This window comes from Lipophrys pholis (assembly GCF_963383615.2).
Source record: "Lipophrys pholis genome assembly, chromosome: 20".
In the NCBI taxonomy this organism is placed as follows: domain Eukaryota; kingdom Metazoa; phylum Chordata; class Actinopteri; order Blenniiformes; family Blenniidae; genus Lipophrys; species Lipophrys pholis.
The window spans coordinates 9,656,314-9,783,767 of NC_137648.1; the positions used below are offsets into that span (position 1 = coordinate 9,656,314).

General features: G+C 41.5%; 12 protein-coding genes and 1 long non-coding RNA gene across 24 annotated transcripts in view; 7 read left to right on the forward strand and 6 right to left on the reverse strand.

Annotated features, from left to right (window-relative positions):
• pdcd6 (programmed cell death 6) overlaps positions 1-14,220 on the reverse strand; it is a 19,220-nt gene extending 5,000 nt beyond the window's left edge. For 2 of the 3 annotated variants that reach the window (XM_080489628.1, XM_080489627.1), the window contains exons 1-2: positions 14,007-14,220; positions 9,377-9,438 (exon numbers count right to left, since the gene is read on the reverse strand). In XM_080489628.1, coding sequence (XP_080345754.1) covers positions 9,377-9,438; positions 14,007-14,089 — 145 coding nt within the window. In that variant the 5' untranslated portion in view covers positions 14,090-14,220. Of the gene's footprint in view, positions 1-9,376; positions 9,439-9,535; positions 9,672-14,006 lie in introns of those variants that run through there. The other variant, XM_080489629.1, reaches the window with a different exon arrangement.
• A 1,214-nt stretch (positions 14,221-15,434) lies between these two features.
• Positions 15,435-26,246, forward strand: rec8b (REC8 meiotic recombination protein b; the record flags this gene model as incomplete). Its single annotated transcript, XM_080489949.1, has 17 exons — positions 15,435-15,490; positions 15,636-15,704; positions 16,776-16,918; positions 17,708-17,783; positions 18,155-18,263; positions 19,262-19,325; positions 19,965-20,032; positions 20,942-21,023; positions 21,556-21,619; positions 21,765-21,960; positions 22,073-22,207; positions 23,592-23,667; positions 23,918-24,079; positions 24,447-24,522; positions 24,822-24,923; positions 25,917-26,023; positions 26,158-26,246. The coding sequence occupies 17 exons, from the start codon at positions 15,435-15,437 to the stop codon at positions 26,244-26,246; spliced, it is 1,674 nt and encodes a 557-aa protein (XP_080346075.1).
• A 6,826-nt stretch (positions 26,247-33,072) lies between these two features.
• On the forward strand, positions 33,073-35,622 carry LOC308125678 (uncharacterized protein). The gene is made up of 4 exons (XM_080489604.1): positions 33,073-33,361; positions 33,441-33,540; positions 33,624-33,753; positions 34,152-35,622. Exons 1-4 carry the CDS (start codon positions 33,267-33,269, stop codon positions 34,247-34,249), a joined length of 423 nt encoding a protein of 140 aa, XP_080345730.1. The 5' UTR covers positions 33,073-33,266; the 3' UTR covers positions 34,250-35,622.
• ipo4 (importin 4) lies at positions 34,367-44,626 on the reverse strand. 5 transcript variants are annotated; one of them, XM_080489571.1, is made up of 32 exons: positions 44,549-44,626; positions 44,342-44,409; positions 43,858-43,950; positions 43,533-43,619; positions 43,312-43,391; positions 42,827-42,868; positions 42,586-42,715; positions 42,243-42,422; positions 42,085-42,150; positions 41,891-41,992; positions 41,701-41,784; positions 41,341-41,496; positions 41,203-41,256; positions 41,005-41,114; positions 40,769-40,877; positions 40,117-40,246; positions 39,785-39,898; positions 39,377-39,490; positions 39,156-39,279; positions 38,916-39,027; positions 38,695-38,831; positions 38,517-38,594; positions 38,341-38,398; positions 38,133-38,238; positions 37,708-37,901; positions 37,524-37,574; positions 37,171-37,296; positions 36,398-36,624; positions 36,177-36,309; positions 35,955-36,059; positions 35,352-35,421; positions 34,367-35,117 (listed from the first exon to the last, which is right to left on the reverse strand). In XM_080489571.1, the coding sequence occupies exons 3-32, from the start codon at positions 43,921-43,923 to the stop codon at positions 34,987-34,989; spliced, it is 3,276 nt and encodes a 1,091-aa protein (XP_080345697.1). In that variant the 5' UTR covers positions 43,924-43,950; positions 44,342-44,409; positions 44,549-44,626; the 3' UTR covers positions 34,367-34,986. The 5 variants fall into 5 exon arrangements, with proteins under 5 accessions (XP_080345697.1, XP_080345701.1, XP_080345700.1 ...); XM_080489575.1 differs by having other exon boundaries at positions 44,173-44,409; positions 44,549-44,615; XM_080489574.1 differs by having other exon boundaries at positions 44,499-44,609.
• Positions 44,627-45,750: 1,124 nt separating this feature from the next.
• Positions 45,751-51,002, forward strand: cops5 (COP9 signalosome subunit 5). Its single transcript, XM_080489592.1, has 8 exons — positions 45,751-46,048; positions 46,254-46,488; positions 47,818-47,946; positions 48,317-48,382; positions 48,591-48,676; positions 48,808-48,919; positions 49,647-49,795; positions 50,724-51,002. Exons 1-8 carry the CDS (start codon positions 45,912-45,914, stop codon positions 50,812-50,814), a joined length of 1,005 nt encoding a protein of 334 aa, XP_080345718.1. The 5' UTR covers positions 45,751-45,911; the 3' UTR covers positions 50,815-51,002.
• A 4,437-nt stretch (positions 51,003-55,439) lies between these two features.
• On the forward strand, positions 55,440-59,635 carry ppp1r42 (protein phosphatase 1, regulatory subunit 42; the record flags this gene model as incomplete). Its single annotated transcript, XM_080489950.1, has 7 exons — positions 55,440-55,571; positions 55,657-55,823; positions 55,915-56,053; positions 57,247-57,363; positions 59,044-59,161; positions 59,310-59,444; positions 59,580-59,635. The coding sequence occupies 7 exons, from the start codon at positions 55,440-55,442 to the stop codon at positions 59,633-59,635; spliced, it is 864 nt and encodes a 287-aa protein (XP_080346076.1).
• A 1,631-nt stretch (positions 59,636-61,266) lies between these two features.
• On the forward strand, positions 61,267-63,106 carry tcf24 (transcription factor 24). The gene is made up of 3 exons (XM_080489602.1): positions 61,267-61,581; positions 61,926-62,362; positions 62,591-63,106. Exons 2-3 carry the CDS (start codon positions 61,943-61,945, stop codon positions 62,696-62,698), a joined length of 528 nt encoding a protein of 175 aa, XP_080345728.1. The 5' UTR covers positions 61,267-61,581; positions 61,926-61,942; the 3' UTR covers positions 62,699-63,106.
• An 843-nt stretch (positions 63,107-63,949) lies between these two features.
• LOC308125679 lies at positions 63,950-66,252 on the forward strand. Its single transcript, XR_013936394.1, has 7 exons — positions 63,950-64,070; positions 64,918-64,956; positions 65,051-65,100; positions 65,309-65,377; positions 65,619-65,649; positions 65,864-65,912; positions 66,112-66,252. It is a non-coding gene; the product is annotated as an uncharacterized lncRNA (long non-coding RNA).
• mcmdc2 (minichromosome maintenance domain containing 2) lies at positions 65,959-72,316 on the reverse strand (the record flags this gene model as incomplete). Its single annotated transcript, XM_080489579.1, has 14 exons — positions 65,959-66,246; positions 66,537-66,646; positions 67,162-67,301; positions 67,375-67,554; positions 67,904-68,061; positions 68,151-68,356; positions 68,454-68,691; positions 68,794-68,922; positions 70,163-70,264; positions 70,363-70,485; positions 70,653-70,848; positions 71,839-71,898; positions 72,009-72,139; positions 72,220-72,316. The coding sequence occupies 14 exons, from the start codon at positions 72,314-72,316 to the stop codon at positions 66,080-66,082; spliced, it is 2,037 nt and encodes a 678-aa protein (XP_080345705.1). The 3' UTR covers positions 65,959-66,079.
• Positions 72,317-73,303: 987 nt separating this feature from the next.
• On the reverse strand, positions 73,304-83,840 carry sgk3 (serum/glucocorticoid regulated kinase family member 3). Of its 5 annotated transcripts, none has more exons than XM_080489588.1 (18): positions 83,580-83,818; positions 79,405-79,431; positions 79,249-79,334; positions 79,075-79,158; positions 78,836-78,908; positions 78,638-78,713; positions 78,315-78,390; positions 78,063-78,115; positions 77,875-77,932; positions 77,514-77,597; positions 77,287-77,418; positions 76,676-76,788; positions 76,262-76,298; positions 75,370-75,456; positions 75,124-75,219; positions 74,826-74,981; positions 74,567-74,656; positions 73,304-74,349 (listed from the first exon to the last, which is right to left on the reverse strand). In XM_080489588.1, exons 3-18 carry the CDS (start codon positions 79,324-79,326, stop codon positions 74,179-74,181), a joined length of 1,464 nt encoding a protein of 487 aa, XP_080345714.1. In that variant the 5' UTR covers positions 79,327-79,334; positions 79,405-79,431; positions 83,580-83,818; the 3' UTR covers positions 73,304-74,178. The 5 variants fall into 5 exon arrangements, with proteins under 5 accessions (XP_080345714.1, XP_080345715.1, XP_080345713.1 ...); XM_080489589.1 differs by lacking the exon at positions 83,580-83,818 and adding an exon at positions 83,152-83,191; XM_080489587.1 differs by having other exon boundaries at positions 79,249-79,431; positions 83,580-83,840.
• Positions 83,841-86,102: 2,262 nt separating this feature from the next.
• Positions 86,103-97,566, forward strand: mybl1 (v-myb avian myeloblastosis viral oncogene homolog-like 1; the record flags this gene model as incomplete). The annotated part of the gene is made up of 17 exons (XM_080489951.1): positions 86,103-86,267; positions 86,754-86,782; positions 89,392-89,491; positions 89,705-89,776; positions 90,064-90,156; positions 90,910-91,130; positions 91,218-91,407; positions 91,478-91,552; positions 91,859-91,969; positions 92,746-92,985; positions 93,073-93,465; positions 93,580-93,719; positions 93,795-93,909; positions 93,994-94,110; positions 94,251-94,358; positions 94,437-94,652; positions 94,745-97,566. 17 exons carry the CDS (start codon positions 86,103-86,105, stop codon positions 94,868-94,870), a joined length of 2,511 nt encoding a protein of 836 aa, XP_080346077.1. The 3' UTR covers positions 94,871-97,566.
• A 2,311-nt stretch (positions 97,567-99,877) lies between these two features.
• Positions 99,878-103,931, reverse strand: LOC308125675 (uncharacterized protein). 2 transcript variants are annotated; one of them, XM_080489600.1, is made up of 5 exons: positions 103,504-103,931; positions 103,198-103,229; positions 102,570-102,737; positions 101,406-101,488; positions 99,878-100,739 (listed from the first exon to the last, which is right to left on the reverse strand). In XM_080489600.1, the coding sequence occupies exons 1-5, from the start codon at positions 103,568-103,570 to the stop codon at positions 100,487-100,489; spliced, it is 603 nt and encodes a 200-aa protein (XP_080345726.1). In that variant the 5' UTR covers positions 103,571-103,931; the 3' UTR covers positions 99,878-100,486. The 2 variants fall into 2 exon arrangements, with proteins under 2 accessions (XP_080345726.1, XP_080345727.1); XM_080489601.1 differs by having other exon boundaries at positions 99,883-100,739; positions 101,415-101,488; positions 103,504-103,648.
• Positions 103,932-104,858: 927 nt separating this feature from the next.
• Positions 104,859-107,799, reverse strand: rrs1 (ribosome biogenesis regulator 1 homolog). Its single transcript, XM_080489590.1, has one exon. It carries the CDS (start codon positions 107,777-107,779, stop codon positions 106,571-106,573), a length of 1,209 nt encoding a protein of 402 aa, XP_080345716.1. The 5' UTR covers positions 107,780-107,799; the 3' UTR covers positions 104,859-106,570.
• Between the last annotated feature and the right edge of the window lie 19,655 nt (positions 107,800-127,454).

Here is a 127,454-nt window from a genome sequence, read left to right on the forward strand (position 1 = left end):
TTGGAATAAAAAAAAAAAATATATATATATTATTGTTTGAAAGGTAATTTACTCTCACAGTTTGTGCGACTTATTAAAATTTTGTGCGACTTGTGAAATAAATCCATTTGTCTTTTGTGCTTGTTTTGATAAAACGTGGAGATTCCATTAAAATATGATTCATTTATCGGAAATAAAGACTCGTTTTAGTTTATGTGGTTCTCAATGACGACTGATCGTCATTGTGTGACAGTTTAATGTCCGCCGCTCGAGCTCCGAGTACGAGTTCGTACAGTTAATTAGGAATAAGACGGGTGAAAAGCAGAAAAAGATTATTCATGGGTTATTTCATGGGACCCCTGTATGTTTTCTGGAGTGCACGTAAACACATCAGATACAGAAATTACAATTATGTGATGCCCCATTATCACATTTTACGATCATATGTAAACAGGCTCATTAAGTTGTTCCTAATGGTGTGCGAGCACGTTGCATAGCGTGTGGAGTGTGATAAGAATTAACAAATGCTGCCCATAAACCCCCCAAAATAAATTATTGGTATGCTGAACGTACCTGGCAATGAAAAGCTTTCTGAGGTTCAACTGTATTGTTCTTTGTGTTTATATATTTACTAGCCTAGTGTCCTACAATTAGTTTTGCCGATACCAAAACCCTCTCAATGTGACTTTGGACTTTGAGCTGCAGTCTCCCTCGTTAGTAGAGGTTTTCAAATACCTGGAAATAGTACAGAAAAAGTACTTTCATTTCAAGTTACAGACCATTTCAAACTTGAACTTGTAAGGAGTTTAAAGTGAATCAAGCATCACAGAGACTCTTTAATTCCTTCATGCAACACTGCATTTTGCCTTCTTTGGATTTTAGCAGCTGAGCTTGTGTGGACAGGACAAAGTATTTCAATGTTACAGTACCAATATTGATGATTTGCAGGCAGTTGTTAGAAAGCCGCCATGACAAATGAACTATCAACATGCTTTATAACAATATTTTTCCAGTTAATTGGTGTTTAGAGAAGCCCCCATGGCACCTCTGAATCAAAAAATAATCTCACTCTGCCATCGTCTGCATTCTATAGTGGAGAAAAATGACGACTGTTAAATTCCACATCGGTCAGTGATGGTTTAAAAAAAAAAAAAAAAAACGGATGATCATTACTAAAATCCCATTTGCATTATACAGGGAGCCATGAATGACTGAACAAGGGAGCAATTTTGGACGCAGGGTTTCGCTTTTTTTTTTTTTGACAGCAGATGTTCACTTGTCACTGCAGGAAAGGTCCAGGCGGAGCGACAACATTAATTTGCACAGTTGAGAACCCGAGTCCGTAAACAGCCCCTATCCTAAACTCCTGGGACCTGCTCCAAACATTAACACCATTACGATCAGTATTACCGCGGTAAATCCACCAATTTGGCCCGCGGTGGCATTTTAAGCTGTCTGCAACTAAAGCGACTGGTCGCGGGTTCACAGTCATGACTCAACAGGATGCTCGGGAAAAGTGATGTTTGCGTGTTCTTCCTGTGCATGCGCGTGTTATCTCGACGTGCTTTTTCTGCTTCGTGTCATCATACAGAGATGTTAATGTTGTTAATCCTGCATACTAAAGTGCAATGCACTGGTTACCCGAGTGAGCCTATCTAGGAACCTATAAAGTCGGGGGCTGAAAAATGATTGATATCCTGCGTGACGTCAATGACATGCCATCGTTTCTTTCAGCCACTTGTTGCAAATGAGCAACTGATCTGTGCTTGGACACATGAAGGACAGAGGCAATGGTCAATTCCCACAGAAGCTTCCCACACTAACAACAATCTGAAGAAAAAAAAAAACATTCAAAGTGGGAGGCATTTATTTTTTACACCAGAGACATGATATAAGAGTTTTGTGGCTTTTCATGGTCGTTCAACCCCACAAAAACTGAGTCATTCTTCACTTAAAGGATAAACTTCACTTATACTCGAATAAAGCCGTCAGTTAAATGGTGAGGAGAAGACTGGTGGGCCTTTCGTTTGGGTAGCCGTTTATACTTTATAGCCTGCCTCTCAACTCTCAAGACACTGAGATTTATCAGGGGCACCTCAATCCTCGCTGACTCACCATCGCAACTTATTACGAACACGCCAGCAGTTCAGGCCCAGAAATAAAGAGGAGTGAGAGAGGGTGGATGCGGCGAAGAGAGAAAAAAAAAAAAACACGTCAAAGAGAAAAGACGAGTGGAGGAAAGCTAAACAAAAGAGAGGAGGCATGAGGAGATGAGCTGAACAAAACATTTGCGTTCTCTTCCTCTTGCTGAAACTTGAACTCTCCTGCCCACTTCTGCTGACCTAAGATTATCCCCTGCAACTCTATCTGCAGATCCTAAAACGGCATGTGCAGAATTTTAACGCATTGCCACCGTTGTGGAGCCTTTTTTCACACTGCGCTGCTTCGCTTCTGATTTTTCCTCTGCAGTTCAGCTATGGCAGCGGTAAGCAGGCTTGCAGCGAGCGGCTGGAGCTCAGATAAGAGCACATCATTTAAATAAAAGTGGTTCATGCGGAGCAGAGCCGAGAAAATCTGATTCTATTGTTTTTTTGTTCACCTCGATTTTACTTTTGAGCGCAGTTAGAGCCCCCAAATGAAGAATGAAGAATGAGAAATTAGTTAAGGAGAGTCAAACTTTACACTTTCTGACTGCGAAATGCTGGATGTACTGCAGGAGGCAGAAGTCACTCCGTCCCTCTCGGTGGGTTTGTTTTATTGATGGGTGAAGCTGTTTGGGGTGGATGTGGATGGAGCTGCTGTGGGATGTGGCCTCAGGCTCTCACTGGAGCTGGGGACTGGGCCAGAATCTATTTTCCTCATTTATCTGTTGGAGTGCTGACAGAAAGCCACACATTAAGTATCATAAGGATATTGATTTGAGGCAAAATTGTCGAAACTGGTCAGCGTAACTGAATTCACTCGTGCTAATGCTATATTTTCTAATTAAGCCAAATCTGTTTTTTTTATTTGATACAATTACTTTAGGAGCTAACTTCACAGAAAAAGCATATCCTAATGGTTAGCGATTGTAATAATTTACATTATTGGTGTTACGTTACAATTTCGGGGGAAACGTAGAGTTTTAAAAGGCCTCATTTCATGTTGAGCCAGCAGGAAAACTGTAGAGTTTATTGTGGTCAAATTACATTAATGTTTTTGTAGCATTGCACCATCACAAAAATGACCAAAGGCGAAGCAACCAAGAAGGTGTGACCGTTCCTGCTCCTCACACACACACACACACACGCTGTGAGGTCACCAACGTTTGCCAGACGGACTGTGGCTGCCCAATGTGAGGTGGTCAGGACTGCTGAGGTGTGTGTGTGTGTGTGTGTGTGTGTGTGTGTGTGTGTGTGTGTGTGTGTGTGTGTGTGTGTGTGTGTGTGTGTGTGTGTGTGTGTGTGTGTGCGTCTGATGGCAAATGGGGACAATACCCTCTCTGTCCCCTCCGTACACTGGGCTCTCTCACTGGGAAAGGAGGGAGGCAGGCTGACCGGTGGAAAAACAGAGTGGGCCGACCGCAGTGTGTACATATAACAGTCGTGACGGCACTCACCAAGATGCTTATACACACACACACACACACACACACACACAACACTAATGCAAGTACATACAGAAGCAAACTTCTCCAAACACATTTTAAATGTTCAGCTTTGCACCTCGCAGATTCTGGAAACACACACCCAGTTTGAGCAAATCACAAGTTTGACCTTGAAAGGAAAAGAAAAAACACTTTCAAATTCAACTGATGGCAGAGAAACCACAAAACTCTATCCGGCTTATCAACCATGTCTCATCATTATTAATATCAATTAGTTCTTTCTTCTGGGATTTCTCCAAACAGCAAACCTGTCATTCACCGACCAACACACTGTAGCGTTTACGAACCTTATGATTTTATTCATTCAAATGAGCGCCACAACACAACATGAATAGTCACTACACTGCAAGCACCGACATTTTTGCATTTTACTTATAACAAGCAATTAGAAAATGTATTTGCAAGTAATTTCAAGATATTAGGTTGAAACACAAGCCATTAAAAATCACAGACCTCATACTTGTTAGGAGACTGTTTCTTATATGAATTATTATTAGATTAATGGGATGTCTTAGATATGACACGAGCTATACTTATTCAGTAAAAATAAATAAATCAACTTTTAGAAAGACTTAACACAATCACAATGTGCGAGTGTGTGACGCTGGTGTCAAATTACAGGAATTTGACACTGCACGTTGGCACGCTTTGGACGATTGCAAGAGCAAATGTGAGAGCTGGCCAATAGCGGATAAAATGAGCTTTCGATGGGGAGAGAGCGAAAGAAAAACACTTCAACTGTGTGAACTGAAGCGATGCAGAAAAGAGTTCCAGTGAGCTTTCAACGATTTGATCAGTAAAACCATCAAATCCTATACAAACTGGGTTGAATATAATTTAAAAACCCAGAAAATTGGGTCAAGTCTCGTTTTAAACCGAGTCAAAATCTGTCAAATATGCTGCAAGTTCAAACTAACAGTTCTACAAAATGCTGCCCTGCATGTCAGCAATTTCACAATATCACTTGCGCGACAAAACCTAAATAAATAACTGAAGTGGCTGACGGCTGGGAGCGCGACAGCATGTTGGTACAATATCTCCTCTGCTCACTGCTGAGCAAAGAGAAGGCCGAGAAAGCCATATTTGTAGTAAATGACGCAGCTACAACGCGCACATCAACCACACAGGGCCGATTACAATCTCATCAGGGATGATACGCAGTCGAGAGAGCGAGAGAGAAAGAGAGCGGGAAGGAGATAGAGGAACAGAGGGGGAGGCTAAAGAAGAGAGGACAAACAGACAGAGGACACAGCAGGAAGAGAGCCGGTGCCATATCCTCAGGAGGAATTTAGGGAGGCGAGATAGGAGAGGAGAGACATCTTACACGTACATCCGTCTTCTTTCCATCCAAACGAAATCTGCTCCCCTGCATCTCAGAATCTCAACAAGTCTGATTTTAGTGAGATAAATCATTTGTTCGACTTCGCATCCCAAAAAATTAAGACGACATCAAGCTAAAAACACTAGTAATGGCGAAAATATGCCTGGAAGAAGTGACATTTATTTGTAATCAGAAAATAATACCGACCAATTGGACAGGTTGAATATGTCTTGATTTCAAGTGTCTAAGCAAGAATCCATATATTAAACTGAATTAGTGCATATTAAGCCATTGTGTCTTATATTACCCTACACATTTGGACCATAACCGAGGACTGAGAAGAAAGATGTGAAGGATGAGTGTAAACAGCAGCCATCCCTGCCTCGCTTCAGGGCTTTGATACTCGCTGCTCTCCACACCCAGGAGAGAGAAGAGTGGGGGGCGGGGGGGGAGGAGGAGGTAGGCGAACAAGAGATGGATTACAGTGCCATGGCCGGAAAGCTGGGTCAATGGAAGGAAACTGATGTAAGTAAACGCAGCATTCGCAGGGTCAGTAGAGCCACAACAGACCGTCAAAGAGCGACGGGGTTGGTGGTGCAAGTTTGCAAGCTGCAGGACAGGATGCAGTGCGGTGTGCGTGTTCGGCTTCGCTGGCTCCGTGTCACGTCACGGTACGCAATGAGCCGGTGAAGACCGTGCCGGGAAACCTGCCGTTCATTACACGCACGCACAGCGAGACACGTACGCACAACTGTGAGGGAACACACAAGCACGCCAAGTCCACAAACAAAAACAGCGCTCACACTGACCATTGGCAAATAATGAGATGAAATCAACACACTCACACTCGAGAAATACATGTGTCCATGCATGCATACACAAACACAGGAACACTAATCAGTATGCTGAGCCAGAGCCGCTGCGCACTGCCCTGATAACAGCTTCTTTCACTGCTGCTGCTGCCGCTACTGCTGCTTGCTTCAACACTTCTTTTTCCTCCTCCTTTGAAGTGCCCACAAAAAAACATTTAAAATGGGTTTTTGGGTAGAGTAATCTGTTCAAAAGTCTTTGAAAAGCAGAAGGAGAGGTTCAGGCACAAAACTTGATGGGGAAGCCATTATATTTTAATGAGAGGACAAACATCAACCTGCACCACAGTTTCTGGGCGAGCGTCTCCCTGAAATCTACGTCTCATTAGGTGCTGCTGTCGCAAGGTCAAGAAAATATGCTGGTACAGTCGTACGTATGGCAAGAAAATGGATTTCTTTTCTCAAGCGCTCCGCTGTGGCAGCCCTTCTCAGCAAAAGGAAGCATAAAAAAAGAAAACTCCCTTTCCCTACAAAGATAAGAGTGGAGAAGATGACCTGTGTGATTGATTTAGCACCGTTCCCTACGTCTGCCAGCGAAATCTTAAGTATATGTCTTTTCTTATTTGTTTAGGAGGCCCGATGCATAATGAACCCATAAGCCCACTTGAATCCGTCTCCACCTGAACTACATAAAAACAAGAGTGACTGCACTTCCAACACCAGCAGCTGTAATCCTCGTGTTGTATCCCGGCGTCTTTTTCATGCTGAATTTTGAGTCATTTCTTCCCAGGCTCGGATCAGATTAGCCGTCATTCTGCAGCAATGCACTCAAGCTGCTAGGATTATTCCCCAAACACGGCTTTTATTTGGCTGCTCAGTATGAGCACCCATGCTTGTGGGTAACCTCATGAAAACCTAAAGACAGAAGCAGCCTTTGACAGTTTTATTAAGCGCTGAAAATATATCTCGGGAGCAGATTTTTCATGAGCCGTTTACAGCTTTGGCTGCAATCATAGAAATCCAACGGATCCCAAACTGTGACTGTTTTTAGGTAACTCGTGGGTATTTCATGAAGTGATTAGTCATACAAATCGTTTTCTGGACTCGTCAACCAATCTAGAAAAGAAACTTCCTTTTGTGCCGTTTTAAATGTGAAGCCTCCTCGAAACACAGCCCTGCTGCGTGAAGCCCAGTGGTTCTAACGTGTTGTGGGCAGTTGCGTGGCAGCCAAGCTTTCGACATTAATTAAACACTGAATGAGGTTATCGATTAATATTTCAGGTGCCGGCTGGGGAGCGGACACACATTTTCCCATTCACACTAAAAACGCACATGCTTAATACGTGCATGATTTTTTTGCTGAAGGAAAGACAGCCAACCGGCATGTTGAAGGAAAAACATCAATATTTATGCATTTTGATGAAGCGAGCTTTAAGAGGAATTGCCTCTATACAATTGAAAGTGTTTGCTCATGCTCAGTTACGTAGTGGAGACTGTTCAGGACTGTCATTTTTGAGGGTTGTGGTTCAGGTGGTCAAGCCATCTAAAGAAAACCTGCTCAGTGTGTGAGATTATCCCCGACACAAGGTGCTAAGCTCCAAGTACCTTCTGTTAGAGGAGGAGTACATCGTATAGAAGCTCCGCTACCGTTGGTGTGTCTGTTATGGAGTGTATGTGACTGATTAAATGCTGCTTTGAGACAGCTCATGCTGTGAACATTAAACATATATTAAACGTCTATTTCAAGTCAAGAAGAACATGTTTGAACAAAGTAAGACATCGGCATTGTAAGAAAAGGTAAAATGAATTCATCATAGCTTTGTGGCCACACGAAGGCGTGTTGGATTAAAAGGGCCTTGAAAAGAGACTTTCCTGGTTCTTCTTAAGTAACCTGATTTTCTAAGAGATCTTGACCTTCCATTGGTACAAGTCTACCCGGTGGTTTCCCCTAAACTGTTGACACCAGCGGTTCCAGGAGATGTGCCATGCTTCGTGTGCTCTGACGTTGCATGTTTGGCTTCACCGTAATGTTCTGCAGCCTTTCTTACAGATTGGGTGATACGAGGAGTTAAAAAAAAAATAAGATGGGAGTCACCGACCCTAAGTTGACCCTAACCCATTCAAAGAAAACTAATAAAATACGAAGTCACAGCGGCATTGACCTTCAGAGACATAGTTTGAGTTACGTTACGTAAAACTAAGCGTGTAAGCGTTTCCTTTATAAAAAATCTGGTGATGAACAAGATTTTGACAAAAACATATTTGAAGTGAAATACGATGCGTTTGGCAGAGAGTCGTCTCCATCCCCAATGACTGCTGGCTGGTAGCCCTCACCACAGTAGTCATGAAGTGCTTTGAGAGGCTGGTTATTATGGCCAACATAATAGAGTGCAGCAATGTCGCTGTGGCCCTTCATCACTACGTCTACAGGAGGAACTGCTCCACTGACCATGCCATCTCATCAGTGGTCCACCCAGTCCTCACCCACCTGGACAGCAGCAACTCATATGTCATGTTTGCTCTTGCAGGAATAATCGTGGATTTCAGGAAAGGCAGACACACCTCCACCCCCCCATTGTGTCATGTAACTGTATGAATGACATTAAAGAATTCTTGAGTTACAAAGCGTGACAAGTAAAAATTAATCTGACCTACATTTCAGTCTATAATAACCCTATTTATATACTGACAGACATGTGATTTATTGTAGCTATTTTTAAACAGTCTCATGTTCAACACTGTAGAAGTAAAAAGACAGGACAAGGGCTTTTTATACTATAAATGGTATTTTATCAGCCAGTTTAGTTTGGTTCCAGAAATAGTTTGTCTCCCATCATAGTAGTATCCAGAGCAAACTGCCCCACAGGCAAATATGCCAAAGCAATTAAATCAAATAGTCTTCAGCTGCTCGCAAAACACAAGAAAAATCTTTAAGTTTGTTATAATTAAACTACTTATGACAGAAGGTAGTTCGTGAGAAGATTGAAAGATATTTCTTGTACTTCCACCATTTATGTTGCAGAGAAAATAGGGGGAAAAAAGCCATAATCAAACTTTTTAAATGCAGTTGATTGATCTTACTACAAGCATCAACATCATGGATTAAGCTGCATTTGCTTCACATTTCATATCATGAGGCATTAGAAATAAATCTGACGCCGTCAGGACTTTGAGGACCAAGGCTGAATCCACATATAATATCAAGTGCTGTGTTGAGGTGCGTTAACCGTCAACACTGAAAGTATATCAGAGCCGTTCTATTTGACGTTGGCCTGATAAACTTTCCACCTGCTTCTCTTTAGTCCGAGGCTAAAAATAAAACTTCATTCATTTATTTTTCACGTCACCTGCCACCCAGAGATAAAAATAAAATCCTGATGCTTTCTTCTTCTTTTTTTTTTTTTTTTTTGCTTGGGCTCAGCAGTGACTTAAATCAAAGAGAAGCAGAGACCAGCGGTGTGTGACGAGGAGACGGGAGAGAGAGAGCGATCAAAGATGAGGCAGGGAGAAAATAATAAATGAAGAAAGGAGAGCCAGTGACAGGGGCAAAGAAATATGCTCAAAGAAAAACAAAATATGAAAAGAAATTAACAAAACAGAGACCGAGAGACAGAAACATACCATTCGATAAGGCCTGCTGAAGCTCGGAGTCTGATATCACACCACTCCGGTCCTTGTCGACCCTGGGGAAGAAAAAACACAGATTAGATACCGCCCGCTTTAACCACTTCACACCCACGCACAATCCAGCACACAATAGCGGCGGCCTTCCTCACTCACCAGGTGAAACTTTACCCCTCGGAGCGTGTGTTAGTATTTCAACAGTCCACAAAGAATGAATGGAGGTCTATAATCAGGGAACACAAAGCAGCTTGTAGCTCTGAGCAAAGCGCCCCGATCAACTCTAAGCGCCTGTGTGTGAATAAGTGCGTGTGTGTGTGTGTGTGTGTGTTGATGCAGAGCCGGCGAAAGTGAAACTGAATCCTGCCGCCTGTGAAAGCAACTTTCACTGCTACCAGCAAAGTGTCAACTTGCAAGAATTTCAGATGGTGCAACATATTTTCTTTCAAGTGATAACGGCAAACAAACACAGAGCAGACGACTGCTGCAGATAAGTGTCTTTACAGTGGTACCGTGGGCTCAAAGCACCACTTTATACAGTTTAATTCATATAGCTATCAAAAAAATAAAAAAAACACTTCCACTGAACATCTTTTGAAGTAGTTTTGAAGCCGTCAACACAACAGGAAGTACTAGAATAACACATATTAAAATAAGCGGAATGTCTTCGGAGGGCACATGATAGTGCAGTGGTTTGCACTCTCACCTCACGTTGAGAATACTCGTGGGCTTGAGCCAGTCCAACAATATGAGACTTCATCCGTGATTCTAAGGACCTGTTTACATGACAACGATCGACTGAAACCTCCAGTTTGTCTACATGTGATCCAGGATTGTAGTAAATGTCCACTTAATTGGAGAATAATCGGCTGTTAAATCCAAAAGGGCAAATGGCACAAACTTCACAGGAATTCATTCAATGTTATTCCTGGACTTGTCGCGCACGTGCAAAGCAATTTACTACGGCTGGAGTTTGCATTGGCCGTACCGGCGTTTCAGAAAAGATCAGTTTCTCTGTTTACACTGAGCATTGTCAAGAAGTTCAGTTTTCAGTTCAGGGATTTCAGCTGGGCTCAGTTGGATGAAGCATATAAGAAGAATGGACGGGTGCCCTGTTGTGGAGCCGGGGAAATTCTTTCCATCTACCATGTAAACATGTCAAACCTTTGAGAAATCCAGGGTATAACCAACACCTGACATGCACAGGGAATAAAAGCCAACTGTACACAGAAAACTCAATGACTTGGAATCAAACCAGGGGCTTCTTGATGCGAGGCAAGAGCGCCAACCACTACACCACTAAGCCTGGGAAAATCTATGGGCCGATTTATTCAGGACGAAGAAAGTTTCATCACTAAAAGAGCTGCGGTTTAGGATCATATTAATTATCATAATCAATGACACTATAAAAGGTCATAAAATGAGGGAAAATCTGTGTCAGAGTCTAACGTAATGTTTCGCACTTCAGAGGAAACAATATGAAACTATTCAACTGTTTCAGCTCTTCAGTCCTCTTCAAGCTGTTGCTGCAGTAATTCATCAGGTCTTCCCAACATATCGTCTTTCTCATCACGTCCACGGAAGAATCAACAGAGTGAAATCTTACAACTGAAAAAGGTGACGACTCAAAATAGCCAATATTGTGACGCAAGAATGACGACATTCACAAAACCTTGCGAGAAATAATGTTGTTTTTTTTCCTGAGATGCCTAGAAGACACCAAAACGTTGGGCAGCTGGAGAGCGGCACACATAATGGCTCTCGCAGTTTCAGGAGGCCGCTCGGTCACACATCCCATGACTCAGTTGCTCCCTAGCAACCTCCCCAGCCCAACCTGTGGACGCAGAGCTCATTTAACAAACAGTCGGAATACCAAGAGGGGAAGAGGGGAAGAGGAGGAGTGGAGGGAGGGTGGGAGATGGGGAAGCCCCAAATCCAAAAAAACTGTACACCAATCCCAGTCCTGACTTAGTGAGCTGGATTTTAACCCCTCGATGTGACGTTTCTCCTCCATGTTGACTGCCTTTTTAGGTTTTCTGTCCTGTAATAATGTATATGTATAAGCGTTTGTTTGTGTGTGTGTGTGTGTGTGTGTGTGTGTGTGTGTGTGTGTGTGTGTGTGTGTGTGTGTGTGTGTGTGTGTGTGTGTGTGTGTGTGTGTGTGTGTGTGTGTGTGTGTGTGTTTATATACTTTACCGCCCCCCTCTTGGGTGAAAAAAAAAAAAAAAAACAAAGTAAACAAACCTCCTTCAGTTTTCTTGGAAGGGAAAAACAACCTCTTTATAAATGAGCTTTTTGTCACACTGAAGGTGAGGAGTGGCTCAGTGGGTGCAGGCTGAAGGGGTACCCTGCCTTCACCAAACATTAATAGACTTACTCAAATAACCGTGTGTGTGTGTGTATTAAAATTCCAGTTTTCTCGCTATTCCTCCTTTCCCTGTTCTCACCAACTGAGTCACTCAGGCGCAAGTAGAATTACCTCACCGGTTAAAAAAAGAAGAAGCAAAAAAACAAAACAAAAGAAGAAACAGTGAAAGCATCATTAAACCTTCCCATTGCTGGCAGAACAGACAGTTAAACATCTGGTGTTTCCATCTTTACACTGTCAAATAATGAGCTTGTACACGGAGCGGAGGACCGGTGTGAAACAGCATGACTGGGTTGGTTTTCCGTTTTCCCAGCGTTTCACTGTTTCCTATTTAGCGGTCTCATATGAATACGGTTTTTTGGAACAAATGCTCGTCCTACTTTCCACATAAGTGATCCAAGAGAGAGGCAATGTCTGTTTGGCTGAAATGGAGGAAAGGCTGAAGAAGATCCTGGTGTTGGAACAGTGGATTTCACTGCTGCAGAAAAAGATCAACCCTACATTATGTAATCTGTTGAAATCTGTTCCTAATTTGCTGTCATTGCCAACCGAGGCAAATAGTTCTTTGGTACAACCTCTGATATAATGTTTAAGTTGTGCGATGACTCCTTTTGAATATGGATCTTACTTGTGTTTCAGCCAATCTGCTCAGTTGTTGTTAGAACACTTTAATCCTACAAGTCTGAATATGTTAAGAGACGGTCAGACACTTGGTGAACATTGTTGTCGTTCCATAGCAACAAATCTCCACTGTCTCGAAGGATTGTGGCGTCTTAGAGGGCAGGGTGCAAGCATTTTTGTCATACCAGCGTCACTCGTCGTGAAACAGACTTCTTGGTGATTCATACCGATCCAAGACACAGGAGTGATTACGCTTCAACAACAGACTGAAAATAAGACGCTAAGTAACAAACAACGCTGCCTGCTCTCATGTCCACCATGTGCTGAACGCCTCGAGAATGAATGGCTCCTCTGACACACCCACACAGGCAGAGTCGTGATCAGACAGGACAAAGGTTGTGTGCGACGGTGTGTGTCGGTGGATTTCCAAAAGCTCTTCAAGAGGAGGCCGGTGAGTCATGAATCGGTAGGTGTGTGTCTGTGTGTGACACAGGGATTGAGAGGCGTCCCGCGTCAACCATGCTCTATTGACTCTTGATCACATGACTGAGGGAATTCCAGCGCAGCTCTGCTAGATATTCACCAGGAGGAAGCAGATGAGGCAACATCAGCAGCTCATATGAGAGATGCGGTCATAATGCCTGTGTTTATCTCGTATATCTGATGATGACTCAGTACATGGTAGTCATGAGACATGCTGCGTCCGTGACAGAGACACAGGAAGGTACACACCAGACAAAGTGTTTACACCCGGCCTGATTTCTCTGAGGTTTTGCACCATACATAAATAATTTGTTAAGGCTGTTTGAAGCCTCAATGCCAGCAGCCTCTCAGTGTTGTAAGGGAGAAGAAGGGAAAAAAAAAAAATCCTCTGCAGTATTACATAACTCTATAGCTTACTATTACCAGAGGCCAACACACATCAACACTTCTCTCAGTGCCTACTACTACGACCTTCTTAGCTGCTGACACACTTTTTGACAGGGGCTGTGGTGAAAGTGATCGCCATCAGTGGTCATGGCAGTCACTGTAAAATCTCAACTGTGGTGGAAAAGCATTAATCCAAAAATATTTTTGTGCTTGTAGGGATGTATATAATGACATCAACCTCCTGTAAATAGAAAGACTGCGTCATGTAGGGGTACTACGGCCAGGATCTCCTCCTTAAGGGAACCCACTGGAAATGTTGTTTCTACTAATTTGGTACAAATTGAAGCACAGACACAAGTGGTTGTGACACAAGTCATTCATTGAGGTAATCTGTCATGTTTGACATACAAGTTTGAGCTGTCTTTTGTTTTTGCAGCTGGGGGAAACCCCCCTCAAGGACTCCTAGAGGTCCCAGACAACTCATCTGACTTCATTTTAACACCGTTTGAAAAACAATGCAGCCGAGCGGCGCTGCCGAGGTGTAGTAATGAAACGCACACTTAATGAACGTAGAGTCGACAGAGATTCAAAACTGGTAAATCACTCCATCCACTCAGCCGGGAAGGACACGAATACGAATTAAATAAAAAAAAAAGACAAGCTGTCAAATTAATATTTTGTATCAGCACCACCCAGTCTTGTCTCCGCAGCTTTCACTGCGGAAGGAGTGTCAGAGAAGCGAGGCGAGCCGCCGTCCGTCCACACACTCACCTCTGGAAGATATTCCACAGGAAGCTCTGGTCCGGGGGAGCGTTGATTTGCGGAGCGCCTCGGTACGAATTGTGGTACGCCATTTTAAAGGGAGTGCTCTGTCCAACAACAACAACAGAAAAAAAAAAACTGAGCGGGTTGGGAGAGTATTTCCTCCTGCTGTAGTTTCTCCTCCTCTGTGAAGAGCCTCACTCAGACGTCCACGTTAGCGCCTGCCGGAGGGGCGGGGCCAGTCGATCTGCCGGGAGGGGCGGGGCCAACCATTCACCACTTCCTATCAGGGTGGTGACGTCACACTTTCCTCTGCTTTCCACCGAGTAAAAATAGAAACTGGAAACTTTAACTCACCAAAACTCATGACAGAAACTAACTAGATTGGTAAACTCCTACTTACCCAGATTCATGACAAGTTATATTCTCACAAGAAGACATACTTAAACCATCAAAGGTTAAAGGTCAGCGCTCATCTTGACTCCATGTCCGGACATCAAGTCAGAAATCTGGGCGTAATCATGGACTCAGACCTGAAATTCAACAGCCACATTAAGACAATAACAAAAATCTGAAAAATATGAAGGATTCTGATTAGACAATATTGAGGGAAACTTGTTTATGCACTTATTTTCAGTAGGCTGGATCCTGACCACCTGAGGATTGCTGAAACACTTAAAACTATTATTTGCTCAGACTTTAGAATAAACAATAGATTTTACTTGTTTTATTCCCTTAATCCCAATAAAGCTTTTATTCTATAAATTCACCCTTTTTATACCCATTCCTTTATTTTAATGTCTTGCCTTGATGTACTGCTTTTATGTCATTGTGAAGCACTGTGAATTGCCTCGTGTTTGAATGGTGTTGTATAAATAAATTTGCTGTCCTTTGCCTTATCTTGGAGTTTGCATGCTCGCCCTGTGCAATGCATGGGTTTTCTCCTGTTATGCAGTTTCCTCCGACAGTCCAAAAACATGCATGCTGGATCGATGATAACTTCACCTGAAATACAAATCTCTCAGGGATAGTCTCATAGTTTCCAGCGCAGTGATTATAAAACAATGAATGCTGCGCCTGTTGTCCTAATGAGTCCATCAATTTGATGAATGAAAATAAAGTGGGCACATCTGCTCTTAATTGGTTCTGTGGGAATGGTTGGTACTTCGCATTAATTGCACAAGAAACTTTTTGATTACAAACTGAACAAGACAAGATAGGTACACTGTTTTAGAAACGATTCCCTAAAATGCCATGTTTCTGGAGCATTTGAACGCCCCACGGCTGTTTACGTTCAACTTGAATCCCTGCTCTCTGATTGGTCGAGTAATTAGACGCGGGACGCAATCGGCGCCAATTCTCAACCAGCTAAACTTTTCCATTTTCCATCCATCACACTCTCAAACTTCTTCATCTTTAACAACAACAAAGAAAAAAATGTTCTACTATCCATTTGTCCTCCACCGACAGTCTGGATGTTTCTCCACGATTTGGTGAGTTTTAAGAAGTTTGATTAGTTGTTGCCTGGGATGTAACTTTACTACTCAGTAATCACAGAAAATCCTTTGCTATGGCTCACATCTGTTTGTGAACTAGCCGAGAAATGTTTATAAACATTTTGAATGTTTATTTGTTCAGGTTAGCAGCCACTAAGGGGATCAGGGTGAATCGCAGAGAGCTGCTCAGCGTCAATATCAAACAAACATGGTAAGAATCACCATTTTTACTTTGTCCCGTTTTTAGTTCTTGTCAGAAATCAGAAAAATAAACCAGTCACATTTATTTATTTCCCAGTAGCCCATCTGATATTGGTGTCTGACTTTGACAAATTAAGTTTTCTTTTTCTATTATGTGTGATTAAGTAGTTTTTCTAACCCAGGGGTGTCAAACACGAAGCCTGTGGGCTAAAACCGGCCCGCAAGAGGCTCCAGTCCGGTCCACCGAACCACCAAGCAAATTGTAAAAATGTCATAGGTGTTCTTTAACACATTTCCTAAGAGTAGTGAACATAGCACATGACTGAGACCTGAGCTGATGTATTGTTGATGCTGACATGAAAGATAGTTACCTCAAAGCATTAGTCTCATCTTGTCACTGTGGGTTTGTAAAAACATGCAACAGCTACAAGAAGGTTTTCGGATTATTCATTGTATTTTCTACAAGAAAGTATCATTAAAATGGCTTTATGTTGAGATTGTGTTGATTTTGCGTAGTAATTGTTTGGGTTTTATTGAACAAATATATATATATATATATATATATATATATGCACCCGTCACCACAACAAAGACAAACTTTAAAGTTTAAATTAAAATGTTATTATGGAATTATTATACCTGTCTGGCCTACTCAGGATGAAACTGGGCTGTATTTTTTAGCCCCTGAACTAAAATGTGTTTGAAATACCTGCTCTAATACTATCGCAAAAGTAAAAAGTGTTTGGGTTTTTTCCACTAATTAGTGTGAAACTTAATGAGGTATCATAGTTGAATTTAACATGTTGACCATTATTTAAAAATGTAAGCAGCATGGCACCATCAGAAATTGACCACCCAGTACCCAGCCCTATTTGAATATAGAACAATCTACATGTATCAGTCACCTTTATATCATTATATTAAAAAGAAAAATAGGGGGGTAAGAAGGCACTTCAAGATAAAGTCGAAATCAGATTTTCACTCTCAGCAGGCGACACACAAACAAGAACAGTCCATGTGTTTTCTCTATTCTTTTTTGTTGAGTGTAGATTGTGTCGCTGATTTTGTTCAACGTTTTCAGCGGGGACATCCTGGACTACGTGACCGCACGGGTTCCTGCACCTCAACCAAACCAGCCGAAGCCGCGGTTCTCTCTGTACCTGTCGTCCCAGCTGCAGTACGGAGTGATCGTAGTGTACCACAGGCAGTGTGTCATCCTGCTCGGTGAGAGAGAAAAAACGGGCTCAATGACGGGTCGAAAGTCAAGAAACTAAAAGATTCTGCTCGGGCTATCCTCTTGGATTGGGTTAAAACATTTAGGAATCATTTTTTACTTCTGTTTACTTCTGTGGGATTATCAACAGAATACACAAACTATTTCTGAAGATTTCCACGTGACTTCTAAGCCAAAGCAACTCAATTAATTTCATTTGTCCCTTATTCGTGTCTTTATTTGGGATATTTTCCTGTTCAAACTTTTTTCTGTTAGTTGAGTTTAGAGGTGGAGATGCTGTTTGTTGTGCTTATAGAAAATGCCTCCAAGCAATTGTTTTGTAAGTTCTCAATCTCAGAGGTGCCGTTCGGGTGTTAAAACCAAAACTGGGCCGTCATCATACATCTGTTTACTCCTTCTCAACACACCCTGACATGTGCCATTTGGAAACCAGCAGCTGATAAAAGCAATATTATCCAACACAGCTCAACACTCTCAATTCATGCAGGTGTTAAATTACACCCTGATACTGATATTGCATCAGGCAGATTTGCAATCATGCTGTTGTCACGGTTGATCAAAACAGTGAAACGCAACGCAGGATGATCGGCAGTGGGAGAAGCCAAGAAAGCAGCCACTGCCTATTGTCCACAATGGATTTGGCAATGGTATTTAATTACATCCACCAGCAGAATAGAATAGAACCTCCCAAGGCTTCAGTTATGTGTGAATACATTGTTTGTACATAATTTCGGTATGGCATAGTCGAGCTTATCACAAGTCCTTTTTCTGTTTTCCAGAGGAGGTCCAACAGACAATCGGCCGCCTGGTGCGCTTCAAAAGCTGCATCCATATCGACATGGCTGAATCTGAAAGGTCCGCTCTTAAAGATTCGCAGGCAGACTTTTGTACTTTGGCACATCTGAGATTATGCCACATTAATGAGGTGGATTGTTTTTGTGGAAACACAAAGAAGGTTGGGTTTTGTTGAGTGAGCGATGGACGAAGTGAGCCACTTTCACGTGAGTGGCTTCGTAAATGTTTGATAAGCCACATCCTGGCGCAGCAGTAACATATGAGCTCTCATGTCTGCAGATGAAATGTCTCATCATCGCGCACTCTAAACACGCTGGACGTTCATTTGTGAATCCACAAAACCAGGAGTTCCTTTTAATGACATCATGCAGTGCGATATTAAAGGTTTGTGTAATAACCGTGGGGAATCACAATTCATTTGTACCTGGCAGGATGGTGTTGGATGTTCCCGACCGTCTGCACACGATGGAGGAAGCTGAAGGAGCTCAGGACCCCTTCTTTGGTCTCATGGGACCGGATCAGCTCCCCAGTCCATATAAAGTACACATGGTGTGTTTTTAACGCGCACACCTGAACTAGCTATAAACTGAAAAACGTCAAAACTTAAAGTATGTAGGAGAGTTCATTTGTTTAGCACCGTTCATACACCAGGTACAAAGTGCTTCACAGAGGCAAAGAAATACAGAGAATTACATTAAAATCATAGGAATAAAAAAGACATTCAGAAAATAAAAGTGCAATTAAAACAAGAGAATATGTGGTAAACGATTTATTTTTTTAATGAAGCTAATAAAAATGCATTTCGAAAAGTGAAAAATTTGAATGATTTCAAGGAGTAACGTATTCAAATCATGAGAATTCCGTCTCGATTTAAATGAGGTGAGTAAAGGTTCTGCTGTAGTTAATCCAAACTGTATGGTCCCGGCTTGGGGGGTGGGGAGGGGGAACGTCTTATCTTTTCAGATTTCAGATGCTCTTGGAAACAAGCCTCATAAATCCTTATTTTATGACCTTATACATTGTAAGTGTGCGGCACTCCCACTTTACCATTACGTGTGCAGTACTCCTCCCTTCAGTCCTTTGCCTTTGTCAGACAGTAAATCATTGTCATTTGCGATGGGTGCACTAAATCTGACCAGCGTGGCTGAACTTTGCCCCACGTGGAATATTTTGCTGTGTAAAAGCAATTTCGCAGCTTTATTCATGAACACACGGGAATACACAGCGCAGGGACAGCAGTATGGGCAGAATACCAATGAAAATATAAGACGTCTGTAACTAGGAATTAAAATGTTTTGCGCCGGAGCATCGGGTGGTGGCAGGCAGGCCGTGTGCCGTCACACCCGGGTCATTATACGCAGGTCCACCACTGTGGTTCACCTGGACAAAGCAGCTTCGTGCTTCGTTGAAACAAAAGAAGAAAGATCACTATTTCGTTATGAACGTTGACCTCGTGTTTCACTGGTACTTTCGGTCACCTCAAAATGAAAGTTTCTACTTCGTGTTTGCTGCTTAATGTCTGTCATGTTTGTTTCCAGGCAGAGTTTGTGATTGAAGAGCACTCCCTGGTGCCCAGTTCTGACAACACACCCAACGAGAAGGGTGAGATTGATTTCTTTCTTTTTTCTTTTTCTTTTTTTCTGGTTTACTTCAGTCCAGGCCACTTTTCAAAAGTTTGACAAGTCCTAATGGATTGATGAGGTCATTCTATTGTAATGGTTCCAAGAAACCTTAAAGGAAGCAGTCATTTCATGTGTTTCTCTCAAGAGTCTTTAGTTATATTCCAATGTACTGACAACAAATGATGACGGGAAGGTTTTAAAAGTCTCCATTGGAAACCAACATTGTTTAAAATGGGCAAATTTTCTGTATTTATGTTTCTACATTTGCTATCCATAAAGTGACAGTTCATAGAATTACATACCTTAAACCAGATTTAGGTAAGATTCTTCAGTTTCTCCTGCTCTGTGGTTGATGTTGAAGCAGCTTTGTGTGATGTGTTTACATGTTACTACATTTAAAGTTTCATAGTCTCTCCTTTCTGGGAAATTGTGACTATATACTGAGCCCTGGGAAGAGTAATCTCATTCACAAGCCGGGCTCAGATCCCTCTCTCTTTTCTTTTTCTTTTTTCTTTTTTTTTGCCGGCTATTCAAGCGCCATTAACTGAGGTGACTCTCAGCTTGTCTCGCATCCTTCAAACATGGCCGCCTGTTAATTCCTCCTGCTGTGCTGAACCAGGTTTCAGGTCGACTCCAGCTGCTATCACCCTGACAGAGAAGGAGCAGTTCGTCATCAACACTGCTGAGGTAAACTCGCTGTCACATTCGAAGGACGAGGGGAGGGGAAAACAACTCCCGTCATCATTTTTCGATGCAGCGTGCCGTCCTGGTGAATCACTGGACGGGGGATGTGGACCTTGTGCCCACAGCAGCTCTGCTTACCGTCTTTGTCACATGTTGGCTGCTGTTTTTAGTCCCACCTTCCATGTCCTGCTGCGTGGTGGAGGCCCGCAAAGGTCTGTGCATTTATGACAGACCCGTGAGTTTACTTTTGTATAGGTTCTGGTTTTTATTGTCCAAGCAAGACCAGGTTTTCTTTAAGAGATATGTTCAGGAGATCCATTTATTTTCTGAATGGGGGGGGGGGGGGTAAAAAGCAGTAAAGTTAATGGTGCAGAGGAATGAGGGCATAAAATACCCGATGTCTAAATGACTGTCCTGAATTCACCTCTTCGTCTTCACAGTGGATAAAGGAGTGCGGAGTCACATTGTTTTAGTTGTAAAATCCACCTGCGCTTCGCCACCGTGAGTCTCGGCCCAGCAGTTCCTTCACACACTATTAGGCTTCTCATTCTGTCACTTAGGGACTGATAACGCTCCTCCTCAAGCCTCATCAGCTGATGAAGTCCGTTTTGGCCTGATAAGATCTGACGTAATTACATCAGTCTGCGCTCACGGCTTGTCTACGGAGATACGTCGCTCTCATTCCGGTTGTCCTCCGCCTCCTCTCGTCCTGAGGGTTTACATTTGCTTTGCAGGCAAAAACATGATTCCTAAACTTCTTGTACGTCTTGGCTGGATCTCGATTTGGCATTTTGTTCCACATCACTTATAATCACTTCATCTTTAGTTTGTAATTTTGATCGCCATGTTGAGGATTTTACATTCCCTGATAAGAATCTCGTCTCATCGTTTTGTTTTGTTTTTCTCTTGCAGCACTTTGAGGGTGATGACCTTCTCGAAGCGACAGCCAGAGACATCGACCTCCTGTTGGACCAGCCAGATCTGTTTCGAGGAGGTGTTTGTTTCTGCTATTTCCCGCTTGATGACCATAACGCCTCTCCATATTCAGCTTTTATCTTGCTTGGTATAAGAAGGTGCCGTAGGCTTTTGCTTTTGTCGTTTTGACTGGCAGGAGTGACAGAGTTAAGATTATTAATCTACTCTGCCAACATGAGAGACACAACCTTCTCGCGAGAGCGCTAACCACTGCACCAGCATGCAGCCTCAGACATTCATTTGATTCTCCTGAATGAAAGTCCTGTGTGTGAGGCAAATTCACGGCGAACGTTTTGGCAGCTTTTCAATTGCAATCTGGACGTATAAATTCCACACCTGCTCATTGGTGGCAAATACAGCAACATTCTGAAAGATTGAGTTTCCTTTCACACTTTCTTTCATTACAGCGGCTGTAAGATTGTAGAGATTCCATTTAGCAACAAAAAGAAAGCCTGTTCCTGCTCAGTCGGCTTTTATCAATTGAGATCATTTTGGAGGACTTGCTGTCATTTTAACGGCCGTAAGTATTTTGTCCATGTTTGTTTACTCAGGAGACGAGCAGCAGACCGAGGAGAGGACGGGGGAGGCCGAGGGAGCCGGGTCATTTATTGACCAGTGAGTCTTATCAACAAACTTTAAAGCGACACTAATGAGCTCAGGATCACGCTGCCAGTCTAATTTCATCTTGTTTCATTAGTTGTGTCTGATTTAGTCTGCTGAGGCACAAACACTGACTGTACTGACGGTTCAATGACTGCAGGCTGAAGGAGACGATGGTGAGGACGGAGCTGGACGGCGTGTGGCAGCTGGACGAGGAGCTGGGGAAACCCGCGGAGGCTCCCGGGGGAGACGCACCCCGGGAGATGACCCCTGTGCAGGTTGCCCTGCCATCTCCCCCCTCTGGACCATCGAGGAAAGACAGCAGAGATAGAACCTCATTAAGTTCTTTTGACGAGGTGAGGTTCAGATGAAACATTGATTTTTATTTTTATTTTTATTTTTTCTGTGAGAGTGAACACTAGATAGTGAACAGATGCCTTCAATAGCGTTCTCTCGGTCTGCCATCAGCTGACCGTTGGTCCGGTCAGGAAGAGCGCCGCAGGACGCCGGCGTCAGCTGGTCTTCGCAGATCCCAAGATCCAGCTCTCTGACCGAGCAATGAAGGAGCAGATCGAGAACCCGCTGGCTGAGACACTGGACCTGGTAATCAAACTCAATGACAAGTTGCTGCTGCACATGAACAACTTCCAATGGATTTCCCCGAGACTGAGAATGTTTTTATTTCATTTGCGACAAAACACAAGATCGCAAGCATGCCGTGTCTGCATAGGTGGGAAATTAATGACTTTGGTCCAGTTAGATATAGGAACAGACTGAAAAGCAATCAGATCAGAACTGGAGGAAGTAGCCCTTTGAAGGTTATTCCTACCGGCCATCTCTGTTCTCCCGACGCTCCGAGATAAGGTCATGAATGGAGAACGTATCGCTTTTCTGCATCTGCTCCATTTTCAAGGTCGTCTGCTTCGCTTTCAGTCTTCCAGCTCCCACTGTAACGGACATCATGTGCTCATTTCTTTATCTACCGAGGCTCACTCTCTATTTTTACATCAGTTTGGTATGAAATGCCCCGTTGGACACATAAATGATTTTCTTTTCACATTTTGTCACATTAATTTGGGCAGAAATTAGTTTAGCTGTGGAGAAAATGTATGATTGTGTGAAAATTCTAATCACAGTATAATTAAAATAACAAGTTTGAAAATTAAAAAAAGCACAAATAACCTGTTAACAAATCAGAGACTATAATATCGAGAAGAAACAACTTGATATGTATGGTTGATGAACTTGTTAGTCTTAACTAGCTATGATTGCTCTCTCTGACACATAAACATTTTTTTATTTATACAAATTAAAGTCTCGACGCCAGGCGGTGCTGCTGCAGCTCATTCTGATGACTGAGTTTAAATGAAGATTTCATTTCATTGGCTGAAATACCTCATGATGGTGCGACTTTGAGTTTAAAAATGGACCAAACACATGATTTATTAGAAATATTAAATATTGTATTTGTTTTGAACACAGTCGTTTACTGTCCCTAATTAACCTTTGACGGTTGATTCTCTGCAGAAAACCCACTCAGGCACAAGGGAGAACATGCAAACTCAAAAAAAAAAAAAAAAAGGGCAGAGCCTGGATTTACATCAGGACATGTAGATGGTGACCGCTGTGCTGCCCGACCCAAGTATAATAACTTCCCTGTAGTCCTGCAGATAAATGCAGGTCGTTCCCGAGGTTCACTGTAGAGATCAGTGTGTCATTGCTCTATTGAATTTTCTGTCTTTGCTGCTCTGTAATCAAATCTCTGCCATCAAAGTGTCTATTCACCAGGGTGTCAGTTAATTAAACTCCTGCTCTCCACTCCCTTTTCTCCAAGCCCTCTGGGCTTATTGACTTCTTCACCAAACTCCTTTTCCTTCCCTCCTTCTGATATATTATATGTGATATGATTAGATTCTTATCTCAACTCTGCTCAGATTAATGTTTTCTGATCACCTCTGAAAGTAACATTTTGTCTTTCCTCTCTCAGTCGGAGGTGCTGCTGGACTTCCACAGTCTGACCCTGCTTCCCACCCCAGCTCAGCTCTTCAGCGCCCCCTGTGGATGTCAGTACCAATAAAGCTTATAGCTTTTAGCTTTACATATCAGGATCTTAAGTGACAAGCCTTGTACTGTACAAGGATAAAGTCATTACTTTGTAGGACCTCTGAAGCTTTTATTTGTACTATTTACAGCACGTTATAACATCCTGGCAATCAGGATTTCTTTTGCTGCAGCTACCAGACTTGTCAAAAGGTCTTTAAAAAGGTCCAAAATACTCACAATAGCCATTTGATCCATTTTCCCCTGCCACAGCTCTCCTCCATGCTGACCTGCAGGCATTATGGAAACAGCAGGCCTTTATCACGGCCCTCCAGGATGAAGACCAAGGAGGACAGGAGGAGGAGGAGGAAGCCGGAGTGGAGTCCGAACAGGACAGAGAGATCCTGAGAGCGGAGAGAAAGAGGAAGGAGGTGGGTGTGTGTCGAGCTACAATGAGAGAGGAGCTCAGAGTTCAACCTGTGTGGATGATGTCAAATAACAGTGGCGAGAGCTCAATAAATAATCTCAAACTTTGATGGGTATTGAAGGTTTGTGAGCAGCGATCTTACAGTTTTGTTCAGTTCGACACCAATGTGATTTGAAGCTTGCTTCTATTTAATGAAACTGTCCGTCTGCTGCAGATATCCCGCGAGTCAGGACTGCATCCTGCTGAGTTGTCATGTGGGCATTTCTCTTTCTCAGACACATCACATTAGTTATTGCATCATGTTTTGGCAGCACATCATTTACTTCAAACGTCCAGTAACTCACGAAGCGTCTGTGTGTGCGTGTGTTTAAACAGCTGCGATGGATGTGATGCTGGACGTGTCCAAAGAAGATAAATCTGTGAGCGATGTGATTACTCCCGTCAGCAGATGGTAAGTCTCAGATGGTTAGACAGACGAGATGGATATGAAACAGCGCGTCTGTGTGTGTGTACGCGTGTTTTTCTGTCTTTGTGGGGTCTGAAACCTCTTACTGCACTTAGTGGGATTTGATCTACCTGGTGGGGAGAAGAATGCTGGATTTGTATTCACACAAGTGTTAAAATGTAGTTTCAGAGCGAAGGTTGGAATTATTCCATTAGGGCACTGAGTTGGTACAGTTAGCCTTTCAAGCTAAGAATAGTTTATATCCACAAGTAATGCTTTGCAAATGTGTGTGTGTGTGTTTGTAGGTCCATACAGGAGGATGTCCAGCCACTGATGGAGCCCATTGCCGAAGAAATGATCGAGATGCCCGAGGCTCAGACTGATGTAGAGTGCAGGGAAACGCTCAGGTGCTTCGGACATCCCAAAAAAAAAACTGAAGCTTACCAGGATTTTCTCAGTTACTTCAAGAAAGCCATGAAAAGCTTTTAAGATCCTGGATTAGCCGTGATATCTGTCATATAATGTTTTTGAAAATGAATATAGTGTGTTACAGATTTATTGATGTAATGGTGCCATGCCGTCACACAGTGTGATGGATCCTCCAGCGTTGAGCATGGCTATAAAAGCCACTTAGATGAGCCAAATCTATTCAAACGTAGAAGAAACCAGGCTCCTTTCTGAGAGCTTTTTCCACAAAGTTAAAGAGCCTCTGCTGAGCTTCTGCTCTATTTCTTGTTTTGCAGCAGTCGTACCTGAGATGTGTTCAAAGACAGTCTTACGTTTCATGAACTCACAGCCCAGCGAGCAATGATATTAGTTTTACCTGTACAATTTGAATGTAATTACATTATTTTCAAAGCGGTGCAGGAAAACTACAATTCAAACATAATTTTTGGGGTGTTACTTAGAATTAGGATGAAGAAAATGTATCTATGGTACAATTTTTTGGGTGTTTTTAGTATTCTGCATTGGCTCATGCCCATATTTCCCTTGTGTACTTATCTAAAACTTTCAAATTTGACATTATTGCAACAATTTTCCTGGGACATGCAATATCTTATGTTAAACACTGACTACAGCAAGATCAAATGTTCACATTGCCCCCTGGTGGTCCATTGCAGTAATAGCAGATTGCAGTGTGGCGTGGTGGTCTGGAGGTTACAGAGGTGTGGGCTTGTGACTTGAAGGTCATTGGATCAAATGGTTTATTGTTCCCACCCTCACCACGATCCTGACTCCAGAGCAAGGCCGCGAAACCAATCAGTCTTATAATCTCTCCAAGTTGATGATCTTAATAAATGTGTTCACATATTTGGGGAACCAGCCGGTGTGATGGGGGCAGCAATGGCTGTAGTTGCATCTCATCATACCCTGCTCACCCTCTTCTTTTCTTCTCCTAGCTTGATCACCTCCCTCCTACAGAGGCTTGGTAAAGTCTCCTTTCACTCGCTGCTGCCCCCGGGGGCCGACCGCTTCACTGCAGCGCACACACTCATCAAACTGCTGGGTGAGGAAATCAAGTCCAAGCAAACAAGATGTCTCTGTTCATAACTGAGCTGTCTAATTACATGTATGATGAAATCTCCTTCAGCGTGAAAGAGTTTGAGTCTGAGTTGATGTTGATCTGTGATATTCCTACAGAGCTTGTCTCCGCTGGACAGGTGACTGTTCGTCAGACTAAACCGTACAGTAACATCACTGTGAAGCTCAAGGCTGCGGAGTCGGTGTGACATCCTCTCAGATCATCTTCGTGTTCGCTGTTTTTACCCGGTTAACATAATGAATTGGATCCTGCCTCCTTCAACCTGTTTAAAATGATTTAAAAAGGAGTTATTAAATGTTTGTTTAAAAAAAAAAAAAAAGGAGACTAAACATTGAATTGAAAAATGTGTCTTTTTTTAAAAGGGGGGGTAAATGGTTTTAAATAAATGTGTTTTGGTTCTAATATGTTTATACAGTTCTATTTTCAGATATTTATACTCAATGACTTTATTACTGTTTCACATCCTGTTATTTAAATATGGACGGAGGATTTTGACCCATATGAATTTTTGGAATTTTAAAACAACCTTCATATGGTTTGTACCTTGTTATTTGTACTCTTCAGTGTTTAGATTTAATAAAAGGTTACTTGCTCTGCAGAGAAAAGTGTACTCTTTGAATTATTTCTCAGAGGTGAATGCATTTAGACTAATCTTGTCTAATTATTTAATAGAAGGTCAAAATAAAATGATTGAACATAATTCCTTTTGCATCAGTGAAAAGAGACCTTGCAGAACTTCTATTCTATTTAGCAGCAATAACTGGCTTTTGACTCATTGCACCCGCCTAGTGCCAATTTCTGAATCCCACTGATTCATACAGGGTTTTTGTGTTTGCAATTTGCAGGATTGGTTTGTGCAGTGGCAGATTTTATCTCACCAAAGATTTCCTATTGGCTTCATTAAAAGGCCACTTCAGAATTGCACAATCCCCAACTGATGGTTGTTTTTGTTTTGTAATAAAACCACACACACACACTTAACATTTGGGAGAAATAAACATTTTTCGGATAGGCTCTGTTTATGGAAATACCAGTTTTAATCAGTCATCAGTAACTTGCTCTATATTGTTCCTTCTTTCCTTAGGAATGGACATTTGAAGCTGGTTTACATCATCAAGTTTTTCTTTAAAGGGACAAAGCTGCAAAATATGTGGGGATTTATTAATTTCTTTTTCTGATCACCATAAATGTGGAGAAATTGGTTTGTTTTTTTAAGCTCATATACTTAACTACACTCAATAATCTGATTACTTACAATGCATTGTAATCCAATAAACAGTATTATACTGTTAAATAAGTTCCAGTAGATTCGCTGTAAAATAACCACAACTGCCACCGTTATTTTACGGCCATATACCGTAATTCAAAATACGGTAATACACTTGAAATAAATACCAGGAGTTGTATCGTAAAATAACAGTAAATTACGGGCGTCCCTGCTGCCAGTATTTTACTGTTATTTTACAGTGAAATTTTGTTACATCTCTTTCCCCTCGGCCCGGACTCATGACTACCACAACCGACAGGTCAGATAAGTGGATTCGATTTTTAGGATTTGAAGAATTAGATTTTAATAATTAAATAAATAAAATTAAATAACCACCTGCAGGAAGGTTCTTAATCAGGTGCAATGTGATCTGGGTGACGGTACTCAGACTGTCACCCCCGTGACCCGGAAACGGATAAGCGTAAGAAAATGGATGGATGGATATATAATTACAAACCATATACTACATACATATCATTATATATATACCCACATATGTATATACATATACAGTCGTGGCCAAAAGTTTTTGAGAATGACAGAAATATTACATTTTCACAGGGTCTGCTGCTTCAGGGTTTTTAGGTGTTTTTCTCAGATCTTTCTATGGTATATTGAAATATAATTACAAGCATTCCATAAGTATCAAAAGCTTTTATTGACAATTACACTGAGTTCATGAAACAAGTCAATATTTGCAGTGTTCTTTCTGTCATGCTGTCAATCAACGTCTGGACCAACTCCTGACTGATGGCCGTCCATAATCAATGCTTGGAGTTTGTCAGAATTTGTGGGTTTTTGTTTGTCCACCCGCCTCTTGAGGATTGACCACAAGTTCTCAATGGGATTAAGATCTGGAGAGTTTCTTGGCCATGGACCCAAAATCTTTTTGGGTCGTGAGCCATTCAGCTATTACTTTTGCTTTAAGGCGAGGTGCTGGAGAAGGCATTGCTCATCACTAACCTGCTCTTGGATGGTTGGGAGAAGTTGCTGTCGGAGGACGTTCTAGTACCATTCTTTATCCATGGTTGTGTTTTTAGGCCAGATTGTGAGAGAGCCCACTCCCTTGACTGAGAAGCAACCCCACACATGAACGGTCTCAGGACGCTGTACTGTTGACATGAGACAGGACTGATGGCAGCGCTCACCTCGTCTTTTGTCCAGATGCCCCCAAACAATCGAAACGGGGATTCATCAGAGAAAACGACTTTACCCCAGTCCTCAGCAGTCCAATCCCTGTACCTTTGGCAGAATATCAGTCTGTCCCTGAAGTTTTTTTCTGGAGAGAAGCGGCTTCTTTGCTGCCCTTCATGACACCAGGCCTTCCTCCAAAAGTCCTGGCCTCACTGTGCGTGCAGATGCACTCACACCTGCCTGCTGCCATTCCCGAGCAAGCTCTGCGCTGGTGGCGGCCCGATCCCGCAGCTGAGACAACTTTAGGAGACGGTCCTGGCGCTTGCTGGACTTTCTTGGGCGCCCTGGAACCTGTTTGGCACCAATTGAGCCTCTCTCCTTGAAGTTCTTGATAATCCGATAGCTGGTTGACTGAGGTTCAATATTACTTGCTGTATAACTTCTCTGTTCGGCCCTTTTTGTGCAATGCAATGATGACCGCAACGGGTTTCCTTGCAGGTAACCACGGTTAACAGAAGAGGAACAATGACGTCAAGCACCATCCTCCTTTTAAAGTGTCCAGTCTGTTATTCTAACTCAGTCATGACAGATTGATCTGCAGCCTTGTCCTCATCACCACACACACCTGTGTTAACAGAGGAATCATTGAAATGAAGTTAGCCGTTCCTTTTGTGGCTGAAATGCAGTGGACATGTTTTTTTGGGGGGTGAAGTTCATTTTCAAGGCAAAGAGGGACTTTGCAAATTAATTGCATTTGAGCTGATCACGCCTCATAATATTCTGGACAATATGCAAATTGCCATTATAAAAACTGAAGCAGCAGACTTTGTGAAAATGTAATATTTGTGACATTCTCAAGACTTTTGGCCACGACTGAACATACATACACACATACATATACACACAGATTAAAAAAACAAAAAAAACTATCCCCATCAATAAATATATACCATATATACCATATACTTAGTCACAATCTACAATCAACACTAATCTATTTAGAGACTATTCTATTTATAGAGACATACTTCCTAAAATGTTTTTTTGTACCTTTTATTAAACAGATTTATATTTGCACTTTGTTTCATTTCTGTCTCCAGACTGTTCCACAAAGTCACCCCACAGCTCGATACGCACATGCTTTTCATCTTTGTTCGAATCTTTGGTTTTTTTAAAGTTTAGGTCTCCCCTTAGAATATATCCCCCTTTCCCTTTCATTAAACATTCCCTGTATAATTTTTGGCAGTAGATTATTTTGCACTTTGTACATTAATTGTGCCGTTCTGAATTTGACCAGATCCATAAATTACAACATGTGTGATTTTATGAATAGCGGGTTTGTATGATCTCTGTATCCTGCATTGTTTATTGTGATTTGGAGCTAAAATAAATCTTTGATGTATGAACAAAACTCATAAATAAATAAAACTCATGATTTCTTCTCTTGATCAGTGGAAATGTGGGTTGAAAGGTACGTTTTATTCTGATAAAGTGAGCTGGTATTTCTGACTGGGACATTCTTGTCAAGGGTACAGGGCTCCGTTTTCTAATCATCCCCACCAGTGGCGGCTGGTCAATAGAGGGCGGTGAGTCTCTGATTATCAACTCGGTTCCAGCTCTTCTAATTTTGCCGTTTGAAAGGAGAAATTTGTCTGAAAAGCTGCAGGTCAGGTTCAACTTTCTCCATCATAGTTATTTTTAGATGCACACAAACAGAAATGTGTTCAGAATTTTGCAAATTTTTCCAGGTTTGTTAATGTTTATGTTTAGATGTGTTCGTATTCATTAATGACCGAAAATCTAAGAGCTTAAAAAAAGCTGTTTATTTTGTACTTCTTTTTTTGAGGTTTCTATCAAAGCATTCTAAAATAGATGGAAAGATGGATTGAGGTGTTGTTTGAAAATACACCTGAAATACCTTTTGTTTTCCCGAAACTCAGACTGTCATTTCAAGTAAACCAGCAACAAAACACATTCATTTTTCTAAAAGCATCTGTAAGTATGTAGATAAAAAGATGTCTCAGTAATAAAAAAAAGAAAGTTAGGGTTAGTTAGTTAAGTTTGTTTTATTCATTTAATTTATTCAAATTTAGTCACTTTATTTGTAATTCCATTGCACTGAATAGGTTTAGTTACATTCATCTACCGAATCCTGTACCTAAAAATCCGGCGCAGATGAACAATCATAGCAAATAAATGTGGACCGAGGATAGTAATATTTGCGCCTCGTCTATAAATTGCATGTGCTGGCACACGTGAAAAGCAACCGCCCAAAAACTTGAAATGCTATCATCTTGGTGCAGAAAACAGACAAATGTACACAATGTGACCAGAGGGCACGGAAGATTGTGCTTCTGCCCTCCAGCAGGATCCGATTGTGCCTTGCTGGCAGAAAACGTCTGTCTGACCTCACGCCTCAGCAACTCCACACAATTAAAGTGTTTGCTTGTTAAATGCGCTGCAGTGTGTGTTTGCGAGAGAGACCTCATCAATGTGGCGCCTCATTGTGACTGGGAGGTCTGAGCCGGGGTCAACGCCGCAGTCAGGGAGCACAAACATTCACATCAGCACGCTGGAATGGTAATTTCCTTTATATGACCTGTGATGCATGCAGGCCTCAGAGCTATTCCCGGGATCGTCCTTTCCGCCTCCTCCTAATGTGTGGATGCAAAAAAAAAAAAAAATCATAGATAAATTCTTTTCTGCTGTTTACAGAAAAGGTCAGAACTTAACAAATAAGGCAAATTCAGGGTTAAATGTCAGTGAGGGAGTTGGGCCATAAAACGCGTTTAAGTAAAAATAACAGGCAAGAGGGAAACACTGTTTCCTTTCATAATATAATAACACATTTACACATTAAACCTCCCGTTTTTCTCCATCTAAATCACCTTCATCCCTCCACAGTACAAAGCTCCGTCGTGTAAGATTTAAATTAGATGCCCAAAGAATGTGGCGGCCTGAGTCCAGAGTGCCGGTTTAGTGGGAAAAGATTCCCTGATACAAAGGCCAACATATGGGAGCTGTGCAGTGCAGTGTTTGCACGCGCCCCGTGTTTTGCAGCCTTGGACGCTGCAGCGTCGAACACATTCATCAAAAAGTTGAAAATGTGACCGTGCACCGTGAAGGGCAACTTCATCATCCTCCTGCTCAGCTGAAGCTGTCAGGGGAAGGCAGAGGGCACGAGCGGGAGGATCCCAGCGAGAGCCAAAGGCGAGATGCGTTGGAGAGGATTTTTTTCATTACACACTCATAAATCTACCGACCCACCATGATGGGAGGGTTACAAAACACCTCAAACATCCCAAACCTTTCATAGCGGGAATCCTGTCTCGGAGATCTGTTGGTTTAAATGTGCTGCACTCATCCTCTCAAACCAATATTCAATCATAAACACAAGAAATGTCTCTTTCTTGTTATGAATTTTCCAAAGGAGAAAATAATGTTGCTGTGTTGTTTTCTTAACTAGTTTATGCAACAAACTGTAATTCTCTGTGCATTAGCTATGTGGACAAAACAAGAAAGTGTATATTATAGACTCTATACCAGAGAGTAGCCAGAACACAGTGCAGACCAAAGTGTGCTGCAGGAGACAATGAGACCGACACAGCAATGGTACACTGGTACTTTGTGTTGTTGCACCTCATATCAGTAACTTTGTTTTGCCTCGAACTGATGAATCAGGATACTAGGAGTTAGCCTGACATCAGTTTTGGACCTGGAGAGATAAAGGCTGCCATTAATCAGGGGTGGGGTGAGGACAGAGTATCATCATCTTCTGTTTACGAATCAAAATGCTTTGCTTCGATATTTCTTTGCCAGAAGCTGCAAATTAAACTACTTCACTAATGGCTTGCATACATCCAGTTATGCAGACGCACGTGCAACGTATCCATGTCGCCGAGGTAAGGCCTTGATTTCTGCTCCTGATAACTATAGAACATCTGTGGAAACCTGAACGATGGTTCTTGTGGTCTTCTGACTGAAAATGACATTTTCTCTATTAATATGTAGTGTAAGTTCAGTTGTATACCTCTTTGTGGCCAATTCTATCAATTTGTATCTAATTTTTTGAGATTCCTTTGTGGATTAACGAGGACATTTTACAGCTCTCGGTTAATCTCTCTTCATGCTACGCCTCTAAAGCATTTATAATTTATGGTACTGTTTTTCAACATTCCTTCTGTCCACACTGAACATAAACATTTATTGATTTCAAGTCAGTACAGTGATGCTTTGAAAATAAATGCATGTGCATCCATTTTGTAATAGCCGTGTTGTCCTGGGGGCCACAGTCTGGAACACTGTGACTTCACTGTGGTCACACTGCTAATACACACGGACACCTGGTAGTACAAACACCACCATGCGTACATCACTCCCCTGACAGTCTAATAAACCTAACATCTGAGCGACACATAGCTCACATTCGCAGAAGCTGTTTATATCAGCCTGCAGGGGCAGAGCTCCGGTCCGTATGCATTAGACACACTCGTGCTTTCCACAAGCAGAGCTCTGAATCATCAGGCCCCGGGACGAAAGAGCCACAACCGACTCTGTATCTGCAACTTCACGCTGTGGATGAAGGATTGTTGGACGGTGGCGGTGCAGAGCCAGAGACAACAGATAAGGACAGAGGGAAGGTCCATCGCTCTTTTCAGAAACACTACTCGGTGAGTCAAGCTGGCTGCAGACGAGCCAAACAACCTGGCGGAGAACGGGGAGGCCAATGGAGACGCAAACGACACGGCCCACAGGCGCAGCTCACACGGCAAGCTGATCCGTGTAGAGCTGGAGTGGGACATCCCCATGTCGGTGACGCTGCCCATGGAGATGCAGCTCGACCCGGCTCATCAGCCCTTCCCCTTCCTGGACACCACGCTGGCCGACCTGGGCATTGAAGAGTGAGTGTGGTCTGAGTGAAAACAACCCGTTTCCGGGAACACTGATTAACAAGTGATTGTTTTGTGTACGTGTGCTCAGGTCAGAGGTGAAGGAGAGGGTGGTGTGGGTGGACACAAAAAAGACGCAGGTGAAGAACAAAGCTGGCAAGTTGAAGGAGAAAGAGATCACCATCCTGGAGGTGCCACTCTACGCTTGCTAGTATGGATGAGACTTGAATGAGGCCGTGAGGTAAAGACAATGTACGTCTTCCCTTTGCTGTAGGTGAGGGTGAAAGCACAGAAACCAGGAGACAAACAACTCCAGGAGGTGTTGTACAGCACGGAGGCCCACACTGATCGCTCCTTCTGCCGCACAGGGATGGATATTCTGCCGTGGAAGCAGCGACACACAGGTCTGGACAGACTTTACAGGAACAGCTTAGCTCCTATTTGTGAAACTTTTGAGTTCAACTTTTACTAATCTTGGTCAGATTTGTTGTAAATGTCAGCATCCACCGCTCCTATAACAGACCAGGACTGAAAATAGCTGTATGGTGGCATACTGACGACACATTTTGGGAAAACGAGCTACAGTGTGGAATAAGTTAAAATACAACTTCTGGCAGTTGATATTTGGCAGTTTGACTCCCATGATAATCTTCTGTACTACTTTATCCAACATAGTTTTCCTGGTTAGGCGTACACATTCTCTCAGCTGCTATGTCGCTGTCACAGACACGTGGTATATGAAACTCATCTGTAGTTGAAATACCGAGTATTTACAAATACTTTGTGTGTCTTTTTGTGTCAGGGGAGGACGGGTTGACACCGGTGGAGATGACAATGGCATTAGACATGGAAAACAAGCAGCCTGGCGGCACCGAAGCTCAGGGGCAGCGGGACATCTGAGGAGCGTCAGGATCAAGTTCATGGGGGGGGGGGGGGGGGGGGGGGTTAACATGACTCAACAGTTGGATGGGAAAGTTAACACAGTAAAGCTTATGTTTGATACAAATTCGTAGCTTAAAATTAACAGCTTTCTTTTAATATTTGGCACATTTGTAAAAACACTTTATGTCCGTCTTGTAGAATTCTATTTATTTACACTGAAAATGAGCACCTAGAAGTTTAAGTTGTGCTGCTTATAGTCGCCTGTGGAGCTGATGCTCATTAATGAAATGCACAAAGCGTAATTTTTTATTTTTTTTTTTTAATAATGACTGAGGAGTTAGTGAGCTTTGCACACCGTTAGCCCAGTACAGAAACCACCGAGGAATCTCTGAATAAGGCAGTGTTGGAAGTGAACCCATGAGGCTGCGAAGGTTACAGTCTGCTTCTTTACAAGTTTTAATACATGTATGTAATCAATGGAAAAGAGGACAGAAACCTGGTATTAATACTAATAACGCTATGCGGAAAGAACCAGAAAACAAAATACAAACCACAGTATCATGAACCAGAACTTAAACCGATAAAACTTCAAAGAATCATGCAAACGAGTGAATAAATTAAAAGCCAATTGTCAGAACTGTTTGAATTTCATAACTCTTGAATCGTTGAAGGGCTGCATTTACCCCCGAAACGCTCCTGTTTTGAAGCTACAGTATAAAAATTCTTCATCTTCGCTGGCTGTTGCTGCCTGCGGGCTACGAGGAGGCGACTGCTGCACTCAGATGGGCCTGCTGCTCTGCAGGAAGTGAGCTCACAGCTGCCTGGAAGTCCGCACAGTTGTTCTGGGCAAATCCTTTCAGGAGCGCCACCAGAGTGCTCTGCGCCTCTGTGGAGGAGAGACAAAACAGTTCAGGGGTGGAGAAACGACCGCTGTTGTTTAGAAGAAGAGACCAGAAGCAGCGGCGCACAGATTGACGTGAGGTAGAGAGTGTGTGAGGAGAGCAACATTTTTCTCTTTTTCCACTTTGATGCACAAAGTCAACACGGCGAAATCTGTGATGTTGAGGCTTCATTCTGCAATTCATGAAGACAAAACAAAAAAAATGTTTTAAATCTTCACCTTTATCAACGTTCTTGTTGCCCACAACCTGACCCGAAGCAGCAACGATGGGCTTCATCAACTTCACAACCTGAAAGAAAGGGCGACAGATTTTCACTCCGTTTCCATGTTTTGATGAGACGTTTGTTCTTGTGTTGGTTCCATCCCACAACACAACATTATTGCAAAAAAATGTTTCTCAACACTCGATACTGCAGTCATATTGTAGTGTTCTGATGGATTATGCACTGTAACATGGAACAGCTTCTAACAATAAAAACTTTGGCCTGGTGGTGTTGGTATGATGCCTCATTCTCAACATCTGACTTTATGTGAAATGTTCATCCTATATGCTTGCGTCACCGAGTGTCCCTGTTCAAACTACATACAGCAGGGGGCGCTCAAGATCCAGGAATCTCGCCACTTCTACATTTCTTCCAAACAGGTTCTTTGAGATTTTGTTCTTGCCAGGCAGTTCAAGTCTGAAGATCCTTCTTGTGAATAACACACTGAAAACATTTCTCTACAACTTGATCACTATACATGTGATTTGGGACCAATTACTGCAGAAAATTAATTCTTGCCAACATATTATAAACAAATGGAAGCAGAGCTTCTCCTCACCAGAACAGGACTGTGTTTGTAGAGCAAGGCCAGGCAGCTGAACACCGTCTTGTTCTCCTCCATGTCCTCTTTGAGGGGAAGATGACCCACGACAGCAGGTACAACCTATTGGTGAGAAAATCACTTGGTAAACACATTTATATCCCAGACTTTACTTTTGATCAATACTTTATTGGCAGGGTTTCTCACGGAGATGTCTAATATGGTTTTGACAGAACCAACCTGCTCCAGAGGAACAGCCTCCACGTTGCTCATGATCATCCGGCACAGAGCAGCACACAGATTGTCAATCACTCGCAGGTCTGACTCCTTGCACAGCATATTGGAAAACACAGAGAGCATGGTGGGATAGTCTCTGGAGAACATCGGGCTAAGGAACAACATCGTGTGACTGAAATCATTCCAAAATGTAGCACTATCTCACACACACGTGAGAAGGATACGACACAATGATGGGTCCCGCCGCCGCCGCCAGGCAGCCCAGGCCAAACACGCTGTTGTTGCGAACCTCTGCGTCGCTGTCCCTCACTCCTGCTACCAGCACTGGAAGCAAGCGATTGGACAGGCGGCCGGCTAAACCACGGCCTCCGGGTACACTGACAAGAGCGTGAAGGATTTCTCCAATGGTGCCCACAGAGAAGGAGCGGTCTGCCACCGTGCATGAAGACTTCTTTAAAGGGAACAAATAATTAGTTTGACACAAACCAGAAGGGGAGAAAAAAGGACAATCTATTTTTTTTTCGCTGAGAACTGAATGTTCCTATTAACAAGTTTTTAATGAAGCTTAGAATTTAGACAAATTTCATGAATATGGGGAGTAATTCACACAAAAAACCCAGGCGATCAACCATTTACATACGCCTGGCCTTCAAACTCCTCAAGCTAGTTGCCTTTGAGGCAGAACGACATTGGAGTTCTCCATGTAGTCAGAAGTGGCACTATTATGTTCTTTTTGGACTTAATGACTTTGAATTATTAGTTTCATGTTGTACCTTTCTCTAATTGCTCCTCCTGTTTTAAAGCAATCACACAATGTGGCTGATGTAAGCCTGTTAGACCAGTGGCATCCCTGCTGCAGTTCATGAGTAATTTAGTTGGAAGAGTAAACAACAGCTAACGTTGGGGTGACAGAAGAAAAAAAAAAAATATTGTCATGCTTGCTATATCAGTGTAATGGGGTTAATCTGATTTGAACTACATTGGAGTAATGACCCACCGCTTTGGCCATGATGAGGGGAAGCAGGTCGTTGAGGAAGGGGGCAAAGCTGTCCGCAGCAACTGAAGAGGCCAATAATGGGATTCCTTCTCCTGCAAACTCCTGAAGCATGGCGTCATACTCAGCCTGGATCAACACACAAAATCAAGGGACATTGCTTAAACAAACGATACTGAAACGATCTCATTGAGCGGGCTACGTGTTCTACATTCAACATAATCCACGAAGAAATGATTAGTAGATAAAACAACCAATTCATACAATTGTCCGGAAACACTCGGTCAAGAGCAGATCGCCGGTATATTGTATGTGCAGATAGAATCATTTTTATTCCTGTGACTCATATGTAGTACCTGTTGTTCTTCATCTTCAGCTTCATCACTACCGCCATCCTGACAAACAGTCTAAGCAGGAAAAGACAAAACAATAAAACACCTTTTAAAAATATTTAAAAAATATTTCCAATTGGCTCGTTTAATAAAGTGTGACTTCAGCACCAACATGGCTTTGTTTTTTCCCCGTTTCCCCTCTCCTGACCTTTTTCTTCAGCACATCACGGATCACGTAGCTGATGCTTTTGAGGTGCGTTGGATTTTTGAAAGCTTCTCCTTGACACGACTTGATGACGCTGTTCATGGTTTCCAGGACGCCCATCACAACCTGCCGCTCGGCCTCTTTTCTCACCGTTTCCACAAAGCAGGGAAGCACCACATCCAGCAGCTTCAACAGAGCTAAAAAAAACAAACCAAAACAAACCATAGAGATTTAGAAGAAAACAAGAAACCAGCAGCCTTCCTATTTTAAAGTCGGACACAGTTATGGACATGCACAGGTTAAGCAGATCTCTAAACTGCTCTTTATACCAGATTCTTTTCTGACTAGATGCTTGTTTGAGCTCCATAATATCATTAATTGACATAACATTACTGCTCATTCCCCTCTCCCAGTGTGTCCTGTATTACCCTGGTGGTTGGTCTCAGTGGGATTTTCCTTCCACACTTTGTGCTGAGCTCGGCAAAACTGGCCCATGGCTCCATAAGCTGCCCTGCGGACGTCCTCGTGGGGGAACTAGGGGTATAACAATGAAGAATCAAGTTAGAATGCCTTGTGTTTGCTGCCACAGAACAAGCATGCAGACAATGTTCTGACCAGACAGCCAGAGCGACTTACATCTCTCAACTCGTACACTTGCTGGAAGCTGGACTCCAGGAAGGGTTGAAAGGCAGTTCTGCGACAGAAAACACCAGCCACAAACACGCGCTCAAGTCAGAAATGTCTGATTGAGGGAGCAGACTTTCAAGGATCATGTCGGTGTGAAGATAACGTTTTGTCAATATCTATAATACCCCGTGTTGAAGGCGATCTCTCCCAGAGCGTCACAGGCGTCCTCCTTCTCATCGATGTAGGAGTTTTCCACACTAAACCTAACAGATGGACATTCATGGCATCAGGCTGAGTGAGAACAGTTTATAGCTCAAAAGAACAGTCAATGAGAATCTATGTGTGCTGGCGGGTAAATCCCACCCTGCTACGTCATGCATATCTTCCTCCGGCTCCTCTTCCAAAAATTCCTCTGCATCGTTTTTTTCTTTGTTATCGTTCTCATCATCGTCATCGTCTTCATCCAACAGGACAAAAGTCTTGTCCTCCTCAAGGTGGGCCTGCAAAAAAGGAAGAGAGAGAGTGAGAGGTGTCAAGTTTAAACAACTCCTTTCAAAAAGCCTTCCAGGACTGTTGTGTTTTACCGTGATGCCTTCGTTGGATTTGAGGGCGAGCAACATGATGGTGGTTATGGCGGTGAGCTGAGGAACGAGGCAGTCCGGGCTGACTGTGGATACAGCAGAGTACAAACCGTACCTGCGAAGAGGAAAAGACGGACAAACGTCATGAAAGATCACATATTGTTGGATAAAATACAAAATGCATTTTGGTTTTTCCACGGTTGATTAAAGACAAATCACACACGGATAAAATAAATGACATACGTGCAGCGCCTTAGGTCCGGGTCATCGATGGTATCTGTGAGATTGAGGCCCAACCCAACACACTCTGCAGCAAGAGGACTAAAGACTTCTTTGCCAATGGTACGGGCCAGCACGGAGAGCGTATCTGTGAGCAAAATGAAATGTAGTACCATGGTTTGTCTCCATTTAATCTTGAGGTTAAAAAGCAGCTGGGATGTTGCGAGTGTGCACAGGTGACATACCCAAAGACTGAGTTTGCAGAGGCCTCATCTCCTCTGTGGTGGTCGTGAGGAAGCCTTTCAGGCTTTCAATTACTGGAGGGAAGTAGGGAACCAGAAGCTCCTTGGCAGCGTTGGCTGATGACAGAAGTCATTCACTTTATTTTCAAGAACATGACAGCAATATGCTCTGCCTTTGTCCACCATGCATTGACAGTAAACGTAATTCTGTTTAATATATATCATCAGCCTCCAGTCTGATGCAAAGGAGGCCAATTAACATCACGAACTACAATTAAGTTAAAATCATTAAATGTATGCATTTTGACTGAATGAGATCAATTTACAGCATTGTTAGATAGCCACCGGTCATGGTGTGAGCTGAAATCATTTCAACTACCAATGTTATCCATCCTTGCTTTACTGCTTTACCTATGGCTCCAATTGCAGATACAGCCAGAGCTTTTATCTTGAGGTTGTCGGTGTTGTTGAGTGCAGACAGCATCGTGTCCATCAGGGTGGGTAGGTAGGGCTCAATGTCGGGTCCTGTTTAGAGAAAATGGAAAACAAAGTGTCATTCAACACTACGTAAAGCTGACGTGTGCAGTGACAAATCTTTTTTTAAACACGAATGGATAACAGTAAGCTGTTGCTTAGTTCATTAGCATTGACTTATGCTGTACATCCGAGTCTTTTTATCCCCAGTGGGTGAAGTTAAGAATTTTTAATGTTGAAGTTAGAGCATGACTGATGGTTTTGCTCACCAAGGTTCTCCATGAAGTTTTCCAGGGCATAAAAAGCTTTAGTGACATGACCAACTTTGGCGTTGCTCAAGGATGAAAGGTAGCCCAGCAGCAGAGGCATCAACTCTGCACAGTACTTACTGACTTCAGGCTGGAATGCAGAGAAATAAATGAGAACCAAGTAAAGAAACTAAGACAACTTGTGGTATTGTTGTGCTAATTCGATTATACTCTTAAAAAAAAAAAAGAAGGAAAAAAAAGAAAAAGAATTAACATAATTTCCGGACAATAAGCTGCTACATTTTTCCACACGCTTTGAACCCTGCAGCTTATAAAATGACACTGCTAATTTATGTATTTTTACAGGTTACCAGGCTGTTTTGAGCGCCACCGCTTCTCCAAAAACCTGCCCTAAAAGTGATAGTGCTATTTCTACTCTTCGTGACTTCATCATGTGCTGCTTTCCGTGGTCCAGAACTCCAGAGGCCGTAAGTGATGCGTTCAGGTGCATCACGTAAAGCTGTCCTGCTGGACTCCGTGGCTGAGAAATCTTCCTCCTCACATCACAATCAGCAAATAACTGATAAAATACTTTATCAAACAGAGATAAAAACCCTGTCACTCCCCCCCCCCTCAATTGATTTAAAGTGACACACTGTGTGCCCTAACTTACCTGTAAATATTCAGAGAATTGCCCGAGGGCAAAAAGCGCAGCGCTGCGTACCACCTGGTCACTGTCAGAAAGACTCTGGCACACTGTTTGCAGCACTGATGACAACATCCTGCCACAGATGTAGAGACAAAAAGACGCTCAGATCTGGCATATCATTATGGCATATGCACCCAGGGCATAAAAATCATCTTTAAAATGTTGTGTGAGGACAGGTAATTTCATAAAACAAGATGTACTTAGTGCGTATGTGGTCTGCACATCCTTCAGCCAGCACAGCCAGGCACATCAGACCACCTTTCTTCTGGTAGGGATCGTTACTGGTAAGGCAGGTTTGAGTGAGGGGCAGCTGTCACAGGACACACAAAGCCCACATACGGTCAAAAATCTAAATATTAAAAGATGCTATACATTTATTACAGATGTATATGACTCACAAGATGATGAAACAGCTTCTCCGGAGGCATATGAAGCGCCATGGTATCGATTATCTAGAAAAAGATAAACAACTTAATAGGACTTTCACTTGACGTCGAACGTCACACAATATGCGAACACTTGTTACGTCTCTTCACCTGAGCAGCGGTGTGTTTGGGATTTTCATCATCTGTGCCATCTCCGCTGTCGTCCTCCTCATCCTCTGGATCCTGTTGGCCGGGTGGCGGGGATGCAGTGAGCACCGGGAAAATGGTCTGCAGGATGGGATTCAGCAGCTTCTGCTTCAGCACTGTCTGCAAAGTGAAGGAAAATACGACAAGTTTGTTGTTGGAAATCATGAAAGAAATGCTATTTGTCTATCCAATAGCACATATTTAAAACATTCTAGTTTGTTTAAGACGAATGTACAGGTGTAGCACAATATAATGTGATTAAAGGAGGGCAGATACTTTTTCTCAGTTTTTTTCATTATTAAAAAAAATGGTGGATGTCTCTACCTTGCTCTTCAGCTTGATGAGAAAGGCAATGCAAGAAAGTCCCTTCACCCGCAGGGAGTCACTCAGAGAAGTGTCACTGCCCACCTAAGACAAACAAATGCTGGTCAAATTGTCTGCATTCAGATCAAAAGTCTAATTATGTTCAGACTACAACACAGACGATTATTGATTTTGGACATTTGGATCCTACCTCCAAGCAGAAACGGACAATGTCAGCGACATGAGGGACAATGATGGACACTTCACTCTCCATGAGCTCATTTAAGACCTCCATGGCTTCCCCAGCTTGGTCCTGTGCAAAACACAGAAACCCCCCAGTGCATTAGCTTGTCTGGTTAATGCATGTTAATGCTGCAAAGGTTCTTTCAGAACATCACAGTCTACCTGATCAGACTTGATGAGGTGTTTGAGAGCAACGATCAGGCTTGGAATGATAGAACGCATCTGGGCCTGTAGGGACATAAGATGGACACATCAGTCAAACGGCTCCAATTATGACCTTGGATAACAATTTGAGAATAGTGAACGGAAGTGATGCTCACCATCTCCTCTGTGCCCGTGTAAGCAGTTATGGATGTGAGGGTCAGGATGCAGTAGTACAAGGCAGTGGGGTTGCTGTGGTCTTGCAGCACAGAACTAAACAGTTGAAGCAGCTGACAGTAGTGAGGCTTGAAAGATTCTGGGTTGGAATCCATCACCTTATTCAGCAACAGGAGGCCGACCTGTCGGGACAAAAAGGGTTTTGATAAACACAGAGAAAGACAAAGTCGGCATAATGTACAGCATACAAAATCACTTTCTATTTAGAGCTTTTTGGGGGGTAAAATCCCCATCACTATGAACAAAAAAAACTTAAATTTCAGATCTTCTGTGCAATAACTGTACCCGTCTATCGTGAGGGTTGCTGCTCTTGGTGGATTGATTCAGAAGCTCCAGCAGGGCGGGCCAGCGATCTGGAGTTTCATGTTTAACCATAACTGCGCACAGCTGGGAGAGCGAGTGCTGCACTGTGTGCCTGCAAAGCAGAGATACAGCAACTAAGACACTGACATTGCATGGGTATTTACTGCTGTGTGGGATATACACTCCAGGCAACATTTGTGTCATTTTTAAAGAAAATACTTACTCTGTCTCTTGCATGAAGGCCTGCAACACCACAGCCTTAAGGCTGTATGGAGAAAGACAACATTTATTTACACTTATGACAACAACATAAACTTAACTTTAAGCTTAAAACAAGGTCTCACTCGTATTTATAATGACATCTATGAAAGTTATCCACAAGCGACAAAATCTTCCTGAATGGTGAGGTCCATTATCCATTATACACTCCTGATTGAGCACGAAGGAAGTAGATTGAATAATCTGACCAAAGCAATGGTGACGATGCAGTCCATTTCATTTATCAGCTCGATGATATTCCACTACATTTCCAAGAATGGAGTTTAAAAGTAGATGATCGAGCACTTTTAATTCACTTTGCGGCACTGGAGCGAATCCCACAAGACCAAGTGCAACATTTCTAATTTCAACACGATCCCATGGATTTGATCACAGTCGCTCCCCTGACAAACTGGACTGAGTGGTAATCATTTGTGAAAAGACTCGAACCTCTCTCTGTCGTTGGGGTTAATCTTCTTCCAGTGTTTTTTCACTCTCAACCTCAGCATCACCGCAGCAGACTGGCGAACCTACACAGAGAAGGTGAAATGGAGACAGGGTTTTGTGTATTTGAAGTTACAATAATCTAAATAAACCACTTATTGGCAGTTAGCACACATGCATGTGCAGGCTACTTCTGGACGAGACACTGCCACTGCCCACACACACACCTGGGGGTCTTGAGAGCTGCTCATGACAGCACACAGGGCAGGAATGATGGCTGGATCTTTGAAAGCCTGTTTCAGCAGGACTGTGGCCTGTAAAGTCAGAACAGATCCTCAAGCAATGACCAACCGAATCTCACCCGTATTTCGTATGAATAGTAAAGAAGCAGAATAAAATGTGAGCACCCAAGTATTATTAAAAAGAATAACACGTGGCAAATGAAAACATTTGACTTATGTAGACTTTCGAAGCATAAAGAGGTTTGGCAGTTCGCCATCGGGACATTGTTCGAAGTCACGCGTGCAAGTTCAAAAACCGTTATTTCTTTACCTGCTGGATAACTTCATTATCCGGCTGTGTCAGCTGTGACAGGATCCGCTCCAGTTCTTCAGTCATCTTGATGTAGTTTAAGCCTGGCACACACTGCAGGATTATATCAATCTTCACAAATCAAGAGAACACACACTTGATGATCACAAAAGACAGATCGCACAAGATCGTCCTCTTCTGATCTGATAGTGTGTGGTGTGAGCGATGGAGCTCACCACACACTAACATTCAGCAGAGAATAAGGCTCCGCGCCATAGACTTCTATACATCTATATTCTATATAAAAATCGACCGACAAAATTGCTCTGAACACACCCCACACCACAGGAAAATCAGACACGATTTCTTTTTTTTGCAGACATCCGACAATCGAGCCTGTGCGCCCGATGCTCGGGAAGGGGAGACGGGGATTCAAATCGGCCCGATTGTCCTGTAGTGTGTGCCGGTGTTGTGCCAAAAAGTGATGCCACGCCAAAACACCGGCCTTTAGTTCCAACTCCAGAAGCTTGACTTGTCCTTCCTCCACGACGTGGCTATCCGAGTACGTTAGACCTGTCAAAACATGTAAACAAACTCTATGAGGGAAAGTTTTACAACCTAATGGGTGAATATGACACAGAAAACGCACTTAAATACGCAACTCGGTGTGAATTTTCCGAGTGGTCGAGCTTTAAGTACGGGAGTGTCGAACCTCCGGTTCTGGGCTGGTCCGTGAACGGTTCCTGCTGCCAGCACGCGGGTCTCAACCAGCCAGCTGCTCCACGTGAGCTGAGTTAAAGGGACCTGGGAATTTTCAGTTTAGTTGGACACAAACAGCGCCCACAAGTGGCGAGGAGGTCAATTAAATTTGCAAACTTAGAAAAATCTACAATCAATAATGTTTGGGAACAAATGTGAACATGAAAAATGGTGGTGTGAAATAATCGAAAGTATAATAATAATAATAATAATAATAATAATAATAATAATAATAATAATAAGAAGAAGAAGAAGAAGAAGAAGAAGAAGAAGAAGAAGAAGAAGAAGAAGAAGAAGAAGAAGAAGAAGAAGAAGAAGAAGAATTCTTTGCATTCCAATAGGGTCTCGCCCAGCTCTGCTCGGACTACAACATGAGAGTCTACAAGATCTTGTTATTGTTATGATTGTTGTGTTGAGTATTAATAATATTACTATTGTATTTATTTACCGTTTTTCTTTCTTCTCTGTGTTCATTTCATCATAGGTACCAACATATTGTATCATTGTCTTTTAATTGTATTATTATTTGTTAATATTTTCTGTCTTTTTTAAATGTTGGTAATAAAGATATACAGTGTCTAGAGAAAATGTGGTCTAGAGACTGGTACAAAAAAAATCAAAATGCAGATGCTACTGCCTCAGTGCACAATCTTTTCTAAGCATGTAGAGCAGACTCTGCAACAATTAAACCAGATGATGGTGGTAGATGATGTTGGGGGTAATAGGGCAGGGGGGTGATATTGGCTCACTTCTTACAGTATGCCTCATTCTATTAGAAAAGGAAGTATACACCCCATGAACTGATTGTAATTATAATGAAATTGAATCTGCGCAACATATCGGTAATCTATTGTAACGTGGTTGTTTTGACATGTTATGATATTTCTGGGTCAGTTTAATTGAGAGGCATTTCTAAGATCAGCCGCTAGATGTCAGGGTCTCCCTGACCAATAGACAACAACGTATCTGGGCTAAACTATTTCATTTTGAGGGGTGGTTAGATGTTGACAGAAGTATTAACTCCAACTAAAGTCCCTTCAGATTGTATATCAACAGTAGCGATTGGGTTGCAATATATGTAGAAAAACCCCAAACATATCAATAAAGCAACGCTATTTTGTGTTACATGAACAAATCAACTCCCTTTGCGACTTCACTTTGTCATGTTGGTATCGTTCGGTGTCATGGCTCCCTAGACGAGTGGACGTCCGAGTACAAAACGTTTTCTAAACCTCTGGAAGAAATAAAACGTTTCTTCTTGCGATTGAGTAGAGCTTATTTTAAACCACGTATCCGTTCGGTTCAGATAATTCATCATGGCGGGCAGCAGTACGGCGCAGAAAACATGGGAGCTGACGAACAGCATGCAGGAAGTCCAGAGCATCGATGAAATCTACAAATATGACAAAAAACAACAACAAGAAATCCTCGCGGCCAAACCCTGGACGAAGGAGTACGTTCAATTCGTGTGTTTCCTGCCTGCGTGCGGGTGTTTGTGGAGTTAACTGTGTTATCGAGTGTGCAGTTTGTTGGAAGATCCCTGATAGCTTGCATGTAAACTAGCATACCATTATGTGTGTGAGCAGCAGTGTCACAGGCTGTGTGATGTGTCTTTAGAAAGGTTTCTAACCCCTTAAACACTCCTTTTTGGCCCACAGTCACCACTACTTCAAGTACTGCAAGATCTCAGCACTGGCCCTGCTGAAGATGGTGATGCACGCCAGGTCTGGGGGGAACCTGGAGGTGATGGGCCTCATGCTGGGGAAGGTGGATGGAGAGACCATGATGATCATGGACAGCTTTGCTTTGCCCGTGGAGGGCACAGAAACCAGAGTCAACGCCCAGGCTGCGGCCTACGAGTACATGGCTGCCTATATTGAAAATGCTAAACAGGTTGGTAAATACTTACAAGATCCCTCATCTACAAAATAGGGGAGCGATCCCGTTATTCTTACTCTCTTAAAGTTGCCTATTGGGACACCAAATGACCCATCATATGGCCCTCAGGCCCCATGTGGCCCTTTGTCAGGCCCTGACCAGCCCGCAACGGGTCACTGAGAAATTACAACTCACAACATCAGTATAACTGCTTTCTGAAAGCAGCACCTTTTTATTTTTCAGTGTTAATACTTCATGGTTGACTTTTGGTGTGTTGAAGGGTGACAATTAAAATCAATATCCTCAATCAAAACAATGTAGAGAAAAATAAGAATACAAGTCTCCATAATACGAGCAGAAAAAATTACAGTGAACTATGTAACATACTACTTTTTTGATCAGTATAATATCTATACTGAGCAGAAAAAAAATATACAGATCCAGTTTTTTTTTTTATGAAGAAATAATGGCCCACCCCTGTAGTGCAGGTATATTAAAGCAAAGTCAAACTTAGATTAAAAAATCGTAACATAAGCTACAAAACAACACTAATAACAATGAGTAGGCTCATTTGAATAAATGAGATTTCAAGCTGTATGTACAGTAAATCTCCTGTGAGTTGTCTGAGCAAGTGAAGTAAAAATTGGTTAAAGTCTGGTTCATCCATCCAAAATTTGCTGACACGCACTTCTAAGTAGGATTGCCAGTAGCTTGCGCCTCCCCCAGCTGACGGTGTACATGTTGTGTTTTCGTTGCCAATCCATCACAGGATGAATTCAGTGAGACACACAGCCTGTCAAATGTTTATTCCGAACTGAGGATTTCTTACTTATAAACCTGTCAAGCCCGTCATGTTGATATAATGCTATAGCTGTTTGGTCCATTCATTTTGAGTCAGATACTGTTATGCTATTGTAGCATGTTATTAATAGTAATTTATAATATGAATGGATGAGTTTGCCTAAGTATAATGTATTTCTGAGATTTGTGAGGGGATGCCGTGACAGATTATTCTCTCGTTATATTTTTAAATCCTGCCCCTTCTTTAAAATTCAGCTGAGTGTACAAAGCTAAATGGATATTTTCTCTTCAGTCATTGTCCTACTTTCATTATGATCAGAGGTTTCATGTGGTACCTTCCAAAAATTCAAACTTAAACACATGGTCACTGCAGACATGCAATAAACTTCCAGTTCAATATTGTTTCATATCATAGTAACAGTAACCTAGTTTACTTAATATTTCATACAGTTGTCATTTCTAAATGTGTCATATTTCTTATATTTAAAATGCTCCAATTGTCATCTACTGAGTAATTTTTGTATATTCTGCCCGACTCTTCAGGTTGGCCGTCTGGAGAACGCCATTGGCTGGTACCACAGTCACCCAGGCTACGGGTGCTGGCTGTCAGGTATAGACGTCAGCACTCAGATGCTCAACCAGCAGTTTCAAGAGCCTTTTGTGGCTGTTGTGGTAAGACCGGAAATACTCGCCATTTTATATCTGGTTGAAAGTGTTCAAGAATTATTATTATTTTTTTTCTATTTGAGTGTAATGATACACAAATATGTGTGTGTAACTGAGAAGGGAGTGTGATTTATTGATGTACGAGTTGTGGATTTCCTTGTAGTGCTGATGAATATTTTGCAACCATATATGCTATTTACACTTGGTTTGGTTTTGCGGTACTTAAATGCCAGGGGCGTCATCTAATGGAGTGTGTACCTTCAGCACGCTGACAGCCACAGTGAAATGCTCCTGGTGGGCATGTCTGAGTAGTCCCTGGAGGTTTGTACGACCCCTGACTTTGTTTTCCTGTTCTACTGTATCTTCCTTCCTACAGATCGACCCGACTCGGACTATTTCTGCAGGGAAAGTCAACCTCGGTGCCTTCAGAACCTACCCGAAGGTAACGCAAAGAGGAGAGATATATTTACACGACAGCAAATCTCTTCTATTTAAAATGACAAATATACTTCGATGTTAATTATTGAGTTATTTTTGGTGGGTTTTTGTCTGTATTTTATTTATTTTTTTAAACTTGTCTTGTAGTATCTTCTACGTGCCATACGTTATGCTGGAGTGTTTAGTTAAAAGTTTCCTGTCTGGACATTTAGGGTTACAAACCCCCCGATGAGGGACCGTCAGAATATCAGACAATCCCTCTGAACAAGATTGAAGACTTTGGTGTACACTGTAAACAGTGAGTAATTTACATTTTACAAACATTGTTAATCTGTCGAATAGTCGTGTCATGACATTTTTTTTTTATTGTTTACTTTTCATGCGAGTGCTTGATTTACCAGGTTTATGATACTTATTTGATCTGTTTAGGTATTACGCCTTGGAGGTTACATACTTCAAGTCTTCCCTGGACAGAAAGCTGCTGGAACTTCTTTGGAATAAATATTGGGTTAATACCTTAAGCTCCTCAAGTCTCCTCACGGTATGTAATCAAAGTTCACAAACCAAATGTTCTTAAATGCTTGTTAATAGTCTGACAGTTTGATTTATGATGAATAAATGACACTATAACTCAGTGAGTCATATGGGCACCAGTTTGTGATGAAGTGATTTATTGCAGTTTATCAGCCCCACGTCTTTGTTTATTGGTTTTAGTAATAAGCTTGGATGTGAACTTTTTAACAAAGCGGAGGAGCGCTGAAGTCGGACCCGAGTGCAGAGATACCGATGCTCCTTTCTCCTGCAGTTGGTTCTAAAGATTGAAGGCCCCTCATGTGAATTCCCATTGTGACTGCAGTCACTCTGTCCTGAGCTCGACTTAACGGGCTAAAAAGGCATCAGGCTTATCCAAACAGTGAGCTCTTTGGCATTCTGGATGAAGATGAATTGACTACATGTCAGGAACGAGCTGCTCCTCGGCTGACGGGCTTTGTCAGTTGCTACACTGTCACCCCAGTCAGGGGCCCCCCATGTCATTGTGTTTTAATTACCTCTCCTACTATAAACACGGCCTCACCTTAAGCAAACCTTTTCCCTGGCTACCTTTCAGTCACCACAACACTCTCCTGCCGCCCGGTCGACAGATTTGTTGTCATTTGGCAGAAAATCTCTTTGTGGGAAATCTGTTTTCCAGCTTTTGTGAGCAAATTGTGCATGAATTGGTTTCTCCATGTGTGTGTTTTGTGTCTGTGTGTGTGTTGGCCGGTCAGAACTCGGACTACACTACGGGCCAGGTGTTTGACCTGTCAGAGAAGCTGGAGCAGTCGGAGGCTCAGCTGGGAAGAGGTTGCTTCATGCTCGGGTTGGACACACATGACCGGAAGTCTGAGGACAAGCTGGCCAAAGCAACACGAGACAGGTGGAGGTTTTTTTGAAGTAACATGTTCACATACTTTCATTTCAGTGTTTTCTATAACTATAGTCTGATAATATATGCACCACATCTCTTTAGATAATTGAAACAGGGTTTTTTTTTTTTTTTTTTATGTTTTATTTGTTTTACAGTCATTTTTAAATCACAATGTCAGTTTGTAGTTTTATCTCAGTAGTATAACAGAATATGCCAAGAATGGAACTCAAGACATTTTATTTAACCTAAATAACAAACTAAATGTTTTATTACTAATAACAAATATTCACTATTTGGTTTTTCAAAAGCTTCACTAAAAGACTTATTCTTTTAGTTTAAGAACATAATTAGATAATGTATTGATAATGACCCTCAGTGTTGATTTAATAATATTCTTACTACTCTTTTGTTATAACTGAATAAAACATAAATTTCATGTCACTTATCTAGCAGATGTGTAATGAAGGTATTGATAAGATTAGTCCATATAAAGTGAGTTTGAATTCATACAAAACAGAAAACAACAGTGTAACCCTAACCACGTTACACTGATAGACCTTTTTTTTCCCTTAACAAATGATTATAATTGTAAAATAATTTTGTAGTTATTCTACTGATTTTGTTTTAATTTCATGTGTACGCCATCTTTTTATTATTTAGGGTTTGTAAGATTTTGACAATAACTAAACGGCTGAAAAAGTAATGGATGTGTGCCGCTCATCCTCCAAATGCATGTTCCTCACAAATGAGCCACCATTTAAATGTGAAATAAGCTTTGCAGATTTCCAACGGGTTTCTTAATATAACTTGACTATTGCGACTAAAAACCTTAATTTTCCTTAACAGTGGAACTAGATTCTGCTTATTGGAGTGTACAGCTACCGCTGTAGATATTCTTATCCTCTCCGGGAGGCTAAATATTCTTCTTTTTTTCCAGCTGCAAGACGACCATAGAGGCGATCCATGGCCTGATGTCCCAAGTCATTAAAGACAAACTCTTCAATCAAATCAACACATCTGCCAATTGAAGCTGAACCACCGCAAGATTTCTCCTGAAAGTGATTAAATGTGCACGTTAAAACATTTATTGGTTTATGCTGTGTGTGACCTTTCTACAGGGGATTTTCATTTCTATTCTGTTTTCGTCTCTTTCCTAGAAGTAGCCAAGAAATTCATTCTGGACAAAAGCAAAAAAAAAAAAATAAAGTATAAAAAGTAAAAGGACTGGCTGTGGACTTTTTTTCATGTAATGCGACAATGTAGTATAATACCTCAGGGGCATATTGCAGAAACAAAACATATTTCTACACGTAACTGTCTTAAGTTCAACATTGAACTAACCTTGTGGTCGCTCTCGACACTCGGCTGAACCAGTCAGTCAATCCACATGTAGCCTGTCACTGCATTACATAATGGAACGGCAAAACTGAGGCTCCTGCACAGGGTCAACGAGACCCGACTGCCATTTGTGGGACGTCTCTGCGGAGTGACTCCCTGCGCAGTTTGGCTCCCGGCGGCTCGCCGGTGCACACTCTGGCAGCGTGGCCTGCTCGCTCCGTCGTGATGTGGCAGTGATGCAGCGCAGAAACAGAAGCCGTACACACTGGAGTCCATTCACGCCATGTGTCTGCTCTCCATCGGAGCGGACACTCACTGCGTCTGCCCTTTTTTTAACTGACAGCTGCTTTGGCCTGGGTTTGTGTGATGTCTTTCTTTATGGTATTGTAATGGTAAAAATGTATATTTTTGACGTCGTGCATTGCAGAGGAGAGAATCCCAGTGGGACGGTGGAGGTGCCTGTTTTTTCTCACTTGCATGAGCTTTGGCACGGCTTCTTGTAATGATTTTCTTTTACCGTTATTTAAGCCATGTTTCAAAATGGAGGGTTTTCAGTATTGTGCTTTAGAAAGAGGAAACTTATTAGATTATTACTAATGTAATTTTAGAAAATGTACGTTTTTGAATGAGGTTTTGGTGCACCATAAACTGAATCGCTTGTGTTTTTGCCAAATATTTAAATGTATTACATGGATGACAGTCACAGTGCTGAGGAAATATTTCAAGTATGCTCTTTTAAAAATAGTTTCACTTAATGTTTGGTATTTCATGGTGATTGAACACTGAAACATATTGAACTCGTTGGGACATGGAAATATTGTGATTATCAACAGATGGACATTTGTATGCATGACCAAAGCTGCAATAAGGAAATTTATGTTAATTCTAATCAAGTCAAATTGTGGGCAGCCAAAAATCCACTCGCACTTCTTTTGTTAAATATAGTAATGTATCTGTGTGCTCCTCCTTACTATATAAAGCTTTCTTAACTGTAGTGCAAGGCCTACATGTTGGATGACTCATATGAGAGCTGAAGGCTGATAAAAGAGGTCCATAATAATGCATAACTAATGTATGTAGGCCTTGTGGCCTCAATAAGATTTAGGATATGTTGTATTTGATTTCACTCTGAGCATGGGACCATTTGTTAAGAAGTTGATCCCGACTCAAAAGCTGTAGGTACCACACTTCCTCTCTGCTGTGTGCCCCTGCATAAGTGAATTCATGTCTCTCTCTCACAGGAAGCCCAGGTCGTGACATGATATAGATTACACTGCAGGGGTCACTGAGAGACATGGCTCGTTCTCTTGACTATGTAGGTTGTCTTGAATTGTAAACACTTCTGTTTGATGAAATTATGTCTGCCACAAACATAGAGCAAGTTAAGAATATATTAAACAGCATGAAAACAGATTGCAATTGATTAAATTTGAGTTGTTGCTGTAAGATTCACCATTTTGACTTCATGTTCTTAGCCTTAATGTTTTATTTTTGCTGGTTAATGCAGTAAACTAAAAACCAGCTGTGTTTTGTTTTTCAAATAAAAAAGTTCAATAATAAAAAACTAAAAACGAGCGTGGATTTACGGAGTGTTAAATACATCAGTGTCATTAAGTGGTACTTTGGGAAAGTATGTAATTTTTCTCTTACATTACTCCAATTCCCACAAAGTCCCAGTCTTGGAATATGTTGCAAGTTGTGTGTGTGTGTGTGTGTGTGTGTGTGTGTGTGTGTGTGTGTGTGTGTGTGTGTGTGTGTGTGTGAGTTGTTCCTTTGATGGCTACGAACCAATTTCCTTGAGAGGACAAAATAATTGAAATAAAGTCCACTGTCATTACTGTGCACGCACTTAATTTGAATTATTACACACAGATTTTGATCAGCCTGTTCAATCATTTTTCTCTTAAAACTAATCAAATTACTGTTTTATACCTACATTTGTTTATAAAAGTTGTATTATTGTAATTCCTAGGCTCTATTTGTCAAAAAGTAACTAAGTCTTTGGCAAAAGTATAATATAGTTTGCTTGAGTATTTTTTAGCAAGAGTACTTTTACATGTAACTGAGTACAATTCAGGCAGTGTAAGAGGAGTTGCACTTGAGTAAATATCGTGAGCACTCAATTATTCCAGTCTGTTTTGGCGGTGTTGCGCCAGATTCGGTGACCCGTGGTAATCTGGGACCCGCTCGTGTCTTCCGGTGTGGTTTCTATAGCAACGACTTGACGGTCTCCAACAAAACGCCGCAGTTTCAGGTACAACTTCTTAGGAAACAGTAGAGTTAGCTCACTTTTGTTCACTCTCTGTCCATCCTCAGAGGTAAGAGAATTCACCCGAAGTCTTAAAGTTGTTTAAATTCGCCATATTGTGGGATTTGATCACGCTAAATGTGATGGTAGTCATGGCAGCTATTGAGCCAAACCTGTCAGCTCCTCTCCATAGTTCAGCCCTGTTTTATTTTTTCCTCCTGATATACATCCAAGGTCATACTGATAGCTGACACGTTACAAAGGATCCAGCAGGTAACGTCTATGTTTGAGTTCATGCAAAACCTTAGTGGTCGGCAGGTTTTAAAACATTAATGTGGAACTTTAACCACACAGCAAATTCAATCATCTTATTTTCATAGCTTAGAATTATGAATAAATTCACTCTGTTGCACGTTCTGATATTAGAATGGCCAAAACTGAATAAAAACTGTAGGAGAATTGAGCTCCCAAAAAAAAGACACAGAAGACTGGAAAGTATTTCTTCCAGTATTCACATAATTCTGTGTACTTGTCTGTAAAGAGACAGAAAGGGAGGTGAGTAGTTTCTTATCCAGTGACATTGACTTGACCTACTACTAATCACCTACTATCAGTCTCACCTGGTATTCAAGAGGGCTCTTATTTTGATATGCCACATCGGGTTGGGCTGGTACTTTGTAAATGACATCCTGACATTGTCTACCATCAGTCTAACATGGAATGAGTGTGTGATAACAGGAACCTTGCTTTTAATAACAGTCCGAAGAAAGAGGGAATGGAACCCAGACGTGCTATTTCAGGGGGCTCTTATTTTGATATGCCACATTAAATTGGGCGGGTACTTGGTGAGTGACATGCCTACTATCAGTGTGACTCGGAAAGGGTTTATGATAACAGGGAATTTCCTTTTAATATCAGTCTGAAATTCGAGGGAAAGAATCGTTAATGTGCTTTTACAGAGGGGTATTATTCTTTATATGTCACATCCTGAACTGGTCTACGATAAAGCTGAAGTGAAATGGATTTATGGCACCAGAAGGATTTAATTTGATATCAATCTGAATTTTGCAAAGATATGCTGCTTTGTTGGGCTTTTAATTTGAAAGACGTCATCAGAATGGGCAGATGTTTATTGTATTATAGTAACATTAATACACCACTGAAAGAAACTGAGGTGTTTTTATTTTTGTTTGATTGTTTTATGCTTCTACGGGCAGCATGTCTAATGGTTATTTAAGTATTAAAAGTGCACTCATTTATTAGTGTTGTTGCCTATTTTCATTAGCAGTAGTATTAATTTGTGTTTTATCAACTAACTGAGAAATCTCATTCCCTTGAATATCCCTTTTATTTTAAAAATCTATTTGAGTCTGCTCTTACTGTAATGCATGGCGTGACAGAGCAGCGGCTGGCCGCCTTGAAGTGGGGGCTGACTTGACACCACTCACTTCCTCTTTGTAGTTCAGCCCTGTTTTATCGATCGGTTTCACTTTTCTCCTGATACCTTGAGATCCAATGTGGAGGAGACTTGTTGCCATACCTTACAGCTTTTAGCTGCACACACTGGACCTGCGCCACATGGAAGAATCAAAGAGCAAACCTGAGCCGATGAACAAGCCCCACTGGGAAATGACAATATTGTTGTTTATTGTTTATTAGGATCCCCATTAGCTCCCACAAACTGGTTGCTAGTCTTCCTGGGGTCATTAAAGGAAGCAGGGGAAGCTTTGCTCTGAATACATGGGGAAGCGATCAGCCTAATTCCAACACAAACTTCAGTGGTCTACTCAAGCCATTTCCCAATTAGCAACTCCCTGGAAAATGTCATGTTTGCTCACTAATCATTTCTACTTGTACTCTGACAATTGTGGTTTAAGAATTCAAAGCAACATGAACATGTTCGGTCTGTCATTTGCCTTCATTGAGATCAACATATTGGCTGCTCATTCAGTCCACGCGTGTCTACGTTTCCTTCCCAAACAGAGCGCCCTGCTCTCCGCTGTGGACTGAATGCTTGGCTGAAGCTGAAAGAGATCCTCTCTGAAGCAGAGTCTGTGACGAGCCAGCATGGTGCATCTAACTGTAGATCTGATCGCTAAGTCCAGAAACCACATCAAAAAGAAAAGGGGCCTCTCCTTCACGGACTACCTCAGGAATCTTACCCACCTCTACTTTTCCAGCAAGAATATTGACGCTATTGTAAGTGGCCTTCATCGTGTCCTTTAGCTCATCTTTGAACTACCCATTTGTCTTTTTAAATGCCTCTTTATTTTTCTGACTTCAGGGAGATCTCTCTGCGTGTAGAAACCTCACGGTCCTTTACCTGTATGACAATCACATCACGTTCATTCACAACCTTGGCTTTGCCTCCAACCTCACGCATCTGTATATGCAGAATAACAACATCGCTCATATCGACAACCTCCACAATCTGCGGAGACTCTCCAAACTGTGAGTACAGCATCGATTCTCTTCCATGCCGTGATGATGATGGAAGTCGGAGGCATGTGTGACACACGTGTGCGGTTTTCCTGCTCTCGAGGTATCTGGGTGGAAACAGAATTTCGGTGGTGGAAGGCTTGGAGCGGCTCCGCCAGCTCCAGGAGCTTCACCTGGAGAATCAGAGGCTGCCACCAGAGGAAAAGTTGCTCTTTGACCCCACGACGCTCCTCTCACTTGCTGTATGACCTATTTTTTTTTTATTTATTTTTTTTTTGCACTCTTTTGTACAGAAATAGCACCGGAGAAAGAAAAAGAAAAAAAAAACAACTCTCTCTTCTCTCTGACTAGTTCAGGTTCTGCTCATTTATTTCACTGGAAATTCTTATGTGGGATTAGAGTGAGGAGAAGGTACACAAAGTTCTGTGTGATGTGTCAGACGGGAGGTTATCTTGTCTCGTGGAGAACATCTCGGGTTTCTCAGAGTCGTGTGATCCTTGTAAAAGCAGTGTTGTGCCGGGTTTGATGATGTCAAAGAGACCTCTGTTGCTCTCCGGTCTGACAAATCAGTTTGGTTTGTTTACTTCGTTTACTGCCTGGGCTACGAATAAACACACCAAAAGTCTGAGCTTCTAGTTTGTTTGGATAAATTAAAGAAATTGCTCTGCAAATTTAAAGAGTTCCAGCTTTTTATAAATGTGCCATTATACAGAACTTCAAACCAAGATGAATATTTAGCGAGAGCTCCACATGGATCCTTAAACGTGTGCAGAGAAGAAACCTAGATGCTTCACAGAAATAGATAATAAGAAAGAAAATAATAAGTTTTTTAAATGCTATGAAATATTTTAAGATGTTCTTCAGTATTAAAATGTGCTTTGAATGTGTGCAAAATATAATCTCAGCAAATTGATATTATACTCTTGTTTTATTTAGTTGCCCTTTTCTCTTTGACACGTGGTTTATTTGTTTTATTCTGTCACATCACTGATTTTAAATGTGATTTTCAAAGCGTTGGGTGGGTCTCTATTGACACAAAAAGAGTGACAAATCTCTGCATCACAGAGATGTCTTTTCCCAGCGTCATCTTTTGATGAGAAATCCTGATATTTTTTTTTTTAAATAAACAACTCAAGGATAAAACTAATACATTTAAAACACATACTGAGAATAGACGACAGACGGTTTGATATTTTGAGCTGAATTTATTACTAGAGACGGATCAAAATCATTCAGTATTTTTTCTGCAAACTATGAGTGTAACAGTCACAGAGTACATATAGCGACTTACCAGATAACAAGCAAACGATGAGTTATGGTTTGTTATGGCCTTTACATCATGACAGCTGTTGGGGTTGGTTAAAGTTCTCCTGCGCCTTGAAAACCCCTGAATGGTAATGTGACTTTTTCTCTTACTTGATATGTGTCGCTACAGGAGTCTCTGTGTGTCCTGACTATTGATAACAACAACATCGATGACATCCGGGACCTGGCGGTGTTGAAAGAACTCCAGCATTTTTCTGCGACTGGCAATAAGTTGCACAATATAGAGGTAAATGTACATCTTTAAAGAAATAACGACGCTTCTCTCCAAATGAGACAGAGGGGAAAGACTGTGAATTCCACATCGCAGCGACTATGTACGACACAAGGTGTTAAAATCAGCGCGCGGTTTATGAGCTGATCGGGTTGGCATTTATGGGCCATAGATCTCTGCAGTGGTGTGTGAAATTATATGGAGAACTGAGTTGTAAGGAACCAAATCCTGCAAATCCTGCCAGAGGTTCCCAGTCTGTGTGGCTCGCACCGGGTCAAAATTATTCAACAAATCAGCGAGCTATTCCCCAGGAGACTTTCCTCGCTGACAGCTTTAAACAAGCACAAGTTTCTCTCTTTCCTTGGAAGGTTGAATTTTCCCCCTTTCGCCTTTAAATCCTCTATTTGATATCCTGAACCACCAGGATATCACTTTATCGGAGATTAATCTGAGGCGGAGGTATGATTTATGCCGGTGGACTTTTGACAAATGAGGCCCTTATTTTGCAGGCTACTCTAAGGCGACAGGGATTTTTCCGTTTTAACTCACGTACCAGCTGAGAAGGATAATGCGTTTCATTAAAATTGCATAATTGGTTATTATCACTGGAGATTAACACCAACAGCACTTACTATTGACTGCTTTGTTACACCTCCCTCTGTTTGCAGATGTTGATGCAGGTAATTGTACGCGTGTCATTTTTAGCAGATATCTCCTATAATTTATACAACCCGTCTGCCACTATTGATTCTGCAAAGACAGCACTCTAAAGGATCAATTCCTTCTTCTGCACCATTTGGTCAAAATCCAGAGGAACATTATGGATTTTTAAAATAGATTATGACAGGCAGTCTGCCAGGGTGACAAATGGGGAGCATCTTCTGAGGCTGTTAGCTGTGTGCAGGGCAGAGAGGACAGGGGAATCGAAGCTCTGGTCAAATACAGGTTCATAACTGGCCCATCATTAGTCCAGGCGAGCGAGCCAGGCACGCTCAGCCGCTATCCGGCCCCGGCTGTACTCCACGCCTCCGTGTGGGGGGCAATTTGGCGCTGGGCTCCTCTTCAGCGAGGGCCTTCTGAGTGACGGCCCTGACACGATCATTTATCAAAGCCTGGGAGCGCACGGTGCTCAGGGGTCCCCTATGAACTGATTGCAGCTCAAGCTGGAAAAGTGGAAGCGCTTTGGCCAAGACAGGAAGGCAATGAACAATCAGAGCGTGTCCAGAGAGTATTCATATTTCCAAGCTTGGATTAATGTGCCTTTAGATAAACATACAACTGCAGGCAACTGGCTGGAGGAGCCAGCCCTCACACGGCCCCAGGAGAGAACTTGTAGTTACATGACACCGGCGACACTGTTTATTAAAACAGACTGATGTGTTGTTTATGCACTTTCTTTTGGCCCTTGTGCTTCACTTTGCCGCTCACATATGCCCTGTCTTCACAAGTTTCATTCTTATCGTTGTCTCTAATTAATAACCACATAACAAAGCATGTTTGTTGAGCACAAAGTTGGGGCATTCTTTCACTCGCAATCAAATCATTAGATCATTGTTTATGTTTTTTTCTGTTTGTGTGTGTGTGTGTGTGTGTGTGTGTGTGTGTGTGTGTGTGTGTGTGTGTGTGTGTGTGTGTGTGTGTGTGTGTGTGTGTGTGTGTGTGTGTGTGTGTGTGTGTGTGTGTGTGTCTTTTCAGGAATTAGAAGAAATGTTCAGCCACTGGCCTCGGCTTCGTCTGATGGACTTGTCTGGAAATCCAGTGTGTAAAAAACCAAAATATAGAGACCGTCTGATCACTGAGTGCAAAACTCTTGGTAAAACTTCGGCTATTTATCTTCTCATTAACTTATACATTTACAAATGTATATAGGTAAATATTTGAAGGCCGTACTAACTTGATAAATCACAAAAACACTTTGTTTCCTGTGTGGTTTTAAGTATATATTTGTAATTTGTTTCCAGAAATTCTTGATGGGAAGGAAATTAATGGCTTAACCAGACAGTTCCTTGTTCAGTGGAAAGCATCAAAACAGGCCAGGAAGGCGAAAAAGAACAAAGACATGCCGTCTGAACCATTGATCCCCTATTCTTTAACAGGTATGCCACTCAGTTTTGTGTTTCATAAGATTTCTGTATCATCTTTGTTAATATTTATCCTAATTTTGTTTTAATGCCGGGTAAAAGCTCGGCACACTAGAAAAGCTTATGGATTTGACTTTGTTTATGTTTCAGACAGCTTCTACGTGGGTCAAGGTCCACCTCCAGCAGGTCACATGCAACCACACTAATATGCAGAGGCGCAGCCTCTCAGGCTCAGTGTCACTAGATTAAACTGAATGATGTTGCTTTTGATATGAAAACGGAGCTGATAAGACTTTATGTGCAAAAGTATTGCATGACCTTATGCTGTCCTAATTTATGACTGTAAATTGGAGGCCATCATTGTCGATTCACTTGTTTTAATAAATGTTGGTTATTTTAATTTGTTTTTATTGTCTTTTAATCATGATGATATTGGAATTTACCCATTGTCTCCTTTAAAAATACTAATAATAGTAATAATTTTTGCTTGAGCTATTATATAAAATTTCCTTTTTTTCATAAGTTTTTCTTTGTGATTTTAGGGGGACGGCATTGGGGATTCCCATGAATGGGCCCAATCATGTTCCAATCAATCATATGGAGGCATAAAGCAGCAGATCTGTCCTCTGAAGGATCTATACACGTGCCTCTCCCTTGCTGAGGCACCTTGGCCTCGAAAACTGTGGATATTTTGGATCAAGGGCAGACTGGGAGCATCCCCGCTCCATGATATCTGCAAAGTCGCCGCAGTAACCTGAAGGATTTGAGAGCTTAACAAACATCTCACGTCTCACTGCATGTTTTCATTTTATGTCCTTAAGTTCTTATAGCTGAATTAATATCCTGGGAAAGTCTACAAAAATTAAAGAGAACATGAATATCCCTGTATGTTGCTCACTCCCATTCTCACAGCTGCTTCATTTCCCGTGTTACTTTCTGGGACTGACTGGATAGATAAATCTAATTGTTGCTTTTCGACCGACGTTTTCTGTGATGTTTTAAATTTTTCTTCCAAATACATTCCATGTAAAAAGTGTGCAGCCAGATCCAGAGTGGCACAATATAAATGACCCCTCTGCTTTATCATTACAAGTCTTTACACCATCCAAAGCTAACACTGCATGCCCCCATTCAAACAACTGTGAGAAATGACTCTGACTTTTTTTTGAATTTCTTGAACATTGTTCATCTGAGTTTGAATGAGATTTTATGAGCCACGTGGGTTTGTGTATCCCCTGAAAGATGTAAGCTAATAAGGGCAACAACAAGCTTACTTAACCTTATTTTCCTTTGCCTTGTAATGAGTGGCCTGGAGCAGGACTGTTACCCCCATCCCTACAAAAACAATGTTTATTAGGAACAGTCCGGGGATATACATATTATGAATAATTCCTTTCATTAATTCGCCGACATCTCCGTTTGGAGCCACGAAAATCAGAGTGATTAATTTATGAGTCTTGCAAGAATTTCCTCAATGCCTGCCTGTTGATTGCAGCGCCGGAGTTTATTTATTAGCTGTTCCAATGAGCTTGCAATTCAAGACACCCGGGCAATTCGTCAAATGTTTTGCATATCATCTTACACTTGTCAGTTTGCCTTCATGGTCTATTGCAAATAGCGTTTGGCTCCAATAGTTTTTACTTTCTGAGAGAGCCCATTTTTGGGAGTTAATTTTGACTCCGTTTCTTGCTTTTTGCCACTTTTTGATAGGCTCATAAAGAAAATACAGTGTCGGGTTCGCAGCCAATTAGAGGTGGACATGGCCCGCACAGATCACAGCTGGGGGAAAAGAGAGTCCTGCCTCTGGCGTTGTTGAACGCGAGGCTCTGCTGCCCTCACACTGAAATAAGTCAAGAAGGGGAAAGAGTCGTACTCCGCCGTGAGGAGGGTGATTAATTGCGCCGGCGTTAAATATTTGTCCGCCACTTTGGGTATCCAGTAAATGAGGCGCCGCTGAGAGTTTTTACGCACAGGTGAAGAGCTGGATGCGCGCATTGGCACCGCGGCGCTCCGGTCATGCAGACGCATCCCCTTTATAAGGTCAAACTGGACCTGATCTGGGACTATTGACGACCACTTTTCTCCCTCTTAAAGACATTTTTTGGGGGGTTCGCCTTCATGTCGTTTTCCAAACCAGCGAGAAGTACCAGAGGTAAACTCCTTATCAAACCACCGACTTGGCAGAATGTTTGGCTGGATCTTCTGATGTGCCACTGGGCAATCAGCAGGATATCAGTCTGTCACTGAGGATGAGAAGCTGTCTGTTTGGTTTATATACATTCAAAGTTTTTATGACGTGATATTTGATATTTGATGACTTTGGTGGCAAAGTTTGACAGAGAATTTAAGTTTCAGACAAAAGCGATTGAGAACATACTTTAATATTATGGATTCATAAGTTAAAAGTAACGGTACAACATTAAACATGTTATAATAAATAAACCACGTCATAAATAGATGAAACTCCTCAAAGTGACGGCTTGTTTCTCTCCTCAGGTCTGTGAGAGCACCGGATGGTTGGGAGGCAGACGCTCCGGATGGACGGCGGTAACTGCTCCGGGGCGGCGGCGGATGACAGCCCGGCATCAAGCCCGAGCTCCAGCCCGAGTCCGGACGGTCGTCGCCGGGACCTGCACCGGGCCAGAGTGCTGCAGACGGCCGGACTTGGCGGCAGAGGCCGGCCGGCGGCAGCTAACGCAGCCCGGGAGAGGAGCCGCGTGCAAACCCTGAGGAACGCCTTCCTGGAACTGCAGAGGACTTTGCCGTCAGTGCCGCCGGACACCAAGCTGTCCAAACTGGACGTGTTGATACTGGCCACCACCTACATTGCCCATTTAACTCGAACACTGCAAGAGGAAGGCACCGAGGAGGGAGAGAGCAAGACTGAGGCGTTACACTCTCTGAAAGGAGACGGATACCTGCACCCTGTCAAGGTCAGGAAAAACTACAATCACACCTTTTTTTTTTTTCTTCTTTTTTTCCCCAAATTTGTTAAACCTATGTACTTCAAATATTTATGTTTTCATGTCTCGTAATTTCTTATTGAAAAAAAATAAAACCATCTTCTTTTTTTTTTATTGCACTTAATTTGCAAGCGGCCTTTACATTGGAGATATATTTCTTTTTTTTCTTTTTTTAAAACAAATGTAATATTTTTACAGAAGTGGCCAATGAGATCCAGACTGTACGTCGGAGCAAGTGGACAATTCCTGAACTCTTCAAATCCTTCAGAGGAGAATCAAGGCCCATCATCGTCCAAGTCCCAGTAACATAAATAAACCATCAAACAGTATCATAATAATAATAATAATATGTGCATGATTTCATGCTTTACTTCAGCCTGATCCAATTTCCACGGAGATCCCGCTATGAATGCCGTGTAAATTAATATATTAAGTGAATTTAATGTATAGAACTTGTTTTTCCCCGTTTGCATTGTGCAGTTCCACACATGTCCCTGGTTTCTCTGTAGAAATTCCACAACAGGGGTAGCGAGCCCGTCATGCTTGACTTGTGCACTTTCAGAGGAGACATTTGCACTAAATGCATGTGTGAATAACTTATCATCTGTCATGTGAAGTGGACTGTCAGGGAGCCAACAATGGAGGCTCTTCATCTCATCTTCCTTATTTTTCCATGCATGGTTGTATTTGTGTTTGTGAATAAATAACGTGACTAAAAAAGTCTGTGAAACTCTCATTTTAAGAAAACGTCATCTTTTGCATCGGCCTTTTTTAAAAAACACGTTTTATTATTATTATTATTATTATTATTATTATTATTATTATTATTATTATTATTATTATTATTATTATTATTATTATCGCACACATTTATTCAAATCCAACTGAGACGATCACAGTCAAGATTTTAAGGTACAAAGTGCAATAAACACATTTATTTGGCTGTGACTGGAAAAAAATATTTTGAAAGTCTGCTCTGATACACACACGAAATGTTTGTGGGTTTAATAATTATTATTATTGATGATGATAATAATAAAAATTAACTACAGTCAGATAATATAATGAATAATAAAATTTCAATTTACTTTTTAAGTGGATGAAAGATGATAAAAACTTTGCAATTCTAAAATCGCCACAATTCTTTTTAGACCTTTCATGTGATTTTATGGGGCGTCTCATAATCCTGAGAAATAATAAGGCAACGTCCGTAAGTCCCAATTTTTAAAGGATGGACACGATGGCCTTTATTCACTCTTAAAGGAATGAGTATGAAAATGATTAAGTGTAAAAAAAATATAAAACTGAATCTCCACTGACAGAGAAACTGCAAATGTTCAGAGTATCTAAATCTAAAGATAGATAGATAGATAGATAGATAGATAGATAGATAGATAGATAGATAGATAGATAGAGCTCCCCAGTACTAAAGCAGACAGACAGACAGACAGACAGACAGACAGACAGACAGACAGACAGACAGACAGACAGACAGACAGACAGACAGACAGACAGAGAAAGTGAGCTGCAGTGCGCAGCTCCGGGGCGCAGAAGGAGGAGCAGAAGAAGGAGCAGCAGCCGGAAGCTCTCCCTCTTGTTTCGGGGATGGCCGCAGCGATCAGACGTGTCTTCTCTCTCGTCTCAACTTTTACTTTCTCGCTCTGCCTTTGCAGCGCAGGTAAGCAGTAGCGATCATGTTTTATGAGTTTAGGTCCTGGGATGCGTTGAGCTGTATCCAGGCTAATAATAAGGATTAGATCGAGCACGAGGCGGCTGATGGTTAGTTAGCAGGAAGCTAGTTAGCATGTTGGCCACGTGGGTGGCACCTCGCGCGCTCCAACAGGGAAAATGTACATACATGTCTCAGTATGTAGCGTGAGTTCATTTAAGAATCTTATAGTTATGCGTTGCACGCTAGTTTCTTTGCATAGTGTCTCCATTGTAATTCCCACGTGTCTACAGGAGGACTTTGCTCATGCGTGAAGACACAAGTATGAAGAATATACAGTTATGGAGTCTATTGGCTTCAGTACATGAAGATTTTATCTTTGAAGTAAAGCCATCAATCATGGTTTTGAACAGTTGAAAGAGGGAAAACGCCCCCGGTGTCACTCAGCTCCTCGCTGTTCTGGTCCTATGGGGTCTGGCTCAGAGGTCAACAGAAGACCTGCTGGTCAGGGAATTGACTCCTCCATTATCACACTGGGAAGGCCCCTCGTGGCCCCCAGATGAGGAGATAAGGTCATGGCAGAGGTCATGACCTGCTGTTCAACCCGTCTTCAGAACCTTAGGGACACACTGTACCCTTTGACCTTCAGGTGATCAGTCATCTGCTCTCCGTGTATTGGCTATTCCTTCAGTATGTTATTCATCCGTGGGGAAAATGTAAAATATATCACTCCTGAGAGTAATTATTTATACTACTTGTTCAAGTTAGTGGCAGCCATGCTCTGATCAATGGGATAATGATTTAAAACTGCACGTGAAGACTTAACTTTTAATCAAATGGAACTTCTGTCTTTTAGGAGTGAAGAGGAAAAATGTGTTTTGGTACACCTGACAAGGTAAGAAGTAACTTTATTGAGTAACGTGCCATTTTTTAATTTCAGAAGACCAGAAACTTTGTGAAATCTCTACAATCTGATTATCTAATTTCAGATGCTGTGTGTCCATTGAAGATGATGACATCTATTCACTGAGCCTATAAGGTGAGTTCTCAATGGTTAGTACTACTGAGCTTTCCCCCGAATTCAACTGCTGGTAAAGTGATGAGTTCAATCTTTGCCGTTTACCCGTCAGAAAATAAGATGGTGAATAAATGATAAACTGAATTGCCAGCATCCCACTAACTTAAATTGGGAACTGATTGGCTCATTTGTGAAGGTTATTGATCTCAGACGTGTATTTTTATTTCAGCTGCTGTCGATCTTGTGCTGTCAGATAAAATGTTCCAGATGTGAACCTCCGGTCTGCTGCCCTGATGAGGTGAGTGGGATAAGATCATACATGAAGTTGGATCAGGACATAATGTGATGAGATCTTGAATTCTGGATGTCGGAGCAGTGGAAACTATCATGGCTGTTAAAATGTTGAGTTCATCTTTTCGCCGTTTACCCATCAGAAAATAGTGACGAGACTGTGACTACTGAATTAACAGCCACATGTTGCATTGTTGCCCTCCTGTTTTTGTGTATTTACTTGAAATAAATAAATTGATTCTTTACAGATGCTGCAGTGTTGGCTTCACCTCCCGTCTGGTGAGTAAATCCATGATGGACAGAACATTTAATACAACTTGCTGTTTGGCTCTTCAATCTAGATCAAATTGTGATGACTTCACCTTTTCGCCGTTTACCCATCAGAGAAAAACCTGATGAAAATGTGACTAACTGAACTTGAGCTCAGTATCATAACTACTCTGTTAAGTCCAAGATATAAATGTAAAACTAACACTGTTGTGTGTTTCATCAGGTTCTGTGTATGACGCCAGTAAATGATCAGGATGGCGCACAGGCAAGTGGTAAGTGCACAACTTCTAGTAATCTGGACTCCTGCTTAAATGATTTTGCAACTCTTTAGAAATGTGTAAGAAAAACACCTGTGTATCAACCTGCAGCTGAAAGTAATGAGGGAAAATCGAGAACTTACTTCTACCTACCTGAGCTTTTGATCTTTTTAGAGGTCTTCTTATTCTTCTGCAATGTATGTCCCTGCTCCAGGTGCGTAGGTGAAGATGAAGCGCAGGATGTTTTGGTGGAGCTCGTCCAGCGCGGCATCCCTCCTGTGCAGACCGTCAACGGCTGCCAGGTCACAAGGAAACGCTGCATCGGGTGGAATAACGAGAACAGAGGCTCCTGTGGGAAGAGAACAGGCGTCTCATGAAAAAACTCGTAACTGTGAAGATCCAGATAATGTCCATTAAAGAAATATCTTGTCATATGAGCATTCGCATCTCGTAAATCTGTATGTTTAGAAACAAGATGTGAATAAAATCATTTTAAGGGAAATTAAGACTTTTTAATTCAGCAATTTTGTTTAATTAAATTAGCACTTCATATTGACTTTGAGTCCCACTAAAATAAATTGGTTAAATATTTTGTCAGATACAAAGTAAATTGCTCAGAATATTTTAAAATAAAATTACCATGCTTGAGAGTGACTGAGTTTTCACACAGCAGCACAGCGATTACTGCATCCTCCTCCAGTACCAAAGTCCTGAGGCACAATTTGCAGTGAGCTTCGGCCAATGATATCCTGTGATTAAAACAAGGCCAGTCAACTTTTATTTGTGACAGAAATATTGTATAGTGGTAATGCAGCATGAAAATAAAACCAAACTCAACATAAACTTGAATGTTTATGGATGTGACTAATGAAGAGGGGCTTTCATAATTTTGATTAAATTTGAGTTGGAAGTGTGCCATCTAGTGTACAGTTGTGGCATTACACATCTGCCACGCTTTGTACTTCAATATGCCTTTTTTTTTTTTATCAGATTCCAAAAGATGTATTGATTTTATAGTGGATGATTTCAGTATTATGTTGAACAGTCATTTTCTGTCCTTTTAATACACATTTGATTTGATCATATCTGCTCTACGAGCCATATTTTACTATGTTATGCAGTGGTGGCAAAATATTTCCAATGAAAGTAAAAATATCACTTTTGTGGAATACATCAGATGGGACAAGTAGACCAACTGAAGAGGTTGGTATCGCTGTATATTGTAATGCACAGACTGACCATGAATGAACCATTGAGTACTTACAGTAGTTTGATAGAGGCTACAGTTATCTTGACCCCCTGACTCTGTGTCCGGACTCTTCGAGTTGCCATGTAGTAACCATGGATTATTTTCTCAGCTGCTGAGCTCAGCTCGACTTGTAGGCCCTGTGCATGAGCCACCAGCTGAAACAATTAAAACAAATTGAGACAATGTTTTCTCCGATGTAACAATCCTAAGGTCATTTCACATGTCGACCTGCTGGTACTCTCGGGTAGAAAACTCCCAACAGGACGATTGGTGGGGTGCTACAGTCCGGATTGCCTGCTGGAGGGTGTGAACCGTCTGGGCGAGCAGGGCCTGCTCTCCTTTCCCGTCCTTACACTGAACGACCAGTCCAAAGGCGTCGGCCAGCTGAATTAGTACAGGACCCATTTCCTGCTTGCAGCAAAGAAAGTCGGCATGAGCGTACTACATATTTTGTTTTCAAATGACCGATATTTTTCGAGTGAACTACAAAAAACTCAACCATTTTACTTGTAAATTTATTGTTTAGCTCAAGGATGGGCACTTCTGGCTCCCATCCATCATTCCATGAGGCCGACAAGCATTTTATATTTTTTCTTATTTAAAGTCAAAACATTTATTTTCAGTGGAAACATTTGGGCATAACACTGCAAGAAAAACATTTAAATTTACTGTTTCACATCTTCCACTGACAGATCATGCTGAGAAAAGTGCTGGAGTTCACTGTGCTAACATGACTCTGGTTTGTAATTGGACTCACAACTGTTCCCAGTAAAGTGCAGTCTGCTCTTCCAGACCGGTGATACGAGTCTGTGAAGGCCCAGAAGCTGCACTGGACCGGGAATGACAGTTGCTGGTCCACATCTTCACCGTACTTCTTCCCTGGGATAAACACAGACACTGTGCGGCTCTCCAGAACTGGAGAAGAAAGAAATACACTCAGCTTTGTGTTCGGCAGAAGTTATTAAAGTAGAAACCAGCTTTATCATATTAGTGTGTTACAGTACCTGACTGAATGGTCTCCAACTTGTCCTTTTTGTAACGGTTGAGATCTCCCAGCATACAAATTCCCTCTGTGGCGAGCAGAGCAGAGCCAGCATGAATGTTGGCCGTGCCTACTCCGTGTTCGTCACGGGACAGAGATGCAAACATCTCCGCAGAGGCCGGATGCTTGACCCCGCAACGAGCCATGCTCAAGCTGTGGGTCATTAGTCTAACACAAAAGACAAGAAATAAGGATTTAATCTGAAGCTTTAGGGTCCCGTTTACAAAACATGTTTCATAACTTGGAGCATCAGACTCTCTTTTACCTGTCCACTATGAGAGTATCAGAAGTGACAACTAGAAGATCCAAGTTGTGGAACGTGTCTTCTGCGTCTGTTCTGGTCTGCATCAAGCTGAGCAGCAAGCTCAGTTTCAGTGTGTTGTACATCCCTGGAGGAGCCACATGAAGCCCAAAACAGTGAGCCGCAACGGCCGAGAATCTCCAGCAAGAAGAGGACATCTCCTTCAACAACCGCTGGAAGCTGGCGCTGACTTCATGGCAATCTGAAGGGACAATGAGAAAAAGTAAAGTCTATCTTTAAAGTACACGGTATGGTATAAATATGATTGGCATTTTTACAGTCGTAAAATAATTGTCTTCCTTACATTCTGGCTCCCATGGTTGGACACGATTAGCCTCGATACTGCAGGTAATGCTGGGCCATTGATGCACATGCGCAGGAATACCTAGCACTCTGTAGAATCGGCCGACTCTCATTGAGTTACACAGCTCATCTACGATTGAGGAAAACAAAGAAGTAACACTCAAAAGTGGTTGTTCTCTGCTGCCTGGCGATTACTGAAGAAACATGCATGCCACCTAGAAACCACTGCCAAGAGAAACAGAGAGGGGCCTTCGACACAAAGAATTCACTGTAGTACATCGCAGGGCCAGCTAATGAGTGTTCCTTGCACTTATTAACATATATGTTTAGTAACAGGAACCCACTGTATTGAATTCCTCCACAGGACTAGGTCAACATAATATGTTAATCCTGTTGCTGAGATTTGCTAAGCTCTCGGGGGGAGGCTGGTGGGACAATGTTATTAGACGGGACAGAAACACTTAATATCCTTCCATGAGGCACTGCACACAGCTGGCTGCACAGAAATCTATTTGTTTAAACTCTCCCCTACTGAGTTAGTGTGCCAACGTGAGCCTCATTTAAAAAGCCAGAGAAAATTAATGGCGAACCTCAGTAGATCTGACTGTAAATATAAACTACCACATCCTCATTACTCAGGAGTAGGAGCAAATGTGATAAATGGCCATGTGTTTTTACAAATAATTAATAAACTTTCATAGTCGAAGGAAATTAACCTGGTGTGAAACAAGTTAAAAATACCAGTATTCAAACTAGAAATTTAAATTAATTCTTTTTAACACAAATAATTACAATGTGGCATCAACTGCATAATTATTGTTTCGAATACCAGTTAGTTTGAGATTTCATGCGAGGTGCTGGATAATTCAATTAAATCATATAATGATGGCCACTTATGTCTCTCAGGCTATAAAACGTGACATGATTTTTTATTTACAGACACTGAAAACACAGCCAACAGATCATGTGCCAGTAAAATACTTTAAAAGAAAAGATTTCCACTTCTGTTACACAGCTGTTTTTCTGGGCCCAAAAGACTTGGTAAGACACACAAAACAACAGCAGTTCGGAAGTGACCTTTATCAATAAATAGACACACTTCACATTATTCCTGTTATGATGTTGTAATCTTTATTTTAAGATTATATGACTCTAAGCTGAACACACAAGATGTGTTTCTGTTCTTTTTTTAATTAAATCTTGAACATGATAAATGTAATGCTCACACATATTTCTCTCACCTCATCATAAATGTCCTGTTGTTTTGTTGACGATGATCAATTGTTTACAAATTGATTTAATTGATGAACACATGCCAATCAATCTACATTGACTACTGACCAGTGCAGATTGTAAACGCGAAGACATACCTCTGAGAAACAGAGTGACAGATTGATATCTGAGCGAGCTTTGTTGACGGCCTGTGAGAACCTCCAGCGCTTTGACGTGAATCAGCTCCACTAGCTGTTTGTCTATTTCCAAAACAAACACATTCAGTGCACAGATGTACTGTAACCATACAATATACATAACTTGCGGAATACAGAAACCCGTTCAGTTCTCCTCTCACCTCCCAAAACTCTGAACTTCACATCCTCTGCCAGTGGGGAACTGCAGCTCCTGCAGCTGAAGTCATTTCTCACGGTGGCGGACTCTGTGGCTCCGGGTGTATGGACTCGGATGTGGTGGAACCCTGGAGGGGGTAGGGGGGTTTAATCCAACATTATACCTGGGAATTTTAGTTGTCTGATGATTGCTTAGAAAACACGAAGGCTTATGTGACTAGATCTTGATGTTTGTGTATGTTTTTACAGTTAACACTACAAACTAGTTATTTTGAAAGCATCTTCTCTGTATTACCTCCAGAAAAGGGGCAGTCGCCATTAGTGCAGAGGAACCTCGCTCCCTGGGTGTACTTTGTGACCCTTGTAATGGCGATGACAAGGCCCTCCATGGAGACAGGCCTCACGGGGCGAGATACACGGGGAAAACCACGGAGGTCCAACGTGTATTCAGGAAATGGGGGCAAATGTGTGAAGTTTAGGGTGACGTTGACCTAAAGAAAAGAAAAAATAAGATGACAACTGAAGTGCTGATATAAAAAGGCAGGTCAGATGTCTCTAATACTGAGTAATGGAACTAATGCATGCCAAAGGTTTTTGGTTTTTCTCAAGCATACTGATACTACATCATCGCATCATGTGATGTTACGAGTGCATTGAGTTGTAAAACAAATTTTCAGGGACAAAAAAAACCCCTGCCCAGTTTCATTTTAATTGTTCCGAAACAGTTAAATAATAGCATAATAACCTGTAGGTATTAACAACTCCAGGTTTTCCCTGAGTTTCGGTGTAAAAAAGTATGACAAAATTATAAAAATATTAATTTACTGAAATCATTTCAACAATAAGAAATTCCTGCAGAAGAAGTTATGCACTCTTAAATCATGTACACCACAGTGTTTCTAAATAAATCAACTTGGCTAAACCCTGTTGCTTGGGTAAATGATTTCTGTAGCTTTCCAGGATATTTTCACCAACTAACCAGCTTAGTATGACTTTCTTAATAATTCAGTTCTTCCTGCAGTAATTTATCTTAATTTGACTGCTGCAAAACTACAAGTATAGCTATGATGCATTGGTACATTTTGAATTTTGTTAAACATTTTTATTCTGGGGGTCAGATGGGACCACCTGCTCACTGGTTGTGTTTGATTTTCCTGCACTACCTGCATTGTTGACATCTGCTATAATAACCAGAAGACCTGCTTTTCTAGAAAAACTGTTTGGTATTGGGAAAGAAGATCTGGTCATTTTTTATTGGCACAACTCTCATACTTAGTTCTGCTGCTCATCCTATAAAAGCATGTTCCTTGGCACAGTTGTAAAGGGGGGGGGGGGATAATTACAGTTGGATGAGATTTATTGCTAAGAAGAATTGCAACAAAGAAATACCCTGCAAAACACAAGATTTCATTACTTTTTAATGCTTATTTTTCTGGTAACAGGTAATTAATTAAGTAATTTCCCCCCTGCTTGGTTCATACCTGGCTCTCTGTGTGTAGTTTTCCAATAAGGGAAAGCCTCTTTATGACCTGGAAGCAAGCCTAGGTGGGGGATTTGGTAAATGTGGTTAGCATCTCCAGGTTAGCATTTTAACCTGGTTAGCATTTTAACCTAATTCATGTTAGTCGTAAAGCTGACAGCTGTCACGTACAGACTGGAAGAGAGTCGTAGCTCTGAGGGGGTCGTGCAGCACACAGTCACCCAGCACAGGATCCACCTCCATCACATCAGAAGGATTGACGGTGACGGGGAACCTGTAGGCCGCCTCGGTCCGCTGGGGGTCTGGAAACAGCAACTTTAGCACAGTTCAATTCACAACTCGTTCTGCTGTAAATAGCCGTCAATTTAGTGGCGCAAGATACCATTAAAACGCTTGCAGTCCTCCACCAGTTTCTCAAGACCACCACTCCTTTCTAAATAGATAAAAATTGATTTATTCAACGATAAAAGCTCAGCCATTTTCATTAAAAGCTAAGCTGCTGTGGAGAAGCTAGTTTTACGTGGGCGCTCGCCGCGAACTCCGTTGCCATGGTGACTAATTGACAAGCAACAGCCGTCAAGCTGTGATATGATTGATTATAATTGATTATAATCAACATATTAACTATTGTTGTACCAGTGAACTAGTCACCTATCACACTACTTTTTTTTTTTTTTTTTTAAAGAGTTTACATAATTAGTTACTGAAAAGACATGGGAAAGCAAACATAAACAACATACTTTTGTCTCGTTAATTAGTCCTGTTTCCATAATGTGCATATTGCTGTAGTGTTGCTGTGACACATTAGCTGAGCTGTTTTGGCCCAGTTTCTTCCTTTTGTCATTTTCTCAATAAATCCTTGTCTTTCAAGTGCAGCAAACGTCAGGTTCGAAGAGTGCAGGTTCGAATCCCAGAGCTGACAGGTCGAGGCCCTTGACCCACAGCAGTCCACCGGCCACAGGAATAGGAGGAGTTAAATACAGGGATTATTTCCCGAGAGGGATCAATATAGTGTACAAGAAAAATACCTTTGGGACATCATGTTGCTGCCAAGAGGACAGATCAGTTCAGCATTAATGAGGTGTCAGGTACTTCAGGCTCCAGTTTTGCATGCATGATTCACAAGACTGCTACTTTTACTGCGTCACCTAACAGGAACTGCTGCACTTTGAGCTACTGGGGAAATAAGCCATTGTAGTCCACACTCCACTCTGCTAATTACCAGTTTCACTTCCATCCCGATTCTTGTTTAGTCATGTTTTGACCCTGTGCGTCTTCATTTATTTATGCGGATGTGCAAGTCTCTTTTCACACTCGAGTGTTTTGTTTTGTCTGGTGTACTTATACACTTAAATATATCTTATACACAAAACCAGGCACCTGCGATGATCACTTATTACTCTGAGATCTCATTTTGAGAAGATGCGACTGAGGTGTCAAGGTAAAGAAAGGAAATACCAGTAGTAGTCATTAGGGCATAAGCTTATGCCAACAGTTGGTGTATATACTGTATGTACAGGATAGACAATTGTTCTGCAGCTTTAAAACGGTTTTCACACAAGTGTTTTTGAACTCAAAGTACTACAGTTATGAGCACATGAGCCTAAAACGATTGTAGAACATCACGTATATTAAATAATAGACAAAAACACTTTACTACTTTTCTTTGATTTTAATCATTATGCATGAATATATTTAACTTAATTTCCAGGCGAAGAAAAGCATTGCAGATTTTTACTCTCTGAATATGAATAAATGCATTAAGGCAAAAAGTAGCAAAAACCCAAACATCAAATAAAAAATGATCAGCATTGACAAAGATCAAATGAAAGGTAACTAAACAGCTTGAAGCCAGTCTTTTCTTTAAACGCAAAAGTGACCTATGAATCAAAATGCTTCACTCAGTGGTATCTCAAGTAATCCCCACATCCAGCTTACATATAATGTATGATACATATTTGTTTATACAGTAATTACATAGATAACAAAATTTCATCTTACACTTATTCAATTGTGACAGTTTAGGTCCAGTGAATTGTTCAAGTATGTTTCAGAAACCTACTTATTGAGGTTATTTAAGGGACAAATGTAAGGCAATGTAAAGGCTTGACTCAGAAACCAACAAAGGTTTTTCAAAATAAGGTACAGGTGTCTTTCATTCTTAAAATATCATGTATGGATTTATATATATAAAGCCATACTTTGTTTTTAAGTGCAGTTTCTTCGCAGCTGCTTGCTTTGGCTTCATAGAGAAAGTTCATCTATGATATCAATGCTTCCCTTTTGTCAAACATTACAAAGGTTATTATGGTTAAGGCAACACTGACTCATTGGGAATGTTTTATAGAAAGGAGTCATCAGAGGGTGGAGCGTAAGAGAAGCCCACGAAGGCATCATCGGCTTCCATGACACTAGCGTTGACGATGGAATGTTCTTGAGACCAACAGATTGAGTTGGGAACCATTTCTTCCGTGAACTCAGGATCGAAGTTTGAGATGTCACTGAAGGAGCTCTGCAAAGACAAAATAGTAACAGGAGTCACACAAGCAAAGAAACCATTCAGAAAATTAGTTTGCAAACTGAACTAAGACTCGTTTTAATATAGCAGCACTCAGTGAAAAAACAGAGAAATACATCAAGTATAAAAATATTTTGAAATGTAAAAGGAAGGCACTGAAATAAGCAAAATAATTCACTGTTAATTTGCTGACAAGAGACAAAATGTTTACCACGTTGGGTGTAAATGGGGGAGGAATCTCCTTCCGTTCAAGGTCACCCCAGTTAATGGAGGAAAAGAAGCTGTGTGCTCTGATCTCATTCTGAAAAGAAATAGATTCCAATGTAAAATAAAAAACTGTATATATAAAAAGAGTTTAACAGAAGAATTTAGATTTGATCATTCTCATCGTTAACAGTATGGTATATACATATGAGCCACCAGAGGGAGCTGAAAAATCAAGAATTCTACAGAGTCAAGCGTTTGCTTACAAAGTCATCCCTGGACCCGAGTCTGCGTGTGCCGTCCTTCTCCAGCAGGCCTTCAAGCAGAGTCCAAGCCGTGCTGGACGCACCAGGACGCTTCGCCAGCGGCTTGTGGAGGATGTTGTCATACATCTCGTGTGTGTCCCTGCTATAGAACGGGGGCTGAGACATGCAGAAAAAGAAGAAGAGAGAAGTAGGAACACGTGGCAATGCAGCCGGGTGACTCAGCATTTAGAGGGGCGTTCGATTTATATTTTCTAACTCAAGGTATTTATGGAAAATTGGGATCAAAGTAGAAACTCACCAGACCAAAGAGCATTTCATACAGCACTGACCCCAGACACCACCAGTCCACTGTGTTGTCATACGGCTGCTTTCTTAGTACTTCCGGAGCCAAGTACTGATGACAAGAATCACAAAGTTTTCTCACATTAGTTTTGCCTTTTTCTTAAACTATACTATCCATTATAACATTTTAACCTTGAGTGTGCATCTTGTTTGGAACAGCCTGGTGCAAAAATAGCACTCAGCAACATCTAAATCCCCATACCTCAGGTGTTCCACAAAATGTGGTGGTGGTATCGGTCTGGGAAATGCCTTCCTTGCACAATCCAAAATCTGTCAGAACGATGTGTCCCTTTAAAGAGAGGACACGGGGACATTTTTAGTCAACATGTGCCACACAAGCCGCTCATTATCCCCCAGGACTGAGGATTCTATTGTTACGCTGGAATGTTGGCTGCGGTCAGCCCCATTCACGGTACCCTCACTTTCTCAATGAGTCTCGGCAGAAAAATCATTAGTAGGATATAATCCAATCACACGCCCGCTGTCTAGCTGCAAATGGAAATAAAACTGGTGGGAGAAATATGAATGGAGATGAAGGAAATGCGTGCCGTAACTGTGATAGTTTAACATCACAAAGCAAGTTTGTTACCAGCATGCAGTGCCAGGCCCAGAAAACAGGTGCATCTCAAAATATTAGAATATCACTGAAAAGTCATTTGTTCTGTCAAAAACAAAAAAATTTATCCAAACAGTTTAAAAAAAATTATTGTCAAAGTTTAAATGAGTGTTAAGAAAAAAGAAACAGATGATCTAGTTAATTATTGTACAATTTCAAAATATAGTAGTTTAAATGGCTGCGATTTACTATTGAAATTAATAAGAAAAATGGCTTAAACTAAGGCATTTAACTAATCTAAAGAGGGCAGTGTGGTCATGAGGTTAGTCATTATTTTGCGGTTTTAAGAACATTAATCCCCAACTACTGAGGTGTCAGTGAGGACATTCCACATACAACTTGTGCAAAATATCTGAATCCCTTCACTGTTTTCATTAAATTATGGGGGAAATTATCTTTTTAATTCTTATCGATTTTTCTCAGATACACCTGGAGTTGTGGTTTGATTAAAATATGACTCGCCTCAAGGAAAACTCACCTCGTTGTCAAGAAGAATATTTTCTGGCTTCAAGTCCCTGCAAGAAAGTAGTAATTAAAGTACTTAGACCAATTTTTCTCGAAGCTTTCACAGTGTGTACCACCTGATAAAATATCGACCTCTCCCAATCATCACTATTATGGCTGACCTGAACATACAGAACCCTGTCAGCTATAGACAAGTTGAGTACTATTTTAATAGTTGTATGTATTGTCAAATAAATGTTATCAAAAATATATAATTAGGACTTGCCCCCACATATTCATTGTGAGACCTTGAACTTATTAAAAATTGGACATTTTTCTATCTCAGACTTGTAGTAAAGTTAGAATTTCAACGCTTAGCAAAGAGGTATGATGGTTGATTGTTACCGTATTGTAACACAATTTATTATGCTTTAATTTACCACTGTACCTGTATACGATGTTGAGCGAATGCAGATATCCAAGAGCACTGGCCATTTCAGCAATGTAGAACTTTGCTCTGGGTTCTGGAAAGGTCCGTTCTCTTTGAAGGTGAAAGAAAAGCTGAAATGATAATATCCCAGCGGAGGAGTCTGTTAATGTGTCGGTGAAGCTATAATCTTTTAACATTAAACTTCGGGGTTGTTGACAAAACTTCCACTCTGATCAGATTGTCATGTTTATCTTGGAGGTTTAAGGAGTCATCGTGTACAGAAGGGCAAGAGGAGCAGATTCCCTGGGACACAGTTTGGAGTTAGTCATCCTCACACAGTCACACATGGCAGCTTAAAAAAAAAAAAAAGAAGCTGATCACACTTGAAGGAGCCCCACTGAGGAAGTCACACTCACAAGACATTCTTCCCACTGAGTGATGCCATCATCTCTTTTAAGAGGTTTGCACTTGGAGGTGTGCTGACAAGGGAAAGTACAGTTCTGAAGTATTTGATTTTGAGATGTTGGGCATATTAGCCATTTCCTGTTCTACTACATTTCTCAGCCGCCGTTGATCTTGTGACTCATGTCAGTGTGATCGGATTATTCACAAAACCTAAAACAACTCACTTCTCCTCCATTGATGAAGTCCAAGACGAAGTACAGCTTGTCTGCGGTCTGGAAGGAATAATGCAGCCCCACGAGGAAAGGGTGTTTGACATTCTTCAGCAGCACGTTACGCTCTGCCATGATGTGTTTTTGCTGAGCAGGAAAAACAATTTAAAAGAAGCGTCATCGAACACGTGTGAACAGTGAAAGGTGGAACTTATCGAAGTCCCGTCTCATAGTTGGGTTACCTCTTTTCTGTTGAGGATGACCTTTTTTTGCAAGACCTTGACGGCATAACATTTTCCGTCGTGTTTTCGTTTCGCAAGGAGAACCTACAACACAAAGAGCAACAAAATTAGGATGTCGTGAAAGGCAGCAAGTGAATACGATAGAGCGTTAACCAAAAAAATCTGGTTTTCACTTCCTACATGAAAGATCAACACATGCAGAACTAAAACTTGTGCTTCCCCAATAGAAATCGATGCCACTTCTTTCCTATGCAATAATACGCCTTCATTGCAGGCTAGATTTCCACCTTTATTACAATCTTACTGAGCAATAAACACAAACAGTAGTTGTTTTTTTTTGGAGTTTAGCACTAATACATACCTTCCCAAAACTTCCTTTTCCGATGACTTTTAAAAAGTCAAAGTCTGAGGGCTTTGCGCTGGAAAGAAAACAACGTCATTCCAATTTTAACAATGACAGAATCCGTGTCTTTACAAAAATGTAAAAAACGATTACAGTACTTTTTTTTTTTTATTTATTTTTTTTATGTAGGTTAATAGTGAGCTTACTGTGGATTTCCAGAGGGTCCCAGGTTAATGTTTCTGGAGGTAGAGCTGTTCTGCTAAATACCAAAGCAAAATATTATTCAGATTAGTCACCAAGTTGGAAGTTGTGATAGGAGCTGAGAATAGGCAATCCTGTCGGAAAAGTGTATATTTATATTCTCTAAAAAAACCAACAACATTCTGATGTGTTAAAACACAATAAATGACGATAGAAGCCAATCCCCCAAACTATTCAAGATAGTCTCAACAGCTCACTTTGTCATCCTCGTCCTCCGAGGCGTCTGAAAAGTTTTGCAGTTTGTCCATCAGTAGAAAGGTTCTCACATCTGGACTGTGAATTGAAAGTTGAAAAAGAGAAATTAAAAAAACATCAGAAAGTAACTGCAATGCCTAGTTTGATACTTTGCTCTGATAATATTTCCAATTCAGATCACATCAGAATCACATTTCTTTTTTGCCACTCGGGCACTGCAGAACAAAATGACGAAGCCAATGTTGATATAGTTGAAACTGTATCAGAATCCCTTAATATCGGCAAATTACACATGACGACACAAGATAAACATGTCAACACTTACTGGTTGCAGAGCTGAGGATGTGAAACAATTCGCTTAATGAAGTCATGCAATCCTGCTCTTCTTTGCTTGATGAACTCTATTTGGATAGATAGAGATTAGAAATACAATAAATGTGTGGTAAACAAGTCAGTGTTCTGCATACGCCTAATAAACTGCTTCAAGGCTGAAGCCACATGCTTCAGTGGCACAAACACTCACCCGGTTCAAAGTTGTCCCCAAATATCCTTTTTGCTGGAATTTTCAAGTTCATAGATGGAAACTGTTTCCTTAACTGCGTTCAAAGATAAAGAGGAGACAGAGAAGAACAGCGCAAGGAAAGTTTACAGTCTATAATTACTCTAAATGCCAGGGCGAACACCGTGACGCACAAACAAAACTACGGGAAGGTGTTATGTGCCTCATCTGATGCGAAATGAAAATGTCATTCTGCAACTCACTGTGTTGTAGAGTTTATCGAACTCTGCATATCGCCTGAAGACAAACCATTCCTGTCGCCCGACAGCGACCATCACTTTGTAAACCTGCGAAAAGCCACGAGAAGTCGCGTGAGCGGTGTTTGCATAAGGTAAATAAGAGTTGCCGTGTTGAATAAGACAGACGGATGTACGCACTGTGTAACGTTTTTTCTTGTCCCTCTGCTCATTGTGGCAGGGAATGCAGACATTGGGGAGACTGGAGCTCTCCTCCATCCTCGATCCTGTCGGCATTCAAAGGTGTGAGGTCATGAAGTGATGTGTCCTCCAGGAAACAATCCTTTAAGTATGCACCTGGCCGATCCACATCCCTGGTAGAAGCTGCGGAAGAGGAAAGAGAACAGACTTGTTCTGTTACCGAGGGAGAGAGAGAGAGACGAGGCTCCCTCTTTCTGGCGCCAGCGCTCAGCTTCAGTCAGGAGAGGCTGACGCGACACGAGCGGTGTTTACACGTCACTTTGTTGTTGATGCGACTGCTTTCCAACGGACAGATCTGATAGTCCATTTACAGAAACACTGAATTAAATGGTCAGAGGTATGCTCGGGTTTGTATGCACCAAGAATATTATCCGATTCAGGTAGTAGGCCAATCCCATGATGCTTTGCACTGTGATGTTGGCTTTTTGTGATGTGCTCACACAATCTAAATAAACTTTACATAGGAGCCCGCCAGTATTTACAATTATTATATTTATTAACTAGTTTACTCGTTGACAGTCTAATCAGCTGCTGAGTTAAAAAGCAAACATTAGGAAGCAATCTAACATTTAGACTTGGAGACCCTCTTTAACACACTAAGCTTCTTTCCCCTTTTCACTCTCAATGCTTTCATATGTTACATGTGCGATTGTCACTAACATTGTGTCTCTGCCTCCGTCCTCTCGCTTTACCTCCTCGCAGGATCTCAACCTTTGAAATCTGTCCCTTCTACGCCCATCAAGCAGTGTGGTCAACTGAATTGAGTTTTCCAAAAAACAGTGGTATTAACTCAAGATGTGAAGAATTTTCACTCATAAAAGAGAAATAAACACATATTTGTCCATTTAGTTAAAAAAAAAAAAATACGACTTCACTTGTTAAAGCTGTCATAGTGGCCCATTTGCTTTTTTATAGATGGCAGACCGTAGTGAGAGTAGAAGGGCAAGACATTTCAGGTCAATGGGCTCTAACATTAGAGCAGGTGTCCTCCAGGACAACCAGCTAACTCAGTCCGTCCTCGAAGCAGCAACATCACATCCTCACTCTTATCTGGCGTGTCTCACAAAACTAACACGTTTAAGACACAACATACTAATCAATGACTCTCTTGTTTAACTTTTTGCTCTGTTGTTAATGGCACTATCTATCTTCCCCAGCTGAGAGATAAGTCTGTATCTATGGAGCCTCTGCCACATGCATTCATCGCTCTCTCACATACACACACACACACACCCTCTCTAACATATAAATGCATACAAACCCACATATATTCATAAAATGTTTTTGCTTGATTGATGTGTAGAACAGCATATTTTTAAATAGCCTTCCCGTGGGTTTTTTTTGACAATGGAGTTTCACAGAAGGTTAAAGCTAAAAAGGGGGATTATATAAATCTTGTTTCTGAGGCGTAATTAAACAGTTGCCAGGCCGAGGACTTTAATAAAAGGTCAGAACGAGAGGCATTAAAGCTGCATCAAGTCTGCTATAATAATCAATACTGTCAACTGTATTTCATCTGGAGCGCTCATAGAAAACTATTACATTTATTGGAACTATCTGGCACTCTGATCTAAAATTCCAAAAATGACAAACACAGAGGCGGATCCTTCACCGTGAATTATGTAACGTCTATTGCTCTTACAACAAAGCTCTTTGTTTGCTGCTCTGACTTGTCCATTGTTGGATGTTCATGAGGTCAGCATACTTTGTTTAGATAGTATCCCCCCCGCCCCTTTCTTACTACTATATTCTATTTATGTTGCTCAAAATACACGGAAAACATGCTTCACGTCCACTTTCTTTCTATGCATAGAGATCCTGAAAGCACCCTGAAGGGATATCTCATTCAGCTCACGTTGGGGTGAACGGTAAAAGAGCGGCACCTCTTTAAAATGCATGTGTGCAGTCAGAGGGGACCTACATGCCCTCTTCATCACTGGCTCTTTTTTCGTCTTTAGTTACTACAGTAAACTTTCAGTATTACATTCACCTATGCCCATGAGAACTTGGTTGAGGTTTCTCTCCAACACTGTTCTACTTTTATTCTGTGAAACACAAGAGGTTGTGACTCACAATTGTCGAGCTATTTGTCTCATTAAAGTCTCTTAGAGAAAGAGTATGAATATTCTTTTGCCACACCAAGACAAAACCCCAACATTCTCACTGTTTGACTAATTGATTTGAATGTCCATAAATTGGTGGAAGCGGATCTTAAAACACGAAACGCAGCAAATCAATACAATTTGTGTGTGCTGGCTTCTATTCCAAATGATCTAATCCAAAAATGGTGTTATTACTTTTGTGTTTGGAAAACGTGGAATCCAGGCAACTCTGGCAGGTACACACAAAACAATGGCCGCACATCTGTGCTTGTTTTCACGGTTAATTGGCGCTGTACGTTACAGCGTTGAGACCCGCTTTTTAACATTCCTGAAATATTTTTGCTGAACATAAAAATAACCTATAACCATCATGTGCAAGTGGCATTTTAACTCAACGCTGTGAGTCCTACACAGGGATGTCTCCGGTCACCACACCCACCAATATGCATTGTGGAGTTGGCTTCATGCATAGATGAAAATGAAACTTGGAAAGCAGGCTGAGCATTAACAGGAACAAGATTAATGTTAAGCGTGTTCTCCTCCCAAAGTTTAAGCGCAGCCCGGCCCCGTGTTCACACCACATTGTGAATTAACTTGTACTGACAGGTCTAAATGTGCTCGGCTACTAGACAAGATCAAAAGTAACATTCTTCCTGCTTTTCTCAGACACACACACCCCTGCCACTGAGTGTCCTGTTGGGATTTGGTTGGGTTTTTTTTTTTTCCACTGTGGCTCTGAACCACATGTGTCAAGGACTTTCAGAAAGAAACAAAGCAGGAGTCACAGTTGAACGACAAAATCTTTTCAAGATCAGCAACGTTTTCAAATTCCAAATAGTTTGTACAAAAATTAAAGGATGCTTGTGAGATGTAAATAGATCACTACAAATACTTTCTTAGTTTTAATTCTGAAGCATCTCTCTTGAATGTGAGGGGCAAATCTCTTGATTGAGGAAGTGCAGCTGGAGAAGTTTAAGAGGCATGAACTCAGTCAACCCCGATGCGTGCAAACAACCTCAGCACTGACCAAAGTCTTACCCTAACCTGACAGTCCAGACAGCACACAGACTTCCTTTTCTAGGCAACAGTTTGAGACTCTGGCGGGAGGGCAAGTTCATCAAACATCTCAAGTAAAGAAGCAACTCTACATTTCTGCCCTTTAACATTTACTGTACTACAAATACATCACCATCCACCTATTTGTTCAAGGCATATTTATTTGACAACACATAGCGTATATAAACACAAATGTTTGCTGCACAAAATGTCTGTTAAACAACAAATGTATTGGCTATGAAAAATGTTGGCATATAATAATAACATAGGTTATAAATTGTGAATCAGAGATGTCAAACATGTGGCCTATGACCCAAAACTGGTCCACGTGAAAGTCCAATCTGGTCCAAAACAGTATAAAGTAGCTACCTTTTTAGGAGCAAAAATCTCATTTGCCTCAAAGCATTACAAAGGCGAGTTTGTTTCACTGTGAAGAAACTCTATCTAGCAGGTAGGATAGAGAATATAGTAAAGATAATCTATGAAGAGACAATAATAGAGTGACATGCATTTATATACAACTGAGATCAAACTGGGCTCCATGTGCTTTCTGGAGTGAAATTAGTTTTTAACACCTTGTTTAAATTGTACTTAATTAAACTGACATACTAAAATAACAAGACAAGCATACAACTTAATTGTATAATTGGTCACTTCCAAGCCCGAGAAAGAAGCAAGTACTCACATGTTATGTGTCAGACTTTATCACATGCATTATCGGGAAAAGTAAACTTTCTCCCAAAGAGAAGAGAAGAGGTGTCGAGAACAAAATGAAGCAGTGGAGGGAGGAGCTGGACACGAATAAAACACCAACAGTCACGAAATGAAAGCTTGCACGTACAGTGTTTCCTTCACGGTGCAGCGAAGATAATAGTACGTAAACTGGTCAAGATCAAGAGTTCGACTATTATTATCCTTCGATTCAAGCTTATCGTAGTTTACAATCTGAAAAAAAAAACTTCCATTATGTAACAGTGAGTGTTTATCGCACTGCTAAAAGGTTACACATTAAACTGTTTCAATACTTTTATAAGTTAAGTCCACGTTAGCCGACATCACGTTAGCCACAACTAGTTGCCTGTAACTGTTGACGTTCACTTGGACATCACGTACCTTACAGTCTTTTGATGCGGCGCTCATCTAATTTTCCCTCCCGGTGTGTTTTCCCCCTCTCTCTCTCTCTCTGTAGCGTTCAAGCTGTCAAAACAGCTAGCGTTTCCCCCGTCCAGGGATTTGACGTGAGCCCCCCCGGTGAAGCCTCAAAGTTTGGAGAGGTCTGGCAAGTGAGAGGAGAAGCAGGAAACATCAGTCAGAAAGTTCCGATGAAATGTGTCACGGGATCTCTCAGCACTAAAATGACTACAACCGCCGTCAAGGAACACAGGGTGGGCAGGTGTTATAGAATGACTGGTTCCCCTGTTAACCGATGACCATCTTCCTTTAGCGTCTGTTGTTGCCGCTAGTAACAAGAAATGTTAAAGAAAAAACCCACAAAGTATGCGACACTTGAAAACTTTCTTGCAAATGCTGTCAAACGCCGCTCGTCAAAATAGTTGCGGATTTCTGTCAGGTTTTTAACATTTGCTGTTACTGGCAGCAGCAACGGATGCGACAGTAGTTCAGTCACCAGTTACCATGAGAACAAGTTAATCCGAAACACCAGGAAGCCTCTTCAAAATACACCACAAGCTCAATGCACGTCATAAACTAAAATGCATTGGGTTGAATAGAGGTAAGAGGTTTAATGGTGCCTGCACAGTGTTATAGTCATTAGGAGGGCATCTGGTTTAAACCCTGAATATAAATGTTCTCCCTGTGCATTTACAAGTTAACTGGGGTCTCTAAACTGTCCCCATGTGAGTGGACATGAGGGGAAATTATGGCCAGTCGTTGCAACTGTGATATATGAGAGACAATGATAGATACAAAGGTGAAAAGGATCAAGAAATATGAAAAGTAAATATGAAATAACGTAAATAAGAATAAAATACTTTATACAACAGGTAAATGGCTTATGTAGCAAGGATCACCATGTATAATGTGTAATATATACATGAAACATGAAAGTATGTAAACACACTGTAAACACACACACACACACACACACACCCACACACACACACACACACACACACACACACACACGCGCGCGCGCGCACACACACACACACACACACACACACACACACACACACACACACACACACACACACACACACTCACACACACACACACACACATCCATCACATTATAAACAAAGAGAAACAGACACACATTCACTCAAGAATGAATTACAATCACAGAGCTCTGATACATTTAGTAGTTTCTGCTCCAGTGGGATCAAGGAAACCTCGATATGACATTTGTAAAAACTAATTAAGTGCAACTGAATTATTCCCAACTCGGGAAAGGTCCGAACAATTCTTGGACAGAGAGAGTAAAAGACCACCATCAAAATGAGCAGATACAAAACATGAGATGTCACGGATTAGCTGAATGAACTGTGGATGATATTATTGAATGAGCCGTGATTACGCTGTAGTACTTCGCGAAATGCTGTCTTTGATTTTGAAAGCACAGAAAGCCTTGTGTTTGATTGCTGAGCACAGCTGACTTTACACTCAGGAACGACAACACTGAGAAGTCAAACAACTAAACACTGCCACCTACGGATAGACGAGCAGGAGATGCTTAACAACCACTCAAACCATCCTCATTTTCATTTTATACACTGAGAATGTCTAATCCCCGCAGGAAAAACCCTCATTGGGAACAAGGAATGCCAACATTTTAATTCAATATAATTAATTCCTGTTAATGAACGATCGAGTTTATATCTTACATTGAGACATCTGATGATTGTGACGGAGTCTTAGAAACAAATAATGAAGCATATGATTTGCATTCCCAGTGTTGGCATTAACTCTTGGCAGTGGCATCTATTGCCTCAATCCAAATAGACGCATTGCACCACTTACCCCAGAAAAAAAGAGACCATGTGTCCCGATTCGACCCCTTCTTGCAGCTGCGCTGATGGATTAGAAAAAAATAAAAAATGAAGATGTTGTTGGTGTGACATTTCTATAAATAAATCAATGTGGGAAAAACACGCAACAGAGGAACAATACACACCCATTGATAATTATTTAATTTTACATTGTATGAATGAAAACACTGAGCGCAGACCACAAAGTTTTGTCCGCAAGGTGTCAGCAAAACACAGTGCAAGGTTGCTTGTCAGTGCAAAATGGAGATTACGGGCCAATAATATCATTTTCACCCATGCTCATTTTATTTGCATCCATTGAAAAATGTGCATTCATGAAATTCAATGAAGTGTTATGTTTGCTTCAAAGCTCATCAGTGCAATTATATAAGAGGCACTCTGTAAAAGCGCCGTGTGTTGTATTTGGCGCTATAGAAATACAATTTGATTGAATTGAACTCTAAACTACAAAAAGATACAAGCATATCTATTGCGTGCAAGTATGTGCAAAATATTTCGTTGAGATAATGCATCTCATTTGTTACTATTATACTTTTAATATAGATTTCATGGCGCTTTCAGGACACATTATGAGGGTGGGATTCGCATCCACCCCGTACATGGCCTCCAGAAGCCCCCGCACCCCGCTATGGGCCACCACCACCTGGATGAAAAGACCCTTTCTGCTCCAGAGGCTGACAGCACAGTTATCCAACGCAAATCCCGCCTCCTCAAGTTTACAACCAATGAGAGAAAAGCCATTGACAAGCTGATCCAATTACCTTCGAGCTACTCCAAATGTCTTACCTATCAGGTTCGAATACTGACTCGTTTTTTTTTCGTAGCCTCATTTCTGGCCAATCAGGAGTGAGGCCGCCCGCGCAGAGGGCTGGGCGCGAGAATCGGCGGGATGGACAAAATATCATAACGCCAAACAAGAAGAGAGCAGAAAGATTACCATAGGAACAGCACGGAGAGAAATGAAAGTAATGTAGGAGCACCACCAGCTCAGTGTCCGCTTTTTATATGTCAACACTGCCTTTGAAGATAAGCGCATGAGAGGAAGACGTCCCGACGCCTTTTTTTGTGGGATTATGAAGTCCGTGCTGATGGCTTGTACCAAGGGAGCGTAATGTTTATAATGTGCGATAAGTTAGCTCGCTGGCTAGCCCAGTACTGCTAGCTAAAAGCTACCGGTAACGACGAACAACATTTTCTATGGATACACGTGTGTTAATGAGGGATTTTAGAAAACTGCCACACCCAGGGTCGTCTTTGAGAAGTGCCAATCGTCCTGCAGACTGTCATGGACAACGTGAAATCACGCAGGTGGGTGCCATCAGTAGTAAGTACGCAGTGGTGTTTTGTTATCGGCTTCATCTCGAGCCATCTGTTTTTCTCAGTCAGCAGTAACTCTCTGCATCTTCATGTAAACATAACTTGAAATGACTTGGGCCGTGTGAGCCTTGTACATTAATTGCATAACATGTGTTGTATGTGCACCTGTCCACTTGAGATGTATGAATGGGAGTCAGAGAGTATTTCTTAGTGCATGATATTAGAACGTTAAGGCGTATTTCTCAATAGGCTAAAAATAAGAGTGTGTATGGAAGGATACATATATGAAATTTGCACATCTCCACAGAAAAAATATAGTTTGTAATATTTTGCATTACATTAGAGGCGGTCTGGTTTTTGTCACATAGCAATTATGCAACCTTCTGGCTATTTATAAACTATGTAGTCTGAATAGTTGAACCAATCAAACAAAATTAATAGAATATATGCTGCAGCTAGACTTTACAATCCTCTGCTCTGCAAATGAGAGTAAATTAAAACATAAATAAGTTTAAGAAGCTCTTTGTTTCAAAGCAAATGAAAAAGTAAATGAGAAAACCCCAAGTGTACAGACCAATGAATATTTGTTTTCAAGAAAAGTGAAGTCTCTATTTTTATTGCAATAAAGGATCTCATGTGTTTACATTTACAATATGTAAGCACTTTCATTTGAATGGGTCAATAATTCTTCAGCAAGGTAAAATATCCCAACAGTTTCAGTCCTTCATGAATTAAAGATTTAGAAAAAAAATCTTACAGATTCCAGATACGAGAATTCACTGCTATAGGCCTGTATGCATGTTTTGGACTGTTGTACAAAACAAGTTATCTGGAGTCAGTGAGAAAATCTATGTGCAGTGAATTATTGATGACAATAAACAAGTAATTTCACATGTGAAGAGATGCTTAGCAGTATATTTAAGCATATTATTCCACATAATTATAGGCACCTCAAACCTTAAACAACACTAAAGGTTTACCGTTTTTTTTTTTTTTTTGTTGTTTTTTACAATGTTACAACTTAAAGTAACCACTTATGTATCATCCCTACCACATATAGTCCCTTCTCTTTTGATCTGGAAATGGGTGGGCTACTTGCCATTAGAACACTTGAGGGTTTGGCAAATGCACATCATGTATTTAACATTACATCATAAACATATTATGGACTATGGCCTGTTTTGTATGAGGAGACGATGAATAGCTTGCACTGTGGCAACTGTTTTACTTACAGCTTAGTGATTCATTCAAGACATGCTTAAAGTTAATAAGTGAATAACGAGGCTGCTCAGCTACATGATGCCAAAAGCTTATATAATTATCGCCCTCCCCCCCTCTTTTTTTTTTTTTTTTTAGCTTTTTTGAATATTGGACCGTTAGAGCTTTGCCATTCCCCTGACTGACCACACCTCCGCACACCTCCTCCATCTCTTATACACACACCCTTATACACATGTATGCACCTCTAGAAGTGAAAGAGCCTCTTGATGTGGGATCCCTCCTCTCCTCCAGCCACCTGACACCCCTCCTTCCTGTTTAGCTACAGGTCTAAGCTCAGTCCACTTTGTGTCACTCCTGTGAAGAATCTGGCAGCAACAACATCTGACTACAAGTTTCACGTTTCCTCATTAAAGTGGACCCTTCATACAAGTCCTGAAGAAAACACTGATTTTGTCTGTTTGTGTGTGACTCTTAAGGTCTGTGGTATGGCAACAACTCCCGGGAGCTGCTTAGGAATTCAATTTCTTCGCCATTTGTTAACGTCTGCTAAACAGACTACAATGCAGAACATTATTTCCCAGAGGGACATCCCTCTTTACTCCTTTTCCACACTCCTGGGCACTGCAAGCCCAGGAGTGCAAAATTAGATTCCAGCCTCTTGTCTCGTTAGTAAAAGTTATATTAGCGTTCCGATACATGGAAGGTGTGTATTGTTACTTACTTGCTTTGACCTTGTTAACATTTATTATACTGAAAAACATGTTATTTTCATGTATCTGTTATTGAGGTGCTAACACTTTAATGCTCTGTCCTTTTAATAGTCAATGAATAATATTTTCATTTAGTTGTTACAAATAAACCCTGAATATATCTTGCAGGTGGCATCTCCATTTTGGTGCTTTGTTTATGTCCACATATAGTATTTTTAAAATTTTATTAGTATCTCATGCTGTGACATCAAAAGGTGGTCAACTGCCTCCTGAAATTGTATTGAATAAATTATATTCATATAGGTTTTTTTTTCCCCTCAACTTGTTCATACAGTGATATAAAATTGGCAAACAAATACTCTATCTTGTATTCTAATTTCAATGTTATATCTACGGTGATGAAGTGAAACTTTTTGAAGCATTTCTGAATACTTTCTTTGACCCAAAATAAATAGTTGTTATTTCTCTGGACACAGTTTTGTATGTGAATTTATATGTATGTGGAAAAAACTTTTTCTCCTATTGGTGTATCTGAGAGAACCTTCCATGCAGTATTGTTTATTAAGATTACTGGAAGTCTTACAATCAGCCCTGATAAAGATGTTGTCTCCATTACTGATATTTGTTTTGCTTTTACTCCTTTTCCACATTTCTAATACTGTATTCTAGTAGTGATGAGGATGAAGAGCTGCACTCAACTGATCCGGAGAGTAAAGAGAAGAACAAAGATAAAAAGACATTGTGCAAAGTAAAGTGGTCACGAGATGAGGTGAGTTCATTGGATGTAGATATCAGGTTGGGACTGAGAACATTCGAGAGAATAAAACTGATGCCTCGTTATATGTAATCTTCTAGCAGATATGAATTTGTTTAAGTGTGGGATAATACTTCGTTTTATTCAGTTTTACAATGTGGATGCACAGTGTGAAAACTTCCTCCAGGAGGCCTTACATTTCTTTTTTCTTTCTTACATGGTTTAAAGGATGACAAGCTGAAAAAGCTTGTTGAGCAGCATGGAACTGACTCTTGGAAATTAATTGCGAACCTTCTCCCTGTGAGTATCCTCTTTTCTGGACTGTATAATACATGTGAGTCAAAAACTATTTGGCTTTGTTTAGGAGCAGGTTTGGCTTGAATGACATTATGTTGTTCAGTCTCTTCAGTTTGAGACTGATAGCTGTTGTTCTGTCTTTTCAGTAGTCCCATAATTGCACATTTTTCCTGACGTCTATGACGCACAGTACCTGGAGGGAATGATCTATTCCGAGTGGTCAAAAGAAGGTGTAACTGTGACATGACTGTGCAATGAGGTGTTGCTCTTTGTGTGTGTCTCAATCGCAGGGCAGGACAGATGGCCAGTGTCAGCATCGCTGGCAGAAGGTGCTCAATCCTGAGCTGGTGAAAGGCCCATGGACAAAAGAGGAGGATCAGAAGGTAAGACGAGTCGGGAGTTCCTGTTATGGACAGAAAGAACGATGACAAAATAGGTAAACGATAGGGGAGACGAAGGAAAGCTGTGGGGAGAGCAGAGAGCTGCTTACTTGTGCAATAGAAACACAAATGTCACAATGTGCAATGTATCACTTACCTTTTGACTGTTACAACATTGTGCACATGCGCAAGCTTACTTCCCGCCAATTTAGTTTTTGCCTTGGCTTCTTTTCTCTTTGCTCCACTACGTAACTCCTAATAAAACACAGACTTTCCAAGTCTAGTTTTGCGCCCAGCCTTTTATTTATTTATTTTTTTGTACCGTGTTGAACTAATATCCTCCCCAGCTCTTTGATACCCGTAGTATTCCTTGAATGGGTTACTATTGTTTAAGAATCTAAAAAAAGATGTCGCATTCCTCCGAAAATTTGTCGTCATAACAGAAACACAAAGCTATCAGTAACAGCATGGCTTGCCAACAATGACATCACAACATTTTTCAGGCTTGACAGAAACGGCTGAACATGCTCTGCTGCTGCCACAGGCGAGACTGCAAACACTGGGGCTTCTCTTATGAAGGAGCTTTTTTTTTATACAAGGCCATACTTTGAATTCAGTGCCAAGCCCCACTTAATTTGTATGATATAAAGGTTACACCATATTGTTAGAATGTGCAGCAGTTAAATGATAAGAAATGTGTTAAACACCAATATGAAACAATCTTTCATATTTCTTTTGTGATTGTGCATGTTGCAGGTTATTGATCTTGTACATAAGTATGGCCCCAAGCGCTGGTCGGTGATCGCAAAGCACCTCCAGGGAAGGATTGGAAAGCAGTGCCGTGAGCGGTGGCACAACCATCTTAACCCGGAGGTGAAGAAGTCTTCATGGACCCAAGAAGAGGATCGAATCATCTATGAAGCCCATAAAAGGCTTGGCAACCGCTGGGCAGAAATCTCCAAGCTTCTTCCAGGACGGTAATACAACATGACTCGGAGAAGTCCAGTCTGAGTGAAGAAACAGTCAACGTGTAGCTTACACATATTAATCCGATGTCCCAACAGAACAGACAACTCTATCAAGAACCACTGGAATTCCACCATGAGGAGAAAAGTTGAACATGAGGGCTACCTGCAAGATGGCTCCAAGACTTTCACTCCCTCTACTGGTGTGAAGAAACGACACAATAGAGCATGTCCCCCAACTCCAACAAAGCCCCAGCACAGTCCTCTGCCCATGCCTGGACCCACCCAGGTTTGTTCTTCACTCTGTAGGACATGTTTACTCATTTAATTTGTGTTGACTGCAATCTGTTGTGTTGTAGATGGGTGGGTATTCATATAATCCTCACAGTGGACACATGATGGACAGTCTTCCTGAAAATTCAAACTACATATCAGTGAGTCTTTATTGTGATTCTCTGAATGTATTTCTGTGCATGCAAGTGGGGAAACCTTTACACATTCTTCATTTTCTCACCTTTCTATTGTTAATCTTGTGATCGCTAACTCTGAACCTCAACTCGGACACATGAATGTCTTGGTTTTTTTCATCTAACATTTAATAAGATAGAACTCAATGTACATTTCAATTCTCCCCTGGGTGTTTTATGTGTTTTCCTGATGATCTTAACTCTCCTAACTCTTTCCTTTCCTTTTTTTTTTCCTCTCAAATTTCTCTCTTCCTGGACGTTTGTTTATTCCAGCCATCCTGCCTTGATGATCCTGACAGAGAGCAAAGAATTAAGGAGCTTGAGCTGCTGCTTATGTCAGCAGAGAACGAAGTCCAGCGACAAATGCAGTGCAGAGTGTCATGTGTAAGAACACACTCCAAATGTGTGTTAGCATACTTAGCCAGTATAGCCTGCGTGTTTGTAGTTCACATACGCTGCAAATAGGTTCACTGTAACATTAAATACTGTTGATACTGAAATCATATCAAAATGTGAGACACAATGTTATAATTTAAGCATTTTATAATGTTAATATCAGTGATTTCATCTCTATTTAAAAAGAAAAAAAGATGATGACGTTGCAAATTTATTTCAATCTCATATTTCGGACAAAAAGTGAACCTTTTGCAGTGTACATGTGAAACAAGTCTGGCATAAATGTATGCGTGCCTGTAGCCTGATTTGCTGTAGTGTTGCTATAGTAACTACTTTCCCCGTCTCGCTACTTACTCAGACTGGCCTGAAGCTGTGCTTGGGAGTCACACTACCTCCCCCCATTACTTCAGTTTCAAACATGAACCCCCTCTCTCATCCACGACGTCTCCACCTCACAACACCATAACCCAATACTTAGCCAGCAGATTGTATGTAACCCAGAACTCTCGCTCTCCTTTTCCTATTCTTCCCTCATTTATATTGATTCTATGCATCTATTTAGTACCTGATTCTTTGCCGTCACTGACTTGATACTCTATGCTTTATTGGTCAGAGGTGGTATTTTGCAATATCACCTGGTGTTTCCCATATTTTTGTACTCACACCATTGCAGAACTGCATTTTCTCACAGCAGCTAGCAACCTCACTCCATCACATTGGACTCCAATCTGCTGGAGTTCTAACACTGGTCTTCTCGCCCTCAGAGTGCGGAGCCATATTCAACCTGGTCCGACAGCGTGTCCGATGACACGCTGACCACAAGTAGCAGCAGCGTAGTGGAGCAAGCAGAGAGAACGCCGTGGCGGGGCCCCGGGGTCCCACAGGGAGCCCCCGTGCAGCTTCCTGTTTCCCCCAGCAAGTTCTTGGCTGTAGAGGCCAGCACTGTGCTCTCCACCCTGCAGACCATACCAGAGTTTGCAGAGACCATGGAACTCATTGATTCAGTGAGTAACAGAGTGAAGAAATCAGAACAGATGTATCTTAGTCTGAAAATATTGAAATGACCTGTACATGTTAAAAATGCACTGTAGATGTGTTTTGCTCTGCAGGACCCTGTTGCATGGAGCGACGTGGCCAGTTTTGATTTGTCAGAAAGAGTGACGCCTCCCCGGCACAACCAGGCGGGCTACAGCACTCTTCTTCAAGAGAGGACGCCATACAATCCGATGGGCTACGCAGTCAACACTCCCACTTCAGTCTTAGGCGACGAGAGGAACATTGCTCCTTTAGGCCCGGGGGGCAACGTCTCGCTGACTCCCATCAACTCATCCAGACCGAACCTGGCAGCCAATGAGAGGAGGAAGAGGAGGGAAAGAGGGGAACTGTCTCCTTTGTGCGACCGGACATGTGCCTCCTTCTTGGAAAATATCTCAAACTCGCCTAAGAAAACACCAACAAAGTCACTGCCGTTCAGCCCATCACGAGTAAATAAAAGTTGCTTTTCTTTATTCACACATCTCAGATGGTTGCACCTTCGTACAGATGGTAGACGAGTGCCACTTGTTACTCTGACTAACATGGGATTTCTGTTTCCCAAGTTCTGCAACATATCAGGGGTGGAGCATCTGAATCTGGAAAATCCTGCTCTCACCTCAACTCCTGTGTGTGGTCAGAGGTGTCACCTCAACACGCCCCTCCACAAAGAAACCACACCTAAGCATCAGAAGGAAAACGATGGGTACGTAAATAAGTTGAGACACGCAAAACAAAAGATTTCACTTGTTAGATATTGTTATAACGTATAATTTTGTAGTTCCAGGACGCCGAAATTTCACAAAACAGTGATGATTCCGACCCCGAGGACTCCAACACCCTTCAAAAATGCTTTGGCGGCCCAGGAGAAAATGCACGGCCCACTGAAGATGGAGGTAGAGCCGTCAAATTATATTACTCAGAGTTAACCATTTGGCCGTCTCTTCTGGTGATCCTACTGCTGTGTTTGTGCTTTGCAGCCCCAGCCTTTGGCGTTTCTAGAGGAAGACATTCGAGAAGTTCTGAAGCAGGAGACTGGAACAGACATCTTCAACAGGACAGATTTCCAGCCTGACTACAAAGCATGGAAACATCTTGTATGTGAACTTTGCATTACAAAAGTTTTACTTACTCTGTTATGTGTATATTTGTAGTATTTACATTTACATACATTGTAAATGATTCTGTGCAAGTCTAATGCTCAAAAACTATTCCAATCTCGGATGTTCATATTTAGATGGATGGACCTGCTAGAAAAGTGCGAAAGTCCTTAGTGTTAGACCCTTGGAGCCACAAAGACCGTCACAGTGTCCAACTCTTCCAAGAGCAGCTCAACGATGCACAGGTAAGTTGAGCTGACCACACGCTTGTTAAATCTACTACCTCATGAGAAGCAACACTGAACCAAAATGTCTTGTTGCAGGTGTCTGACGAAAGTCAGTTGACCAGTTCTCCATTGGACACCTCGATCACCGAACGAGAGGAGAGTAGCCCCTCTCTGCCTCCTTTGGTGAAGGAGTCTTCGTTAGGAGTTCATGTCCACCCGCGGCGCCTTACCAGCCCGCGGTGCCTTACCAGCCCGCGGCTGAAGAAACAGCCTCCATCCTCACAGAAAGCACCAAAACACGCCCCCACACAGGTTTGTACAGAGAATTGTGTGTCCTGCAGTGAAGCACTGGATTGATGCCATGGCCTTCACCACTTTGAATCACTGTATGAACTTCTCTGCAGGTGAGTGACTGGGAAGCAGTGGTTTATGGTAAGACCGAGGACCAGCTGATCATGACAGAACAGGCTCGTCAGTACCTGAATCCCTACCCGTCGTCTGGCTCTACTTCAAGAGCCCTTGTGCTTTAAAGGAGCCGTCCTCCCCATCCGCCACGCAGGCAGCGCCACATCTCTCCAACAGCCCAAACCTCTACTGATTCCAGTAAGAGACAATCCAGTGAAGACCAACAATGTTGTTCTACTTCTAACGCCAGGAGCGCACTGCTGAGGACGTCCACACAGAGGCACGGCTGTCGCTGTCATTTCCAACACACTTCTAGGTCACTGCCAAGGTAGCCTCTTGTCCGCAGGTGTGTTTCATTTTGAACACGCAACTTGGGCTGCTTTAGCAGCTTTGTACAGGAACCGTGTAGTGTCATTCTGCACCAGTCGGTAAATGTTGAATCGGCCTACACACATACAATAGGCTGTAGAAATAGTGTGTATTGCTAGCAGTGGCTGCTTCCGAGTTTTATATCGTTAATATATTGTTTGAGTGAGACAAAGGACTTTTATACAGTAGCGCTACTCATCATGTATCGCCTCCAGCTTGTTTCATTAGACTCTCCCACTGCTGTCATCACATCAGAAAACCACGTAATTGCAGCCAGCTAGCTTTTTGTAGACACATTAAACCCACATGAGGGGTTTTTAACAAGACACACTCGGCACAGAACTCATTGTTAACCATTGATTTACAGCTTAAGACTCTAGAATGCAGTCGCGTGGTTTTTGTGATGATGATGCATCTATCTGAGGTGAAGTTTTGAGGATGGAAATAAGAAGCTGTCAGTATTGCACTACTGCGTTGATTTTGCTGCTGAAAAAGTAGCAGTGTTTTTAAGGGCAAACTGGATAGAACTTGTGATGGTATCTGTTTTCTTTTCTTTTTTTTTTTACAAAACAGCGTTTCCTTTCCAAGGCCATCGAGTCCACGGAGACATCAGTTGAATGTATTACATTGTAATGTACATGCGTAAGAACCTCAAAAATTGAAGGGTACCTTAATGTTTATTTCTGCTTGTTTTATTTATTATCTGACAGCTCGAAAGCTTAGATATTAATATAAATTGGACGCCATGAGTTTTAAGAAGTTTAACTTTGCTGAGAAAACAGCCTAAAAACTCTCACTCGCTCTAAAGCAGTTCTCTCAAATAGAAAAGGAACGGATGTTTCCATGTGCGATAGCTCATACTGACAGGTTTTCATGTAATTTGTGAGCAACAACAAGCATTTGGTTGAGAAGGATTTACTTTTTGTATGAAGGCTGTAGGTTTTTATTTATTTAATGTCTACTAATTTATTTATTTCTAAAAGAAACATTTAAGAGAAATTATTGCAGAATTATATTGTCTTTTTCTCTTTTAAAATCAGGATTGGGTTACCATTCAGTTTCATTGATCCAAGTTAGAAGTACATGCACTGCCACTAATGTGATGTTAATTTCTGTTCCTGGTCAGGCAAAATCTAGCAAATACTCACTGAGTAGTTTTTACACGTGATTTTGTAACGTTTAGATTTTTATTTTTGTCCAACTGAAATGTGTTCTACACTTTTAGGTAGCAGAACGCCGTCTCCGAACTCTAATCATAGACAAATTGCACTTTTTTTTTTTTACTCATTTAATTAGTTTTCATGATGTAGCTCTTGTCTTTAATTTGTGTGTGGTTGTGTGTGTGAGGGTTAGTGGATGTTTTCCCATTATGTAATGAATGCTAACAATAAGGTCATGCTGCTTGATTTAAAATGTATTTTTAATTTTTTTCTTGTTCCGCTGCAAAAATGCATACTTAAAACACTCCCAGGTAGGAGTGATTTGAGAGATGAATAGCTCTGGGGATAAAAACACAGCCATTGCTAACCGTACTATTTTAAATTTGATCGCCGCAGCAGCCAGTGTTTCCCTTTTATCCTGCTGAAATCCGCTGGAGCAAGATCCAAATTCTTATCTATTCACTCATTGACACTCAACATGATAAAATACACAAATGCGTAAATATGTGTGAAATTGAAGGCAATTCAAAAAGAGGTGGTTTCATGTTGACAACCTGAATGGTGACGATATTATCCGTCCATCCATCTATAACTCTTAATCCTGTGCAGGGTCCCTGATGAGCACAGGATACACCCTGGACAGGTCGCCAGTCCATCTCATGACACTATTGACCATCAAGAAACAAACTCTAATCTGCTGTAGTAACCCTGCGGCTTTAAATGGTCTCCTAGCATTATCTGCATTAGTAGGTTGAGTATTAGTTATAATCTGGATTATCCTGTATTGCACCTTTGGGTGAGAATAAGAAGGGAATCTTGTCAGAGAGATCAAGTGGAAAAATCAGGAGTATATAGTACACTTTGACAGAAAGTAGCCGAGCATCTATTTATATCTGAATCTGGTGGCTGAGATGTGTCTAATCTGTATATACTTGTGTCTAATGTTGAGTTTGTTGTTTTGACTTGTGTGTTTTTGTACATTCCATTTGTGAAGTCCAAGATCAGACATCCGTACCTTAACAACACTTTGCCATGTAACATCATAGGTTTTAAGGGAATTAAGTACATATACAGGTTATTAGCAGGTGTCATATACTACTGTAGTTATGCATGAGCAATACACACAAAATGCTGGACTTTGCTTTCATTTACAACGTGAATCACAGATGTAACTCTTTGCGCTATATTGCATAGCCTTTTCAGTTTAACTCATAACCAAGGTACCATAGAAATTCTGCCAGCTGATTTTGTAACCGTGTACTTAATTTGGGAAATAAATGCATTTATTGCATGACTTCTGGGGAGTTTTGACTTTTATGCTTCTACGTTATTACCTCTTTCTCCTCCCACCAGTTGCTTCTGCGCAAATCTGTGTGTTGCATGGGATCTCCTGCTTGATAAAGATTTCTGATGCTCAGTTTACATTTCCTGACACGCTCACAGCAGGTGCTGTGACTTCAGGAGCTCTTGCCAAAACACTGATCTCTTAAGTCTTTTTTTGTGGATTATGAATCCCGCCATTTTCAATTGTAGTTTGCTCACCAGGTGGAATTGACAGCCGAGCAGGTGGAGTCTGTCTTTGACAACTGATAGAGTGCTTTAACCCCCGCCCCCCGCCCCCTCCCCTGTCACGCATGCATGTATATGTTGGGATGTTGTCAACTTGGCCTGGGGTCCAGGGACACGAGCCCCCTCCACCAGAACAAGAGGCCTCTCCACAGGGTCAGCTGCTGGCCCTAAAGGGGCCCACTCACCCATGACTTAATGCCCCCGGGCTCCTTTGTCCTTAGGGCTGTTGGTTTTACAGGCTCCATTCACTCAATTGCCCCCCGAATGGAGGGAGGCTCAGAACGTGACGAGTTGCCTTATGCTAAAGGGGCAGCAGCGCGCGTGCATCCAAACAATGTGCCCATAAACACGCGGGCGCCACATGCACGCTACGTCCACTTAATCAACCTGCCCTCCCTGCACTCTCATTCTTGTACAAGAGGGGCTTTTGTTCCAGACTGACCCACCCTAAGAGTTGAAAGATGTCAAGGACCTTTTGCCTCTTAATTGGTGATTGGCGTCAACCCATCCACCTTATGTTTTCTGTATATACTTAGGAGAGGTCTTCTTTGACCACGGTGACTTATTGACAGAAACGTGCCCCATGCAGGTTTTTAACCTCTAAAATATGTCATATTTTCTATCTTTTTATGCAAATACATAGATGCAGAAAATATGCAGATACATTTGGAATGCCACAGTTTGTGCTACCTAATCCAAGTTTTCTTATTCTTTTTCTAAATTCATTGACCCGTCTATGTATCAGACTCAGTGAAGTATGCTTGTCTTTGTTTTTTAATGTCCACCTTGTACATTAAAGACATGAATTAGAGCCTGAATGGCGCCCGACAAAACCTTCCTCTCCTCCCGCACACACCCGTGAGTGAGTGCACCAACTCTCTCTCTCTCTCTCACACACACACACACACACACACACACGCACACACTGCTTTGTCTTTGTGTATGCTAGACAGCAGATGGCAGCCCATTATAGGGCTGACAGAGCAGTCATCTGGCAGGCACCCCATTACCCCTCCTCCCTCCCCTCCACCTCTCCCAAAGACACCCAACACAGCACAGCAGGGGCAGGACGCTTTTAGGCGGGAGAGTCCACAGCCCTGAGTTGTGTGTGTTAAAAATGGACCCTGGCCTTTCGGCCTGATATAGGTCACTGTTTCCACTGTTGTGAGTCAGCAGCATGTGAGGTAAGCCAGGCTCACATCTGACAAGGATTTTCCTCTGCAGCAACACTAACTAAATGAAATGGCTTCCTTCAATTTGAATAGGAATTGATGTATAACTGCACTTCATGTTGTCTGATCTGAACCCCTAACATTTCTCTAAATACATGAGCTCAAACATGCTAGAATGTCTTTGTTTTACATGCTTCATTACTGATCTCCAAAGTTTCTCAGTAATTTCTCTGGTATAAAACCGAGTAGCCAATAGCAGATTATTTCTATGAGTGAGTGCAGTGGGAAGGCTCGCTCACATATTCACCCCATGAATTGGAGTTAGCTCACAGGACCAGTGGCACTGTCTCTCTTTTGTAACATTAACACCCTTTTCCCGTGCAAAACAAGCCTCCCAAACACTGGCCCCAGAGTGACTGCCTCCTACAGCCTTTATCACAAAGGATTATACAACATTGAATATCAAACAGCAGGGGTGGAGGGAGGGCTGGATTTCCTCACGGAGGTCAAGGCCAAAGTTAGGGATTGGGTTTGCTGTTTGTGTGCCCCTGGAAAGAGGCAGTCTACAGCCCACCCTACGTAGCGATCCTGCCACGACTGGGAGGCACCGCAGAAGAAGCCTACATGCAACTTCTGAGAGCTGCTTTGGTGTTGCTGGGGCAACTGACACAATCCTTTGGTGAGGCTTTCAGCAGGCCTCAATCACACTTCCTTTTGCTCTAAAGAGTTTTTTTTCTTCTTCTTTCACTTCAGCTCTGGTAAATAGGAGAGAGGCCCAACACGTTCAAAAGAAAATGAACAGGAGCTTAAGTATTAAATAATATGTTGAGGCATGTTTCTACTGAAATGAAAAGGTCTCAGCCAGGAATGGTTTGCTGGTTTTTAATCATCATCTGTTCAGTAATTACTTGCATATAATATAGTAATAACATAAAACACATGTACAAATGAGCTTAAGAAAGATTAAAGGACAAAACAGACAAGAGATAAAGATTTCATGAAGTTGAGAGCATCAACATGTTTTCATTACAAAGCTTTGTTAACTGCTAGCACATATGTTTACACTGACTGTATTATACATTTCCAAAAGCATTTGATGTTGAATACCTGGGCAGAAAAGAACAGCAGCTCACCTCAGTCACATTCAAACTTTCTGACATGTTTGGTTGAGATCACACCCCCTTCAGTGATGTCACAGCACGTCCTGTCCATCACATGCAATGTGCAAACGCCCTGCATGACATGACATCACTAATTGGGGTGCCTAAAACCTCCCTTGCATTCTGGAAATGCAGCCAAGTCAAAAATGTCAAGAGCACCTGATATGGCACAAGCAGAGACTCATGTCAGGATTTTCAGGACTTGTTGCATTTCCCAGAAGCCCCACCGCTTATACCCAACCTCTCCTCTGACACAGTTTCACCAGTTTGAACCCGGCGCAGCCAAACAGCACAGGGAGGGGAGCTTCTCTTTAGTCGCCCTCGAAGGCCCCATTGGTGGCTCCTTGGCATTCACCCTTTTTCCGGCACTTGGACAAGATCCTGTGGAGCAGGCTCGGGGATCGGAGCATGTGAGGCTGGGAGGCCACAGGCTGAGGCAGAGGGATCTGGGGCCTCTGCACCAGGAAGGGGCCCTGGCGCTCACCCTGGCTCCCGTCCAGCCCTACTCCCCCTACTCCCCCTCCTCCTTTGCTCCTTCTCTTCAGGGCCTGCAGAACGTATCCACTGGGGGACAAAGAGGAAATAACAAACACAAAGGCCCTGTTTATTCCTTATGACCCAAATACCTCTGCTAGTAGACAGGATGGGCTGTGCAGGGAGACCCGTGTTTACCTTATGTGTCTTTTATCTCACATAAATCATCCTTGTCTGCGTACAAACTAAACAGGAAACAATGTAATGATGGACATGAGCTATTCAAATTGTCAAATACAGAATAAAACCCTGCGTTTGAGTCACACTGTACATTTCCAGTCCTTTAGACGATGAATAACAGTGTTTTGTTTCCCTCTCACTCCTTTTTTGGCCCTAATGAGATGCTGGGAGAAGGGATTGACGTGCGTGTGTGTGTGTGTGTGTGTGTGTGTGTGTGTGTGTGTGTGTGTGTGTGTGTGTGTGTGTGTGTGTGTGTGTGTGTGTGTGTGTGTGTGTGTGTGTGTGTGGGTGTAGGGGGCTTTGCAATCAGTGTGCTTTGTTAACTAATGAGGGACGAGAGGGGCCACCTGTTCAGGGGCGCTGGGCGGAGAGCATTGGGAAGGGAATTGGAGATGGGGGGATGTGGAGGAACATCTGCCGGATGCTGAGTGTGCGTCCACGGTGTGAACACTTGTTGGGACAGTGGGGGTGTCACATGTAATTGGTGATGAGGTTATTGCTTGTGTTTACACTTACTTTCCGTACCTGCCAGGTTCATTGTCCCCGGCTGAGGGCCTCAGAGACACACTCCTCCTCAGGCCTTTGGAAGACAGACTTGCCTGAAAGTAGAGACAAGAAAGTGTTTCAGTTGGAAAATAATAAGAAACAAAAGTCCTGAAAGCTGCAGGCTCACTTCAATTCTGTCCTCAATCTATTCTGTCACATATTCAAAATATCCTAATAAACCACGAATAACGTTTTACTTTTAGAACTTTTTAAATTAACTTTATTTTGTATTTATAAGGTGTGGTTATGCATGTTGAAGCAGCCAAATGTAATATGACATTATCAACATGATAGAAGAGCATGACAATATTTTCCTGGTTTGAGGATTAGCAGCTTTTACTCCTTAAATCTATCACTTTTAATGTGTCAAACATATTTCAAACAAAATCTCAACAGTTTAAAGCTAAAAAATTATAATAGACGTCCATCTCCTCCTTTTTAGTTATTTTCTGCTTAAAAAAATTATATAACAATTTGGTCGACTTTTTTTTTCTCTATGTTATTTTCTTTGTTTCTTCAATCTAACACATTTTCAGACTACCAACAGTGTAGACCAATCAGCACGCAGATACAGAAATTTAAGTCAAGTCAGAGTGATTTACATTGATAAATGTACCATTACACTTTTTGTCCAATCAGGTTAATTAAGTATGAAGTTTATTCTTGTTAGCTCAATTTATTGTGCAGGTGAGGCGCATCATAACAGTTCTTCCTTTTTGTGTAACTTTAAAAACATATTACTTCAGTTGACTTTATTTCCTATAACATTGAAGGTTTCTGTGAGATGAAAAAGAAACAGATTGAGAAAAATGTCAAAAATCAAAAAAGGATGACGTTTTATAATTTTAACTTTTCTTGGTGAAGCTCCAGAATTCCAAAATACAGTTTTCCATAATTACATTTAATCAGAAGCTGACCATCTTCTCAACGAAAATGGTTTTTTTTTGTCTCGTGACAATGATACTGAGATATTTTCTTCATTTTACATGCGCCTGTGGGAGTTTTGTCCAACAGGCTGAGGCTCCACTGGTAACAATGTTTTGGAAAAATACAAAATCCGACACAGAAACTCTGACGTGTCCTCACACTGCAGGCACTGTCCAGCCACGCTGCCTTAGTGAGCACACCACCCACCTGGCCCAGCTCCATCACACATGAGGCGGGGAAGTATCCCTGCTGGCCACCCTGCAGCCTCCCAAACCACCTCTCCTCCTCGTGCTTGGACAGCACCAGGATGACGTCACCTGGAGACAGCGCCAGCTCATCTGGCCAGTGAGGCTTGTAGCTGCGCACCACTACCATCTGGTGGACAGAGGAGGAGTTACACGACAGTTTCACTTGATTCAGTTTTAGTTACAGTCACACTGGGTTTAAAGGCATGTTGTGTTGTCTTCTGTGGGACTATTAACACTTGACTGACTGTGTTCAAATCCTTCAGGCTCAGTGAAAGGAGAGGATTACTTGTCAGGACTTGGAGATTAACCTGTGTGCGGTGAAATAGAAACCCTAAATCCCGGTCTACTCTTGATTATCTGTTCTACCTAAAAATGGCCCATGTTTGTCAGAGGGCTCAAACACACTCAAGAGCATTAAAACAATGCAGGGAAGTTTACATAACTTCAATGTCACATTCATGTGGGGGATGTTGTTCTGGAATTTCTTCCTTCTTACAGAATTCGGTATGAGACTAACTGAAGAATACAAACGCAAACTAACAAGAGTTTGCCTCTAAAACGATGAAGTAAAAGAAGTTTGAACTTGCCTTTTCAGATTCTGCTCGGTAACGACAGCGCCCTGTTAACCAATGGCAGTGACAATGAATCAGCAGAGAACAAAAAGGCTTGTCTAAACATTTGTCACAACTGCAAATATACATTAGTGTTTATTTTCATAACTGCACGTACACATGCGTCATCATCAGTAAAAAGACAGACCCCAGGGAGAGCGAAATGAGGATCTCCAGCATTATTTATTCATCAGCTGATACCGATATACCCTCTTGCCCCCAGTAACAACCTAAATAATGTCATGCTACGCCACGCTTCACTGCAGATATGATTCCACTCACCTTGTGGAGCAAGGACAGTGGTGAAGACTTCAAAGTGTTCATTGCTGTGCATGTAGATGCGCTGCATCTTGACGATCTGATGCCTTCACTCTGACAGAGGCTCCTGCGTTCTCCCTCTCCCTCTCCCTCTGCACTACCTTTAAATAAATGCAGCTGACTAATCCACTGCAGCACTGACCGGAGCTGGACGCAAGAAACAACACATCCTCCCCAGGGTGAAACACACAAGCATGAACAATGCGGGGAGAGAAAACAAAACAATCCCACATCATAGGGCAAAGATCTGAGCCCCTATCAATTAAAAGATTAAAATAAGATGTCAGAGACCTGTTTTTAACATTTAAGGTATTGAATGAAAAAGACAAACTCATTCTTAGAGCTCATGCTTGATCTAACCTTCTTCATGTCAGTCTATTGTTTTTTTGACCATCTGGTCACATGCATGACAAGTTTAGAGGTCAGTGCTGCCGTTCGTTCTGATGTGAATGAGGATTTATCATTTTACCTCTTCTAGGGAGCCTGATTGATTTAGAGTTATTGACTGTGTCCCACTTCCCAGTGGCCTGGCAAAGAATGGACAGAGATGAATGGGCTGGGGCTGGGGTGGCGGACTGCTCAACAGATGGTGATTGAAATCCCACCGCCTCCCCTCTCCTGCCCCGGTGTGACGGAGCTTGGCTGTGAGCTTGTGTCAGCGTTTAGAAAGCATCCATCAATATGAATCACTCAGCCAAACAATCATATCTGCACAATGGAGCAGCCTGTAACCATACAGAAAAAGAGCATTTATGCAAAGCAAGGAAACATTTAGAAATGGTTTATTAACTTAATCCCTAACAGGACACATGAGCCCTTCATTTTGTATTCTATTTGCAGTCCAAGTCAACAGGAAAGACAATTGAACTCCTGTCAGGAGGGTTAGGGATTAACTTGGCCCTCTTTACTTGTTTACTGAAAAACACCTCTGACTGGATGAAACAGATCACATTATCTGAGGCGTATAGGTATTTAGATTGGTTTTTAAAAACTGGCAGAGCCGGTAAACATCCCTACAGAGCACGAAATGCCAATCAAACACACAGTACACTCAGAAAAGTCAGATGACCTTGGTTGCCTTCCGATATACTAAAGATCAAGCTTCGGGCATTGTGAGGGATCTGTTGCACCTCTCACCGCTCCTAAATCAGTGTGATGCCTCCAGTCTAGACACCAAGGCCAAAGCAAAGCCTTTATATAACCCAAACCACAGCTAAGCTGCTTACAAAACCAATCGGACGCACACTTCTCAGAAGGAGAAAGTAGATGAACACTGCAACTGAGAGATCAATCTTTTTTTTTTTTTTTTTTTTAAATCATGTGAACTACAAAGTTACATATGAAAGCATTCAGTCCCTCTGGTCCATTAATAAAACATATAGATCACATCATGTCTGCAGCTGAAAGGCCGGCACAACCCACCTGAATACAAATACTGATTCTCAACTCAACAGTCAAATGTACACCACCAAACAGTTCAAATGTTCAAATGACAGATTTAACCGAGCTACTTGCACCGAGTATCTATTGAATTCAAGGTCTTATTTGTTTATTTTGACATATTAAAGGATTTAACATTCTGAACTGTCTTCAGACCTATAATTTACATTTGGATAGATTTTTAGAAAAATAGACTCCGCTATCATATTTAAAAATAGATCTTTAAGACATTTACTGATTTAAATCAATGACACAGATATCCACAACTGCAACTAGAGCACAGTGGGAATATATATATATATATACACATATCAGTTATTTCAACAAGGTACCTTCATTATATTTTAGATTTGTTAAACACCAATTAATATTTCAAACATTTTCTGTAATAATTTTAATAGATTTTGTGTGCACACCATGAAAATAGACTAAGAACATTTCAGAAGATCACAAAAACACGAGATATTCTAGTTTATGAATCTAGAGAAGGGATTAACACTTTTTTTTTTTTTTAATTTTGGGGATAAACCTGTACTATTCTGATGTTATTAAACATGATTTTTTTTAAATTAATTCTTACTGACAGCAGCTTTTTCAAAGCAGCCTGGTTGAATTTCAAACATATTTGTCATGCATATTCTCATCAAAACCAAACTGTTTTATATATTTGAGGAAAAAGCAAGAGTACCAGTACAGATATTGTAGTTGAGGGCAAACAGATTCAAATAGTAAAGTTTAATTTAAGACACTCTGCAATATGCCGATGTTTAGATATCTTCAGATGACCAAAAAAAAACGTAAAATGTGAATACAAATGTCGGCACCTTTTGTTTGTATTAACTATCGTCATTGCGGTCTGCTTTTATAATTGCAACAACAAAGCCTCCTAAGTACATTTTTGACACGTAGAACTATATCTTTGTTTTGTTTCTTGACAATTCAAACAGCCATCCCAATTTTGAAACTGCTCTATCCAGCAAAACACACGGATAGCAATTACACTCAGGAGTACGTTTTGGGCCGCAGGATAAAAAAATTCATTCCTAAAAAGAAACTTTCTCCAAACATATTAAATGAATAATTGTATCCTGAAAAATGTTAAGTTCACAAGTGATATTAAAGGGTGTTGACTCGTGCAGGGTGGGACAAACACTGAAAAAACAACCTAGTCAGCATGCAGGGAAGTAGCTTCAAGAGAAACATTAATTATATCTATAGATGGATATTCTGAGAAAAACCAAATGTTTCCTGGTGAGATACTCCATTAAAATGTGTCAAATAGAATACATGTATGCATTAGGCGTTCAATAAGACAAAAGGGAAGAGTCACTATTTGAATTTAAGCTGCAATAGTAATGTGTATTTGTAAAGGGTTTTTTTCCATTTATGTTACAGTTTCATTCATTTCAGTTTCCCATAAATGCTGCGAGCACCTCAGTGTTAACCTGGATCACAGGACAGGAGCCACACATATACAGTCACAACATCACAACTGTCAGTCCAAGGTGAATCCAACAGTCACATTTAATCATGAATGTCCAGAAGCTTTGAAGCCGAAGGCACATAGATGTTATAAGACAGGACTCTAGAGTCAGTGTTTACCAGGTTTGCCTTTCTTCCCCCCTCCTGCTGCTGCTTTCCCTGCTCCAGGCCTTCCTCCCCCAGGTTTTCCCCCAGGCCTTCCTCCCCCAGGTTTTCCTCCAGGCATACCTCCCCCAGGTTTTCCTCCAGGCCTCCCTCCGCCAGGTTTTCCTCCAGGCCTCCCTCCCCCAGGTTTTCCTCCAGGCCTTCCTCCCCCAGGTTTTCCACCTGCTCTGCCCTTGCCTCCCTGTCCTTTGCCCTTCCCTGGCATGTTGCCCCTGCGCCCCTTCTTCCCCGCCCCCCTCTTGTATTTGGCCGCAGCTTCCTCTCTGTCCTCCTCCCTCATCTGCCTGTTGACGGCCTTGGTGATGTCCAGTTTGGGCTTCTTGCTGTCCATGACTCTCAGAAGCTCCAGCTGCTTCTGCTTCTCGCCCGAAAAGTCCCCGATGACGGGCTCGAACTTCCTCTTCTTGCCGGAGCTCTTGGCCGGCTTCTCCCTGGGCAGGCCCTCCTGGAACCGGCCCATGGAGGCCGTGGAGGTCTTGGCCACGCTCACAGCTCGGCCCAGCTCGTCCTTGGACTGTTGGGCTTTGGGGGTCAGACCACCGACCCCCGGGACTTTGACTTTCTGCGCCCTGGCGATGTTTCTCAGCCTGTTGAACTCGTTCCTGGCCACCCGCTCCTTCTTGGCCGTGGCGCGCTTGGCGAACTGGTCCTCGTTGGGGTCTGCGGTCTCCGGCACCTCGATCAGCCACTCCTTGGTGTCGTCGTTGGCCCGCTTGTAGCCCCACCGCCGCCTCCACTCCTTCGCCGTCTCATCCCAAACCAGATTGGTCTTCTTCTTCTTCTGTATGCCTTTAAGCTTCGCGAACTCTTCCCACTTGGTCGGGGGCCTGGGCTTCGGGGGAGGCTTCTCCCTGGGCAGCCGGGTCGCTGGGTCGGGTAGTTTAGCCACGATCGTCCCCTCCACCGTCTCCGTGGGCAGTTTCCATATCTCGTTGATGAGAAGCTGCGTGTTGTCTCGAGCCAGCGACCTGAAGAAGTCCTGCTTCTTCTGCCCCTTCAGGTCCCGCAGCTCGATGCGGTTTTTGTCACAAGCGAGCAGGTTTCCGGTGTCGAACTCCAGGTCCAGCTCCTTCTGGACAGTGATGCTTTTCAGCTTTTCTGCCTCTTCTTGCTCGGCTTTGGCCAGCAGCTCCTCCACACTGCACGCGGCCATGTTGGCTCATGCGTCTTTACGCACGTGCGCAACAGAAACACAGAGCTGAGACTGAAATAACTTCCGGGTCACATAAAAGTAGAAGTTCTCCATGTGTCCATCAGGAGGCGATGGGGTTTCGCTTGTTATATAGAGCATCAACATCCAGACAAAGTACAAGAAGCAGCAGCCTTGAAAACGAAATAAAATACTGCACACAACAGAACTATCCGGAGATTTAAAAACAAAGTACTGGACAAAACTGAATAAACACAGCTGATTAAGGATTATGTTTGCAAATACTATTTAACTGTGTGTATCTATGAGCAGAAGTAACTGTAGCTGGAGTCAGACGCAAACTAAAACATAAACACAAAAAATTATATTGATACTTAGGCGAGCACAATATATACCTAACTAAATTATAAGTAAAGAAGTGTCACATAATAGTAAACGGATTTCACTTATATTGTGCTTTTCCAGTCCTCAAACTGCTTTATGGTCAATCAAATTCACACGGGCAGCTGCCATGTAAGGTGCTAAACCCCATCCACTGGCAGCTTTTTGCTGTTCACTGTCTTGCTCAAGGACCCTTTGATATGTGAACAGGGGGAGACGGGGAATTGAATTAGCAACCTTCCGATTGAGAGTCGACCCCTCTACCAACCAAGCCACTGCGGCCCAAAAAATGTACAAATCAATACAACTCAGAAAACAAAGATAGCAACACAAATGAACAAACTACTAAACATCTAAAAACATTATAACTGAATGTGGTTGTTGGGTTTTCTTTGTAAAAGTGCCAAATGACTGTGTTGTTGTACTTGGCGTTTTATAAATAAAGTTGAAACAAACATAACAACCATGGGAGAGTTACTTTAGAAAACAGCAACCAAATCATATAAATGAAAAAGAAGAAATCATAACAAAAGTAATCCACAGATTGAGCTGTTTTTGATCTAAATACATCATTATACACAAGACACGAGGGAAGAACTTTGCAAAAAATATCAGCTTTGATGTGTTTGCAGTGTTTAGATGAAAAAGGGGAAATTGATGGTTTAAAGTTTCTATCCCACAAAAGTTCATGCTTAAGTCAAATAATGAGTCCCAGATTGGCTTTTAGTTGGGCTGTGATGTTAAACTGCGGGTTCAGGTGAGCTTTCCTTGTTTGAAGATCAATGAGAACACGTACGGCCTTGGAGTGTCAAATGCTGCATCTAAATCTTTCTACACAAGAGAGCTCAAAGCCACTGAAGTGAGCAAGAGAAACACACATTTGAACAGAGTGAAAACCGAGTTGTGCATTCAGAAATATATGTTGTATATATTCACTATATTGTTTCACAGCTTAAAAGTCTATTAGGACTCTTATCTTTGTTGGTGTGTAAAATCGAGACTGGTCATTGCCGACATCATAAACAACAGGTGGCAAAACACGGCAGTAATAAAATCCGATACATAACTGAGTGCTACTATGTGATAACAATCTGCTGTGTGTTCTCAAAAGCACATCAAACAAGATGATATCCGATTGACGTGTTTTGGCACGTGGTCTCTGACGTTATTTGACTGACAAATGCTGTTGGCTAATGTAGATACTCGCCCAATGAATAGTTCAGTGTGGATGCATGCTTCTCAGCACGTTGAACCTATAAACTAAATGTGAGTATAATTTTGTTTTTTGGAGATGAACGTCCATCCATTTACCCGTTAATCCAAATCCATCTTCTAAAAAGCCCATTAAAGGGTATCGTAAATTATTTTCATGTCCAGAATTCACCAGAGACAAAACACAACTTATCATAAAAGCCTGGTAATGCCTTTGCATATATTTACTTTATGGCTCTTGAAGCTATAGTTACTGGACTTTCCTGTTCAAACAATCCGCTCACTACATTCAACTCTATGCTGAAAGAATTCCCTACGTACCTATTCAGTGAACTAGGCTACCATCAGGTAAACTGTGGAGTCTGGCAAGACTTCATTTATAGATAAGTGTATGTTAAAAGTAGATATTTCCTTCTGAATGATGTAAATAAGCATAGAATAAAGTAATCCTTTAATGTTTAGCTTATAATGTAATCAGAATAAAAACTGGTCAAATTCTGCAGTTTGCAATGTGAGCAGCAGGACAAAGCAGATGATGAAGAGCGTTCAATGTTTGCATATGTTTTTGACTAACCCAAAGTATTTTTACAATATATACAATACATGTATTTGAGTTCTCATCTGTGTTTATGTCTCTGTGACTTACTGTGACGAAGTGTCATTTTAAAAAATTTTTTTAATAAGTTCTGGAGCTGTAATAAACTTTATAATAGGCTTACTCTAAGTGTTTCCATGAGAGATTAAATTCTCAGAGTTATTAATATCTCTTTGCTCCTCGCCAATATATTCAGTATGGATCTCTGTGATTGAGCCCAGACTATAATGACTCTATTTTTGTCCTTGTCTCCTCTAATTTGGAGGGAGGGTGGGGTGGCGGGGTTCTATTTCAATTGACTGGCTGCTGGTTGCTCAAAAGGGGACGGTGTTGTTGTTGTATTATTTTGGGCTCCAGTAATTATATTCATCGCCACACTTGCCATGTGAATGCTAACACTCTGACAGGCGCAGAGATAAGGTCACAAGTGATGCTCTGTTTGGAGATGTGAGGAGGAAATGTGTAATTAGTGGCTCAAAGTCCCCGTCGTGATTTAGAGGAGGCTATAAGGTCCTCTGTGACGTGGATATACGTTGTCTAAAAATCACCCAATTTAAACATGATCCGCTTGTTAGCTGGCTGGCCTCGGCTGCCTGTGTCATTTCTTGCTGACTTTTGACTCCGGGTGAATCCGGCCAAACAGGATTACTTTTTCATGGTGTATTTTATGTGAAAGGACCAGATAAAGTTCTCTGAAGTGCTGTGACCATGAAGCAAAGACTTCCCATTTTTCACTCTCTGCATCCGCACAGCTTTAAATGTATTTAAAAGGATAGCAATAGGAAAGAGTTCTCTCCAGAACATATTCCTTTTTTTTTGGCGTGACCCGAAGGTTTTGATTTTTTTTTTTCTTTTATATTTGTTGGTTTCAGCTGAAAGAATCAATTCCCTATCCTCTTATTTTCCAATACCTCTAAGAGAAATGACATTTGGGACTTGCAGGGGGGTTTTGACCTTAAGCAAGCGGCTGAATCTTGCTGGAGTTTGCAGTGCAGCTAATGTAAAGTGTAATATAACAAGAAACAGAAAAGGTCATGTTAACAAGGGATTCATCTTGAAATATTACTTAAATATATAAAGCCAAACAATTTTCAAAGTATTCTTCTGGGCAGGAAAGAAACAATGTGCATTAAATTGTTCAATGGCATTTTTTAAGGCAATTTTATATGTAATACTTTTCACATTGAAGAATTCTTTATGTTGCTTCTATCACATTTCTCTCCTGAGTCCCTTTGACGTGATGAACGTAGCTGATATGCACCAGCGAGCGGTGAAACCCACACAGTACTCCAATGTGTCTCCATGATAATACGTAAAGTCTGGACACTGAGAAGAAATACAAGCCATAAAACCTCACCTTTCCCAACACCTTTTCTCCCAGTTTTATAGATAATTCCTGCAACTTTTGAAAGGAAGACACCTTAATTTTTTCTGAAAGCTTAATTGAAAAATAAAGGTCCTGGGTTTACTAAAAATGTCATCCACTTTCCTGATCTGCCTCATTTTTACAAAGTGGGCTGTTGAAGTACGGAACTTTGTTGTCCTCTGTTCAATTATGATAATTATGTCTAAAAAAAACCATCTGATCTTAGGAAGTAATTTTGCCCTCTTTTCTTCTCCTAGTTAGATGCTTTTATTTTGGTTTTGATCACTGTTACATTTGTGATTTTGCACAATGGATGTATCATTATTAATTACCTATCCGTCTCCATTTTATGCTGAGGATGTATTCAGCTCTAAACGTGTCCATTTTCACTAAAGGAGTTTAAACAGCCACTATTTTCTTTTCACAATTTTTTTTATCATGATTTCTTGCCCCCCCCCCAAAAAAAAAATTGGGAAATAACACCCCACTCCCCCCCAGGTGTGCCCACATCTGAAAAATCACTGCTTTATCCCTTTCAGCTGGCCATACTTGTGTGATGACCTTCTATCTTTGCTGTCGGAGACATCCTGTTTCGTAATAAAATGTCTAAGATACTAAAGGAGACTTTATAAAATGAGAGAGTTCTGAATAGTTCACTTTGCCGCAACAAACCTGTTATTCCAATGAGATCAGTGTTTTATGATGACGTGAAGTCTTTTAAAACAGCATGTATGTTCAGACAAAACGATGCAGTGCTTCAGTTTTTTTGTGTTTTTTTTTAATACTGTTCTTCACATTTTACAACTGTATAATTATTCCACGTTTCTTCCCAGAGGGGAATCTGCTGTTTCTATTTAAAGATCAGTGTACATCACCTATTGTCTCATCTCGAAATATCTACTGACTGGTCGGCACTGCGATCTGTGAATCACGAGGGAAAAGAAGGGACATCCATTCATGCACAAAGTTGCCCGAGGCTAAAACCTTGCTTCTCCTTCCAAAAGTTGACCAGTTAGCGTCAAAGAGGTGAGAGCGCTGCAGGCCCAGATATAGGAGAACAAAATAATCTCATCAGCACCATCCTGGCGTGAATCGGGCATGATTAGCTGCCGACAGTTTGCTTGTGTATTTATAGGCATTGTGTTATTACATAAAGTCTTTGACCTACTTGGCCAGAGGACGACGATGACATTTTTTCATACATTTTTTCAAGGGTTGGAGGCAGATTTGTTTTTATGTTGCCAGTGAATGGCCTGCTGTGCTTTTGTGTGGTACAAGGTGACGTCTGTGTGCTATCATGAAGGCATTTAACATGTCGCAGAGGCATATAGTATGCACAAAAATACCCTCTGAACACGCACTGAACCTATAGATCCATCACTGTGGTAAATAACATCATCATGGTACAGTAAGTAACAGCTTCATGTGGCATGATTTCTCAGACAGGAATCAATAGTTGGTTCTCTCTGTCCATGTTAAACCTCGGCTGCGTATTTCTCACAAAAGAAATCCACATGACCTCACTGATGGGCGATGGTACTTTTGTAGACTCCCTCGTCTTTTTCCCATTTCATTGGAGGAGGAAATGCGTGTCCCCTTGTGAAAAGAGTTTAGTTTGCTGACAGCTGAGGTCAGAGCCTTTATTGATCTGCTGTGTTGGGGACGGAAGCACCATTTGGCGATGAGCAATGCGTCACAGGAACCTGCTGCTCCCAAACTACTGCCTGCTCCGCATGGCATCGTTCATTCTGAAAGACAAGAGGATAAACAGCTTTTCTTTCTTTTTTTTTTTTTGCATTTGAACAGGGCTTAAGCAGGGGCTTGCCTCATCATTTCATTACAAGCACATCAAACGAGGGCGAAAGGTGATTCTAATATTGGACCTGTTGTTGTGGCATGTGTCACCAGCCTGCTCCACCCTGAACGCAGGCTGCATCTTGTTTACAGATGAGTAAGAAACCCCGCTGCGGTGTCTTGGAAGTGCACCCTCACTCTGTCCAGCTGACACGAGTAAAACAGTTCAGCTTCCCCAAAATCTGGCCTGATTCCTGGACACAGCATGACAAGTAGAGGAGAGTCCTTGAGATATCATTCCAACTGCATTCGTCTTGTGTGTGTGTGTGTGTGTGTGTGTGTGTGTGTGTGTGTGTGTGTGTGTGTGTGTGTGTGTGTGTGTGTGTGTGTGTGAGTGTGTGTGTGTGTGTGTGTGTGTGTATCTACATGAGGGAGTACGTCATGCAAAAGCCTGCATGCGCTGGACTGAGTGCATATGTGCTGGGGTGAGTCCTCACTGAGCGCTGGAAGCAGGCAGACCTGGGTAGTGCCCAGCATCATGTCAACTTCCAGAGGTCGTCCCTCACTTCAGTATTCAGCACAATTTTGGAGGGGGGGGGGGGGGGGGGGTGACTGCAGTGACATCACTTGTTTCAACCTAAATACGCTTGAGTCAGAGCCTCACAACTTTCTAAACTGATCAAAAAGCTTTCCAGGGTGCTTGAAAAGTCAGCAGGGGATCATTGACATATCGACTACAAAAGAACCTCTCAACACACACGTGAGAACTGTTAACATTTTTATATTCTATACCACTTTATCCACCTCGGGGTCGCTGCTGACTCGGGCAGATCCCCGCAGACTCTGGATGAAGGCAGATTACACTCTGGAAATGTTGCCAGTCCATCACAGGGCAAACACATCGAGAAACATATTCACCCCCAAAGGCAGCGTCGAGTCGCCAATCAATCTCTAAAACATGTTTTTGAGAACAGTAGTACCCTCTCTCCTCAGGTCGCCCTCTGGTCTCCATCGTCCTGAGCTGACCTCTGTTAAACTTTTTGTTCCACAGATTTTGATCCTTCCTCCCACTCGGTTCCTTGTTTGCCCACTTTTGTGTTACTTTTTAGTGTCGTTAGTTGTGATGTCCCCATCTCTCTCTCCTATGTCATGCTTATATTGTCAGGTGGAATAATAACGGTTATGTGCATTTCTATTGATGTGTTTTGTTGTAGTTCATGTCTACTTTTACATTGTATGCCTGGTGTGTTTTCATGTACATTTCCCCTCTTATTATGTCTTGTGGCTCCGCCCTGGTGTTTCCACCTGCCTCTTGTCAAGCTCTGCCTCCCATGGTGTCTATTTAAGCACTCAGTAAATCCACATGTCGTTGTTGAGCCACATTCTTTGCTATTCTACTTTGTTGCTTTGAGTTTTTCCTGTGATACTTTTTGTAAGAAATAAACACTGTTAATTTGAACTTGGTCCCTGACATTGACCATAGTCTGTGTTTTCTTTATTTGTTTTTTGACAATAGTAATGGGCAATGGATACACAGGAGAGGAGTTCACAGGGAAACTGACAACTATGAATCAAACCTTTATTGGCAAAGTGACTTTATTTAGTAACTTTGGTATTTCTGCACATTTCAGATTTCCTAACAACTTGTCTTGGAGTTTGATAATTTATGCAGAATTGATGAACATTATAGTAACTGATGCCTCACTGCTATTTGATCACTTTAAAGCTGACATTATTTTGTATAAATGGCCTAAAAAAGCATCTTTCATAATTTTGAAAAAGTAAATTATGCAAAAATATGTTATATTTGTCTAAAACCCAAATATTAACATTTTGATTCCATTTGATTATTAGTATTTCAATAAATGTCCTAAAAGTGATCATAACCAAGGGAAAAAAATACCATGACTAGAACAATAACCTAATTATAAAACACTGCATGACTTCATGTGTTTTCTATATTGCTTTCGTAGTAAGCATTATCATACACAAATAAGAATATAATGAGCATTTCTGCACATAGTGTTCCTAAAGTGTTTCACGAAAGTCCTTTTAAGCTTTTCTCAGGCCCATTCTGGACATTTAATCACGTAAATGTCAATTTAAAGACAACACTGTCTAAGTGTTACATGGAAGGAAAGCAGTGTCATATTTAAAGACAAGTTTTAGACATTTACTGGTGGTGCATGAGATGAAGTTGACTGTGACTGTCCACGTTTGAATCCTATTGGCTGCAGGAAGGGCTATACTGCAATGACTGTCTTGGTAGAAATGGACAGCACTGGAATTGACTCTTACTAATTCCTTTGTTTTGTTTTGGTGGTCATAACCAGCTCTAGTAATGGAATATTTCATTTATTATTTAGACACACCATAGGTGATCTAATAATGTTAGTATTACCCACAAGTATCAAAAGAAGATTATTCCTGGAAACTGTTGAAATGGCATCTGCAGGAAGTGAATGATGGTTCAAGCATGAGTGGCAGTGTCAACATAATACTTTCAAATTTGTGTTCCCACGGGTCCTTCCAATCTTTCACCTCATAATCACATTAAATGTCCATTGGACGTCGTGACTTGCAGAGTGCCTTTATATATCTTGTCATCGTCTCCTGCAGCCTGTGGCTGTGTTCACATGCTTGTAATCACTTTCCTCCAATGCACACAAATGTTGAAAGAGGAAGAAAGAGAAGCAGAAACACCAACTTTTACCAAACCTCCAGTCTAATGTGTGATCCAGCCCCTCGGGTAGAGCCTGAGAAATCCTCTTTGAAGCCTCGGTGCTGCTCCAATAATGAGGGGGCTGAGTGCAGGGCCCTTACGTGAGGGGCATCCAGGGCCCTTATTGATTCACCATTAATTAGCCCATAGGTGCACATTGGCGCATAATTAGACTGATACCGACTTTAATGAATGCAGGCAGCAACTAATTCCTCTGAGGAATTGTTCACTGTAAGAAGGATGGAGAAATGTCTTCAATCAGACATTATTTTGTGAAGAAAACATCCCTCTAACAGCCTGAAAAAGGATATATATCACCTAAACTAATTTCAATGACCACTGATTATCTTGTGTTAAAACGAGGCGTATAATAAGAAAGGAAGCACCCCTGACGGTGTACCCTTCACATGCTTTAAGATAAGATAAGAGGGCTTTTAGCCACTAAGTGCTGTTCATCATGATGCCAACTAATTTGATGTCTTTGGACCATGGGGAATGCAAGAAAAAAACCTTCCATAATGATACAGAAAGAAACAGTTTCAGAGAAAATACGTGTCTTGACAAGTGACAAATTGGCCTTTTCAACAATGCACCGAGGAGGCTAAGAAAGTGCTGTCGTCTCCCTGGTGGGCCAGGAGTCACTAACATGTCAAGAAGGATATGTAGAAACATTTTGTCCTTCTGTTGAACTTGGAAAAACTTTGAATCGCTTGAGAATACAAACAGAATGTGCTGGGTTAGGAGGGCAAGTCCAGATTCAGAGGAGGAAGGAGCCAATTGAAGCTGGAGGTGAAATGAGTCAGCTCCTATACGCTCAGGTAATCGTTAATTAACGTAATTATGTGGCTGCCAGTTAAGACACTTTTCAAGCAAACAGAACCAAAAACAACATTCTGATCATTCCAAATTCCTATATTCTGGCAGCTTAATTACAGTAAATGTGGTTAAAACATCACTACATGTTAATTTATGCAGGTTTTCTGCACAAAAAATCCATTCTCATAGTATTGATGTTTGGGTGATCTGTCAAACACAACGGTTTAGGTTTTGTTCTGTTACCTTTCACTGTGTCGTCTTGCTGCTATGGGCTGCCTAGTTTAGGATCTCTATGTTGTTTGATGATTTCTGATATCTCACTAAATGAGTGTGAGCCCCTGTGGACTAATTAGAAATAGCAGTTACTTCTATGAGGAAAAATGACAAGTGTCGTCTTTGTTGTTTCTACACTTTCCAAATGTTTGTACAAAGTCTGCTGGGATCAGGTCCAGCCCCAAGTTAGAAGTTGTGTAGAGGATGTATGTATGTATGTATGTATGTATGTATGTATGTATGTATGTATGTATGTATGTATGTACTGGTTTGTCTGCATTGAGATCAAATTGAACTATCTGCACCCCATGAACACAAATGTGTTTGACACCCATAGTTTAACCCAATCAGTCTTTATCTGATATTTTGCATACATTTGTCACTGAAAGGGTAACTCTGTCTACTTTGTTTTGGTTTTCAGTCAGGGATATGGAGTCTTCCCATCTTTCAGATCTTACTTTGATTACTGCACAAGCTCATTTATTTAGTTATACATTTACTCAACACCTGCACATGTTTAAAGACATTTTATCTAACTGTTTCTATGGGCACATTTAGCGCTCAGCACCTCAAAAAGCCGTTGCTTCATAGAAATGCACTAGGGAACATTGACTTTATTCACTTGTTCCCATTCAAAGGGAACAACTCATGGATCAGTCATCGTTATTGGATGAGCCAGAGGAAAGGTGCTCATTAGCAAAAGGGCAGAAGTCACCTTGCACCACTCGTCCTCGGGGCCACTGTCACTTATTGCCAACAGAGTGTCAGTGTGTTGTTGGCATGCTAAACACCCCTGTATGATCAGATTCATGTCAGAGGAGAGAATCGGCCACGGTAATATAAAGCCCTTCCTTGACTCTAATGACTGCGGTCCTCAAAGTGACTCCTGTCAGCCAGTTTGCTTTGTTCTCCAAAAAGTTATCTGATCAATGCCGTGATTAAATGTTGGTCACGCAACGTGCAACCCTTTAGTTTGACATGATGCAACAGTTGCTAATTACCCAACTGTCCTCTCTTATAGCATGACACACATCAAACATCGTCAGGATCCCAGGAGACATTCCTGAGCTATAAATAATATGGATCACATACATCTATGCAGGGACCCTCAAGCCTCAGTGTGCTGGCTTTGATATGTAAATGTAATCTCTGCATTTTCCCCTCATGCCCCAGAGTTTCAGTAAGTGAAACAATTTATAAGAATTTCATAGGGCGCCTTGTCTTGGTTACTAAAATTACATTTGATTTTGAAGTTTAAACGTTGTTTTTGCTAAACCGCCGGATGTCTTCTTTGCCAAACAACATGAGGAAACCACCAGCAGGCGCTAAGAAAAACAAACAAACAACGGCAGGTAGACAAAGTGCAAGGAAGAGAGTCAGTCATAAATGGACACTTCAAACTATTGTTGCTAAGTGCGTCAGATGTACAAGCTTAAGGAGATCACTAAATTGAACAGGCACCTCAGTCACTCACGTGCAAGAAAACAGTAGGTTGTGACCTTCAGCATGCAAGGCATGAGTGTATGGCTGCGGTTCAGAAAGCACTTTTATCTAATGCCTGTGCACAAAGAAAGGAAACCTGGCGTAAGAAGCTCAAAATCTGCACCCTTGAGCAATGAAAAGATCTAAACATCAATGAACCTTCATGGGGAGTTTTGGATCTCAGCGTGCAAAGCAGATTTCCACCTCCTCCATCCTTCAAAAGGGAATTTCTTCTATTCAATAAACACAGTTTCAGACTGTGGCAGCATCTAAAGATGGCTCGAATCTGTTTTCAAAGCAGAGTATGATGATGCTCCTTCATAGGTGCTCCGTGTTATTTGGTGTTCTTGTTATTTTGTCCATACTTCCCCACGCTCAGAGGGTAGGTGGCGGTTTTTGTGGGACTCCTGCTGCTCCTGTTGCCATTTTGGATCCACCTGTGATCAAGTCAGTGGAAGTCAGCAGGTGTTTTCAGAGGGATTCTCTCTTCAGAGTTCCTGTAAGAATACATCACACATGTTCAAACATTGACTTTTTCACTTTGGGTCTTCTTCCTTCCACAAACAAGCACCTCAATATGAAACCAAGCGTCACAACCACCCTGCTAATTCTCAGGTTTATTTTGAGTTGAGTTTTTTTTTCTTTTTTTTTCTTTCCTCTTCGGAGCAGAGATTTGCGGATAATTTACATGCTGGTTTCTTTTTGCTTGTCGCCTGCGTACATGTGTCAACAGAGAGTGATGCAGAGAGACCGCCGCGAGGCCTTGACTTCATGTGTACTCCCAAATAAAACATGGTGATTCAGCGCACAGATGATTTTGAAGACAAAAAACAGATGCTGGATTCATTTTGTGAGTCTTTACATGTTGTCACAGGGAGTTGGGGCGCAACAAAGCTGCATCTCGACTGCAATTGTGCGAATCGCCTCAGGCTAACTACAACCTACTTGTGGTTAGTTAGGCTCCTGTTCCTTCTGCCCCGTTTGAAAGTCATTGCCAATCCAAGTTAAACTAAACTGTCTCCACCCCGAGGCTCAGCGTTATATCACACAATTCAACCGAGCAGATGGCTGCATATATTTAGACCCAAGCTCCTGATCTGTGCTGTAGGTTTATTGGTATTAAGTATGCATTGTTGTGGGAACATACACACGGACACACGTGCATGCATAACAACAAACTCCAGCATCACAGTGAACCGTGGCTTCCGGCTCAGTGCGTAGCAAGAGATTGGTGATGTACCAATATCCAAATCCCTCGTCTAATTAACGTTTACATAACTGTGGGTAATGAAATTCCTGCTCGCCGATGCTGAGGGAGGTCGAGGAGCTTGGGGAAGCCCACCTGAGTTGACGCTGGTTTGCGTGGGAGTCGCATGCACAGCCCAGTGAGCCGGACACATCAGGAGGCATCGACGGGAAGGAAAAAAAAACCCAAACCACTCTAATTAGAAAACACTGGCCACAGAGCAATTCAGTAATCACACTGAAAGTTCCTCCAAGAGTGCAACCTTCGAGCTACGATCCTTGATTTTATGTTCACCGCATCCCATCTAATTTGAGCAACGTGAAAACATTTTTGCATAAGAAAAAAAAAAAAAGACCTTGGCAATGAAACTAAATAATTCAACAAGCCTTTAGTATCTAAAATTGAAAACAACAATTATGACAAAGCAGGTACTCAAAATGAATGACTTGAATGTAAATTATTTTCCTCTTTAAACAGAATCCTGCAGCAGAAAGAAACTTTGCAATCACACCCTGCTCCTGTGGAAGAGCACTTACTTTTTAAAGGCGCTGTAATTTAATTGCAAGGAATCATGAAAGCCAATCTAAATAGCTGCCTTTACAGAGATAAGGCAAGGAAGACAAACCTCACCTGACTGATAATATTTGTTACTTTCAAGGGGCACAAAAAGCCAAAGCATACTTTGTGAAGCAAATCTGGGTTATCTCAACAGTAAGTGTTTTTGTGGTTTGTAACTAAATCACTGTAAATTGAAATCCTTAGAGTAAAGAAGCCAATTAAGCTCTGTAAAGTTAACAAAAGAAAGAACTCAAACTCCTGCAGCACCCAAAGGTAAAATATAAAAATGACAGAAAAAGAATTATATTTAAATATTTATATTAATTAGTTTTGACGAAATGGTTTCGCAAGAGAGACACTTCTAATTAAAGAATGGTCCCATACTCAGCATGTGCACAGAAAGATCAGAGATGATAAGAAATATAAATTCATTACGATTATTTCTTAGTCTATCAGGGGTTACCAGAAATCATGATTTTTAATTGTTTGTTTTAGCAAATGTTTAACCAAGATATCCTTCCTGACACTCAGCATTCATTTAGGCTCGACCTGCTGGAGAGCGGGCTGGGTGTTGCAGAGTCATTTTAACTTGCTGTCACATTTTTGCAGCCACCGCACAGAATAAACGATCATTGATCAAATACAATAAATAACATGTACTGTGCTACTGCTTCTTTTTACAGGAGTTCTCACAGAAATTAGTTGCAACTTGTACAGAAAACCTTTTACGCCAGATGTCCTTCCTGCTGTTTCTTTAAGTTCGAGCTCATGACGGAGAACAAAAATTAGGCCCAAAATAGACAAATGTCAAAGTGAACTGTGTGATAAGAGAAATACTTTGGCGAGCAAAGGCGCAGTTTTGTTGATCTGGTTAAGATTACAAAGATGGTATAAAAGGCATCTTGCAGCAAAGAACAGCTTTAAGGGTTGAAGCTGGATGTGGTAAGCGGCTTAGCCTACATACAGAGGTTAGTGTTCACAAGCAAGCCGTAAGTGTTAAGTCTACAAATCAATGGCTATTATAAAATAGCATGGGAAGATAGACCAAAAGAAGGATGTTCAGGCAATAAAAGCTGCAGCGTTTGGACAGAAAAAAAACCCCAACAAAGCTGCAGAGGTTTTGACACAGATAACTGTATAGGGGACAAAACTGAAGAGGCCACTGATTTGTAGTGTAGCAGTAATGCATTATCAGCAGCAGTGTGTCTCACGAGGTCTGCTGACGGAGATGAAGCAGAGGCAGTGGAGGAACACAGGTGACATATACATTTATATACTGTATAAAGGAACATGACAAGCTCAGGTGGGGGCTGTGTGAAGACCATGTCCTCCAGGCTCAGATATAGCTGCTCTCAAACATACCAGAATACAACAATTTTCACAAAGCCAGTATTCTTTTCAGAGTACAAGAGCCTGGCAGCAGCAATTTGAAGCATATAAATAGAGATGACTTTCTTACATATCCTTTAGCAGTACATGATGTAAATAAAAGTAACTTTGGAGAACTAGGACAGTCAGACTTTTCAGTCAAAGGGCCAACATTTCAGTCATGAGAATTTGGGGAGGGGTGGTGCGGGTTTGTGTAATCATACATATCCCCGCCGATCTTCTATACTGCTTTATCCAACTTAGGGTCATGTTGTGTTGGATCTGATCACAGTTGATGGTGGCCAAAGGCAGGTTACATCCTGGACAGGTCATCATAACACAAACACAGAGAGACAGATGACCACACACATTCACACCGAGTCACAAATTTGCCTTAAATAAATATTTTGGGACGGTGGAATATTATCGCCACCCAACTAATCAAGACACAACGATGCAGTTTCACCTTCATCCAGCGGAATATATCCCAATATTAATATTAAATTGAACCCTTTTGAAAAAGATACATGCCATTTGTCTACCAAAAGCACATCAAGATATTTATCCACTGTAAAATAAAACAAACAAAAAAACTGATCAACAAACTATACGTTTGTAAAATCGTTTGCCATCACGTTCATTTGTAACTGGGAGGTGAGGAATGATCCCAATTCTCAGGAGGACAATTGCATCTGAATGCGGTCAAACAGGAAGTTTCCTGCAGAGCATCCAGATGAGCCTCCAGAAGCGTTACTCAATATGGCAGCAATTTTGGTCAAATTCAAGAACTGTACCAATATGAAGCGCCAACTACAAATAAATCATTTTCATTATTTTTGTTTGTTTGTTTGTTTGTTTGAAGACAGACACAAATGAAACTCTTCCTCGCTGAGTCAACTGAATAAACTTGTAATCACAGGTGTAATACCTTATGATAGATTGGACACTTTGAATGAATCGTAGTTATATCAATGGCAGAAAACAAAATAATAGCCGCAAAGTGATTGTGCACAAATATTCACAGCTTTTGATTGCTTGATAACGTTTTATATTTTCTTTCAGAGCAACATCTCCTTTTTTTAAAGGTTGCGTATAATGGACTTTCAGTGATGAACGATCTGATTTACAGTGATGTGAAAATCATGTGCTGGAGGGCTGATCTGCAGATTCTTAGTGCACCACATCCTGTCTGCTTGTGTGCTCACCAGTGGGTATTTTCTATTTACACTGACAGCACTTGGGCCAGTGTGATCAGATCCCCTATGCTACTAAATGTTTGGATGACCTCCCCTTATCTCTGGATGAGGAGGGTGTAGGGGGCACTGAAGGACAGGGCACTTCCTGGCACCTCTCCTCTGTCTGACGTCGAACAGCTGTGCCGCTCATCCCTCGAACTGATGCCACTCTCAAGCCATCAAATCACTTCCACTGATGAGTTTATGAAACATGACTGGCCTGTGTGTGCAGCTGCCTGCCATACTGTACCTTACTGTACTCGAGTCACCCCTCGGAGTCTCTCACTCAAATGTTTTGTGTAGCTGCAATCATAAAAATCTCTATGTTGCTCGTTGCCGGGAGGGTTAAGAACGTTGTTGAAATGGCTTCCGACAGAACAGCAGTCCAGATTAATGCGTATATCTCTGCTGATTGATTCATTACATTAGTTTTATTCGACTAGTTCAGTTGATTGATGCCGAGCTTGGGAAGCTTTTAAATTACAGCCACTCAATTGAATTAATCACAGAGAACAAGGTTCACTCCTGCAATGATTCTCTGACACAGTTGATGCTCTCAACACAGCCACACTTATATTAAAAACATATTACTCCTTGTAAACTGACAAAAGCCAACACCTTCATTTTTAACTGTTTCAACTGCACAATATGGAAGCGTTTTCACTGAGCTCAGGTTTGTTTTTGTCATAGAGTGCAAAGACAGAGTGGATATCATTCCCTTTGTTTTGCTTCTCCTATATTTCCCCCCCCCAAAGTGCTCTTGTCTGTCTGTAAATGTCTCATTTCTGATTTCAACCTGGTTCCACTGTGTGTTCAGCGCCTGTTTGCCCCTCACCGAAGACAACAGGAAAACCAAGGAGGAGCTCTGACACCTACGCAAACAATTAAAGAGGAGAAGCACTTTCCAACTTGGAGGAGGAAACTTTCAGTCATCTTCTGATCTTTACCAATAAAACAGAAAAAAGAAAACAAAGGATGAGTCATTCGTGCTACCCAGGGGTGAGGCATCAACGGATAAGGAAGTCAGTAATGTACGAGTCTTTATTGAACATAACATTTCCCAGTGGCCTTCTAATGCAATAAACACCAAAATCAAAACTACATATATTTTATGTTATGGTGAAAACAGTCCCCATTCTGCAGCAGAGGTCTCCAAATAATTTTGACCCAGTTTGCTCTACCATCAGGTTCTCCCATGAGAATGTTGTGAATGCACTCTTCAAAAAAAAAGAAAAAAAAAGAAAACAACTCAACAAAACAACAATATCTCATCTTACACAAGCGCCGCCGATTTCACAGCATCTTCACTGGCTTGCATTCGGTCTAATGTGACGGAGGGCATCCATTATATGTGTGCTATGGGGCAAACATGCCGAGCGTGGTCATCTGGGTGTCAGGGTGCACATGAAGAGGCAGCACCACTTCCCCTGTCTGAACGCACACACCCAGGCAACATGAATATCATGCAACCCATAAATTAAGCTGTGACAATAGCACATCTGTGATTGTTTACAGAGAACAGTTTAATGTGGACTTGTTACATTCTGAAATGCATTTGTCATGATGTGTCTTCATGTCCGTCCTAACGCTGGACTACAAGTTAGTGTGAGCCCTTCAGTCTAAAAATAACCAATAGGACACATGCTAGGTTGAACAAAGAAAGACTCCAGCTTGAAGATACGCACATCTCACGGTTTCTAAAACTAATTGTGTCCTCAAAACAAAGAAAACAGGAAGTTGTTAATGTGAAATGAAAATATAGAATGATTTGCGGAAGAAAATGTACCTTCGTTATGCAATAGCTTGGTCTGATTAGCACCTTAACCCTGAAAAAAGACTTAAATAGACATATCTTTACTGTTCACTGTGTAATAGACATAAAGAAATGCCTGCACCTGGGTCTGCCTTTATGCTTCCGACTGCTTTGTGGTGAACAAGGCTGCACTAGCAAGAGGTTTTAAGGTCATTGACGCTCTGAGACGTGCAAAGTAAATGTTTCTTTCTTGAATGCCTCCTGGTACTTTGAACTGTCCAATGCCTGCGATGTTTGTCAATCATCCTACATGAAGCATCATTTGATTTTGATCTCCTGCCACTGGTCACAGCTGCATAACAATTATATAAAGACTTGACAGAATGACTGATTTGTGGAGGACTCAGAAACTTTGCTGGAGGGAAGAGAGAATCAGCATCGTATGTCCAGATGAAGGGGCCCAAAGAGACAATTGTGGTCAAAGAGTGTTATCAAACATCAAAGAAAACCAGGTTACAATTTTGGTAAAATGGTTTTGGCCTAGATTTCTCATGAAATTCGAATTTGTTTCATCATACCGAATAGGTATAAAATTGGACAATTGCTGCCTTTAAGTCACATTATTCCGCTATGTCACGATTCACTGAATCCCTGAATATCACTTCATGGCAAGACATCTTTCACAGACGCAGAGCTTTCAGTTCTTCCTGAGACAGAGACAACTTCTTAACCTACATTGCTTATAAAATTGAAATGAATTGACAGAGAAGAATTTGACAAGAGAGATTTTCTCCCACAGCACACCAAAGGTCTTTAATGCCCTTTATTATGGCCGAACAAGATACAATCTACTACTGATACAGGTGTTTCACACTCAAGCACGTTTCATTTAAGTATTCTACATTATTGCTTTCAGGAGAAAAGGGAATTTGTCTTTAAGTTATCAGTAAACCACACTTAGAACCAATGCAACATTTTCTTAGGGGAAACCCTCAAAATCAAATGCCAATTCCTTGGTGCCACAGAGATTTATTGAGATATACATATATATTTTTGACCTGTTTTAAAAAATGTATCTCTTTATGGTTAGAAGGATCAGATTATAAATAATTACACAGTGCAAGTATAAATAGATTTATTCTTGAATTTAACACGCAGTGTAACAATCCTGTGTGCTTAAGTGATTAGTGTTTATTTGGAGAACCGCTTCTTAGATTAAAACAAAGATGTTTGTTTGCAGTCGTGGCTGCAGTTGGCAGCTCAGATTCATCTCTCAGAGAATGAAGACTGACCATCGCTCATCCAATTTTTACAATCATATTGCAGGAGTGTCACACATGTCGCCGGTGGACCAAAGTGGGTCTCCTAGAAGCTTTGTTGTGACCTACGGTATCATAATGTAAAAACTGCAATGAAAATAATACCTTTTTTTTTTAGAGTTAATCCTTTGTTGTGACTTATGTTTTGGGATTTTCCTGTTTTAGAAAGAGTAGTGGACATAACCCAGCACTGTGACTTGAGGTGAGAGCGCAGTGTTGCAGTGTAGCATTAGGATCAAAGTTATTCTGTCAGGGTGAAAGTGACAGGCTTTGTAAACATCAATCTGAGAGGAAACACTGCTAAAGACAAGTGTTTCTGCAGTTTTACCAAATACAATCCAGAGTGTTGAGTTATTGGTGGCATTTTGGATGCAAGCAGAAACTATTGCTAGAAGTGCTATACGGTGGAAATTATACTTGTGTTCTTTTTAAGGTTCAACTTTTTCAGCTTTTGTAAGACTAAATCATACCTAATATTCAAATTAATGTTGATTTTTTTTTTTTACGACGTACCTGTACATATTTTCACTCAAATAGAGGAGAAATAGAGTCGTCAATATTTCTATGTTATAGTGGTCTTTTGGTAGTGTCCACGTGACATCAAACTTAGCTTTTGTACCAGAATGAGACTGACGCCCTTGATAGTGCAAAGCCATCACTATCAAGAATTAGCAGTTTTTTCCTTCAAGCCATCTAATTACACAACAAGAGCAGACCTGTTAAAACCCTTTTCCAACAGCCCTTTTCAAGTAACTATCCTTCATTAAAAGAAACACTCACAGTAACACCCAGTTGTTACCTCCGTGTTTCTTTTTGAATTTGTCTTTCTTTCTGTGCCCCCATTTAGTCTCCAACTGCCAGCGACTTTAGTCTGGGTGAAGTCAATATAGAAGATAGATGGTCTGATAGTTGTGCCACCGCATCCGTAAGGGGTGGGAAAGAATAAGAATTTTAGCGACGCCCGATGAGTCAAACTTTGATATTTAACCGTCAAAGGCTTTATTATGTGTCGGCGTATATTTTCTTTATATGAATTATTTTCCTGTCAAAGCTCCTGTGTGACAAGACTGGCATGCACTGTGTGAAGAAGCATTAATGGAGCCTCTGACTTTACGTCTTCAGACCTACACAAGCCAGATTGGTATAGACAGGACGCCCCTTGGGGATCTCAATGCGTTACGAGCAGCTTCGCTTCACATCTTCTCATGCAGGCTGTGTCCACGCTGATAAGTTGCATGCAAATATAAGAAATCTAAGAAAGCCCAGCTGCCACGCATTCAATGTTGCAAACAGCGATCTTGCGATGTTTGCAGGATTTTTACACTTCATGTGTTGGACCTGTTGTGTTTAAAATGCAGATGCGTTTGATGTCAAATAAACCAAACCACTAGTTGTTTTATTTGAACAATTACGGTTATTCATCTTCCCATAAACGCACAACAAAAGGTTATTGTACATTGATTACCCATATAAATACATGGGAAATTGTATGACCGCTTCGCACAGTTTTGTGACCAACTATAAAACAAGAAATGGCGTTTCTTTAATATTGTTCATG

Coding starts and splice junctions, on each gene's coding strand:
- LOC308125678 (XM_080489604.1), top strand. CDS start 33,267: ATGTCGGTGACGCTGCCCATGGAGATGCAGCTCGACCCGGCTCATCAG. Junction 33,362..33,440: donor GCCGACCTGGGCATTGAAGA/GTGAGTGTGGTC, acceptor ACGTGTGCTCAG/GTCAGAGGTGAAGGAGAGGG. Junction 33,541..33,623: donor AAGAGATCACCATCCTGGAG/GTGCCACTCTAC, acceptor CCTTTGCTGTAG/GTGAGGGTGAAAGCACAGAA.
- ipo4 (XM_080489571.1), bottom strand. CDS start 43,923: ATGACTGAAGAACTGGAGCGGATCCTGTCACAGCTGACACAGCCGGAT. Junction 41,115..41,202: donor AGAAGCTGTTTCATCATCTT/GTGAGTCATATA, acceptor GTCCTGTGACAG/CTGCCCCTCACTCAAACCTG. Junction 37,902..38,132: donor CACTGAGACCAACCACCAGG/GTAATACAGGAC, acceptor TGTTTTTTTTAG/CTCTGTTGAAGCTGCTGGAT.
- cops5 (XM_080489592.1), top strand. CDS start 45,912: ATGGCGGGCAGCAGTACGGCGCAGAAAACATGGGAGCTGACGAACAGC. Junction 46,049..46,253: donor GCCAAACCCTGGACGAAGGA/GTACGTTCAATT, acceptor TTTGGCCCACAG/TCACCACTACTTCAAGTACT. Junction 47,947..48,316: donor AGCCTTTTGTGGCTGTTGTG/GTAAGACCGGAA, acceptor TCCTTCCTACAG/ATCGACCCGACTCGGACTAT.
- tcf24 (XM_080489602.1), top strand. CDS start 61,943: ATGGTTGGGAGGCAGACGCTCCGGATGGACGGCGGTAACTGCTCCGGG. Junction 62,363..62,590: donor GATACCTGCACCCTGTCAAG/GTCAGGAAAAAC, acceptor ATATTTTTACAG/AAGTGGCCAATGAGATCCAG.
- sgk3 (XM_080489587.1), bottom strand. CDS start 79,344: ATGCCGACAGGATCGAGGATGGAGGAGAGCTCCAGTCTCCCCAATGTC. Junction 78,714..78,835: donor TGGGGACAACTTTGAACCGG/GTGAGTGTTTGT, acceptor CTATCCAAATAG/AGTTCATCAAGCAAAGAAGA. Junction 77,419..77,513: donor TCATCCTCAACAGAAAAGAG/GTAACCCAACTA, acceptor TTTCCTGCTCAG/CAAAAACACATCATGGCAGA.
- LOC308125675 (XM_080489600.1), bottom strand. CDS start 103,570: ATGCAGCGCATCTACATGCACAGCAATGAACACTTTGAAGTCTTCACC. Junction 103,230..103,503: donor CACTGTCCTTGCTCCACAAG/GTGAGTGGAATC, acceptor ATTGGTTAACAG/GGCGCTGTCGTTACCGAGCA. Junction 102,738..103,197: donor ACCGAGCAGAATCTGAAAAG/GCAAGTTCAAAC, acceptor TCTGTCCACCAG/ATGGTAGTGGTGCGCAGCTA.
- rrs1 (XM_080489590.1), bottom strand. CDS start 107,779: ATGGCCGCGTGCAGTGTGGAGGAGCTGCTGGCCAAAGCCGAGCAAGAA.